The 133,988-nt window shown below is 45.6% G+C and overlaps 1 pseudogene across 1 annotated transcript; it reads right to left on the bottom strand.

Annotated features, from left to right (window-relative positions):
- Positions 1-13,663: 13,663 nt before the first annotated feature.
- Positions 13,664-133,505, bottom strand: LOC147707019 (meprin A subunit alpha-like; annotated as a pseudogene). Its single transcript, XR_015296605.1, has 13 exons — positions 133,401-133,505; positions 133,273-133,297; positions 133,111-133,164; positions 100,738-100,778; positions 85,247-85,322; positions 80,648-80,765; positions 79,024-79,199; positions 50,276-50,497; positions 49,253-49,399; positions 48,614-48,829; positions 37,195-37,668; positions 18,940-19,113; positions 13,664-13,931 (listed from the first exon to the last, which is right to left on the bottom strand). The product of XR_015296605.1 is annotated as a meprin A subunit alpha-like (transcript).
- Between the last annotated feature and the right edge of the window lie 483 nt (positions 133,506-133,988).

Below are 133,988 nucleotides of genomic sequence, written 5' to 3'. Positions count from 1 at the left end.
GCGTACCTCAAGTGCAACTACCAATTTCCCTTGACTTGACGGGGGCCCCAATAAAACTCGACGCCACTTAAAGGTCGTACGAGGACTCGTGTGAGGTATCTAGAAGGTAGCGTAGACCCCCCCCCAAACCCCACACAACTTACCACATCTGCCGTCGCAGACGTCCTGGCCCCGGGAAATTCCCCAGGAGGGGGCTGTAACCCCTCCTACCCAGGAAGGGGCCTTGACCGCCTTTCCTTTCCTTTCGGCGACCCATCCTTAGAAGGGACCGCCTCCCCGTTGAGGGGCCAATGGCCACCTCCACCGAGCGCTCCCATCCGTAATGGGTGACGCCCACTCATAGGGATCTTCCAATTAGTGCTCACCGATCATGACCTTACCGCCCGACCAAAATAAATACGACATGTTTTAACGTCTTTAGCCAAGCTATGAAGTCTCCTATGAGTAACTCATTCCCCACCCGAGACAAATGCACACCATCCCCCAAATACATACTGTCATTATTAATACAACCATGCGAAATAGAATGCAGTGTATTGGAACGGAACAACCTACTCACTTTGTTATTAATTTTTCTTACAGAATGATTCAAAGCAGAAACAGAAAAAGCCCCCCGCCACACTTTTCGTGGGATCATATGGGACCACGCAATTGTGCACCCTGGAACTCTCCTCGCTAACCAACTTACAGTGGAAAGCATCGCCTCAAGAAGAAGTCGTCTACCAGTGGTGACCAAATCATTGCCCCCAAGATGTACTATGACTACAGACGGCGGTGACCTCGTCCGCCCTAGCAAACCCTCGAAAAATGATTGAAACTGGTCAATACAGAGACCGCCTCTTCCGTAGAAGGACACACTGTACCCGTATTCCCCAGCCACGTGAATCATGTCACCTGCCTTGAATACGTCCGCGGCACGCCTCACGTATGAGTGGCCCACGACCTACACCTCCTTTTTCACAGCCGGTGATGTCTGACCGCTGGCCCGGTGTTGGGTCGACTGCATAGTCCGCCCCGCCTCGTAGGCTTGCGCAACTGAAAACCAAACAAAGACAAGAAGCGTGAGTACATCATTACAGCTTCACAACATGTGCAACCGCACATACCTTTTATAACAATTGGAGGACCAACGCCCCACACGTTTAACTTGTTCCACATTCAGACCCCTGGCTGTAGCCTCTGTAGCAGCCCCTATCCGAAAGGAATGGGTCCCAAACTCGCCCGGGTTCAAGCCCGCAGCGGTAATCGACATCGCAAGCACCCGCTGAAACTGAAACCTTGTCAGTGGGGTGGCATCAGCGTGTCTCAACAAGGTCCCCCCCCATGATGCCACCCTTCGTGCTAAATAATCCTCTAAACACTTCACCGGGCACATGGAGGACCCGGGAATCCTGCGTATGATTATGCAGTCACCCATCCCACTCTGATCGGTCTTGGACCTGACAAACGAGACAGTCATTGTCTCCCCTCTGATCTGAACGTGCTCCTGGCACAGTCCTCCCGTCACATCCTGCTTGTTCCTTGCCACTAGTTCGCTTACCCGCATAGCCCCCCAAATGCCAGCGTAAAAGCGGCTCGGAATAACACTGTCTCAAACTGAGATGAACATGTTGCAGGGAGTCTGGATAATAACAGGGCCAACCTATCCAAACCTATCGGGCGCCTCTCATCTACTCTGCGACCCTCAAGGCGTTGCCACCCACGTAGCGCTTTTTGTACAACGAAAGACGCTGTCGGGTCCTGGATCCCATGAGCCCTAGCAACAAAGAAAATGGCAGCCCGATGCCTCTGGGCCGTAGCCACCGATTTCCCTGCCAGATGTAAAGACATCAGAAATTTCACTACCCATTCCTCCTGGCCCCAAAACTCCCCTCTAACAGTCCCCAAAAAGGCCAAATAGGAACGGAACGCCCCTTCATATGCCTTCCTCGTCCTGGGTGCTAAACTCTCTCCCACGAGGTTACGAAGTTCGGGGCACCGAGAGACCAAAGAGCTTCGGGAAAGGGTGCCGGCTCCGGGTCCGCTGTGGGCAGAAAACCCCAGAAGGCCTGCATACGAAAACGAGAAAGGGCATCAGCCGCCTGGTTCATCACCCCCGGGACATGTCTTGCTTTAAATAGCACATTCAATTGCATACACAGTAATACGATTTCCTTGAGTAGTCTCAAAATCCATTTGCATCGTGCTGCCTGGCTATTGATACACTCAACCACGGTCATATTATCAGACCAGAACACCACAGAGTGATCTCTGAACCCCTCGGGCCATGTTCTCAGGGCCACCAGAATGGGGAAAAGTTCCAGGAAAGCAATGCTACTTGTCAGTCCACTGTCATGCCACCATGCCGGCCATTTTTGTGCAGACCATCGAGTGCCGAAAATGGCGCCAAAACCTACGCTCCCCGCCGAATCTGTCCACAGCCCCAGCTCCTCAGAGGACACGGCCGGCTTGTTCCAGACAACTCGACCATTGAAATCCGCCAGAAATGCCAACCAAATGCGCATGTCCTGGCGAACCTCCGCCGAGAGCCTTGTGCGATGATGACCCTCCTTCAGGCCGACCATGGCTTGAGCGATCGAGCGGGAAAAGGGGCGGGCCATTGGTATAACTCTTAGGGCAAAATTCAACTGTCCCACTAACTGCTGTAATTGATGCAGCTTAACCTTAGACTCACTTATACACTTTTGCAGGGATGCCCTGAACCTTAACACTTTGTCACCTGGTAAACGAAAACAACCTTCTCCGGAGTCTAACTCGATCCCCAGAAACTCGAGGCAAGTCGAGGGACCCACAGTCTTACCTGGTGCCAATGGCACGCCAAACTGATTCATTAAGACACAAAATGCAGCCACAGCCTGCCCACATTCCGGATCCCCGGCTGCCCCCAGGAACAAAAAGTCATCAAGATAATGCATCACATGTTGAAAACCCGTCTTATTTGTGAAGACCCATTGTAGGAAACTACTGAATTTTTCGAAATAGGCACAAGATATAGAGCACCCCATCGGCATACACCTATCCATGTAATAATGACCTTGAAACATGAAACCCAAGAGACGCTGATCGTCTGGATGTACCGGGAGCAACCGGAACCCTGACTCGATATCAGATTTTGCCATCAGCGCACCGGGCCCCAGGCGATTCAAAATGGCTACGGCCTCATCGAAGGATGCGTACCGCACCGAACACACTTCCGGGTCTATCGCTTCCTTTACGGAAAGACAACGTGGGGCTGATAAATTATGTATCAACCGAAACTCACCCGGGTCCTTCTTGGGGACCACCCCTAGAGGGGAACAAACAAAGTTAGCAACAGGCGGTACACTAAACGGACCGGCGACTCGACCTCGAGTGACCTCCTTCCGGATCTTTTCCTGTACTACGGTCGTATGCTGTAAGACCGACATCTGGTTTTTACATTTTGCTACACCCTGAAAGTCCCCCACTGGGATGCGGAAACCATATGAAAACCCGTTCCGCAACACCCCAGCGGAAGCACGATCCGGGTATTCGCTGAGCCAGGGAATCATTGCCAAGGTATCAATCGGAGTAGGTAAAGGCGCCCCTCGGACTATGTTAGACCTGTTTGGCGCCTCCTCTACCCCCGTTATCACTCGTTTTGGCTCTGCACGTGGACTCAGGATGGGATGATTGCCCACACCCACTACATTCGTGTTTAAATTTGCATGACCCCTGAGGCCTAGTACATTTTCCCCTGTTAAAGTTCCAACAAACCCCCCTTTTACCTGCGTTGCCGGTAGGCCTCGAGTGATTGTCGGTACTCGTACCTGAACGAAAGGGCGTCCCCGTATATTGGTGGGAGGATTCACCAACGTTACTCCCTATTAATGGCAATTTCAACATACCAGTATCCTCCATTTTGGACCAGGACACAGAATCATAACAATCCCAAGTTAAGCTTTTATCATGTTCTTTTGCTTTTCTGAAAATATTATCATAGCAGAACCAATGATTGCCCTCGTGTGATACAGAGTACCCCATAATCCGTGACTGATAAATCGGCAATTCGGGTAGCAATTCGGGCCTACGTTCCCCCAAGATGGATGTAAAAAACCCCCACGCTTTACCCCAATTGCCAATGTTTTCATTTACCTTAAAGGCGGCCATCTTTGCGCGCCAAACACTCGGATGCATGAGGTCCTTCTGGCACTTAACATGCTCCATCTCATAATGATCAGTAAGCAACGAGAAGATGTTTATATACTCCCCTGCCCATATCTTCTCTTTAATAGCTAAAGGGACATGCTGACCCAACTTTTCCCTTCGGCAGGGTGCCGACTCATCCCTCGCAATCGGCAATGGCCGCTTACCTGAACCGGACGCTATCTCTGAGGCTGAACCTGTCCCCCGTGGTTTCTCTACTGCCGTAGCCGGCGTGGATGCCTTCGCTGCTTCCCGTGTTTCACGCAGTTGCTTCATCAACACCTGCGCGTCGACAGCCGTGGCGCCCTCGCTACCTTTTCCTAACCACGCTGCTAATTGTGCTGCCAGCTCGGGCGGCATATCTTCCCCGGACACGGGGATGACCACAACGGGAATCGGATTCCCTTCCGCCGGCACAGGAGTGGGTGCTTCGAGCGGGGTACTAGGACCCGGGATGTCTCCCCCAGCTGCTCCCCTCCTGGGCCTCTTGCCTTTTCCTCCCGGAGCCGCTCCTGCCAAAGGACGTTTCGGCCCCCCTTCCTCCTCCTTGTCCGCCATTTGCCTCTATAGGTCGGTCACCTCCTTCATGAGAACTCGCAGCATCTGGTCAGTAGTCATTCGCTTTCCCGCCTTCTTCGGCATTCTCCAACAGAGTATCTGGAAAACAAACAAGAACGATTACAACGCTCAAAATTGGCTCTTCGTTCCGTCTCGAGCTCACGTGCAGCGAGGAGGTGCAGCTTCAGAGCACAGGAACAAGAGGATGCTTTCTTGGCTTGTTGCTCCTTTTATCCGTCTTCAGGGCGGGCGTAAACCCGCCCCTGCCTGCCCCCAGGGCGTGGCCGGCCGCGTCAGTGTCTAGGCCAACCCACTCTAGGGCGGGAAAAGGCGCGCCCCGGCTACGCCGCTTCGGGCATACCAGCCGAGACTCGCCTCCCGCCCAAGATGGCTTCCCGGGGGGATCGTGGTACTCCGCCATACGTTCGGGGGGACCGAATGGTCGCCCCTTTCCAAAAGTCTTTGTCTGCCTTGAACTGCTTTCACTGACTTCCACACGCTTTAAATTTGCCTTTGCGTGATAGTGAGAGTAGTTGGTGCAAGGACTTTGGATTTTTAAATCAGCTGTGAGCGCGGTAGCTGCTCACTGCCTGCAGGATCTTGATTTTATTATCGGCTGCCATCGCGCTTTGTTACTGAAGGCAGATGTAAAGCACGGTGGCAGCCAATATTAAAATCGTACACAGTTTTACCAACAATACTTCTAATAATCAGGGGGAACACTTACCAGTCCTGCGCAGCTTCCCAGGAGGATGAGATAGGCCAGATGGCAAATAAGAACTGCGCCACGGCGCAGGATTTTAGGAAGAACGTCACGTTCTTTGGCCCGCCCCGCCCCAGCTAAGCTCATTCAGCTAATCAGAGCAGCTGGTTTGTGAGAGGGCGGGCAAGGTCTTAAAGCTGCGAAAGACAATGAAAGGATAAAAATAGACTGTTTAAATGACCTCTCATAATTGGAAAGTAGCGCAAGCTACTCCCAGAGGGTCGGCGAGCTACCGGTAGCTCGCGATCGACCGGTTGGAGACCCGTGCTGTAGATTATGGGGGGGAAAAGCAAGCACACCTGCCCTGCTTCAACTGACATGAATTAATTTGGGGTTGATTTATTAATCTGTCACTGAATTTAAACTTCCAGTCTGGCACCTGCTTCCTTATCTGTAATTTGATTTCTGTTGCAGTGCAATTTTTTTTCCCAGGACCTTTGTGGCCTACTTGTAGCTATTCTATGAGCCTGCTGTGAGGGTCAGAGCAGGGTCATAGAATAGTTGCAAGTAGGCAAGTGAACCCTGGAGGGGCCCCTCAGGAAGCACTACAGGGAATGGTTACTAATGATGAGTTTGAACTTTTGCACCTGCTGAGTGCTTTCAATTTTGCAACACTCGATTTTCTGCAGAACAGCAAATGTAATGCCCCAAACAAACTTACTTGTGAAAGTTGATTTCTAATCCAAAAGTGATCCAAAGAAAGTCAAAAAGGCCTCAAATCCAAATATCCAGCAGCATCCACAAAAAGTAATCCTTCCAGGTCAAGAATCCAAATGAAAGTGACCAGCACATGAAGAAAGCACTGGGAGGAGCCTACTGGACAGGAACAGGAAGTTGGAGACTGTGGGGCACTTCCTTCCCCCCCCCCCCAAAATGGACTCCTTGCAAAAAAAAGTGCAGGCAAATGTCAACCTGAGGAGTTATTCTGATAAAAATCATCATTTTCAGAAGGTTTATGCTGCTTGCTGGTGGATTTCTTGTGCAGAATTGCAAAGTTTGTAATTTCGCGAGTGCGAGATTGTTGCTGCCCGCCGCATCTACGTGTTCGCAATTGCGAACTCCCGCGATACGTGATCACGGGCCGGCGTACTCGCGTTGACAAACTCTCGCTGTGCAAGGTGGCAAGCCACGATGACGTAATCGTGGTCGCCAAAACTCCCAGTTATATTTGGTTCAGATGTGAAAGCATATCTGCAACATCTTGCAAATGTGCCCTGCATTTTCCAAGAAAGAAGTTGAAGCCAAATGGAATGTCTATCGTGGAGACATATGTGCATCCCCAGTGGTGGAGTTAGAAATGCGCAGAACTGCAGACAGAGATGTGATTAATTCATGTATATGTTTGGCTGACCCCTGTATGCTGTACAAATGCATAAGTAACAATATTATCTGCTAATCTGTACTGTATGTGTGATGATTGTTGAATTCAATAAAAATAATTTAATAAAAAGAAAGAAGTTGAAGAGCAAATCCAAAGAAGAGTGCTCTGTATGTGAACCAAGTCCAACATCTCAGCTATGCCACAGGAAATACAATGCACTAGATAAGAAATCTGATTACAAACCAATGCCTCTGGGACAAAATTGGCATGGACTTGTCCCAGGAAGAAGAGACTGATGAATTTCACATTGACCTGTACAGTAGCCGCACGTTACTCACACAAAGTTGTGATATTCCAGCATAGGGAAGGAGTGTTGAGATAATAGTTTTATTGGTACACACTTCTTTTGAACGTTCGTATTTTGTATTCTATTAATTGTAATACTTGAAGACTTATTGATTGCTTGCATTTCCAGCTCCTCACTTTAAAGCAGTTCGTGAAATTGAATTATGCTACCTAAAAACAGATCAAAAGAATTTTTGATGTGACTTTGTACAGTCGTCTTGGCTAGATGTTCTCCCATTTGAAAATACCTAACATTTGGTTTTTATCTTATTTAACTGTAAGCTAATGATGACACTTATTCCTTGTATTTTCCCTTGTCCACTCTTTCTTCAGAATGTTATGACCTTTCCATGATTCACTACCAGCCCTGTGCTGGGAAAAAGAGTTTCAATCCACCTTTCATGCTTCCGAAGTGTATGTTTTCATGGTTATGTCTCCATAGACTCATTTTGAAATTTGGATCAGTCAAACCTGAGCATCATTTTCAAGGGGTGATTGAGTGTTACACCTACCCTTAGGTTGATTTCTTCTTTACATCCCAAACATTCGGTCCAAATGTTGGGTCATAGTGGGATTTTCAGTGATAAATGATAAGTGTGCCACTGATTCTAGATCACCTCTGCCGATGAGTGCAGTAAATATTGACCAATAACCAGGCAAGAATGATAATCTTATACGGGGTCTTAAACACCAGTCTCCATCCAGTCCTGTGGGACCAAGAGGTAATGGAGGAGGACTATGCCTGGGGGGCTTCCGCATTCCACCTGCATAAAGAATAAGTACAATCAACCTAAACGTGGCCAAACCACTTCTGATAATACCTCAAGACCAACTTTCCGTGGGGGGAAGCGTGCCAGAGGTATTGATTACATGATGGTTAATCGGGAGGCCTGAAACTGTGTAATTGATACATGGGTCATAGAGAGAATATAGAGGGACCATAACCAGCTCCATCTTGTGCTCAATCTTGCAGACTCTCAATTAAAGAATTGGCACCAGACAGAATGTGCATATGTGTGTACACAAAGACTGAATGGAAACAGGAAAAAACTTTCCAGAACCCCTATTAAATAGGAAACAGTAGATTTCTCAACCAACCAGCAGTGGAATGCTCTTCATACAGGGCTGAGCATGGAGGCTAAGGATTCCAATCTTGCGACGAATCTTCAAAGCTACTGCTCAAAGCCACCAATCAAGAACCACTAGAGCACAAAGAAAGCAGGGATATGACAGGGCAAGACTACTATCTTTTTTGGTATGATAATGAATGCACAGAAAAGAAGAAAGAACTCAGAGTCGCCCTCAGAAAAAGAAGCAACATCCTGGGGGGTGAAGAACAGCTGCTGGAAACACGAATGCCCTACAAACTTCTTATCCTGCATAAAAAAGAAAATACAGTGCACTAAGGTCTAGAAAGATCTGCACGATGCAATCAATCTTAAGGATAATAAAAGATTCTGAGAAATTATAGAATGGGGCTGTACAGGAGCAGGTAAGAACATGGAGGCCAACATACACCCCTTAGGATGGGTATAGTACTTTGTCACACTATACCAAGCGGCAATGGTGGATGACCTGGGAAGCACAAACATGGATCAGCAGGGAGCCATAGAGAATCAAGCCGCATCTATATCTCTCCTGCATAATTAACATCATGAAGACAATGCATTTGGTAAAGTGGAATTAGTCCAGGCCATATAATTGCCGCCCAATCTCGTTTCTGGATGGTGTAGGTAAAATCTTTGGTAAGCCTCTGCTTTCCCGCCTTGAAACTTGGATGGAGGACAACCACATATTATCTCTCCATCAAGCCGGCTTCCGCAAGGGCCAGAGCACAATTGATCAAGTCCGGCAAGTATGCATGATTTGTTTAAAGGACGTAACTCTTCAAAATTCATCTGTCTTTTTGGGTTTATAGACCAAAAGACAAATACCAGAGTCCCTTTTCCTTAATACGTAAGGAGAAAATCTCTACAGGTCTTGAATGAATAGTAAATTGAAGTACAGTAGGGTATGACGTGGAGTTTCACAGTAGATCAACAAATTTACAGCTATATGATATCTAAACCTAAAAACATTCTCAACATTATGCAGTAAATCGCAATAAGGGCAGGAGAGCAAGGAGAATAGATTTATATTTCTTATTTTATTTATCCCACTTTTCTTTGTATATTATTAAATCACATTTATAAAAACATCATCATATTTATTAAAAAAGCATAATACATAATAAAACAATTCATGTTCTAGGAAGAAAATGTTGTCGATGCGGCGTTTCAGTCAGTGAAATTGTCACCTTCTTCAGGACACTATTTTCATTTTAAAAACAATCTAAATCAAAGAAGAATATAAAACATGTATTATAGCCACAGCTAACTTGGCTCTTCACATCAATATTTTTATTAATTATTCTACTAAACCCAGCCTACTGCCCTTAATTCCTTTACATCTTGTTGAATTTTCATCATCTTTATGTTTATTACAACTATCCAGAGCATTTCTATTGACCATGTACTTTCTAGCAATTAACACAACTGTATTCCTGCTTGGGGTCCCTTTCGTCATCATACATAAGCTTTGGTCACATTCACATAGACTATATTATTCTATTGTTCTATCTATACATTCATTAACGCTCTAGAAAAAATATTTTTGTATACAGTAAATAATGCTAATTAACAAATATCTAAACCTGATTCATGCCTAACCTCTACTCGTTATACATTGTTTCATTGTTATCTACCCAACTATTTTAGTATTTGTTGATCCATGGATTCTCTCATTACGTTAGTCGGGTGGGGCCAACAACATGACATGTCGACAGGTGTATAGCAACCTACCTAAAATGGTTTATTGATTTGGCTGTATTCAATCAGATTGAAAAGTTGTTACAGAATGATCAACTTGGTTTCTTAAGAAGTTGTTCTAAAACATGAAGAGGATTTAAATTAGATTTAAATTTATAGACCAAAAGACCACTTTGGACTGGACTACCCTTTGGCGCATCCTGGAGGAACAGGCTGTTCCCAAATATCTAATTAACCTTCATACCGGTAATACAGCAGCTGTCAAATATGGTGATAAAGGCGAGTGCACAACCATGTTTGGCATATGTACCGGGGTCAGGCAGGAATGCATGCTAGCACCAGCTATATTCAACTTCTAGAATAACAGCATAAAGAAGTCAATTATCAGTCTTGCCTTGGATATACCTAAGCTAGGGAAGGATCAAAGCCTGATCCTATTTTTTGACGATGATGCAGTCATTCTAGCACACATAGAACTGTTAATGCACCAGTTAATGGAAGAATTTGAACTTTTCTGTAAATCTATGAAACTAGCAATCAACATATCGAAAACAAAGTTCATGATAATGAAATCAAAGGCCAAGTTAAAATCGACTTTCAGGCTCTATGGAAATCCAATTGAATTGGTTAAAACCTTCAATTCCTTGGGTATCCAGATTGATGATAAGCTTAATTGGTGCACCCAAGTAGCTTAATCCAAAGCAGTTCTCTGGTAACCGGCTAGAGCGATTCAGAGATTTACAAGCAAGTTTAAAATTCATTTGATAAATCCTGCACTGACTGCGTATAAAACCAAAGCAGTAGCCGCAAGCTCCGAAGGCACTCAAATCTGGAGATACATAAATGTGCAGGCCTTGCAAAAAGTGGAAAACTCCTTCCTGAGACGATTGTTATACCTATGCCCAGGGACACCAATGTTAATCCTCAAAGCAAAATTACATTGATTTCCGCCCAGAAGGCGATTGGATACAAGACTGGACCACCCCCGCTCTTTCAGAGTACCACAAGAGCCTGAGGGACATCCTAAGATGACTGAATTGTAAAGGTTTTCCTTGGTTCAGATACATAGACTATATGTTAAAATCAATGGAGTGTCCAGATCTATGGCTCTATCCAGAAAACATGACTAAAGCCGCTTTACCATTGGTGAAAAGGACATTTTGACTTTCATGTGGCAAAAGCACGAGGTTACAAAAGTGCCTCTATCTAAATATCTGGACATGAAAGATGAACCCCATTAGGAGTCTTTCCTTGACTTGAATTCATCACCTGAGAAAAGAGCTCCATACCTCAGAGTTAGGCGAGGAATACTAGGTCCAACCCTACACCAAATCTTGGTCCAAGGGTTACGGACAGAGAGCTGGTATGTGTGACTGCTCCCTGGGCGGCCAAGAAACTTTGAAGCATTTTATGCTACTCTGTGTTAACTCATAGTCCCCCTGAAGGCATTACCATCGCTGGCTGTTTTTAAAATACTGTACGAGGAGCTGTAAGGATGCCCTTTCACTTTGGTATAGAACTGACCATCAGAGATCTGTAAGGCTTTAGCATTATTTGTATAAAAATGCCCTTGATTCCTTTACATCTTGTTGAATTGTCATCATCTTTATGTTTATTATAACTATCCAGAGCATTTCTATTGACCATGTACTTTTTAGCAACTAACACAACAGTATTCCTGCTGGGGTCCCTTTCGTCATCATACATAAGCTTTGGTCACATTCCCATAGACTATAATATTCTATTGTTCTATCTATACATTCATTAACACTCTAGAAAAAATATTTTTGTATACAGTATAATAATGCTAATTAAAAAATATCTAAACATGATTCATGCCTAACCTCTACTCGTTATACATCGTTTCATTGTTATCTACCCAACTATTTTAGTATTTGTTGATCCGTGGATTTTCTCATTACGTTAGTCGGGTGGTGCCAACAACATGACATATCCACAGGTGTATATCAACCTACCTAAAATGGTTTATTGGAAGCTAACATGGCTGAATGCAACGCAGGGCTAGGAGAGTAGCAACCTTAGCAAGAAGAGCTTAGGCCATTTGAAACAACTGGATGTTATTGGTCTAAAATGCACTTGCACTTTATTTCAATGGGAGGGCTAGGGCGGTCATTTGAGCCTATAAAGGTGCTAAGTGATAAGTGAGCTGTAGAGAAGTACTTTTTACGGTCTTACAAGGCAGACCAGGGCTGTATAGGTCCATCTCTGGCACAATATATTTTTAAAAGACTTTGCCCTGCACAGAAGAACTTTAGCTGTTTTGCACAAGTGAGTTGCAGAACAGCACTTATAGTGGTCTTGAAAGGGGCCTAGGACTGAATAGGTCTATCTCTAAAGGAGGCTTCGCCCTGCACGGATGTACTTTAACTGTTTTGCACAGATGAAGCCTTTGAGGCGGTCTATTATTTTTAAAGCCACTAGTCATTCTAGATGGCAACTATACATAGCACTTTACCTGCCAATTGCGCTGATATATATTATCTTTCTTACCTCATTTTGCGCTCTGCACTGAAGCACAGTAGCTGTTTTTGTACAGATAAAGCTCTCAAAGCGCCTTAATACTCTCAAGCCATCAGCCACCACCAAAGGTAAAAATCACTTCTAGCACTCTTATTCGTTTGTTGCATAGCTACAATACCATTCCTCGTCTGCCTCTTTTCTTTCACACCTAGGAATCATTGAAGAATAGTTTTATCATCCCATGATCTAACATATCTAAGATGGTATTCGTTGTGCGCCTCTACGTAGTTAAACTACACCTTATTCGTGATATAGTGATGGATGACAGATACATCCATGTTATCAAGGGAACCCAGGCGGACTAACCGCAAGCCCATTGAGGTATTTATCCCGTTCAGGCTGCATCTTGCATCCATGAAATCACAGACACGAGGCATGCTAGCATAAGAGAACATGTTGATGGGAATGCTTATAATATCGTATTACTTGGTGTATGTATTGTTTTAATGAAGTTTATACATTTGGGTATCCCGCAATGTGCACATTTCTATGCTTTATTATTGTATGGCTTTATCGTAAAGCTGAATCAATAAACTTGACCAATTCACGGTTATTTGTTTGAGGAACCCTAAAAGTGGTGGAAGTGGAAAATCAGAGACTTATGGATGAATCTTGTATTTTGTGCCACATTCCTGTAAAATCTTAAGTTCGCCTGGAGTCTGTAAGGGAATAACCAGTGTATTCATGCCAGTGGAATAGATTGATGGTCCTCCTTGCCTCCTCACGGAAAAGGATATGTGGAAGCTCCTTACAGATAGACTTCATGATTTGGGATTTAGGCGTTTGCGTTGTGAATCGCAGAGGAAACATGAAATGGCTGTGGCATAAGACATACCAACGTCGACTGTCAAACCTCAGGTTAAGATTGTCATGTTTATCTCTTTATTGAAAAACTGATTTGTTTGAAATATTAAATTTTACGATAGATAGATAGATAGATAGATAGATAGATAGATAGATAGATAGATAGATAGATAGATAGATAGATAGATAGATAGATAGATAGATAGATAGATAGATAGATAGATAGATAGATAGATAGATAGATAGATAGATAGATAGATAGATAGATAGATAGATAGATAGATAGATAGATAGACATTTCAACTCCATACTGCATTCAAGGTATTTCCCTGGGTACCTTTCTAATGATACAGTGATCAATTTCTCATACTTGACCGGCAGTCTTTAGTGCTTGACAATAAATCAAATAGGAACATTTCAAATACCAGTGCAAATTGATTAATTTATTCTAAATCCGAGGGAGAAAGAATAGATTCTAAGAAAATATTTATCAGCAAATGTGGTATCCCTTTAAGGAGGTGCACTTCGGTAGTCTGAAGGGATTGTTTCCAGGTCCACAGTGAGTTAGTTAAATGTTGTTCCTTTATAGAATGTGTTCAGCCTTCGGTCTTTATCAGAGGAGTTAAATCTGCCATAGAACAAAGAAGAGGTTAATATCTACAAGTTAGGTTATTAACGCAGTTCTGTCTTCTTAAGGATATGAACAGTACAGTCATTTAGTTTGGGTATGATGTATTTGCAAGTCTTCATAAGACAGACCTCAAACTCTAAGCACCAGAATACTCGAGATTGGTCTGCATTCCTGAATTCATAAAAACATATTGTGGATTGTCTTTGATAGTGCTGAGAAAATTTAAATTTCATTAAAGACACGGCGAAAAGTTTCATTTTAATCACATAAAAAAATAAAACAGCAGATTAAGAGCCTCATTGACATGTTAACGGTATTCAAATAGGTCGGTTCTCCTAAAAAAACTTTTACAACATTGGAAAAATAAGGTAACAAAGCATTTCCTTAAAAGATTCTTCCTAACCTTGGAGTATTTAATTGGATAAATACACTTGTTTTTTGATGTCTTAATTCCTTTGACGAGGTCACAAAAAACTGATTTGTGTGTCTGCTATGGAAATTTGTCTCCAGCAAAAGCTTGGGGGCATTGACTTCGTCGTGCAATATCTTATAGATTGAATTATCACTCAAACAATTTATGAAACATTGTGTGGTGCTAGATTACTGTAGTGTGTTATTTTCCATCAACAAATCCAAGTGCCTACAACAGAAATCTGCGTGTGGCCACATTTCAGTGACATAACCCAAGAAGACAGGAGCCCCTGTAGGATGTGGTGAGGGTCATCTGAGTCATCCATAAGGCATAAATGTTCATAGGCCATTGGTTGAAGAGGAGCCCCATAAATGGTTGCCCCCCCCTTGCGCTTCATTGAATGTAGGAAGCCAGCGCTAGACCCTTGTGTAACAAAACTCATCATATGGAAAGGAAAAGTGTCTGATTTAAATTTTAGTCTTGCTTCCAATAAGAGTTTAGTCTCTCAGCAATCTGTTAAATATGGTTATGTTTTCTGGCAGCGAAGAATAAGGGTCAGACAAATTAACTACACCAGTTGGGCAATTTTACACTGATACTGGGCAATTTTGAACCATAGTTAGGTCTACATTGGCCCAGTAAACTGGCACCCAATTTTATTTTTTGCACTGATCAGTCAATTCAAAAGTTATGTTTCCACTTATCATCTGTGCAAAAGTGACTTAAACCTTTCCTGGCAACTGTGCAGGAATCTTCAGAACCATTGCTGGGACATCCTCTCATCAAAGGCCCTAAAGCAGAGATTCACGTGCCTGACATGGGTGACACTTGTTGATGCATATTGGTGTCAGCTGAATAGTAATGTTTGGAGGGGAACAGCCCACCCAGTGAACATCCAGAACCTCTGCAAACTGACAAAAGAATTAGGGATTGAGAAAGAAACCTTGTGGCACACTTAGAAGGAAGGGTCAAAGTGGAAAAGCCACCTCAAACCTGACCTGATGTGGTGTGAACAAGTTTTTAAAATGAGAGATGTGCCATCAAAGCAGTGCTCAATTTGAGTTGGTTGTTTCCGGTGCTCAGCACCAACACCGGCACATTTCATGAGCACCCGTTAAGGACTCATTTGTTTATGATAGGCAGGGGGAGATCAAGTGATTAGCCAAGAATCACAGGATGTTGAGCAGATGCCGCAACACAAACCTGGTTACCCAGCTCCGATGTCGGCAGCTCTGGCCATTAGGCCACATCCTATCCCCACGTTCATGGTTAATAGTTGGTTCTGTTTTAGGCGGCACTGGTGCAAGCTGCCTCCTGACGATAGCTCCGGCGCTTAACCTTTTACAAATTAGCCACTGCGCCCATCTAAATAAGGTGAGTGGAATGACAGGACAGCCTCCGACGGCCCTTACTCCTCAGGGCTGTCAGAGGGAATTTATCATGGCAGGGATGCATTAGTCTCGACCGTGATTAACCCTAAGGTCCACCCACATTAGAATTCAGCAGGTTGGCCACATTCATGATGGTAAGGATACTCTGTTGTGATGGAGTATCACTACCACCAAGAATTAAGTCAGCCCTTACATCTGCAGGATGGAGCCCTGTACCAACTAGGTTCCTTTTTTATTTTCAATGAGCCAGGACTGCCCCTTGGTCCTATGCTGATTATGTAACCCTAAGCATATATAAGGCCCCAGTTTTCTGTACTCCTTAGATTGCCTCATTCAGTTGCTAAGACTTCTGTGTGACATAGTCTCCCTCATCTGATGTGAATAAATGCATTCTTTCTATATTTCAGCTTCTGTGCCAATTTCTTCTTTGTTGGTTTAAAAAGACCAAGTATCAGTGAGACCCCTGAGAAGGTTTCTATTTTCTTCAATGATTTAAATTGGCCCCTACGTCTGAATGCAAAACATCTGGCCAGGTCAAACCTGGTTCTTGTATCCAACTTGTGCTCATTCATGGTGGGCCTTAACTCCCACCTAGGTACCGGTCAATCATGAGCAGATGACCGCAGTTGGCACTCAACACTTTTTGACGCTATTTAAAATCTCAAATATCCGGTTCCCATTATTGTATTTTTTTCATTTTGGTATACATTTATTTAATAAAATATATTCTATTTTTATAAATTGATTGGGATTTTTTTGTTTGTTGTGTTTTTGACATTATTATTATTTTGGAACTTCATAAATACTTTATATATTGTCTATAAGTTAAGCCTGTCTGCTTTGTGCCATCTGATCACAGAGGAAATTTAGGGGCATATTACCAAGCAATAGCGATAATTATCGCTATTGCTTGGTTAGCGGGAAAAAAATATCGCCGAGCACCGAGGATTTTTACCGCTGAGATACCTTGATATTATCAAGAATTATCTCAAAAGTGGTAAAAATCCTGCGAAATGCATGAATATCGCTGAAAAATCAGCGATATTCATGCATTATCGTGACAATGCTCTTAGCCATGTTATCCACCTTCCATTGGATAACATGGCTAAGAACTGCTTTTAGCAGGCGTTAGCTTTTGGAGATATTCGCGCTGAGCGCGAATATTTCCAAAAGTTGTTAATAGGAGTTAAAGATGTTAGCGACTGTTTTCAGTCGCTAACATCTTGGCACGCCCACTTTGCATGTCATTAGCGATAATTATCGCTGACAAGCAAAGTAGGCCCCTAAATGCCCGCTATCGCCTACAAGCTGTTGCTAACTGGTGTTAGCGACAGCTTGGTAATAGGGCGATAAAATTATCGCCGCATTAGCGGGAAAAACTCCCGCTAATGCGGCGATAATGCCCTTGGTAATATGTCCCTTAGTGACTTTAATGATTTACCCCAAACTGGATTGTTATTAATACTTGAGGTGGGCGTCTGCCCCACTCAACTAATACCCCAAATTCTTACACATATAACTCGTTTGCAGTGATATGCATTTAAATTGACCACCATACCTCATGATCTCCATATTCAACGTGCACAAGCATGTTTCAATGTAATGTAAGTCGGAATTTGTAAAGCGCAGGCTGTCACTCCTTGAGGAGTATCCTGGTGCTGGTGAATCGGAGGAGAGAAGGGGTCCTAGACGTGATAGATATTAGACATACTAAATCATTGCTAGCGAGAGTACATCTGAGGTGTTATATAACCATGTCTGCAAGGCCTTCCTGAATTGAGTTTCAGTTTTCTGAAATCTTAGATTGAATGGTAGTGTGTTCCAGGCTTTGGTCCGAAGCACGGCCACGGGTTTTCCTCCTTTTGTTCTGCATCTAAAAATGGGTGGTTTAAGGAGGTTGGCTGTTGAGGACCTGAGAGTCCTAGTCGTGGTGTAAGAGGAGAACCGTGCTGAGAGGCACTTAGGTCCCAGTTTAAGTTTGGCTCTGTATGTGATTAAAAGGATTTTAAAAAGGATTTTCTTGTGAACCGGCAGCCAATGGAGGACCTTTAGTGCCGCTGATGCAGAAGCTCTACAGGGGAGTTTCAGGACTAAACGCGCCGCAGCGTTTTGAACAACTTGGAGTTTTTAAAAAAAAGATTTGTTTGCTCCTGCATAAAGACTATTGCAGTGGTCCAGGCGCGAGTAGTCGAGGCGTGCATAGCTACAGCACCCAGGCTGTGGCTATGCACGCTGCAGAGAGGGGCCATTTACTCAGATGCCTCTGAGAAATTTGCTTTACTCCCATCTAATTTGATTTCCCACAGGCAAAAAAATCCCTGCCATCCTGTCAACCCAAATAAAAAAAAAATCTCAAACCCCTGCAAATAAAAGGATCTGTAGAGCTAAGATTTTAAGGATTTAAGGCATTTAATGTGCATACTGGTACCTTGGATTCTCACACTCTGACCACGTTTTTGGGAGGGTCTTGATGAAGATGAAGATTAGCCTTAACCTTATCCAAACTTGTTTGGAGAGCAACCACTGCATACTACATGGGGGAAGAATGAAGCTTTGCTGGTGCAGTGTTGTAATGCAAAATGATGGAGCCCCCTGTGCATCGTGTATCTCAGTAGTTTTCATTGGCCTTTGGCTGAATGGGCCCCCCTGAACCTTTGTGAGCCCATGAAGTGTTGCGTACCACCTGCGCCTCAGGGGCTTTATGCCTGCTTTATGCCCCTTTGTTGGTGCAGTGGGAGCCCTGTGAGGTTTATGCAACCTACGGGCCATATGTAGACTGAGAAAAGAACAAATTATTATTTCAGGAGTGCTTTTTTTTTTTTTTAACAAACAACCCAACATAATTCCGAAAGTGTGAGTTGCCTCACAGGAGCAATCAGTTGCCACTTCCTTTGAGGTGTTGTTAGTAACTTTTTTAGAGTTTGCGACCACAATTTCTAACCATTGATTCAAACCATTGTGAATTAAATTACACGGGGACTCCCCTTTCCCATCCTCTCCTAATTGGGACTTATTTGAATTTCAAAAGCGGTTTTTATATTATAAAGAAACCGTCTTTGGTCACAAACCCTATGATCGTGCGAATCAGTGGGTTTGCAACCACAAGAAGACTATTTTTTATTTTATTTTTTATCTTGTGTGTCATGTGAACAACAGAATACTTGACTGTATTGAATTGTAGCTGCATACAATAACATCATACCTTCAAAATCAGAGAAAAGGAAGAAATCATCATTTTTTAGAAAATTCTTTCTTTGGATTTCCTTGTGTGACATAAATGTGCCCCATCCTATTCCTGGGCCTCTGAAGCAGTTGCAGGATGGATTGAAGATTCCCGTTATTGATGGCTTGTCCCAAAATAATGTATTATTCTTTTCTGTTTATTGAAAAATAGGAACATAGATTTATTAGGAACTTTAATTTATTATCTAGACATAAACACAAAAACGTGACCAACATTTGCAACTGCATTGTGAAAATATAATGATGAAACAGGCCTGTAAATGTGTTTAAACACCAACCACGAACTGTGTGAAGACTGGAGACGCAGACCACCTGCCAGGTACATTCGGATCCCAATCTGCCACTTTTAAGAACAACGAAAAGCTGCCTCGGTTAAGAATATCAGAGGGAAAAATACATTTATTAGCGCGAGGTATCTATAAATGGCAGATTAAGACCAACACAAAGCTGCCTCAATCAAGAACGTGCATATTGTCTCATAAAACAAGAAACTAAGCTTCCCCCTGGGGTTGTGAGGTATTTATTATGCTTATCAGCCTAAAGAAAATGTCTTTTTTTCATGAATTAAAAATCTTTTTTCTTTTATTTTGCTCCACATGGAGTATATTTTTTCCATGGAGAAGATAATAAACCACCACAGAGGTGTCCTCTTCCCCTTTCCACCATTGAAAGAAATTAGCTCCTGCTCCTGACGTCCCATTCTGGGAAGGGATACAAGACAAGTTTGTGAAGATCCAGTGTCCACGTTTGTGGGTATTCACAAACATTTCGGCAGTAAAGGAGTTCATGTGAGTAAATCCTTTTACAAGTGGAAAGCAGCAAACGTCTGTGAATTGAAATAGATTTAGGCAGATAGAAAAGGCTCCTTGTACTGCACAGTGTTCAAATAGTTCAAAAGACAGGACAAAGGGAGCCCTGTGTGCCATTGAGAAAGAATTGAACAGGCAGAACATTATGTAAATCATGTAGGAGGCAGTAGCTGTGGTTAGGTATAATGATGGAGGGAGATGAGGGAATGAAAGCTGATGCATGAATGGTTTTGATTTGTTTGATAGTGATATGTAAGGGATGTAAAAGGAAGCTGTTCTTGATACATTGCTTTGCATAAGCACTCAACATCCTCAAAAATCCGAGCGAATTTACGTCATTTCTTTAACACACTCAGTACATTCCACCTTATCTCATAAACATCATGAGCACATTTTCAATTTTTCTTAGTAAATTGTATTCAATTACTTGAGGCATAACATCTATGAATTAGCATATGCAATGCACCTTGAGCGTAGTCTGCCTGTTTTTTAGATAAGCGCGAGTGTGTTCAGACTTGACTCGGCAAAACTGAAGTGTTGTTGGTAGAGCACTTTATCTGTGACACTCTCCTGCCCAGGTATCGGATCGGACCAAACATTATATTTGATCTCAATACGTTGCTTGTAAATAAAGTGACAAATCATGGTGGCCTTTTGGAAACTGCCAGGAAAATGGTCTCTTGGACAGGAGCTATAGTTAGAGCAGTGTATGTTCAGATTTACTGCATGCATCGATTTTCATTGGCTGCGACACGTGTGGCATGTGGTTATTCACACATTAGTAAATTCATGCTGGACAATGGCTTTGTGTGTACTGGGAGACAGCATCCTTGCACACTTTAAAGCCAAGCAGCTGTTGAAAATACCATCACAGGTACTAAGCCTCAATCGGTTTGGACAATATTTAGGGTTTCTAGAGGCATCATTACCAGTGGCTACCAGTAGAGAGAATAGCTGAGCACAGTATGGGGCATATGTAGGAAGGCATTTGCGATTCGCAAACGTCCATTTGGTATGTAGGTGCCACATAGCAAAATAAGGAATCGCAAAAATTGTGATTCCTTATTTTGCTCAAGCATTTAAGGAATCGCAATTTTGGATTCCTTAAATGCTATGTAGGGGTGACTTTTAAAATGCGATTTTGGCTTAAGGAATCGCAAAATACCACCTACTCCAAGTAGATGGTATTTTGCAATTTCCTGTCAAAATGCATGTTTATTAAAAATTCAAAGTGCCATGTGGCGCACAGACATGCCCTTAGGGCATGTCTGTGCGCCACATGTACTTACAGGCACATTCCAGGGGTGCAACAGGTGTCCTTTGGACACCCTGGCACTCTTGAAATTGCGATTCTCAAATTGCGATATTCTCATAGAAAATCGCAATTTGAGAATGTATCCCCATTCATTCTTATGGGCCTCTTGGCCCATAGGAATGAATGGGACACTCATTCCTTAATTGTGATTCGCAATTTGCTAATCGCAATTAAGGAATTTTAGCAATTCGTAAAAAAATTGCGATTTTTTACCTACATTCCATTTTGCAATTCTCAAATAGCGATTCCTTAAAAATCGCTATTTGAGAATCGCAAAATGGAAATTATCTACATATGCCCCTAAGTGTTTTTGCACAGCAACACAAGGATGAAAGCGGCAGGGCGAAGATATACTCAGATGAGAGAAGGCAGAACCTGAGAAAGGACTGTCTCCTGTAATGATTGCAGGAAAGCTGTTAGTGAGAACATTTTACAGAAACGTTGGTTATGGAGATATGAACTTGTAGCAGAGGATATGGTAAGAGGACGCTGAATGGTTGGACGAGTGAAAATGGCATACAGACAAAAAAGCAGAAAGCAATGACAGCAGACTATTAAATACATTATTATAGGTCGTTTTCCCCTCCTCAGATCACAATGACCATGTCCAGATACCTTATGATTAGTTTGGAATTCATAACCACGAACTAATTTAAGCTGCATTATCCTAGTTTCTCCTGAATGGAAGAAAATGGTTGAATATTAGAACATTATGGCCAATTTTCTTCTGCCCCTCATAGGCGCTTCCTTGTTTCAATTTTATGCCATCAAAAAATCAAGTCTTATACGATGGTGTATTATTGTTTACGTCAATTAACTTATGTTCATGTTTTTTGCTTATTGTGCAATTTCAATATGAAATGTACGTAAATTACCAACTCTATGCTACAAGTACATGGTCTGTTTAGTCTGGTTTTAATTGCTATCACATTTTTTCTCCACTGCACTGTTAAGAACGTTTTTTAATATCCATATGAGATTTGCTTTTATGTAGTGTGTTTGTGACTTATGCTTATGGGGATTTTGGGGGGCAGCCAACTACAGGGAGGGTTGCCCCCGGGTATCTTGGGGAAGTGGAGCAGACGACCACTATCCGAAATTTGGGCGGGTTTTGGGCTACTTAGTAGCCCAAGGGATATATCATAATGCTTTTAAGGTACCAGTCACCATTTTGTATGGTGACACTGTGACTGGTACCTGGTAGTTAGATTTGTTGCAGGTAAAGCTAGTGTACAGCAGTTTAACACCCCAAAACACCTTTTTTACAGTCTCCTTACTGGTGGGCATGTCAGCCAGCGTGTCCAGTGAGGGCGAGCTGCCCCAGGAGTTGAAGCTGTTTGTGGGCATCAATTCATTGTTGGAGGTGCCGACACAGCATGGCAGTCTCCCCATAAAGAGAGCGGCATTAGGAGTCGTGGAATGGACCTATTTTCTGCAGCGCCAACACCCAGGAACAGCAGCAACACAGGTAGAAGGGCAGGGCCGCTCCCGCATGTGTGGTGAGCAGCCCCCATGGGGGCAATAATGTGCCGTGGACTGCGGGGGCCTCCTTAATCGATCAGAGTTAACGCTTGCTGCACACACTCAATTGATACAGCTGACCCTAGCACGAGGCCTCTCACCAAAGCACCAAACAGTAGAGGCCTTGCAGCTGCAGGTTATGTGTGGGACCGTGGGGGCTTTATGAGGTGTGCTCGAGGCTCACCCGCATTAGTAGAGGGCATGCTATTGATAAAGTGCACGAGGCCACTGCAGAGGCACGCACAGCTCCGTGTAAATGGAGGGAAAGCCTATAGATCAGTCATTGTTCTTGCCCCCGGTGGCACAGGCTCCACCAAGACAATGATCAAGCCCACCATTGCTGGAAACTATGAAGGGGTAGCGCTAGTGGAGAACCTTTTTCTGGCCAGTACTGAGGTACCTGGACGTAGGGGGGGATTGAAGGGGGTATTGAGTTGGCCCATGTAGGGAACGCATTTGCTTGCAAGGGTGGGGGGTACCAGTCATATAGTGGTGTTGTGGGGTATGCATCCAGTGGTATAGCATTCAACAGGATAGTGATAGCTGCCTAGTAGTAGTGCCAGCGAGGTTCAGGGCCCAGAGGGAAGGCAGGGTTAAGAGGGGATGGGCATCTTGGACAGGGGTGATCATTTGCGAGTGTGGAAGCTAAAGCGAAGAGGGGCTAGGAATGGCCTGGCATGGGAAATGTGGGAAAGAATATGCCCACTCGAAAGGCAGGGTAGCATGCGGGCCTAGTGTAGGGTGGTCTCGTTGGAGGAGCTTGTTGGGCATAGTACCAGCACACTGGGCCTGTATGGCTTTCACAGGTCTTCAGCTCAACGGTAGTGGCAGGCTCGGGAGAGCATTGTGTGGCTCATTGACCCCAAGGGCAAGATAAAGCAAAGCCCTGTGCGGCTAGCTGGACGCTGGCTTGGGACCACAAGATCACTGCCTCAACATGCGTAAGGGTTAGTGGTCACCCTCCAGCAAAGGATTACACAGAATAGCTTATCCTGCGTTGGTGGAACAGTGGGAGGGCAAAGTACCGCCCCTGCGTAAATTGGTTTCTGTATAAATAGCTCAATCTGAAACACATATGCAACAGTGGGTGGCAAAAGATGCCTGGATGGTGATAGGAGTGAATGAGGGGCAGGCGAAATGAAATGAAAATGAAATGAAAAGAACATTTGTATAGCGCAATAGCTACCCTGAGGCATCCTAGCGCTGCGGACAAAGGCGTTAGAAGAGAGGTGGGGACCTAATCTGATTTGTTGAACAGCAGCGTTTTTAGCTTTTTTTGAAAGGGCAGAAGATTGGGCTCTGAACGCAGGTGGAGGGGAAGGGAGTTCCAGAGTTTGGCCGAGTTGTGGGAGAGAAAACGACCCCTACATCTGGCTCTCTTGATCCTGGGTACGGTGACAAGGAAGGAGGAGGCTGATCTGAGCTGTCTGTTGGGTTGGTAGGGGGTGATCAGAGAATGATTGATGTGGCGCCTGTTTTCCAGAAGGCTTGGTGGGCGATGCACAGGACCTTGAATACAATTCTTTCCCTGACCGTTAGCCAATGAAGTTTCTTAAGTTCGGTATTGACAGGGAGGCGAGGAGGGTTCATGGGGCATGGGGCGCATATGCACAGACGGAATTTATCTTTAAGTAATAATTAAAAACTTGGATTTTCACAGTTCCAGATAGTCTGGCCCTTTCTTTCATCTAAACCATGGCGACATTAGAGACCACACTCCTTTGACACCCGCTCTCAGCACCAAGATGCTCCATTGGAGTGATAGGTAATAGGGAACTGTGGTCCAATATGAAGGCCTTTGACTTTGGACATGTTAGTGACATCTTGAAGTTTTGTCCAAGGTTTGCAATGAAAACTGTGAGATGGTGCTGTTCTCTGCTCTTGTATTGGATGTTTTTGGCGTAACTAGGGTTTTAGGTCTCCTGGGTGGGCAGGAGAATAGGGAAGTTATTGGAAGATGGTTAGTGAGCAAGATGAAGGCCTGCAAATCTGGCTAAACAAGATTAAAACAGGTCAGAGGTGTGAGGGCAGTGGCATTCTCCTTTGGGTATATCCCATTGACAGTTTCCGCACAGTCCAATGGAGGCAGCTGTTCGGCCTTGGTCAATGCCCGGGAGAGATTGGGTCTTCCAGCATGCGGGAAGCCAACCTGTTAATTTATTTATTTATTTGCTTATATAGCGCCTGACTCACCTCCGAAGGGCTATTTCCGCGCTTGCGGACAAATAGGGAAAAGGCTAATACTAAGAGAGACATCTAGAATAAAAAAATTTTCAAGGACTTTCTAAAACGGAGATAGTCCGTGCACTGCCTCGGTGTTAGCAGGAGCGAATTCCAGTTCCGTGGGGCATGGTAGGAGAAAGCCTTGCCCCTGGTCCTAGCTTTGAAAATGCGCAGGACTTTAAGAGGTGATTTTGCGCTGGATCGCAGGTCTCTAAGGGGAGTGTAATGACTAAGCTTCTCCGTCAAATATGTTGGCCCATTGCCGTATACTGTCTTGTGGGTGATGCAGCAGATCTTAAATTCTATTCGCTTGCGAACCTGGAAGCAGTGCAGTTTCCACAGTAGCAAATTCGATGGAGATCTAAAGGGGGCGTTCAATACTAGACACACTGCTGTGTTCTGCACCACCTGCAAACGATCCAGCGCAGCCTCATTGGCCGATATCAGTAAAGCATTACACTAGTCAAGTCGACTTATGACTAGAGACTGGATAAGGGTCTTCTGTGTGTGATCTGGAAGGAATGGAAACACACGCCTCAGAAGGCTTAATACATGAAAGCATGAGCTTACCATTTGAGACACCTGCTCCTTCATGTTTAAGCTCTGTTTGATGTGCACCCCAATATTCTTTACTGATGCCTTCGAGGCGGGTGCGCCCAACTCCCTGGGCCCCCATTCTGGTGTCCACATCAAGGTGGCTTCTCAAAAAAACATAGGGGCATATTACCAACGAGTAGCGATATTTATCGCTAACTAGGCTTAGCAACGATTTTTTTTATCGCTAAGCATCGCCGGAAATTATCGCTGAGATAACGTGCTATTAGCAACGTTTATTTCCAAAGTGATAATTTTTCTGGCGATAGCGTGAATATCGCTGAGAATACAGCGATATTCACACATTAGCGACTAAATGCTCTTAGCCATGTTATCCACCTCCCATTGGATAACATGGCTAAGAACTGGTCTGAGCAGGCATTAGTTTTTGGCGATAGCAGGAATATTTCCATTGCTAACAGGTTGGGTACGCACACTTTGCATGTCATTAGCGATAAATATCGCTGACATGCAAAGCGGGCCCCAAACCGCTCGCTATTGCCTAAAAGCTATCGCTAACATCAGTTAGTGACAGCTTGCTAATATAGCGATAGAATTATCTCCGCTTAGCGGCCGAAAACGGCCGCTAAACCGGCGATAATTGCCTATCGCCTCCCTTGGTAATATGCCCCATAATCTCTGTTTTCCCGGCATTTAGTTGGAGATAGTTGGTACTCATCTACTGAGCTATTGCTAGCATGCCTGCAGAGAAGTTGGTCTGAGCTATAATGGAGTGTTTATCAAAGGAGAAAGTAAGCTGGGTATCATCCGCATAGGATATAGGAACACATCCAAATGTCCTCATAAGGTTGGCCAAGGGAGCAATGTAGATGTTCAATAAAGTAGGGTTCAAACAGGATCCCTGTGGTACTCCCTTGGATAACTTCTTAGACTTGGACATATAGGGACCCAAGCTAACTGTCTGAGAGTGGTCAGAGAGGAAGCTGGTCATTCACTGCGATGCCTTTCCTTTTAGCCCGGACTCCCCTAATCTTCTGAGCAGAATTTGATGGTTTACAGTGCTGAATGCCGCTGAGAGGTCTAAAGGCACCAGTAGAGTGGATTGTCCTTAATATTTTCAATTGCTGGCTGTCATGTGATAGGAGCTGGATATGACTGGTGTGGAGGCACCCGTATAGGTCATTCACTATTTTTTGACTAGGTGTGACTACAAGAGTGGGTAGGTGGAGGTATAGGGTGCTTACTAGAGCTGGGTAGGTGGTCGTCCACAGGTATCCAGAGGTATATTAAGGGGTGGGAGCGGTATGTGCAGGTCATCAACTTTTATGGATTGTGGTCAACCTCCTCATTCAGGGAGCTATGCGAAGCCCAGGATCAAGTCGCCATGGGGGCGAAATAATATTTAATGTTACACTTACTCTACCAGTAAGTATGGTAATGGATATTGGTGGAGAGAGCTTCTACACTATTTAAACGAGCTTTTCGTAAGGGTTCCACTACCCTGATATACTCCTGTGGCTCTTAGGGAACGAATTAGTGTGAGGTAAGGATTTGCTTGGGTAGAATACATGAAGGCAGATTTGAGGACCGCCATCACAGCTGCTATAGACAGAGATGGGAGGTAGTCAATGAGGACTGTGTTTCTGTTGTAGGGATCTCGGTTTAGGTAGTGTTGTGCAGTTGTATCTTGCTTCCGGGGGCGTTTGGGTGCATTCTGCATTCATGAGCATGCAACGTTACTGGTGCAGATAAAGCTGGTGTTGGCTAAGGGGCACTACATCAGTTAATCAAGAAACGTATATAACCCTTGCCCAATGGTGGGGGGAGGGTGCAGAAAAGGGTGTGGGCACTTAGCCCCCCCCCCCCTTTTTCAGGGTGGAAGTTGGTAGAGAAGTTGCCATGGTATACTGAAGTTTATTGTTGTGGTCAGCCGCAGTTCAGAGTGAAAGGGAATGGGCAGGCAAGTTCACGCCTGAACGAGCCAGGTGGTTCAAGGTTCTGTAGGAAGTTTAATGGGTTAAGAGGTTAATAGATGTAGGAAACAGTAAAGGGATTTTAGTGGTATCAGTTGCAGTTGACTAGCCCTGGGGCATATACAATATTGCTGTATAAGTTGTTATGAAGGGGGAGGGTTGTTTTAGGGGTGAGGGTAGCTTAACAAATGTGGCCAACTTTGTATAGTGAGGCTGTACTTTTGTAAGGCGAAGGCCAAGGTTGTTTATGTAATGTGCACCTGTTTCAATAAAACGGCCTTTTTTCACACAAACCTGGCTTCAGTGTCCTGCGCTGCTCCCTTCGTCCCTAAAATGGCCTTGTTCATGATGAATATGAAACGTTTTTCTGTATTTAGTTATTTTTAATATTGTTATGAATTAACTGTATGTGACCTTGTTTATATGTAATTTTAAAGTGATATTGTGAACGAAATTGTGGTATGAATAATAATTTTTTTTGTCTGTGTAGCCACATACCATTGTCATACATTTATTTTTTATCTTTTATGGCCTTGTTTGCTGAATAAAGTAGATTTGACTGACAGCTTAAAAAAATTGACTTACAACAATATTGACTCCAGAATATTGATTAACCCTGTATTGTCAAGGTCCATCTATAAAGGTAAGTATACATTTACTATTGTTGGCGCTATATCTCAATTCATTGGAAATATGTATATCATCATGGTGCACAGATGTGGAGTTGAGAATAGTGGTAGGTGATATTCTGGTGTTAGTATTCTTGTAGGTCAATGTCAGTATTCTGGAAGCACACCTAGAACGCAGGTTACTGATCATCTTCTAGTTTTTACTATTTTAATTTTCTTTACCCACCCCTCTTAAACTTTTCATTGCTTCTTTAGGTCAATTCTGAGGCTGGACTAGTCCTAATGTTTATTTTTGGGGGGGAAATAATTTCATCATGCTACAGGTTTCTACTCTTGAGTTTACCGTATCTTCACCATTTGAGGCTTTTACTCTCAAAAATACCACCAAATAGGAAAAGTCAGTATTTTAAATGAATTGCAAAGGGTCCTGATTTCACGTTTAATGATAATTAATCAGTGAGGAGGTGTGGCTCAATGGTTAGAGGCGGCAGACCCGGAAGCTGAGATCGGCCTGGGACCAGGGTTCGATTCCCAACACGGCAGGGTCTTGGGTCAAATTGTCCGCGGGCCTGATAATTCTCGCCTCGGCACCAACTCTAACCTTGGGCTCCACTCTGCAACTCTGGGCAATAGCTTGCTTAATCTTCACAACGGGCCCTTCAACGCAGGGGATGCCTGGTCTCATCTTGGAGGTGCCCAGAAGGGGCCATCTCACAGGGAAAGCCAGGATGGGTTCCCCAGCGGTATACAGTGCCGGGATGCCTGCGGTGCGGGCAGCTGTGCACTTTAAAAGTATACAACATTTACATATGGTTAATACTACATTTATTTCAAGGCTGTCTAACACCTCCGTTCTTTGGTGTTCCTAGGCAGAGCAATTCGTTCATGAATTTTGAGTTTAGACCTCACATCCGTCTCATGTGTCCTTGTAACGGGGCCCAATATGGCTTGAACCAAAGGTACTTTGTCAACATGTAGGTAAAGCATTCTTTGTTTGGCAGCTGACTCTGATGTAGTGGACTGCGTGGTGTATTGGAGAACAACAACACAACATCTACACATACATTACTTAGAGAGTCAAGTTTGTATAAATTATGTGGAATCATTATACAGTAAAATGTTAGCACCTGGTAGAAAGTAAAAAAATAATAGTTTGCTTCCAATCTGCGATGATAATCTGATCCCCAAGCTACTTTGCCAATTTTTCGAGGCTTAACTTACTGTACAAGGCAAATGCAATATCTGAAAAAACTGAAAATATTTTCAAAGTAGAACATTATTTGTACCTAATTCATATAATTGGTTTTGTATTTTTAACTGCCAGCTTCCAGGGAAAGGAGTATAGTACACAGTCAGGGCTGGCCCACATCTAGCCGGCCCACGTCTTAGAACTAGCTGCCAGTATTGATTCTCGAAGAATTGTTCCAGAGATTGTTGTCACTCCCATTTTGGGGTGTGAATACTGATGAATGAACTCGGACTCCTTTCTTCACTAAATACCTGGGGTCTTATTTATTAAGGACTTGCGCCACCGCTGCGTCACTTTTAACATGGGAAAAAGTGACGCACCGGTGGCGCAAGGCCTTCATAAATAAGGCCCCAGCAGAGGTGAGCTACCTTAGTTTAATTTATTAGAAAGCGCTAGAGGGTACGAAATTAATGTGCTAGATTTCATACTTTCATACCCAAATAATAGCTTGCACAAAGGTCATTGGCATTTAGCAAGAATCCCATTTTCAGAAAATGCTTTCAGATCTTGCAATTAATTTGTACCTGTGGATAGTAAGGGATGGTGTCCTGACTGGTATTCCATTGATGATTTTTGGGGCAATCAGTGTGCCGAGATAATATGGGTTGTGAATGCGTGCTTTTTTGTTACAGCATGAATGACACATTACATTACAAAACATAAAACGACTTCCCTTTATGGAAGAAAGAAGAACTATAGTGTTCATACAATGGAAGAACAGGGTGCAGTCTTGATCTGGCTTCAATCTTACTTCCTTCAAAAAAATCCTCACTAAGATACTGAAACCTTGTATTTAAACAGACGTGAGTCTTGGACACATAATTCTTGAATGCGCATAAAACAAAACACTGACAGAGGGAAAGCTCAAAGAGCTAAACATTTGCCACCTTAAAGCAGGTGCAGCTTCTCCGTTTGAGCGGAGGAGCATCGCCCTACTTAAAAAAATGCTCCCAAATCCCTGAGATGAATAATAAAATGGTACTTCATTACCATTTTATTTTCATCCTTCCGTCCTGAACCGAGCATCAGGACAGGAGTGGGGCCGCTGCTGATTGACAGGAGCAGGTAGGAGGATGGGCTGGTTCTGCTCTATTTAAAATGCAAATGTCCCTTTGTTTGGCCGTCTTGAGACAGCAAGCCAGACATGAGTACTTTGAAACCTCTAACCCAGCTGTCTTAGAGCAAGTGCTGGCCTCCACAGAGCTGTGCAGTGCTGAGTGAGGCCGCTACCACCAATCCTAGCGCTGCTCTCATAGAATGTGAGCATCGCCAGGATTGGTCTAGGGAGTTTCCTGGTAGCCGAGCTGGAGTCATGAGAGGTCGGGAGCAGGAGGTCCTTTCCTAAACTAACTTTATAGTTGCAGTTTATTTGCGCACAAGCTTATTTTTATATTTTTACATTTTTATTTGTGTGTGAGTACTTTTGTTTTTGTATTATGTGATTTTATTTGTTTGCAGGCACCCGCCCCCTTTTCACAATTGATGCTAGCCGCCACTGCCTTAAAGACCACTCAACCTTCCATCCTCCACAATGTCACTAAATTGAGTACCATGAATGGTTAATAGTAGCATCAGTTATTAACAGTTCTTAGGTGTCAAGCTCTGTTAAAACATCTTAGTGGCTCATTAGGATGACGGGCGGACTTTGTCCGCCCGCCATCCTGTCGGAATTCGGGACCGCCCGCCATTAGCGTGGGGGTCCCGTGGGGGGTATTAGGATGTGCCCGCCACAGTGGCGGCCACATCCTGCATTTATAGCATTGTGGCGGGCGGTGGTCTCTGCACCGCCCGCCATAATGCTTTAAATGCATAAATGCATTTGCATAAACAAAGTGGCAGGCACCGCGCGGTGCCTGCCGCTTTGTTTATGCAAATGAAGGGGGGTACCACAGGTACCCCCCGTGTGCAACCCCCACCCCTCCTTCACTCTGGGGGCCCGCAGGGGGCCCCCAGAGTGAAGACCGCATTGCCGCCACGGAAAGGCATTAGAAAAAAGGCATCCTAATATGGCAGGCGGTGTGTGACAAACACCGCCACCATAGAAACCCTTTTCCGCTCCGGTCGCCTTGCGGCGGACAGTCTTTCCATCCGCCGTGGTCCCCCCGCCATTCTAATATGGTGGGGGCAATCCGCACGACATCCTAATGGATCCCTTAGTATTGCATGTGATTCTCTCTTCAGCTGAAAGATCTATCCGTCCCTCTAATGCCCAGCTTTTTAGCTTTTTCAGATATAATATGTTTATAAAAGTAACAATCTATCCTTGCAAAAATGGATATAGGAGCAAGAAACAGGGAAGAAAACAGAAAAGGTTGGAGGACAAAAACAGGGGATTACAGCAAGAGCAGTGAAATAAATACATGTCTTTTAAACCATGTGGGTACGTATTTTTGCATACAATTCCATACACAGGGCTGCATCAATGTTTGCCACCTACAGAAAGGCAAAACATATTGTCTTTGCCAATCTCTACTCTTTTACATCCTTGCACCAGAGGTTATACCTATTGTAGTCAACATTTAGCAAAAACCATTCTTCCTACCTAATCTTTCTAATACTTATTACATTAATTCTACTGAAAGATAACAGATTCTGTGTATATCTATAAGTTATTAAAATGTAGTCAAATATATTCTCTACATATATTACAATCAGTAGTTTACCTATGCCAATTGTAGGCAGGAATGAGCAGGTATTCTTTTGAACTTTGAGGATACACCTCAGTAAAAAATAAATTTTGTGTGTGTGGTGAAAACATATTCTCGTTTCATTCAAAGGAAAGTGAGAGGCAGAGGCTTTGGACTGGGCCATTAACATGTGGGCCTATGCCAGGTGTATATCATTGTTCATAGCCTTCTGCCACTTCATTGTTTTCTAACACAGTTTTCAAAATACCAGGGTTCAAAATCAACCGTTGAACTATGGTGGGCGATCAAGGACCACTTCTTCAACACTGCTTTACTCAAAAGTACAGTACCAGGAAACTTCACCCAGCCTTCTGGATGTGCAAAGATACCCTTGAAAAAAAATTCTTCTGTTGAATCCAGTTTTTCCTAAGACTTAGCCTTTCTGTTCACCAGAAGGAATGAAGCAAAGCCAGTGAGATAACACCTTTATATCAGTCTATGGGCTTGATTTAGATTGGATGGGCTACTCCATCACACCAGTGATGGATATCCCATCCTCCAAAATATAAATCCCATAGGATAGAATGGGATTCATATTTTGGTGGTCATCGTTGTGACAGAGTAACCTGTCCGCCGAGATCTAAATCAGGCTATATGTCTGAAGTATAGTTAATATATAGAAAGTACTACATTGGTACCTACTAGCCACAATAGCTACACTGTTACCTATTGATTTCCTCCTAAAATAGCTTTGCTATTGACATATCATTACATATACAGTTTTATACCAATACTTACTTCTACATCGACTACATTAAATTGACTAACCCCTATATAGACGCTGCTACATCAGCATTGAAATGGTTATTTGGTTAGGTTATGGGCTATGATAACAGTTTGGGCTAAGGTTTGGGTAATGTTTTGGCCCAGTTGGGGTCTGGATTAGGGGTAGGTTTAGTGTTAGAACTAGGCACATGGTTAGGCATAGGGTTAAAGTCAGGGTTGTAGTTAAAACCCGTTATGAATGATGGGTGATAAATATTGCAGGTTTCTCTATGTTGTTTGGCTAATGTAGATATACTGAGAGATAAGGTAGTAGCGGGTGAGATTGTGGTGTTTGTGTAGTGGTGGGTGGATGACGTGGCTTCTGAGTTAGTAAGAGATAAAAATGTTAAGTTTTACCTCCATTCATTAGTCTGCCCGCAGAACATTTCCGGCTGTTCATCTTAAGAGGCATGCCTGAAAATGTGCTGCAAACCCCATTCATGTAATAATTGAGAGAGTTAAGGAGTTACCAATTCACAGTAACAGCTCCTGCCTGATTAAAAATGAAGGACAATATGTGGGTGCTGGAGGGAAGAACCTTATACCTGAAGAGACGTTTAAGTGTGAAGAGTAGAGCTGTGTGGGTGTGAAGGAAGCAGTATGGCCAGGAGGAGGAGTTTGGTGTGAATGTGAAAATAGGAGTATCAGCACAAAGAGGACACAGCTATGGGATAAGCAGAAACATCACAAAGAGTTAAGTGGTGTTTGTGAGAAATTGGCCTGATATGCAGTGTTCACTATTCTAGTGATCACTTTGTATCATACCAAACGACCCTTATCGATGATTGGTTGTAAGTCAACCTTAGACCAGCTATCCTAGTAGCATGGACAAGAGCAGTCTTTAGGCTAAACTCTAGAGGGCGTGTTAAGCCAGCTGTTATACCATCACATATACCCCTTGAACACCAAGTGAAAGGACACCACACAAGTTGTTATGAAAATAAAAGGATATTTATTTATAACACAACAGCCCTGGACTCTTTATGAGGACAGGGCGCTAAGCACAATACAAAACTCTTAAAGAAATACTGAAAGTCGCACAATTTACACAAATGCCCGAGGGGCACGAAAAACCATATACTATGGAAGTGGAATGCGAAATTACTAGCAGGTAAGTACTACTCTCATAGACTTTAGAATCGCTGGACCTACAATGCTGAACCCTTGGATTAGAAGCAGGAGGCCTAGGGACGTCGTGTGCAGAGTGGGAACTCTCACGCGTAATGCGGGACAAAGTCTATGGATGCTAGATTTCGTAAAGTTAGTGTTATCGGACGAATCCGACTAGGTAGAGCTGAAACGAAAATGGATCTGGACACTTAGATAGTTAAGCTATGCTGGAGCACCGAAATGCTCAGGTTACCTAGCCCAGGGGCTGCGGCTGCATAGGGCTGAAAAGACGTCGGGAATCCTCGTTGCAGTCTATGGAGCCTGAAAGAAGAAGTTGCTGGCAGGCAACCAGTGAGGAAGTTCAATGTGATCCAAGCCTGGATCAGTGATGAAGGATACCTGTAAGCAGAGGGGACCAAGTTCTGAATCACTAGCCAGTGATTAGATGGGCACCAGGATGGCACCGGACGAAGTCACCTCGACCAGGTGAGTGGGCGACGCTGGGCTCTGCAGTCTATCGGACCAGGAGGCGTTGTCGGCGACCAGGATGAAGGTGCGAGCTGTCCCACAAAGGTATCTGCTGTCGACGTCGCTGGACCCAGGATTGGGGCAACAACTCTTGGCAAATGCAAGCCCACACGGTGGACTCAAAATGGCGTCTGGAGTGGACCAGGAGGGTCCGGGATGCTCCTCTGTTGTAGGAGAGCAAGGGCCATTCTGGAGCAACCAGACCAGCGATGGAAGTGTCATCGTTCGTCGTCAAGAGGGCTACAAGCCAGCAGGCAAGTTGCCGGACAACGCGGTGAGCAGCAAAGAGCAGAAGGGCCCCACGCAGATCTGGCATATGCTGGGGGGCTGGACTTCGGTGCTGGAGCTGCTCAGGGTTAGGGCTTCTCAAACCCCAAAGCACTCTCTCGAGAATCCCTCGGCGGTCGTGCTGGATAAGCGTAGTACAGTTCTGAAGATAGCCGGTCCGTCGAGGTCTCGTCACACCCACGAATCTCAGCTGGGCTGATGATGTAGGTAGAGGTCGGAGGTGCCAGGGAAGCTGGGTCTCGTCGTGCTGGTCGGTCTGATTCCGGAGGAAGGACGTGCAGCAAACCGCAGTGTTCTTAGTTGGTGCCCGCAGATGCAGGGTGACTACTCCTTAGTCACAAGGGAGAAATCTTAGGAAGAAGTCTTGAGTTCCTTCGTAGAAAGTAGTTTCAGGATTCAAAGATGATCTAATTTGGAAGGGTCCCCGCTCCTACCTTTATTCTAAAGAAAGGGGCTGGTACGGGACTAGGTCCTGCCCATGGGTGGGACCAGGAAGGGGGGTGGTTACACCCCTCTCCCATGCCGGACTTTCCCCAGCTCAGGGGCTGGTGTGCCCCTGGAACTGGTTCAAGCCGGCCTATGCATTGTGAGCACCGGGGTGCCACTTGCAGTCACCTTCCTATTCAGCCCTGCCTACCCAGGATAGACAAAACCCTGTCTGGGATGGTGCTAGCACCGCCCCTGACAGGAAACCCTTTGTCCAAGCTCTACTCGCTGGAAGGACTCCCAGCAGCAGGAGGTCAGACTTGTGTCTGTGGTGGCAGCATCCATTTTGTGATGCTGAGGCTCGAGTTAACTTTAACCGGGGTTCACAGTTACCTGCATGTTGTGTCCCTCTAGAAGGGTGGAATGCTAACCCTGTCGCCAGAATTGGCGAGGGGTTAGTATTCCAATTCTTATGACACCTTACTCGACATGTTTTGATAAAGCGATACCAAAGTTGGCATATAACCGCGAGGATTATAATGCACTTAAGAGTATATGGTATGCGTTATCATGGAACAGCTATTAGGACTTGGTTCCGCAAGCTGCAAACGGGCTCAGCTCATGCCAGAGCACCATCTCACATGATTCCAAGCACTCTGCCTTCAGGATTTTCAAGGCCTGCCATAGGAGTGACTACATGTGTCAATTTTAGGGTTAGATATAGGTATACTATATCTAAAGCAAAGGGTGATTACACCACCTTGCCCCATCTGTCGTGCAGCCAGTTGTGTCAGATTTATATGGCCAGCCAGGGGTGGCATAATACATGCTGCAGACCCTGGTAGGCCCTGGGTACACCTATGCCCTGAGTTACAGGGTCTGATAAGGTGGCCCAGTACCAATTGGGAAATGCACCTAAGGTACTTGGAATCCATTTTACAGAGAGAGCAGTAGGACTGGAGTCCTGATTGGCAGGGTCCCAGGCCAACTATGTCAAAAACCAGCTGAAACACAAGGCAAAAAATTTGGGGGCAACCATAGTCAGGAGCTACCCTCCTACAGTGTTGTTGTGTGAAAAGTGGTATAAGTACAAAGAGGTAAGAAGTGTCAGTGTGTGGAAAGCAGTGTGAGTGGAAGAGGTGAACAGTGTTAGTGTCTGGAAAGTGGTGTGAGTACAAAGAGGCGAACAGTGTCAGTGTGGTAAGCAGTATGAGTGGAAGACGTGAACAGTGTCAGTGTGTGGAAAGCAGTGTGAGTATGAAGAGGTGAGCAGTGTCTGTGTGTGAGAAGCGATATGAGTGGAACAGGTGAGTGGTGTCTGTGTGCGGGAAGCAGTATGAGTGGAAGAGGTGAGCGGTGTCAGTGTGTGGGAAGCAGTATGAGTGGAAGAGGTGAGCAGTGTCAGTGTGAATGTGGTGTGAACACATGAAGGGGAATGGTGTCAGTGTATGGGAAGCGGTACAAGTATGAAGAGGTGAACAGCATGAGTATTATGAGTGAGAGCTGAAAGGTGAGTGCTGAAGAAAATTATGTATGGGTGTGAAAAGTAAATTATATCAGAGCTGTGGGAGGACCAAAGACATGTGTCCTTTATAGTTGTTTATAACATCCTCTAGGTGATTTTCTGGAAAATATTGTTCCTGAACGCAGATTATTTTCAGATCTTGAAAGTGCCTTTCAGAAAAGTATTCATGAGTAAACAAGATCAGAAATGCACCTCCTGCCTTCCACAGAAATAAAAACCTTATTCTATTTTAATGGCTTATTCATCCAACTCGGCTCTCTTTCAGTACTTAGATGCCCTACAGGCGATCGATAGATAGATAGATAGATAGATAGATAGATAGATAGATAGATAGATAGATAGATAGATAGATAGATAGATAGATAGATAGATAGATAGATAGATAGATAGATAGATAGATAGATAGATAGATAGACAGATGGACAGACATCTCATCGCCATACTGCATTCAAGGTATTTGCCTGGGTACCTTTCAAATGATACAGTGATCAATTTCTCATACTTGACCGGCAGTCTTTAGTGCTTGACATTAAATCAAATAGGAACATTTCAAATACCAGTGCACATTGATTCATTTATTCTAAATCCGAGGTTAAAATACATTTACTTACCATCCATTAGAAGATTTGGGTTAGTAGTGGTGCTTAAGCTCAAAGACATCCTGTCAACTGGATTGGGGTCTTGATCAAGAGCTGTGAGGACAACCTGTCTGTTAGCGGCCGGCCATTCCAGAATCCCATCATTTTCACTGCTGCAGAGATGGAAAGTGACTGACACATAATTATTATAGGGCGAAGTGGATATTCCATGAGGGTAAAGCTTGAGTCCATAAGCGTAACCTTCAGAGCTATGGTAGACTGGACTCAGAAGGAAATTGCCTTTGACGGTGGTTTGAATTAGATGGCTGAAGTTACTTATATGCCAGACATTAGTGGGGCAATTAGTTTCCATCAGGCTGATGTCATCAATGTAGATCCCTCCGGTGGAGTTGGCTACATCTCCTTTGATGCCTTGGAAAGCGTAGCGGAATTTTGTCTCTATGTCAAATGGGATGTGTGCTAAGTTCCATAGGTTCTTACCATCACCTACAAAAAAGAGATGACCATTAACCATTTAATTCAGTCATGCCAAAGACATTTTACTACTGGATAGGATACAGCAGTCACATTGTCGGATTCATGACCCGGTGGATACCAGATATCTTTTTCAGTTTCTTTATACAGTTGTTTACAGTTCATGTTACAATTCATGGTTTGACACCTCTTACTGCATGCATGATAATGCGTTTTTTGTTCATTTTTAAAAATGCTGGACCAGATTCATATAAATATGCTTACATCTATGCATTAAACTCTTACATCTACGATTTGTGAATGTCTAGTAATCTGCCATGGTCTGTGAGCTCGTTGTGGAACACTTGATGTTCAGTGTTCCATGAGTGACTCATGGAATGTTCTGCTCCAGGTTGGCAGTTGCCTCCTGGTACTGTTGTACGAAGCACAAATAAACATCTCTACTAAATATCTACTGTCTCTTTGGATATCTCACACTGCAATTTTGGCAACAAATGGATTTTGTACCCCTACAGTTGTGTATGGCCAGCCCGGTGGTGTTGGAGCTTCCGTTGGGTTGCAGAGTGTGTATGGTGCTGTACACACCCGAGGTGAGAGCCCTACGCTCTACAAAGTATTATCAATAGACAAGCAGAGATTTGTGTTTTGAGTGAATGAAAACGTTTTTTTTTTAGGTTTTCGCTGATATTTTAGTCTAGCGTGCTTTGCTTTGAGAGTACTTATAGAAAGACGACTTGGGCCCATTCTCCACGAGACAGCGTTCACGGAAGCTTCTGTACGGTTTAAATGGTGCTCGCACGTTGGACGCATTAGTGCGGCTCTATCCATACTGTGAATGTGTTTCTACATGTTGTGTGTCCACATCTCTTGCTCCTGTTTCCTTTCTCGTCAGCGTTTTCCGAAAGCTCTTCTCAGCATGTCACAGAAGATTCCTTGCATCTTCAGTGATACGCACACTGGGCCTTATCTGGAGCACACGCCTCTTTTCCTTAGTGTGCCATGGAAGTTTGTGCACTCTTGGGAACGGTTCCAGAGCAAGCGCCTGCTATTCCTATGTTCTGACATCCCGAAAGTCCCGCTCGCTCAGATGTCAGAGCGCATTTCTTGTTGGGCGAGAATCATCGTTGTGCACTTTACTGGGCTACGTTTGTTGTATGTTGTTAGCAGAGCACATCACAAGAAGTTGTGATCAGTGGCACATGTCTGTTTCTCAGCAATTGCAGTGATATGCACACTTGGATCTATGTTGTGTTTCAGATTTCAGCAAAATTGAAGTGACACACAGATACTTATTGGATTACAGACAACTATTGTGTGTGTTTTTCTACCACTACCTCTACCGGATAAGGTGACTTATAAAACTTCCTCTAACCAGGATCGATTACATTGTGTACAGTTTTGTGGGGGCTTTAGTTTTCGGCAAAATTGATTTAGCATCGGATTATCATCAAGTGGAACTAGAACACTCATGCAGGCACCTCACAACTTTTGCAAAAAACTTTACAAGAAGGACAAAGATATGCTGCCGCAACTATTATATTGCTTAGGAAGATGAAGCTATGCCTTGGTGCAAAAGATCATAGGAAACCTGACCTCTAAGTTCCCTTAAACAGTGAGAGAAACTCCCACAGTAAACATAAGCAACCAGAGTTTTTTCAGCACAGAAGAAAAAGTATACATTGAATGGACATTCCCAACAAATTTCTCTTGTTGTTCAAATTGCTTTATTTCAATTTCTTTTCTTCAAAGACACCACAGTAGTCAACGCGTTTCCTCCTGCTTGAGGACTTCTTCAGGGCTACAAAACATAGACAATAAAGTCTATTAATTACTTATAAAACCAATTATATACATAAGAACATCAATTATCATACAAATCAATAAAATAATATTTACAATAATTCACACTGTAGATGCCTTCATGTGTAAAGCTACTTCATTCATTTCTTATTTCCATCTATTGAAGAAGAAACTAAATGATCATCAAAACCATATTTACACCCAAACAAACACATTATATACGGTACAGGACATTATCGGAAACCTCAAAAAAAGAAGAGGTAATGTCGAGCCTCATATTCATCCATCATTTTTTACAGAATCTACACCTATATACATGTTATATTTACAGTTTATCAAATATAATTTCAAATTAAACGAACATTTCATTCCTTTGTGGTTTGCAAGATCACGGTCATCACTTCTCTATACATTCATTATGAGAGATCATTCCTCATTTTATACAGGACGTTGTACTATGCATTGGGAGCAAAAACATTCAAACATTTACATTATCCAGTATATTCGAGGCAACTTAGCTTTAAAGACAATACAGACAGCAGTTGTAATTGATTTGTGATGTTGTTATGCAACTGACTAGGTTATGTTCAAACACACTCTCATAGTAATAAGGGATCTTAGAATTCTCCCACCAACATATGGCAGCCCTAGGAAAAAGCAAGGCAAGCATAACTAGGAAACAACCAAGAATAATACATAATCCGATTAAATAGACAAGGATTTTTCGCACTTCTGGCTACACTTGGATCGAGCGATACAGAATTTTTGAACCTCATACTGTTTAATAGATACATGTAGGGTTCTTAAATGGTAGGGTAATTATGCTATGAAAGTATCCTATGAGAAGGGCCCATACTGTATATTCTGCTTAAGTAACAAAAGCCTGGCAGTGGTAACATCATAGTACAATCACATTGAACATATAATGGGACTACCCATTATGAGAATTATGTGCTTAAATAGAATAGGATTTTAAATTTGATATAAGTTAAGAAATCTAGCCGGTTGGACCACATATGTATTATAACTGGGCTTCTCGAACCCCTTATTTTATGTAGGGTTTGGAATTAATAAATGGAGGTACATTGAAAAACACTAGGAAGCGGTTTACTATGAAGACATGAACCTTGAGGTGCACATGCGGATTTTGAATTCTTTATTCTTGGTTGTTTCCTAGCTATGCTTGCCTTGCTTTTTCCTAGGGCTGCCATATGTTGGTGGGAGAATTCTAAGATCCCTTATTACTATGAGAGTGTGTTTGAACATAACCTATTCAGTTGCATAACAACAGCATGATGCCATTACAACTGCTGTCTGTATTGTCTGTAAAGTTAAGTTGCCTCGAATATACTGGATAATGTAAACTTTGAAATGTTTCTTGCTCGCAATACATAGTACAACGTCCTGTATAAAATGAGGAATGATCTCTCATAATGAATGTATAGAGAAGTGATGACCGTGATCTTGAGAACCACAAAGGAAAGAAATGTCCATTTAATTTGAGATTATATGTGATAAACTGTAAATCTAAAATGTATATTGGTGTAGATTCTGTAAATAATGATGGATGTATATGAGGCTCGACATTACCTCTTCTTTTTTTGAGGTTTCCCCATAATATCCTGTACCGTATATAATGTGTTTGTTTGGGTTGTAAATATGGTTTTGATGATCATTTAGTTTCTTCCTCAATAGATGGAAATAAGAAATTAATTAAGAAGCTTTACACATGAAGGCCTCTACAGTGTGAATTATTGTAAATATTGTTTTATTGATTTGTATGATAATTGATGTTCTTATGTATATAATTGGTTTTATAAGTAATTAATAGACTTTATTGCCTATGTTTTGTAGCCCTGAAGAAGTCCTCAAGCAGGACGAAACGCGTTGGCTACTGTGGTGTCTTTGAAGAAAAGAAATTAAAATAAAGCAATTTGAACAACAAGAGAAATTTGCTACAAGTTCAAATCCTCACAGCTGACCACCAATGTTAGATCTGGGTGTTTCTAGTCGGCACAGGTAGGTACTTGTGACAAATAGGGTTCCTGGACTCTAGTCAGGGTAAGGGGGATACACTCTTTAGATAACCCCTGCTCTCCCCCTTGGTAGCTTGGCACGTGCAGACAGGCTTATCAAAGGCATTGTGTAAAGTATTTGTACAAACACTCACAGTAACACAGTGAAAACACCACAAATGAACTCCACACCAGTTTAGAAAAATAAACGTATTTAATCTAAACTAAACAAGACCAAAACAACAAAAATCCAACATACACAGTTCAAGAATACGGTTTCAAAAGAGTTCTTAGGGTATCGTTACAAATAATCCACAGTTGTGTCACGTTTTAGCAGAAAGTACCTTTGGATGCGACAAAAGTTCCAAGTGAAAGCTGCAGCGATGAAAAACAAGCGATGCGTCACTCCTGAGACCCTGGGGAGGCAATGCGACAACCACGCTGGACGCAGCGGGCGTGTTGCAGTGACTCCGGTCTGTATGGGGAGGGATGCGATACCTTGTATGGATTCCGGTGCGCAGGTTTCGTAGGAAGCGTCTCGCAAAGGTACGATGCGATGATCTTCGGGACGGCGACAATCTCAGGTGCGGTGGCAATGCACAACGCAGCGTCGATCTCCTCTCGCGGCTCCTCAATGCGATGGCTCTGCGACGACACTCGCAGCGACATGATGCGGTCCGCAGGCAAGCGGTGCGACGAACTCACCCAGCGACGACAGGCTCTGCCACGATACTCACAGCGATGGTAATATTCCCGCACTGGAGGGATGCGTTCCGCAAGCGAAGGATGCGTCGGTTCTTTCAGTGGCAACATGCGCTGCGACGATCTCAAATTTCCTCTCACTGTCGAGGATGCGCTCCGCAAGCGAGCGATGTGTGAAACTTTGCAGATTGTTTAGTTTCTTCTTGTCGAGCTTCCCAACAACAGGTACAACTTCCAGAGGCACCACAACTAGCCCAAGCACTCTAGAAAGGAAATAACTCTCTCAGTAGAGTTCAGGGGGGAAGCTGGGGGTGAATTCCTTTTGTTCCTGGGACTTCTTTACAGGGAGCCAGCTCTACTCAGGCCCTTGGAGATCTCTTCAAGCAAGGGGACACAGCACAAAGCAAAATCCTTCCCCTCTCCTTGGCAGCAAAGCAACTGCAGGTCAGCCCACAAACACACAGCAGGACAGTCCTTCCTCTTCAGTCTTCCAGCTTTCTCCTTGGCAGAGGTTCCATCTTGAATCCATTATGATCTAATTTTCTGTAGTCTGGGGTCCTGTACTTATACCTCAAAAAAGTATTTGTTCCCTTTGTGCAGGAGGGCTGTGAGCCCGGTCTGAACCAGTTCTGGGTGTTCCTTGAGCACTTTGTTTTCCTGGCTTCTCCTTTCCTTTCAGAGAGAGGGGTAGGGTCGTCAGCCGCCCAGCAGGAGGTGGAGCCAGCATTGTGGAAGGCAGGCACAGCCCTTTTCAGGTCCAGGTGCTATCCCCTTCCGCCTTCTAGATGCAGATGGAGCTCTTCAGCCCAGGTTTGGCTCACTCAGCCTATGGGTGCCACCCAGCCCCTGCCACTCACGAACCAGACAGTCAATTCACAAACAGGCCAAGGCACACAGAAAGGTCAGACAGGAAAACAGCCACTTTCTAAAAGTGCTGTTTTCAAACACAGGATTTAAAAAACATCTTTCCTAAAAGATGTGTTATTAAATTCTAAGTCAAGGGATACCAGACTTTTATGTCCTATCTCGCTCCTATGGGAAGATATGCAGGTAACCACTGTACACAGCATTTCCCATGATAGCCTATGGGCAAGATAGCCTTACAATAGTGAAAAACGAAAATGGCTGTAATTCACTACCAGAGCATGCCACCTGCACTAGTACATGCTCTACCTTTCACATACACTGTGCCCTGCCCAGGGAAGTACCTTGGGCCTTCCATAGGGGTGTCCAAGGTGTACAGAAAGGGAAGGGTTAGGCCTGGTTAGTGGGGCCACTGGCCAGAATCAATCAGTGAACTTGTAAAGCGCACTACTTACCGGTGAGGGTCTCAAGGCGCTGAGGGGGGGGGGAGGTGGGGGGGGGGACCGGGGGGGAGGGGTGCTGCTACTGTTCGAAGAGCCAGGTTTTGAGGAGCCTTCTGAAATTGAGCAGGTCTTGGGTCTGCCGCAGATGGGTGGGGAGGGAGTTCCAGGTCTTGGCGGGGAGGAAGGAGAAGGATCTGCCACCAGAGGCTGCATGTTGGATGCGTGAGACAGCAGCAAGGGCGAGGTTGGTGGAGCGGAGCTGGCGGGCGGTGTGTAGAAGTTGAGTCTGGTGTTCAGGTAGGCTTGTCCGGTGTTGTGGAGTGCTTTGATCTGTTGACTGGGTGTGAGTGTTTGATTGGTTCAGATGCTCCGTCCATCACCACCCCCTTTTGTACCGCCGTGGAGTGCTTTGTGTGCGTGGGTGAGGAGCTTTAAGGTGATCCTCTTGTTGACGGGGAGCCAGTGCAGGTCTCTGAGGTAGGGGGTGATGTGGCTGCGGCGGGGGACGTTGAGGATCAGTCGGGCGGAGGCGTTTTGGATGCATTGTAGTCATTACAGGTGTTTGGCCAGGATTCCTGCGTAGAGTGCATTGCTGTTGTCCAGCCTGCCTCTGACGAGGGCTTGGGTCACCGTTCTTCTGGTTTCGGTCGGGATCCACTTGTAGATCCTGCGTAGCATGCCGAGTGTGCTGTAGCAGGAGGAGGAGATGGTGTTGACCTGCTTTGTCATGGAGAGTGAGGAGTCGAGGATGAATCCTAGGTTGCATGCGTGGTCCGTCGGTGTCGGTGCTGTTCCCAGTGTGGTCCACCACCAGGAGTCGTCCCATGCAGAGGGGTTGGGGTCGAGGATGAGGACCTCCATCTTGTCCGAGTTCAGCTTCAGGCGGCTGCTCCTCATCCAGTCGGCGACTGCCTTCATTCCCTTATGGAGGTTGGTCTTGGTGGTGTGATGGTCCTTGGTGAGGGAGAAGATGAGCTGGGTGTCGTCGGTGTAAGAGATGATGTTCAGGTCGTGCTGGCGGGCCACTTGTGCGAGGGGGGCCATGTAGACATTGAACAGGGTCGGGCTAAGGGATGAGCCCTGGTGTATGCCGCAGATGATGTCGGTGGCTTCGGATCGGAAGGGTGGGAGGCGAACTCGCTGGGTTCTGCCAGAGAGGAAGAACATGGTCCAGTCTAGGGCTTTCTTCTGTATTCCAGCTTCTTGGAGGCGTGTTCTTAGTGTGTGGTGGCAGACCATGGCGAAGGCAGCCGACATGTCCAGGAGGATGAGGGCTGACGTTTTGCCGTTGTCCAGTTGGCACCTGATGTCGTCTGTGGTGGCGATGAGGGCTGTCTCGGTGCTGTGGTTCCGTCTGAATCCGGACTGGGATAGATCTAGTATGTTGTTGTCCTCGAGGTGGCGGGTCAGCTGTGAGTTGGCGATTTTTTCGATGACCTTCACCGGGAAGGGGAGGAGGGAGATGGGACGAAAGTTTGTGAGGTCTTTAGGCTTCGCCTTGGCTTCTTGAGTAGGGTGTTGATCTCGGCGTGCTTCCAGAATTCCGGGAATGTTGCTGTTTAGAAAGAGATGTTGATGACCTTCCGTAGTTGGGGTGCGATGGTTGCGTCCTCTTTGTTGAAAATGTGGTGTGGGCAGAGGTCTGACGGTGATCCTGAGTGGATGGAGTTTATGACCTTGCGTGTCTCGTCGTCGTTTACATGGGACCAAGAGGTCAGCTGGCTGGTGCAGGTGGTGTTCGGGGTGGGGTCTGTAGTGATCTGGGTGGATGGGGTGTTAAAGCTGTCGTGAATGTCGGCGATCTTACGATGGAAGAAGGTGGCCAGTGAGTCGCATAGATCTTGCAAGGGCGGGACGTTGCTGGTGTTGGCGCTAGGGTTGGAGAGTTCTTTCACTATGATGAAAAGTTCTTTGCTGTTGTGTGCATTGTTGTCCAGGCGGGCTTTGAAGGAGGATCTCTTTGTCGTTCTGATGAGGTGGTGATGTCTGTGGATGGCGTCCTTGTGGGCTACGTGGCTGTCTGGTGTGCGGTTGTGGAGCCATTTCTTCTCCAACTTCCGGCATGTAGGTTTGGTGGTCTGGAGTTCTTCCGGGAACCAGGCGGCTTTCTTGCTAGAGTGGTTGGTGGATGGTTTGTTGAGCGGGGCAAGGGTGTTGGCGCAGTCGTTGATCCACTGTCCGAAGTTTCGGGCGGCGGCGGCTGTGTCGGTGGGGTCGGTGGGCAGGTTCTGGGCGAGGGTGGCGGTCAGCTGGTCTTCGGTGACTTTGCTCCAGCAGCAGCGGGGGAGCTGTTGGGTGATGTGGTGCATGGTTGGTTTCTTGAAGGTGAAGTGAATGCAGCGGTGGTCGGTTCAGTGGAGTTTGGTGGTGTAGTTGAAGGTGATGTCGGTGCTTGTGGAGAAGACGGGGTCGAGCGTGTGGCCGGCGGTGTGGGTGGGTTCGGTGATGAGCTGTTGGAGGCCGAGGTTGGCGAGGTTGTCGATCAGGGTGGCGGAGTTAGTGTCATTGTTGTTCTCGAGGTGGAAGTTTAGGTCTCCGAACCCAGAGAGCACCGCTCGCCAACATCGTCCGAGCGTACTACCCCAACATCGTCTCATACGGCGATGACACACAGCTGATCCTCTCCCTCACCAAAGTCCCGGACATCGCCAAATCCAACCTCCACGAGGGAATGAAGGCCGTCGCAGATTGGATGAAGACCAGCCGACTGAAACTGAACGCAGACACAACGGAGGTCCTCATCCTCTGTGCCACCCCCTCCGCATGAGACGACTCCTTGTGGCCGACCGCCCTGGGAGCACCCCGAACTCCCACAAACCATGCACCCATTCTGGGTTTCATCCTGGACTCAGCGCTCTCTATGACCCAGCAAGTCAACACTGTTTCCTCCTCCTGCTTCAACACCCTCCGAATGCTTCGCAAGATCTACAGATGAATCTCCACCGAAACCAGGAGAACTGTCACCCAAGCACTCGTCAGCAGCAGGCTGGACTACTGCAACGCCCTGTATGCAGGAACCACAACCACACTTAAGAAGAGGTTCCAACGAATACAAAACACTTCCGCACGCCTCATCCTCGGACTCCATCGCCACATCCACATCACCACCCACCTAGAGACCTGCACTGGCTCCAGATCAACAAGAGGATAACCTTCAAACTCCTCTCTCATGCACACAAAGCACTCCACAATGCCGGACCTGCATACCTCAACAAACAACTGTTCTTCTACACCCCAAACCACCAACTTCGCTCCGCCGACCTCGCCCTCGCCACCTTCCCACGCATCTGCTAGACTTCGTTTATTACTCCCAGACAGTCACACAATAGAGGGATTAGGTGTGCCTGCATGGGCCATCAACTGGCCGGATAGGGGGTGGGGGTGGGCACAGTACCACTTGCAACTGAATAGGATGTGCTCTGTCTTCATACAAAGGATGCTGTCTGCATTGTTCATGCAGACAGCCTGTAGCCAGGGCAAGGAAGTCATGAAACATTAAGCACGTCAAAGGGAATTCACTAGAAAACACTCTTACTTCAAAGAAGGCTCCATGTATAAAGAGAGGACCCTCAGACCCACTCTCCAGTACACTCCTGGACCTACGGATGATACAGAAGAAGGGCTGCTGTGCTACTTTGAAGCCGGAAGGACTGCCACTCTGCTGCCCTGATACTCTGCTGCTCTGTTGCCTGCTGCCTTGCATGCTAAGAAGGAAGATTGGACATGCACCCTTCCTCCCAGGCTGAAGTGACTGGAAGGGTCAGCTGACTAACCTACTGTTTTTTTTAGCTACAGTGACATAACAAATTCCAGAGGCTCCCTACAACTGCCAGCTGCCTGGACCTGCCTGAGCCCTGCTGGTTTCGGCTGAGGTGTGTTTCTGACCCCAAGAGGTTCCACCCAGGTCCTGGACCCTTGATGTGGCCTCAGTTGAGCTCCTCTCCCAAGAAAATGAGAAGTCTTGAAGGTTTCTTTGCAAATGGGCCCATAAACACCAATATCTTGCTGCTCATGCCACCAGTCACCGCAAGGTTTCGGTGAACATGACTCTTCCTGACACAGCAACCACCAATGACGCCTGGCAGCAAGTAATCTGCACTTCACGCTATAACATTGACAGCTTGCCGTGACTGTCAAAAAGAAGCTCAAATATTGACAGTCCGCAACGCCCAACAAGTTCTTTATGCTACAGCGACGACAATCCGTGATGCCCGGCATGCTCTTCATGGTTCATCGACGACCATCCTCAATGCTTTCCCTGCTCACCACGGCCCTTCCACCGCAAACGAAACTCATTGAAATGGATTTTGAAGGTAACGTTGAACTGGACTAACCTGCTCCCTCTATCCAGCCTGTGCTCTATCGACCTGAAGTTGTGACATTCACATATCTCTCATCACCACATAAACGTAAGTGGTGCTTTCTGCTTTTATGTGCTTTACTTACCTGGAATCTATTAAAAATGCATTTTACTGTATTCTTTTAAATTGGTGTGAGATGTTTTTTATGTTGTGTTTTCACTGTATTTTTTATTTGTGTACTGTATAAATACTTAACACATTGCTTCTAAGTTAAGCGTAACTACTTTTGTATCAAGCTACCAGAAGGATAAGCACAGGGTAATTTTGGACTTTTTGTCGTTTACCCTGGCAGGGATTGTGGCTGTTGCTTGAACAGGGGCCACCCTTCTTCAATCAAAAACCTAATTTCTCACACATCACTTATACAAAGACATGTATTTTCATAATTTCTATAGAGGTTGTTGGTAATCTGGTGTAGCTTTCTGTACTCTAGCAATCATTTTTAAAACGAAATGAAACAGCATTAAAAATTGATGCACATATTAATTCATACCAGCACTCCTCCACACAGGAATGCTTGTAGCTCTCACCAGAAGAATGAAAGACTGCAACACTCATTTATGAAGCCAAATACAGGGTTAAGAACTCACAGCTTTTCCCACTTTTAATAATGAGTAATAGGTGCAAAAATGCAGCCCCCATTTAGACTGTGTAATACTAAATGATTAAAAGTTGTGTTGAGTCACAGTGCCAACCACTGCCTGGAAAGGGTAGCAGTCAGGCAGCTTAAATAGGCCAAAGCATATGTCTTAAGAAAAACGATTTCTCTTACCATTTACGCTTTTCAATTTTAACATCTTTCTAACATTTCCAGTCCCATCATCTTTTCTGATCCATACAATGATCTGATCCTGTGGACTCCCGTTCATCTTGTAGAAAAATTGGAGGCACTTTTTAGACCTCTGCGGGTAAAGAATGCGAGACTCCAGCAAGGCTGATTGTCCCCGTTGACCACTCTTGGTATCCAAGTACATAAAGTATCCCCCATCTCCAAAGGAAACAGAGACACTTCAGTTAAAATTTGAAAGAAGTTTAGGTTTCAGCCATGAAGGTAAAGTGGAGAATATTACAGTTCATTCGACACAGAACAAGAATGCTAAATATGACAATTTGAAAAACAGATATGCTAATAACAGCATATCCCCAATAGGCCATTGTTGCTCTAAAGAATTGATATCACGTTTTGAACATACTATAGTCGAGTAAACACACAATCGGCCTTTTAAAACATTCGGTTTGTCAATCCACATGTGGCTGGCTCTTGCCACTAAGTGCCAATTAAGCAACTTTTCCTACACCAATATGCATACATGTTACTGTATTCCACCCATCTTCTATGTTATAATCAGTGTTTGTGTATTTCGTACATTACAGTTCCTCAAAAGAAGAGGCTTCTTGCTATGTAACCTACCTCTGCAGCCGCCATCTAAAGTATGGTCTTCCTCTCCAGGTTTGCTAATTACATGGGTCCATTCAGCACCATCCTGTACCATCCGCACCATCCCACAGATGTTACTTAACTCAAAGGAACACTGGTCCAACATGGAGAGTGTTGAAGCTGTGTTACAAAAAACAGATGTCATGAACAGGTAAAAACATGACAGGGTTTATCATGATTTTCATGGTGCATTATGTGGCATTTTTTTAAATGTCTTGCAAGAGTATCTAAAAGTGATTGTGTTGGAGCCAAGTGCGAACTTAGGAACATTGAAATGTACCATTATCAACACAGCTTCTATGTCATTGAGTATGCGTGCCAATCTGAATGACATTCTTAACAAAGGCAACCCAATAAAGGTCAATTGGAACAGTTGTAGTCCAAGTCACAGATTGTACTAACACGTTTTCACATCCTAACTGAATGGTAATAAAAAGAAACATACATTATATATGCCAGGAGGGAATGTTTAATACCAGGTGATCCACTGTCTATGTAATTTATTTTAATTCAGCGTCAATATATGGAAATGTATCTTATGGTGATATCCTGACATTCTGGTATTAAAAGGCCTTTCAGGGCCGGCTTTGAACACCCAAGCTGCAAACCTATAAACATTTTTGCATAAAATCTCTTAGTCAAATATTACATTCCCTAACTCAAATAGGCAGGTACATTCCAATGTGAGGTAGGCATATTCCCAAATCCAATGAACCTTATGAGTGTACCCTGATTCATGAATCATGTGAATCTTTGAGATGCATGCAGAGTCGTGAATCCTGAGAATCTTTGTGGTGTAGGCAGAGTCATGAATGTTTGCTTCATTTGCAGATTCATGACTCCCACAAATCTTTGTTTTTATAATATCAGTTGAACAATAGAACATCTCTGTCTTCCATAGTGACCTTAAAATTCTTTCTAAGATTGATTGTGACATTGTTTGTACTGAGCCAGAGTTGTACAGAATTTTTTTTGTGCATTGTAGAACAAACTTACTGCAGTTGTACATTCGGTTCAACTTCTCCAGATCATTCTTGCTCAAATCCACTCGCTGCCCAATGATGTCATTGAATGCAGGTATTTTCGTTGTAATTGTGGGAACATTGTAATTTTTGTTAAAAGCCAACGGCCTGTAATGCATAACGGACTCGTAGTCATATGGCGTGTTGAGGTCGGAAATATAGTCATCATCGTACTTGTCGAAGGCATATTCATAACCTGAAAACAGATAATTGTCAGCATTATCAATCTCACTGTATATGAGGGAACGACCTCCTGTGCCACTCAGATGCACAGCCTTGTAAACAAAATCTTTGTTTAAACAATAAACCAATATTCTTCCAGTTATTTTATATTTAATCCATGTCTTTTTAATTTATTCAACTTCAACCAAACTTTATCCAATCACTTGAAAGGCTGTGCTATTCCTCATGTTTACAAATGCCACTGGCATGCCCGTCCAGCCTTGTCAGTAGCATGTGGGAATTACAATTCATCGTTGTTAGCCTCATGTATTAACATCTAATGCATTTCGGGCATTTGCAGCCCTTCATCAGGGGTCACTCTAAAAAAAGCAGACATTGTGCTCAGTTGTCATGAAAATAGATACATCAAAATGGCCTTTTTTTGGGCCAGTGTACAAACAGCAGCCGTTCGCCAGCGCAAACACCCTTGCGTCATTTTGCATGGGTGCCTGCGTTGCCGGGACAATTGTTTTTGTGGAGGAATGCATCACACATAGAAAGACGAAAAAACCTGGGGAGGCATAGGATTCTGACGCATTCTCGGATTCGCAAAAAGTTGTAAATCTGGGAACGCATCAAGTTCCATGGATGTTGGGTGGGAGCACCCACACCAACACCCTTAGAACGCCCCTTTCACACAGAGTTATGTGTGAAAGGAAATCATATTTACAAGGCCATGAAAAGTCACACATTGTGACTTCACATGGCCTTGTAAATATGTTGGTGCGTCAATAAAAGTGATGCACTGTTGGCGCAATGGGCTTGTAAATAAGCCCCCCAGTGAGTTCTAAATGAGCGCCGGTTTTAAAAAGGACATATTCTTCTTTGCAACTGACTTTCGCCTCTAACTTTTGTAAGCTACACTGTATGTACCAGGGTTGAAAGTAATCGAAATAATATTATGTAACTTGAGTATGCATCTGCCATCAGGTTTACAGGTGGTTGGAGGAAGAGAAGAAATGTTTGGCCAAAATATTTAAAATTGAGAGAAAAAAGGCATTTCCAAAGTTACGTTAAAACATGCCACAATTCCTAATCTTGGCACTGGTGTACTCTACTTAATATGTGAACTAGACAAGCCTAGGGTGAGGAAAACAGTCTTAATTGTATTTTTAATGCATCCCTATGGCTGCTGTGCATTGTGCCAGCTTAGAAGGATAGTTTAGGAAACACCCCAAACAAGTGTAATTTAAAAACACACATAAGCATTACTTAGACGAGAGTCTGAGTTTGCCATATTTTTGTGAAATAATGCTCTAATTGACTGATTATATCCCAGGGCAAATGTATTTTGTGATTTTTCAGTGGGTACAAGCTACACATACGAGATCCAGAAGGAAATGGTGCCGAACGTTTGGAAAAGCGCAGCAACTACTTCCAATTTCAAAGAAGGTCTGAAGGAAGGGGAAGAATGTTAGGGAATCTCTCAGAATGAAATTAAAGGTAGTTAGGTTGAACATTTTTCTATCCTGCATCTCATACTACAATTGGAGAAAGAGGTGGCAGTCAGCTCAACAATAATACAATTACATTTGTATTTTCCTGCAGAGCGAGTTCGACTCTAGTTGTATGCAGTGCTTCACTTGTAAAAGATTGTGTTCCAGTGCCCAGTTTCTGCTCAGAAGCCCACAGCCAACGCTACAAGTCAGCGGGCCGAATACCAATTCTGCCAGTGTGGAATCAGGGCCGGACTGGGCATAGGGCACCAGGCAATCCCCAGGTGCGCCGCACCGGTGGGGGGCGGTTGTGGGCCCCTAGGGGTCGTTTTTGTTACAGGGCCGTTTTTGCAGCATAGCTGCAAAATCGGTCCTGTACCAAAATCGGCCGAAAACCGGCCCTGGCAAAGAGCTCGGTGGCCACTCCAGTGGGAAGCGGGGGCTGGCCAAGCACTTTGCCAGGGGTTGTGGTTTCCAGTCCGGCCCTGTGTGGAATCCACCTCAGGACTCGTCAATCGATTAGCAGAGACTCCCTGTCCCTTTACCTCCCTTTTGCAGGTTCCTGTTTTCTCCCTGTGGGATGGCTTTCCATGTTTCTCTTTCTCTTTCGTCCATTTGTTTGTTTTAACCTCTCTTGGGGAAAGTCAGATGAGGAAAAATGAGTGCTGGCCCCCTACAATGAGTCCCCACCGGCTCAAACTAAGCACTGCATACAAGAGTAAACTGTCATGAATAAGTGTAACAGGTGGAGCGTACACCCATGTGAGGGTCTAACCTGTGCCTGATGTTATTTGCACAATCGTCTGTGACTGAGGGCAAAAGAGAAGGCCAGAACAAAGTTGCCTACATTTATGCAAAAAAAACTTTTCGAGCAACCCCTTCCAAGATAGCTTCATCAACTGTATCTGCGGGTCTTGTTCTGACTAATGTTATGACACCAGAATATCAGTCCTAAACATGATCTGTCAAAAAAGCCACCCATATAAATCATTTCTAAAAATATCTTCCCATTGAAGTTAAACAAAGAAATATCTCCATACACCCCATTGAGAGACATTATTCTACAACACAGTATTTAAGCAGCCACATTATGAATGGCAGACAAAATTGCTGTTACTGATCTTCTGCAACGCAACCCTGGCTAACTCTGTCCAGTTTCAGCCATGCATTCTCTTTTGCATCTGGCGCAGTATCTTTCCTGCACAGTAAAATAATTTCGAACACTAATCCCTTTTTTATGTGTTGTGTTTGCAATTCTTCCTAACTTACTCCATATCCATTTTAAATGATGCTCCAAAATGTCTTCATTGTTATATTCACAACAATACCTCGATGATATAAAACCGCCCACCTATACACATATTGCACCTAATGGATTTTACGCTGCAGGCCATTGAGCTGTTGTACCAACCTTGCTGCTCACCAGCCAAGCTCCAGTCTCACCTGGTTTGTAATACTTCAAACATGATTTAGGTTTTTTGTATCTTTAGGAGCATATTTTTACAAGCCCCTTGCGCCACCAGTGAGTCACTTTTTTGACACACCGTCGACGCTGTGAGCTGCCCCATATTCACAAGGCCACGCAAAGCCACCCTGCATGGCTTTTTATGGCCTTGTAAATATGGTCTCTTTTCATGCATCACTTTGCATGAAAGGGGTGTGACACAGGTGTTGCTGTGGTTGTTCCTATGCAACACCCATGGATCTCACTGAATTTCGAGTTTTATAACATCTCATAAACCTGGGAATGCATCAGAATCCTGCCCCTTCCCAGAGAAGAACAAAAAAGGTTTTGGATCCTACATCTATCCAGCCCGGACCTCAACAACAAAGTAAACAGAACAGAATGGCTGGATAGGGAAAAATGAATATCGTGAGTATCAGTGATGCAGTCAATATGTACTACGTAACCAAGGTCTTCTGTACCAAAACAAATTTATTTAATTTTTATCTGTTTTTTCAGATTTTTCAAAACGCATGGGCAAACCAAAGACTCTCACATCAGTGAATACATGAATACAGTATTTACATTTATACACACATACCAATGTACATTATTTACAAGGTGAAAGAAACACAATTGAATAAAGACAGTTGAAAATGACACACCAAGAAAAAGCGATAACGTTATTCAATACTCAAACATAAATTGCATTTATATACAATGAGAAAAATTCATACAAAACACAAGGGTATAACCAGTCCATGGGGATGTAAAACCAAGGGACAAGCGGGGACAGATGGAGTGATACGCCTGCCTGCCTGACAACACTGTGGTTGGATATTTGTATTGGGTTGCACCACTAGGGTCCCAGACGGTATATATTTTCTCTTCCTAGGTGCACCCTTTTGAATGACCACAGGGTGGGAATGTCGACGCGTTTCGAACCGGATAATTGACGGTTCTCTTCAGGACGGGGACTGGGAACAATAAGTCTGTAACAATATACAGAGTGGGTGTCAGGGTTGAATAGCATAATTGTGTAAAAAACTTTTTTTCAATGACTCCACACCATGAAATAAACTTTTACCTGCACGTGGCAAAGAATGTGCCTTGGTGTTGGTAAATCGCCGGGGGGGGGGGAGAAATGATTCTGTGAAGACATACAAGATTAAAACTTAGCACCCTAGTACCTTCATGAAACTCTCAGGATCTATACTGATACCAATCGCCTAATGCCATCAAGAATACGAAATCGTACCTGTAGTTAGCCGAGTCGAATTCTTTAAGAATCGATTGTCCGCCGCGCGGTACACACACGTAAGTGGAACTGTTTACATATTGAATATGTTTCGTTTTGCCAGCTGAAATAAACACACAGAGATCGGTGCGCGAGATTTAGACCACTGCCTCAGTGTGACACAAAATATGTGAGTTATGAAACCGAGTGACAATCCTACCTGAGTAGGTAGCTTTTGAAACCTATAGCGTAGCCAGGAATCAATTCAGGGCTGGTAAATCAATGAGCCGCAACCTGCGTTACAAAAAAGGCGAAGGTGATTAAGCCAAGCTTTCCCGTGAAACTGGCGGTCATAGCAATGCGGTGCTTAACGCGTTTAGCAGGGGGCCTGCACTGCACTTACTTAGTCCGTAGGATTCAATCTCTCGGGGTGTCTCAAACTGGAACGCGCACAGTGTCAGTGTGTCTGAGCGTTGTGGTGATCATTTGAAAACTACCGGGCCGGTTGGTTTGTGGGAGTGGCTAGGGGGCGGGATGCGTGGAGGATCATGGTCCATGTAGTTCTGGGCAATTTTTTGTAAATATGTATGATCTTTTATTGGGCACTGTATCCACAGGACAGCGTGAATTTAGTATATGATAGTGCCAAAGCTTAGATATTTACAAACAGATTTGTATCAGGTCGTGCACTATATCAACAAGGAATCATGAGCTTGCAAGACTCAGAACATGCCAAATGGTAAACGGAATGCCGGGGCAGTGCAACAACATAAAGGTACAACAGGTGCAGAACAGTATAAAGAATGAATGAACAACCGAGTTAAAAACCACAGCAGCACAGCCGGGCTCAGCCGAGTAATTCGAAAATGCATCACAGACTGGAAATTTCAGACATTTCGTTCAGGCCACTATTGGACGTGTCAAACTTCAGAATGAGGTACGCTTCTTTCTGGGACAAACGTAGATCAGGGTCTCCACTGCCCCCCCTGATAACTGCCAGGACTGTCCATCTGATATCTTGACTGGAATGATTTTTTTGCAAAAAGTGTGAAACAAGTGGAGCTGTCAAGATTTTATTATTGATTCTTGAACGGTGCTGGATGATGCGCTGGCGGACCTCCTGAGTGGTTTTGCCGATGTACAGCATATTGCATGGGCATTGGATGGCGTACACAGCGTACTTGGTTTTGCAGTTCGTGTGTTCCTTATGGCGCCAGAATTTCTTCCCATCTGTGAATAGTGAACCTTCCATGGTGAGTTCGCAGACGGAGCAGGTCCCGCACTTGCGATGCCCCGTGACAGGATTTGCTCCAAAGATGGTATTCTGGTGATCCTTTTTGGGTTGCGGTCTCGTCGATGTTATCATCTGCCCGATGCTTCTGTTCTTTTTCAGAGCAAAAAGGGGGGCGCCTATGTCCGGGAGGATTTCCTTAACCAAGTGCCAACTGCGTCTGATGATTTTTTGCAGCTGGTTGGTGTGTGGCCCAAAAGTGGAGACGCACACCATCCGGTCCGTCGCGGGTTTAGATCTTTTTTCAAGAAGGTGTTCCCTGGGTGTCCATCTCGCTCTCTTCATGGAGTGTTTGAGAAGCTTCTGGGGGTAGCCACGTTCCTGTAATTTGGAAGTGAGGGCTTGTCCATGTAGTTCGAATTGCTCAATGGTGGTGCAATTGCGTCGCACGCGGAGATATTGGCCATAAGGGAGATTGTCCCTTAGGCTGCGCGGATGGTAGCTCTTGTAATGAAGAGCATTGTTCTTATCCGTCTTCTTCTGGTACAAAGAGCATGACAATGCATTTTCTTTCACTGAGACTTCGACATCCAGAAACGGGAGGGTTTTTTTATGATAGCTCAAGCTGAATTTAATGTCCGGGGTCCTGTTGTTCAGCCACACATGAAATTCTTCCAGTTGGGTAGATGTGCCATTCCACACACACCAGACATCATCTATGAATCGGAGCCATTGTCCGATGGAATCTCTGTAGGGGTTGTTGTTGAGGACAAACTTTTCCTCGAACTGGCCCATAAACAGTATGGCCATTTCGGGGGCGAAAGGACAGCCCATCGCCGAGCCTTTGATTTGTAAAAACATTTCGTCCTCAAAGGTGAAGAAGTTTTTCTTGAGAGCCACCGTGGCCAGAGAGATTATCAGTTCTGTCGGCACCCTGTGTGGGCGTGGACGGCCCTCCAGATAGAGTTCCATGACATCCAAGCCGTCTTGCTGGGGTATTTGGGTGTATAGCGAAGACACATCCATGGTAGCTAGTAACTGACAAGAAGGATCAAATGGTACACCCTCGACCTTGTTGATAAAGTCCATTGTATCCCTCAGGTAGGATGGCACTTGCACAACCAGCGGTTTCAAGAATACATCTACAAATTTAGAGATGGGTTCGAGGACAGAATCGCACCCAGAAACTATTGGGCGCCCCGGTGGTACTTTAGGGTCTTTATGCACCTTGGGAAGGAAGTACAGATGTGGAGTCCGTGGGTGTTGTTTGACCAAATATTGTGATTCCTTTGGTCCCAGAATTCCTGCGTCCTTGGCTGCATTTACGAGTCCTTTTATTTGGTCCTGAATTTGAGCGGTTGGGTCATGGCTGATCTTGCGGTACCACTCCTGATTATACACATGACCAAAGGAATCACAATATTTGGTCAAACAACACCCACGGACTCCACATCTGTACTTCCTTCCCAAGGTGCATAAAGACCCTAAAGTACCACCGGGGCGCCCAATAGTTTCTGGGTGCGATTCTGTCCTCGAACCCATCTCTAAATTTGTAGATGTATTCTTGAAACCGCTGGTTGTGCAAGTGCCATCCTACCTGAGGGATACAATGGACTTTATCAACAAGGTCGAGGGTGTACCAATTGATCCTTCTTGTCAGTTACTAGCTACCATGGATGTGTCTTCGCTATACACCCAAATACCCCAGCAAGACGGCTTGGATGTCATGGAACTCTATCTGGAGGGCCGTCCACGCCCACACAGGGTGCCGACAGAACTGATAATCTCTCTGGCCACGGTGGCTCTCAAGAAAAACTTCTTCACCTTTGAGGACGAAATGTTTTTACAAATCAAAGGCTCGGCGATGGGCTGTCCTTTCGCCCCCGAAATGGCCATACTGTTTATGGGCCAGTTCGAGGAAAAGTTTGTCCTCAACAACAACCCCTACAGAGATTCCATCGGACAATGGCTCCGATTCATAGATGATGTCTGGTGTGTGTGGAATGGCACATCTACCCAACTGGAAGAATTTCATGTGTGGCTGAACAACAGGACCCCGGACATTAAATTCAGCTTGAGCTATCATAAAAAAACCCTCCCGTTTCTGGATGTCGAAGTCTCAGTGAAAGAAAATGCATTGTCATGCTCTTTGTACCAGAAGAAGACGGATAAGAACAATGCTCTTCATTACAAGAGCTACCATCCGCGCAGCCTAAGGGACAATCTCCCTTATGGCCAATATCTCCGCGTGCGACGCAATTGCACCACCATTGAGCAATTCGAACTACATGGACAAGCCCTCACTTCCAAATTACAGGAACGTGGCTACCCCCAGAAGCTTCTCAAACACTCCATGAAGAGAGCGAGATGGACACCCAGGGAACACCTTCTTGAAAAAAGATCTAAACCCGCGACGGACCGGATGGTGTGCGTCTCCACTTTTGGGCCACACACCAACCAGCTGCAAAAAATCATCAGACGCAGTTGGCACTTGGTTAAGGAAATCCTCCCGGACATAGGCGCCCCCCTTTTTGCTCTGAAAAAGAACAGAAGCATCGGGCAGATGATAACATCGACGAGACCGCAACCCAAAAAGGATCACCAGAATACCATCTTTGGAGCAAATCCTGTCACGGGGCATCGCAAGTGCGGGACCTGCTCCGTCTGCGAACTCACCATGGAAGGTTCACTATTCACAGATGGGAAGAAATTCTGGCGCCATAAGGAACACACGAACTGCAAAACCAAGTACGCTGTGTACGCCATCCAATGCCCATGCAATATGCTGTACATCAGCAAAACCACTCAGGAGGTCCGCCAGCGCATCATCCAGCACCGTTCAAGAATCAATAATAAAATCTTGACAGCTTCACTTGTTTCACACTTTTTGCAAAAAAATCATTCCAGTCAAGATATCAGATGGACAGTCCTGGCAGTTATCAGGGGGGGCAGTGGAGACCCTGATCTACGTTTGTCCCAGAAAGAAGCGTACCTCATTCTGAAGTTTGACACGTCCAATAGTGGCCTGAACGAAATGTCTGAAATTTCCAGTCTGTGATGCATTTTCGAATTTCTCGGCTGAGCCCGGCTGTGCTGCTGTGGTTTTTAACTCGGTTGTTCATTCATTCTTTATACTGTTCTGCACCTGTTGTACCTTTATGTTGTTGCACTGCCCCGGCATTCCGTTTACCATTTGGCATGTTCTGAGTCTTGCAAGCTCATGATTCCTTGTTGATATAGTGCACGACCTGATGCAAATCTGTTTGTAAATATCTAAGCTTTGGCACTATCATATACTACATTCACGCTGTCCTGTGGATACAGTGCCCAATAAAAGATCATACATATTTACAAAAAATTGCCCAGAACTACATGGACCATGATCCTCCACGCATCCCGCCCCCTAGCCACTCCCGCAAACCAACCGGCCCGGTAGTTTTCAAATGATCACCACAACGCTCAGACACACTGACACTGTGCGTGTTCCAGTTTGAGACACCCCGAGAGATTGAATCCTACGGACTAAGTAAGTGCAGTGCAGGCCCCCTGCTAAACGCGTTAAGCACCGCATTGCTATGACCGCCAGTTTCACGGGAAAGCTTGGCTTAATCACCTTCGCCTTTTTTGTAACGCAGGTTGCGGCTCATTGATTTACCAGCCCTGAATTGATTCCTGGCTACGCTATAGGTTTCAAAAGCTACCTACTCAGGTAGGATTGTCACTCGGTTTCATAACTCACATATTTTGTGTCACACTGAGGCAGTGGTCTAAATCTCGCGCACCGATCTCTGTGTGTTTATTTCAGCTGGCAAAACGAAACATATTCAATATGTAAACAGTTCCACTTACGTGTGTGTACCGCGCGGCGGACAATCGATTCTTAAAGAATTCGACTCGGCTAACTACAGGTACGATTTCGTATTCTTGATGGCATTAGGCGATTGGTATCAGTATAGATCCTGAGAGTTTCATGAAGGTACTAGGGTGCTAAGTTTTAATCTTGTATGTCTTCACACAATCATTTCTCCCCCCCCCGGCGATTTACCAACACCAAGGCACATTCTTTGCCACGTGCAGGTAAAAGTTTATTTCATGGTGTGGAGTCATTGAAAAAAAGTTTTTTACACAATTATGCTATTCAACCCTGACACCCACTCTGTATATTGTTACAGACTTATTGTTCCCAGTCCCCGTCCTGAAGAGAACCGTCAATTATCCGGTTCGAAACGCTTCGACATTCCCACCCTGTGGTCATTCAAAAGGGTGCACCTAGGAAGAGAAAATATATACCGTCTGGGACCCTAGTGGTGCAACCCAATACAAATATCCAACCACAGTGTTGTCAGGCAGGCAGGCGTATCACTCCATCTGTCCCCGCTTGTCCCTTGGTTTTACATCCCCATGGACTGGTTATACCCTTGTGTTTTGTATGAATTTTTCTCATTGTATATAAATGCAATTTATGTTTGAGTATTGAATAACGTTATCGCTTTTTCTTGGTGTGTCATTTTCAACTGTCTTTATTCAATTGTGTTTCTTTCACCTTGTAAATAATGTACATTGGTATGTGTGTATAAATGTAAATACTGTATTCATGTATTCACTGATGTGAGAGTCTTTGGTTTGCCCATGCGTTTTGAAAAATCTGAAAAAACAGATAAAAATTAAATAAATTTGTTTTGGTACAGAAGACCTTGGTTACGTAGTACATATTGACTGCGTCACTGATACTCACGATATTCATTTTTCCCTATCCAGCCATTCTGTTCTGTTTACCTTCCCAGAGAAGGCATGAGGTGGCACAATGAGGAGAAATGCTTTTATTTCTCCTCGTTTCTTTCCACTTTCTGTGCATGCAGCATACATAGAAAGAGGAAAAAGCCACATGTGGGTTTTTTTTGCAGGAAGGTGTGCCTCCCTGCACCAAAACAAAAGACTGGCACCGCAGACACCTGCAGGAGATGCCGGCCTGCCAGTGTTATTGCAATCATTTTGGGAATTTTGTGTTACTCTTTTTATGTGAAATTATTGACATTAAGCCATTACATACATTTGCATAGTGTGCCATTCACTGTAAAAAGTTCCGCAAACGCACAGGAATAGATTGCAAGCACCTGTTTATTGCTGTGTTTTTCCTTTTTTAGCGCTATTTGTTTTACTGTGAAATGAGTCCTTATTTCTAATACTAAAATAATGACAGATTTGCATTTTGCATAATTATGCTATATTATATATTTTTGCAAACATTTGGCGTAATCATGTGAAAGTAAATAAGGCAAATTCCTCCTTTCGGTACCTACTCATGAGCCTGCCTTCCTTCTGATGGGGGTACAAAAGGGGGTGGTGATGGACGGAGCATCTGAATCAATCAAACACTCACACCCAGTCAAAAGATCTGGGTTTAATCCATCACCGTTCAAGATAGCCTGGCTGATGAGGATTATGAATCCGAAACCGGTACCAGGATGTTTGTTTCCGGTCCATGGAAGACATGGCTTGGCAGTTCGGGCTGGACTGTTCCCATGAGGCACAGGGTCAGACTGATTTGCATATGGCCATGTCTGAACTGGGGTGGCTGTGTGAGCTAAAGATGTGTGAAAGTTGAAGAAATTGATGTACATAGACAGCATTCATTCCCCTTCTTCTCCCACTCCACCCCCTGTGAGCACCATGAATACTGTAAACTGTTGACCGTATCACCCTGCCAGTAAGAGCCCGTACCAATATGCATATGTACACCCATTCCTAGGCACCATGGCCTTTTACCCATTGGGATCCCCGGCTTCCCACCTGCGCGTACCTTACACCCCCTCTCTCGTGCATAGACCATGAAACCCTCTCCCTCTGCGCGACCCTACTGTGAAAGGCAACTCTCCTGCTTGACCCGCACAAGACCCCCTCCATTCCCTCTTGAAGAGGCATCCTTCGCCTTAGCTGACGTAGCCCTCCCCAGCTGCACCTGACTGCCCCCGCTCTCTCATGTACGGGTCATCAGATCTCTCTCTCTCTGTGTGACTCTGTCCCTGTGTCCACCCTGGCTACCCCTCCCTTCTCCTCACATGGGCAAGTCATAAACCCTCTTCTTCTGCAAGGCCCTGTCCTTGAGAGTCACGGCTGCGCCTGACCAACACCTCCTTCCCTTCCATGAATGCCCCTCTGTTGACAAAGCCTTCCCTCCTCGCTCGATTGTCCACGCGGCATGAATACCACTCCTTTGATGACCCCTTCCCCCGAGTCCGGCTGACCACACATGTCCGAGGCCATCGCCTGAGCCAGGAGATACCATTTACTGCCCTTATTGTATGAAGTCACTCCTCCTCAAGAGACCCACTATTGATCCTAGCCACCCCACCCCTGGGCTATGATCAGGCGTACACATCCTACGAAACACTCAGCTGCGTGATTGCCCTCCCCTCTTATCAGCAGGTCAAGGGTTCCCATTGTGAATGTTTGTGGGGTAGGATTGACACAAGGATTATAGGGATGTCTCTCTTTTGCGTCATACTGTCCTGATTGTGTTTTCAAGTGTTCTGTAAGGTATAAAAGCAAGAGTCTCAGCTCACTTGTTAGAGCACCTCCCGAAAGACACTGTGTTTCGTGTCCGAAATGACTGGCTCTCCTCATGAGAAATAAACTCTGTTCTTGATTCCTGCTTCCAGCGCCCGTCTCTTTATTTGGTAATTATTCAACATGGGAACTAAGAGGCGGTTTGCGCCAGCGGCCTGGGCATCAATAGGATTACGGGCTCATTTTCTACAATTGGCGTCCCAACGCGGGGTCCATCAGTGACATAGGGTCCGATAAGAGAGATCTAGACGAAGAAGTGAACATCTAAATGATCGGGGCATGCCTGCCTTGAGAGGGCCCTCGCCCGGCTGCCGATCGACAGAACTTCACCAATTCTGAACGGACCTCTCTTGAGTGACCTATTGTCCTGACTGGAATCCCACAGGAATGCTACATGGAGTAAGAGAACGATCGGGCGCTGGAGGAGGAAGTCGAAGAACTGTCTGTATGGTCCGGTCCGGGTAAGATTAAGTAGGGTGTTCTTACGCCTGATTGGTAGGGTGGTTCTATCCACCTGATTGATTGATTGTTTGTATTGAAAATCGGTATTTGTATACCGAAATTGTTGGTATTGGTTCATTTAGCTTTGAAGGCTACTTGACATATTGGTTCTCTTCTGAGAACGAGACATTCTCTGTTTGCAAACAGCGGCGAATAGGAACGTCGTCCCTCTTTGCAGATAGAGAAGGGTAGGTAATGCAGACTTTTGTCCCCGGTATTAATCCGTCATGCCTACTTTTCTCCCCACTGAATTGTTTGAAGTCGATTAATAATCGATTGTTGTTCTTTGAGATCTTCCCTGTCTACAAACTGAGACGAGTAGAAATATTCTGTCTTCCTTTTTGGATAGCGAAGGGCAGGTAATGCAGACATTTGTCCCCGTTGTAATCCGTCATGCCTGTTTTTCTCCCCACTGATTGGTTGGTCGCCTGGACATTGTTGTTCCAGGAATTGTTTCGTTTGAGGTATTTTCTGCCTGCAAACAACGTGGAATAGAAATATTCTATCTAGTCTTTGCAAGTAGTAAAGGGTAGGTTATGCCCCTTTGTGAATTCGTCAGTCCTACCCACTCCCCACTGTTTGGGGGGTAGCTCGCATGGTCCGCCCAGGAGACTACCCTTATGGAGGACATATGCTCCTCGCTCATGGGCCATTTAGTGGAAGTAGACCATCTGGTCCGTCCAGGAGGCTACCCTAGTAAATGGAAGTACATCGCTCGGTCTGTCCAGGATGATACCCTAATGAAGGAATATATGTTCCCCTTTTGATCGATAATCTCGTTCCACCCCGGACCATTTATTGGAGGGAACTCGTCTGGTCCGTCCAGAAGTACCCCCTAGTGAAAAGGACACATAAAAAATATGAAGTGATCACCGTTCCCTACTAACAGAAAACTTTAGCTCGAAACACGCTAAGGAAGAGAAAGAAAAATAAAAAGAAATCAGGCTAAGTCAGTAACCCCCTGATGAGCTTTTGACTTCACTAAAAATAAGAAACATTAGAAATAGTTCGTAACAAGAAATATAAAATGGTGAAAAGTTTGAAGAAAAAAAAAAATAGCCACGAGGTGGCTAGGCTTCACTGCCTGTTCCTGCTCCCAAATCTGGCCTCACTGCCCGCCACGCCCAAATAACGGTCACATGAAATAGAAACAATCCAATAGGTACCTACCCCCATTCCGGAAGCTCCCGAAGTGCAACAGGTCCGCGGTTACGCCCATCCGGAAGGCGAGGCCTCGAGGCACGAGGGGCTCGCCTGGCCACGGTCAGGAGGAGATGATGTTGGGCAGGCGGTCCAAAGAATGGCAGAGACCTCACCTTCTCTCCTCTTCTGCTGCTCTGCAGGCCGCGGGGGAGGGGGGCTGTCTTGCCTCTGCCACCGACCACCCCCCCCCCTCTGTCTCTCGCCTGGTTCGACCCACGAAGAAGGCCGAGCCAGAAGCGAGAATGGCGGCGCTTGCAAGTAGTCCCGCCACATGTCAAATTCCTGGACAATTCCAGGTAGTCCCGCCACATGTCAAGAGAAAAGGGGGGGCTGTCTTGCCTCAGCCGCCGACCACCCCCCCCATCTTCAATAGCCAGCACGGCCAATATCGAAGCGACGGAGCCGAGGAACGGCGCGGGGTCGCTGGAAGGGGGAGGTGACGCGAACGGGCCTCCCCCACCTCCCTCCAGGTGGAGGCTTCCAGCGACACCCCAATGCTCTTACTTAAAGAGGGTCAACATCATAAAGCGGTCTTCTGCCCAGGACGGGCACACGCTCCATGCCTTCTCCCCTAAACCTTGAAGATTCTATAAGACCCGGGGGGCACCCCGATCCCTCCGCATGGGTGCCCCCGCCCCCTTCACTGGGAACCACGACACCGGTGCAACTCCTGCCGGCACCAGCCTCGGATTGAAAATGGCTAAAATGCAGCCGCGGCACAGACTTGTTCAGTTCCGGAGGAACACCAGGATGACCCGGTAGGAAAATTGTTGCCGCCCTCCCCACTCTTTGACTCATGGTCCATATTTGATAAACTGTTAACCACATAGCACAAAACTTTTTGAACTGCCAACGGAAAGTTCTGGGCCAACCACGCGAGACTAGAGACTTTCTGACTATGCTGGAACTCGCCTGACCCCTCCCAAAAATGGCGCCGCCGCAAAATGAAACGTATTTGAATAACCTTTGTTGCACCCTGATTGCGCAGCTTGTTGCCCCGAGATCTATATGCAGTTTTTGGATAATGAAAGTAGATATGAAGGACGTTGAGTATGTGCTTGAATAATGAACTGACTTAGGGTGGGTACTGATTATGATTTGGAAAATGAATTGGTGTAATTTAGATAAAGAATGAGTATTGGATAATGAATTTATGAATTAATTAAAACTGAATTCTCGACATGCATCATGCTTGCTCTGTAAGAAAATTTTAATGCGATTTTATTGCACTGCTGCACTTTATGCAATGAACTGCCACCAATTTCGTTTATTAAAAGTATTTTGAAAAAGAAAGCATGGTTGTAGCAGTTGCCTTAATGAGTTTTGGATGTCTTACTACTGTGAGCAAAGAATAAGTATGATGAAGGATGTAGATCAAAAAGGGATCAGGTATTTAGCAGCTACTTTATGTATCGCAAGCAGCCAGGAAAAGTGTTTTAGACACCCTTAAAATGACACCACAGAAATGCCACCTGACCGTCACCCTTGCACCCGATAAAGAGGGTTACGACCAAGTAACGCATGTAGATACGCAGATCGTCGACAATTATCTATCTGACCGCTGGTCCCTCTGGGCTTAAACGCCGAGATGACAAGGGAATGCAGTACGAGGAGATAGGTCGAGTATGTGGTAGGTAAAAGCATTTTCGGACTACTGCATGCTGATGTACTCTGAATGCTGCCCCCCACCCCCTTCTTTTTCCTCCCTTCTGCAGGTCACGTCAGAACGTCGGCTGAAGTGTGGAAGAGCGACGGTCGGACCCCCGACGAAAAAGGGAAAGAGGGAATATGTGTGTAGTCGTTATAATGATAAGTTTTCAAAAGACGTAGACTTAACATGACTGTTCCTTCTTAGGACATAGAGACTGAGAGGATGGACTGACATAGAAATTGGACAGGTACTGAATGACGAAAAATTGACTAAAAATGACGTGTTAAATAATGTAACTGGACGTTTGACTAGGTAGGGAAAGGACAAAGAAAAATTATACGGGTGAGGGTTGCCACGGCACCACCCGTCTAGGAAGTTAGAAATGTTGCTGATGTTCGAAATGCACTACCCCCTTTCTCACACTCTTATAGATATAGCCAAGCTGTCCGACTGTTCTCCCGATCAATACTTGCCGTTGCCTCAGCCTGGAGAACTTCCCACCAAAGGAGGGAACAGAAAAATGGCTTAAGATCCAACCATGGGTAACTAGCACGACCAGGTTAATTACTGATCGACCGACCAAGGTGTGAGTATTGGTAATTGGGAACGCTCGCAGGCGTAACAAGCGAGAAGGGAAAGGGGGGAAGGGTAGAAAGAGCTAAGCACGTAGATAAAATAGGATAGTAAAGATACGTAGGATATATATATATATATATAACCAGATCTTGTAGGCTAACAATTGTTTTCTGTCTTGTCGTGAATGTCTTGTATATGTGTAATGCATGTGCCGTCTTCCCTGTCTGAGTTTGTGTGTGTGTAATGTACGGATTTATGTCTTCCCTCTGTTTGTATCTGCATGTTACCTGACCTTTTGCTGTTCCGTGTTGTGAGCGCACTAAATGACCTATTTTCGTACACGTCTCTCTCTCTCTCTACCCCCTTATCTCTCTCTTTCTCTCTCTCTCTCTCTCTCTCTCTCTCTCTACATGTCATACGTGTACCGAATGGCTCGTTTGGATTGCGGACGACTCTCACCCTCTATGAGAGTCTCCCCATTTTCTCTCCCTCTTTTGGTAAAACTGTGCCCCACCGGCACCAGTCTGATTTGATCCATATTGAACGCGAAGGTGTTCAGCGAAATTGACCGACACTAAAATGATTGTATCTCGCCATATTACTGCCTCTCCTTTCTGTAAAATGAATGAACTTGAATTGGCTGAGAAGGAAAGGACAGGTAAGACAACTAAAGTCCCCCAAATCTGGCCATTTCTAGGGGAACTGTATGTCAATGGCACCTTATGTCTGATTCATCAGAGACGAACGCCAACGTCTAGATTGACCCCCAATGCCCAGATTGCCCCACCCCCTTTTGCACCCAAGCGCGAGCGCCCGAAGCATCCCCGTCCCATTTTGATAGAACCCAGTTGCTGTCCCGGATATGAACATAATGACCATGAGTAACTGTTGACCCTCGAGAAAAATCTTGTTTTGCCTGACTGTCGATGATGGCACCCCCGCCCTGTCTGAAAATGTTAGCCAGTCCTGAAGGGAAATGCTCCGTAATGTTGAATATGATGTAATGCACAGTTGATGGGAATATCATTTATCCTCACCTGAGTTATAAGCCGGACAATGAATAAACCTGCCATAAACTCAGTAGGAATGCTGACACGTGCACTGCTTGGTAATAGGACCTCTGACTGTGACCAATGAGCGTATCTCCCAAATGCGTAGAATTGAGGGAGGAATTCACATGCGTAGATATTCTCTTCTGCCATTTCTCTAAAACCTTGTCTTGTACCTATTCAAAGATTCACGATCACCGAAGGAGATGGGTCAGATGCGACGTACAGCCTGACTGCGGATCTTGGGACTCGTGTGACCTCGACCAAAGGTGGAGCCGCAGAGCAACAGGATACGGGACGAGACCGCAATTTCAACGTGGAAAATGAAAAATGACGGGCCGCCTTGAAACTTTCCGTCTGCTAACCCACGTGTGCCTGGAGTCTCCGTCCCCCTTCTTTGGGCCCGATGGATGGGCCTGCCTGCTTGTTATCCTTTGCTCCCTTGGTCCCTTTTGTGTGTCCCAGGAACTCTGACCCAACTCCGCCCTCTCACCTATCGACTATTTGAACTACACTCACCCTCTTTTCCACATGACTTTTTGCCAAGGGAAAGAACCGCATCCCACTGGGAATAGGGTGCTGCCATAGAACTATGGGTGCCGAGCATAAGGCGCCACCAACCGGATTGTTTAGGGAACAGGACTGTGGTCTAACAGCAGAGGACTGACCGCACCCTGCAACGCGTAAGGATAGAACCGAGCTGGACCTTTAGCTCCACCGCCGGTGCTCAACAGCGCCAACGAAAGTACTCGGACTAGAGCCTACCAGTGATGGCTCACTGACAAAAAGACACTGGGACGAAGAAATATTGTGTATCGAACTGAATTCCGCTCTCAACCACCTGGTCAGAACTGTTCATTGGTCGCATTTTTTAAGTCAGAAAGATTTTTGCTATGTAGTGCGTTTAATTGTTAGGAACTCAACGAAAAGCAATTTTCTATGTACTGCATTCTGCCCATCACCTTAACTGTCTATGATTGTACGCCAAACGTCAGTATCGACAAAATGCTAATTCATCAATGATGCTTGTCTACCTGTAAACTCCTCAATTGCAAAAATGACTGCTGTTATGTAAAAAGGGGCGACTGTGAAAGTTGAAGAAATTGATGTACATAGACAGCATTCATTCCCCTTCTTCTCCCACTCCACCCCCTGTGAGCACCATGAATACTGTAAACTGTTGACCGTATCACCCTGCCAGTAAGAGCCCGTACCAATATGCATATGTACACCCATTCCTAGGCACCATGGCCTTTTACCCATTGGGATCCCCGGCTTCCCACCTGCGCGTACCTTACACCCCCTCTCTCGTGCATAGACCATGAAACCCTCTCCCTCTGCGCGACCCTACTGTGAAAGGCAACTCTCCTGCTTGACCCGCACAAGACCCCCTCCATTCCCTCTTGAAGAGGCATCCTTCGCCTTAGCTAACGTAGCCCTCCCCAGCTGCACCTGACTGCCCCCGCTCTCTCATGTACGGGTCATCAGATCTCTCTCTCTCTGTGTGACTCTGTCCCTGTGTCCACCCTGGCTACCCCTCCCTTCTCCTCACATGGGCAAGTCATAAACCCTCTTCTTCTGCAAGGCCCTGTCCTTGAGAGTCACGGCTGCGCCTGACCAACACCTCCTTCCCTTCCATGAATGCCCCTCTGTTGACAAAGCCTTCCCTCCTCGCTCGATTGTCCACGCGGCATGAATACCACTCCTTTGATGACCCCTTCCCCCGAGTCCGGCTGACCACACATGTCCGAGGCCATCGCCTGAGCCAGGAGATACCATTTACTGCCCTTATTGTATGAAGTCACTCCTCCTCAAGAGACCCACTATTGATCCTAGCCACCCCACCCCTGGGCTATGATCAGGCGTACACATCCTACGAAACACTCAGCTGCGTGATTGCCCTCCCCTCTTATCAGCAGGTCAAGGGTTCCCATTGTGAATGTTTGTGGGGTAGGATTGACACAAGGATTATAGGGATGTCTCTCTTTTGCGTCATACTGTCCTGATTGTGTTTTCAAGTGTTCTGTAAGGTATAAAAGCAAGAGTCTCAGCTCACTTGTTAGAGCACCTCCCGAAAGACACTGTGTTTCGTGTCCGAAATGACTGGCTCTCCTCATGAGAAATAAACTCTGTTCTTGATTCCTGCTTCCAGCGCCCGTCTCTTTATTTGGTAATTATTCAACATTGGAACTAAGAGGCGGTTTGCGCCAGCGGCCTGGGCATCGATAGGATTACGGGCTCATTTTCTACAGATGGTGATGGATTAAACCCAGATCAGTTGACTGGGGGTGAGTGTTTGATTTGCTCAAACGCTCCGTCCATCATCCCCTTTTGTATCGCTTCCTTCTGATGGGGACAAGAGTGCCCTACCCTACAGGAGCTGTCTGTTCAAAAAGAAGAAACTCAGTCACTAAGTTTTGGATAAGAGTGACCGAGAGGAACCAGTTAGCTAACAGCGTGTGTCTGGAGCCGGCCTGTTGGAATCCAAAGGGCTCCTAACCTCCCTGTTAAACCCAATACATGCTTGTCAACAAAGATTCACCTGAGCGCCCTCTTCTGCGATCGAGGAAGACGAACCTGTGCAAACTCTGCCTTTGGCATATCTGAGTTCTGCATCACAGCACCCAGCCGGTAGGAAGCAGATTCCCCATCGCAAGTGCTGGAGCTGTTTGTCCTTGGCAGACCCACTGCTCCCATCATAAGTCAATGTGGAGAAATTGAGACAGGGCTGCTGTGATAAGCCTCAGGGAGTGCAAGCTTGGATGCTTTCCCAGTGCATACAACTGCACACCCTCTATCCAAGTGCACATCAACAAATATGTTACACAAACAGTTGAGAAACATTGATTGTGAATTGGCTAGGCAGAACTGCTTGGTGGACCTTTAATTAATATCTGAAACACTCATACCAGAAATGCCTAGTCAAGTGTATAGACAGACAACAGTAAAGCTACTCCACATAAGTCATAGACAGCTTGCAATTGTGCTTACTCAAGATCTATCTGTAGTGAATCCCATAGACCTAGTAGTGTTCATCCCAGTAGTGATTTTTCTTCTTTAAGTACCACATTTGAGGGGATTGAAACACTTCTTTCTAAAAAAAAGAAGTGCAATGGGCTGGGCACACATTGTCTCTATTGTGTTGTTGAGTTCTCTATCAACCACACTACCACCCATAGATGTCTTGGACTGCTCTCCCTCTCTACCATGAGCATCAAGTACAGTCTACTTTGGCCAATTTGCACCACCACGGTTGGGGCCCAGTAACACTTGTGTGCCCTACAGCCCCCACAGCGGGTTCTGAGAATTGGCTGCAAGCGCTATAGGACCTGTAGATTCCAGTCCAATTTTCAGTAAGAAAACAATATGTTTACCTTTAACACATCATTAACCAAACATAAAAATGATAGAAACCAAGATGGAGACCTTGAAACTCAGTCCTTACATTAGTGCAGGGTCTGCATTTGAAAAGGGGGTGGGGGCTGCCATAACAAAGGATACGATAGTCCTTGTGAGCTACATTAGAGACCAATGGGAGAACCTAGGTGGTGGAGCAGACACTATGCTGGGCTCTGAGTAGGATACTGTAATATCGAAGCACAGCACTCCTTCCTTAATATTGAGTCACAGGAAACACGAGGATAAGAAAAGGGGACATTTATTTTCCATAACACAGGAGAAGAACCCCAGCCCCAGCTGTTGTCCTCAGCAGAATCTGCCACACTCTGCGCAGGGAGGTCAATAAGAACGTTCATCTCTGTGACATTCTACAGCATTTCACCGAGGCGCAAACCAATACAAAAGCAAGGGAGGGGGTGTGTGGCATGAACAAGATTACCCTGCAGCAGAGGATACCACACATCCCCTACTTTACACATTAAGAGAAACATACTGCAAAAAGAAGAGGCAAAAGGAAAGATAACAAAATCTATCTGTCAACGGAGTGCTCTAAATACTTCGGGCGGCAACCTTTCCTAAAACTTACTCTGGAGAAGGGGTTGCTCTGTCTTTAACATCCCGGCTCTGGCGTCCAGCCTCTACTCGGGGTTCCGTTCCCATTCTCAACAGTGTTGTTGGTGTCTACAGTGGGAGCAGTGTACTTCACCATCCTCCCCAGGTTCCAAATCTTCCCTTCTTGGATCTTCACAGCATTCTTGAATAACTTAAAAATGTTGGTGGGCTCAGTAAACTCGGACCAATTTGCTCTGCCAATAGGTGCTTAGACTTTGACCACATCCCCCACCCGGAATCCCATGCCTTTGACAGCATGTAGTTTATCAAATCTAGTTTTCCTATCAGTCATAGCTTTGCACTCTCTTTCCTGCCACTGTGACTCTTTAAAGTGACCACTTCTTCCACTCTGGTAATCTTGAGTTGAGTTTCATGGCTTTGAGTAATTCGAATGGTGTCATGCCAGTGGTTTGATGAGGGGTAAGTCTGTAGGCTTCCAGACGTTTCAACACCTCATCCTCCCAACACAACCCACTAGCCCTCGCTAGTTGGATTCCCTCCTTTATGGTCTTTTGAAATGTTCGACCATCCCGTTAGTCTCCGGGTAATATAGTGCACACCGCTTGTGTTTTATCCCTTTGCACTCTAAGAATTCTCTTATTTCTCTTGAGCAAAGTTGCACCCCATTGTCTGTCAATAAGCTACTTGGCAAACCTTCCCCGATGAACACTTCTAGCAGGAAATCAGTGACAGCCCTCCTAGTGATTTCAGACACATATTTTACTTCAGGCCACCTAGAGTAAAGATCTATGAGTACTATGATGTAAGGTGTGCGATGTTCTGATGTCAAAGGACCCATGATGTCCAATGCCACATCTACCCATGGACCCACGGGAAGAGGCCTACAGTGCATAGAAGGTGTGTGCTGTTTTAGAACCTTGTCGCTAGTGGAGCATGGTACGCAGTCTTTTATTTTCCTCTCAATTTCAAGATCTATCCGGGGCCACCAGTAGTCCTGCCGCAACCTCTGTTTGGATTTGGTCACTCCCAAATGCCCTTAATGGGTCAAGTTGACCAAACTCCCTCAAAGTCTTTGGAGGGATCAACCTCGTGCCCCTGAACAGACAATCATCAGTGATAGACAGTTTGTCTCTGTCCGTCCAGAACGGTCTAAGAACTTCATCCCGCTTTTGTTGGTCCATCCAGGTACCCTTTGTTTTCTCCCTCACTCTCTGCAGAAGCACGTCAGCTCTCAAGGCTTCCTTCCAGGGTTCTTCTTCAATGGCTTCTTGGGTGATGATGCATATGTCCTCCACCTGCATCTCGTCGGCCTGATCATCCTCCTCCATGTCGACTGCTTCATCACAATCCTCACTTACTAGGCGAGAGATAAAGTCAGCTGCAAAATTCCTCACCCCAGGTACGTGTTCGACTTCAAATGTATACTCTGGAAGATTCACGACCCACCGTCTGATTCTGCTTGAGGTGGAGTCTAGCCCTTTTTGTTGAATACTTCGACCAGGGGCTTGTGGTCGGTCCTAAGGTTGAACTTCATACCCAACACAAAATCTCTGAATTTGATTATGGTCCAATGTGCCGCTAACGCTTCTTTTTCGATCACCGAGTAGTTGAACTCGGCCTTGCTAATCGAGCGTGATGCAAAAGCAATTGTTTCTTCTCCATCTATTCCTACTTGCATCAGGACTGCTCCTAATCCTTTGCAACTGGCGTCGGTGGTCAGCACGGTCTTCCTTCCAGGTACAAACGATTTGAGATTGGGTGCGTCCGCTAATGCTTTCTTAGTGTCTTCGAATTCTTTCTGGCACTCCACGCTCCAGTCGAATGTCACTCCTTTCCTTAGTAGGTTATGGATAGCATATGTGCATCTGGCAAAATTCTGCACAAATTTGCTGTAAAATTCCACCATTCCCATAAAGGATTTGATTTCATCTTTGCTTCTGGGTGGTGTAAGGTTGATGATTGTGTTTTGCACATCAGCCTTAGGGCGAATGCCCTCCGTTGTCACTCTATGCCCCAGGAACTCTATCTCAGCTAGGCATGGGCGAATTTTGCGGATCTCGCGTTCGTGAATTTTGCGGATTTGCGGATTCGCAATCCGCAAAATCCGCGAATTCCCGCGAATTTGCGGATTTTTTTTTTTTTGTGTTCGCCCGTGTTTCTGCCAGTTCGCGAGGGTTTTTACAATTTCGCAATTTGCGAACTTACCTGTCGGGTCGCAAGTTTTGCGAACTTGTTGTTTCTACGTGTCCAGCCTGTTTGGGACACTCTTCTTCATCACTGCCACTCTCTGTCACCACTGCCACTCTCTGACTACTCATGCCACCCTCTGGCCCACCCATGCCACCCTCTGTTTCATCACCACACCCTCTGGTTGTCCAGTGTACATTATTTTCGGCAAAGCAAAGCACACCTTCCCTGCCTCAAGTGACCTGAATTAATTTGGGGCTGATTAATGTGTCACAGAATATTTTTTTAGCTGGCACCTGCTTCCTTAGTGCGCCCTGATTAGTGATCTTTTGCACTTGCTAAGTGCTTTCATTGTTGCAAAATTAGTTACAACACCTGCCCTGCCCCAACTGACAATAATGAATTAGGGGCTGATTAATGGATTTTAACTTCCAGCCTGGCTCCTGCTTGTCTCCCTTAGCTGTAATTCAGGACCTTTGTGGCATATGTGTAACTATTCTGAGGTTCAGAGCAGGGTCACATAATAGTTTCAACTGGCAACTGAACTCTGGAGGGGCCCCTCAGGAAGCACTACAGGAAATGGCTACTAATGATGAGCCTGAACTTTTGAACCTGGTAAGTAGTTACTTTCAGTTTTGCTAAGATCGTATTTCTGCAATTTTGCACTTATTCGCGGGGCGCGAACTCACGCGAACAGTGCGAGCAGTGCGAGCAAAATCCGCTGCTCGCGGATTTGCGGATTTTGCGGGAAATTCGCAAATCTCGCGGATTGCGGATTTCCCGAAAATCCGCAAAATCCGCGAGCGGAACGGATTTTCCGCCCATGCCTAATCTCAGCACATCCAATCTTGCACTTTTCTGTCTTCACCGTGAGTCCTTGTTCTTGGAACCTCCTCAGGACCTTTCTGAGCCTGTTTTCGTGTTCTATAACATACTCTCCCAAAATCAGAACATGATCCTGACAGCACACAACCCCAGAAATGCCCTTGAGGAGGTTGCTCATGATCCTTTGAAAGACCGCGGCGACAGACACTAGTCCAAACGGCATAAGCTTGAATTTGTATGCCCCCATGGGCGTAATGAAAGCTGTGAGTTCTTGTGAATCCGGGTGGAGCCTGACTTGGTAGTAGGCAGAGGTTAGATCAAGTATGGAAAAAACTTTTGCCCCTGCTAATCTGCTCATCATTTGTGAAATGTTCGGCAGAGGGTACTTATCAATTATGACTTCCCTGTTCAGTGCTCTATTCTGTGGGCATGGTGTTTGAGGCATCCTAACTTCTCTGTGAAAACCTCCTTGAATTCTTCTTCTATCTCCACCAGAGTTTTTCCCACTTCTTATACCAATATTTGGGGGTTCTTATTTGGATTGAGGTAAATGCCTTTGTGCTTGCCAACCCAAAATGTTGTCCCCCCTTCTTGGACACGTAAATCTTTGCAACCACCAGCCTGTCCTTGTAGCCTACACTGCCCCGAAAGTAACCCTTCATCTGTATGGGTTGCCCCCCTTAACCTCCCGGTCTTACATCCATTCTCTGTAAGGTCATTTTTTCCTTAGAAACTTTCTCAAAATCTTCTGGAGATATTATTGTAAGTTTAGAGCGTGAATCAAACATTGCTTCATTTTTAGTCTCCTCTACCACTATGAAATCCTTAGAATTGCTTACTGGCTCACTCTGAACATGTAACACAATTTTGTCACAGACACAGGTGGTGTCATCCCTGTTATGTTTCCTGTATTTAGCATTACTTCTACAACATTGTCTGAAGTGTAGCTTTTAGTGTGGGACACTCCCTGTCATTCGCTAAATGTCCTTGCTTGCCACATCTGTAACAACTTCCTTTGAAATTCCAACTGCCCTTGTTCTCCTTTTGTTCCTTCTTTTGTCCTTTGACTGCAAGCACGTTTTCACTCTGAACCAAGACTTCACTCACTTTGGCTTTACCCTCGCAATCCTGTTTTCTTTCACTCACACATTTCATTGCGTGCTCTACTTGTTTTGCTACGATGAGTACCTCTCCAAGGGGAGGGTCATCTTTTCACCACAACTCCTCACGTATTCATTCTATCTTACATGTCAAAAGAAACTGATCAGGTATCCTCTCCTCACAAGCACCCCCGAACTTGCAGCTAGCTGCCAACTTGCCTAACTCGGATACAAATTTCTCTACTGTTTCACCGTCTTTCTGTCCTCTTTTCCCAAAATGGTATAGTTCCATAATTGTGCTAATTTTCGGTAAGAAATGGATGTCCAATTTTCTCAGAGTAATTTTATACTCATTAGAACACCTTGATTCATTAGCATTAAAATCTGGAAGATGTTCTAATATCTCTTGCCCTTCAGCCCCCAGATAGTGCAACAGTAATGCCACTTTCCTTTCAAGCCCCAAGTTCGGACCACATAATACAGCATAGTTTTGGAAAACCTTTTTCCACTTTTACCATTTTAAAACTGGCTCCCATGGAGTGGTTAGAAAGAATGGCGGTGGTGTGACATTCTGCATGATGGGTAAGAGTTACTGGAATTGATTCCTATCACAACAAGTGATGAAATGTTATTTCACCCTAGTAAAACAGTCTAACCTGTAAAGTACCTTGTACCACAAAACTTCAACAATACTCTTTTGTTTGATCAAAAGTGTCGAGATTGCAGAGAAAGAGAGACTATAACATAAGGATCTATCTTATCTCTGGTAGCAAATAAGTGAGGAGCTACTAATACAAAAAATATAATAGCTGACTAGCACTGGGTGGCGCTGTGCACCTAATGAACAAATCCTGAAAAACTCAGAACTCCTCCCTCAATCTCCTCATAGAGTTGGGCAGTCGCCTTTTCTTTAAAAAAGAGGAAAAACAAATTAATAGTACTAGCAAAAACCCTATAGGTCTGCCGCTGTGGAGCAGCAGAGCCCCCCTCCAAGGGTTGTCTTCACACAAAAATCGTTGCAAGTGGGCAAAGACAACAGCAATTTCTCCCTTCCTCACTGAGCTGATGGAACATGTGAGGTAACTTGGCGAAGACAGCTGGTGCAAAAGGACTGTGCCAGTCAGTGTGACAGGCGACTGTTCAAACTCGATTCAGGCAGCACAATCACTTTGCTTCTGGTGTTAAAAAAATAGTTTTTAGTGGTTTTTTTTGGGGGGGGGGGGCTGTGCCAGTCAACGCCACCGGCTTGATATAGTGCGTCTGGGACAGATTTCGAGGAAGGCTGTTGTTTCGGTCAGGGAGTGCGCCACACACCTGACAGGAAAAAAAAAGTCTGTCACTATGCGTCCAAACTGAATTTCGCAACTCTAACGACGAAGGCTGTGCCAGTCAGCGTGACTGGCTTGGATTGTGTTCCTTGCTGCCAACTGCCAGAGAGTAGAGTTCAACAAAAGGTGATAGCAATGGATTGCACCACGCAGATTCAGTTATACACTGCGTCTGCCTGTGCCCTGTTCCGAACTGCTTTGTTCCGAGTGCAGCTCGCGACACCACTTTACTACAAAACACGATGAGCAATGAGAAGTTAACCTTGCCGCTTCTTTCTATTTCCACACCTGATGTTCCTCATACAGCATACCGAGGCAGTGCAAAGCAACAAGAAGAGCGAAATTGTAGTGCACTTTCTTTTATGAACTTTTGCCTTGAGCAATTTCTTTTTGTAAAGGTTTTTATTAACTTATTCAATAAAATTACATACTCATTCAGCAGACTCTGTCACAGTCCGCGCAGGGAGCTCAGCATAGAACGTTCATCTCTGTGACATTCTACAGCATGTCACCTAGGGGCAAACCAATACAACAGCAGGGGAGGGGGTGAGTGGCATTAACAAGATTACCCTACAGCAGAGGATTCCACAGATACCTTTTTAGAAACCCAGAGGGAGAGAACTGTAGAGTCAGGCTCGCTCACCACCCTAGCACAGGTTCTACTCATACAGTGCGTACGCCCCAAATGTGTTTTCTGTGGTTTCTCTGAGATGGATTTCCAATGTCACTGACTGTAGGAACTACTCCTTAGTAGAGACACTGAATTTGCAGTAAACCCTTCAGAAAGCTAAGGCAGAAGATGAAATGGAAGCTACAGTTTGCTCACTGAAAACAAGAGCAAAGGGGTTGGGAGGGACAGGAGGAATGGGCCTGACAGGAAAAGAAAAGAGGTAAGAAAGGGAAAGGTAAAGGGAAAAAGAAATACAAAGACAGGCAAAAGGGAAGAGAACTGGAGACAGGAAGAGAAGGGATAGTCTTATAGAAGGAATGGTTTTGGAATGATTTGTGATCTTTGAGTTTGCTTGCAGAGCACAGGCTTTGAATGATGCGTCTAAAGCAGCTACTTAAGTTGCTTAACGTTGGAAGTTACTCGGTCCCTGGCCTGTGGCTGATCAAAGACAAATTGATTTTACAAGACTTCTAACTGTTTCATATTCTCTGATAAGATCCATGGTCGTGAACCACCATCGGCTCTGAAAACCTTCACAGATGCCAGAGCACATCAATTTTCTTAAACGGTTTTGGACAAGCTACGTTTTTTTTTTTGCTTACATATTTGTGCTGTTTTCAAGTAAACAACATTGTGCAGTAATGCCTCAATGTAACATAAATATACGTCGATAACTGAATTCATAAGCCAGCAGGGACTGGCTCCCAGGCGTTTTTTGCCGGGTGGTAGGGTGGGGTACAGTTTCATAGCTGAGGGGCTGATTTTGTTACTGGGAAGCTGCCAGTGCTTCTAAATGAACAAAGCAAAACAAATAGCTTTAAATCATACATTTTGAAACATTTGTTTGGCATTGCTTATTAAGGAAAGCCTGGTAGCCAGTCCGGCCCAGTAAGCCAGCCAATTTGTCCAACTATGTTTTTGAGTTTTTGGTGTATAGTTTTATCAGCTATTATTCATAATTCCACAGTGTATTGAAATTCTTACTGAAACTCTTTCACCTATTCAGTAACACAGCAATAGGATAATGCTACAATAAAAGTCACTCACCACGGCTCATTAACTCATTCTTTCCTCCACCATGGCAGGTAGGCCTGGGCCAAAAGTGTTTTTCAAAAATGGCAAAGCAGTGAAATCGCCCTTTATTCTAAATTAAGGAGCAAATTTGGGCACAAAAATCCCCAAATTCGCTAAGTTTGCCAAATAAAGAAATGGACGTATTCCAACCATTCTGGGTAATAATTCACGTAGTTCTCCTTTGCTAGCAAATTGTGGTCCAGTTACATCTGTGTACCACACAAACGTCGCAAACTGCCCACAGGGGTTTGATGGCTGCTTGCCTTCAACATTTTTCCATCTCTGGTAGGGGAAGCCAATCATTAAAATGACATGGATTATTACATTGACCTGACCAATATGGAAGGGAAACAACATTTCTGAGCCTCACCAGAGGCAGGTTTCCATGACTAAACATTTCTGATGACTTGATCAAAAGCATGGGTATGCAAGGGTAATGCACTACTTACCACCAATGATTTCATCCTACCAAATCTTGATATAGTCATCACGGTCGGTCCTTGAGTGTTCATGGCGGAATCCAAGCGCATGCAGGAGTTCATGTTCAACAGTGGCCTTATAGTCACATCCTTCACCGATAGATAGGCTTTGTCCTCTTTGTAAGTCACCAATGTAAGACCAACATCTGTGGATATAAAGAATGAACATTCACATGTGTTTGTTCAATAAATTATGTGAATGTGAAGTGCAAGCACCTGATTTAGGCATTAAAAGGTGACATCTTCAGGGGCTGATGGACAAAGCCAAATTCTGTGCACAGGTGTCAACTACACATAAAAAAAGTTGAATTTATGCTTGGAATGTATACATTCTAATTTACTGAAGCAGTAGTGTTAACCATAAAGTTCACTTTTAACAGGGAGAACTCCACCAGTGGATTTTCCACTATTTCAAGTTTAGAACAAGATCCCTAAAATGTTTTCAAGCGGAGCCAATTGGATACTTTGGAAAGGTTGGATGGACCAACTAAGCATGCATTTTTGGGAATTTTGCATTAAAAGTGGTGAAATAGCCACATGTCCTTTTTGGCAACTGTTTTCACAGGATGAAGTGGAAGGGACACGTTGGTGAAAATAACGGGGATAAAAATATGGGCAACAGCATATTTCCCTTATCCTACACTAGAGAATTGTCTGACTGGTGACAAAGCGCAATGTTTAGGTCTAGTAGAAAACATATATCTCTCAAATGATATGTTATTGATTTATTTGCAAAACTAGATGATCCTTTAATATTCTGGATTTTCTTTAGACACCTAGGGCCTCATTTATGAGGTTTTGGCACAGGGCAGCGCAGCAAGAAATCTTGCATCAAAGGGCAGGAATGCGCTGCATCTATGAGATATGGCGCATTCCTGTCCTTTTCCCCTCTGATGGCGCACAATGGGCTGCCATGTTCCCAATGCAGGCACCCGAGCGCCATGGTACAAGGTTGCCTTTACTGAGGGGCTGATTGATTTTGTGTAGGAAGGGACACCTTTCTGCACAAAATCAATCAATTGAGGCAATTCCCTCTTTCTATATGTGCTGAAAAATTCAGCACTCATAAAAAGAGGAAATAACAAGGAGAAATGAAAACAATTGTCCTCGTTGAACTTCCCTAACGACATGCCAATGCCTGACGCATTCCCAGGTTTACGTTTCTTCGTAAATCTGGGAATGCTTCAGATTCCATGGGTGTTGCGTGGGAACACCCACAGCAACACCCAGGACACGCCCCTTTCATGCAGTGTTCTGCCTAAAAGGTGCACATATTTACAAGGCCACGTAAAGTGGCTTTGCGTGGCCTTGTAAATATGCTGCAGCAAATTGCGCCCACGGAGCATCAAAAAAGTGACACTGCGGAGGTGCAAAAGTACGCCAGGTGCCTCTTAATTAAGGAAGCCTAGTTAGTAAATCCTCTTATTCTTTGTACAGCTGCGGATTTTCATGAATTAAAAGAGTTGTAAATGTATTAAAAAGTAGGTACAGACCGACCAATGGAAGATGCACCCTTTTTGTTTCTGGGAACTGGGCTGTCAGTCACTAATATGCAGTCGCTATATGCCCTATTACCTAAATCACCAGGACTTACCCATCGAGCTTCTCAAACTTGATGTATGTCTTCTCCCCTTCATATGGTTTAAAGTCCACGCAAGACTTTAGACGAAACATTTCAAGTGCCTGAAGGATGACACCTTTAGCGTTCAGGTCTGAAAAATACACACATATATCTATTTAGGTAAAAGTGTTGCTGTGCCTTACAATGCGTGATCTAAGCATCTCAGTGAAAAAGGTTGACACATATTGGTTCAAACACCAATCATTAAGTAGCCGTTGTCAATTCAATCTATGTCACGCCCTGACACAATGAGTGATCTTCAACACATCTCTATGTTTTTTCCTACTCAATTCCCATTTGAACCATTGTTCAAAACAGATTCTGGACCTTACTGTTACTGCTGCTTATCATAAATATACAGAAGGACTTCGGGGTTTTTCCTCAGATTGGCACTATCTTTATTAATTACATAATTGCTGGCATAACATATCAAATCAACGCTTTCAGGCACTTCACATCATCACATGAACAATACAGAAGCATTTAGCATACATACTTTAAAGATGACTTAAGTCGAATTCCACTCATGTTTTAAAAGCCATTTAGGGCCTGATTACAACTTTGAAAGAGTACCCTTTCCACCAAACTGAAGTACGCCCGCTTTATTTAGAGTCGGGCGGAATTTAAATATGTCAGTGAGAGATACTACTCCGTCTGACGTACTCCTTCGATCATGGATTGACATCATAAGGGCTTTCGAAGGTTTGGCTAATCATCCACCCGCACTATTTAGAGTGTGTGGAAAAATGGGCAGTATTTAATTTCACACCATCATCTAAATTGTGATAAGTGAAAGTAGAAATGTTTTAATGGCACTCAAGCCATGGTGGAAAACTCCTATGGTAAGGGGGTCATTGTTATTTTTTTTTATTTAGAAAAAAAACCTCCACTATGGGATTTTCTTTTTAAAAATAAAAAAATATATTGAATGTGTGCTGTCTGACATTGCGATGTTGACAGAGCCTCATGGCACATTTTCAATAAATTGACAGGAACTGCCAGTTTGTGGAGCTCCAGCAAAAAGCTCCACGTGCTGGAGCTTTGTAGGGGTACCGACAGGGGGCACAACCAGGGGGGCACATGTTGTGCCCCACTGAATGTATCCCCAAGGTGAAAGGGCTATGTCGGCCCCTCTTTGTTCATCACCAGCCTTTTCATGGCGAGCTCCACCATATAAAGGCTGGCGGTCCAGAAACTCATAGTTTGCTGAGCGGAACTGCGCCAGTCCCCACTCAGCAAATTGCATTGTGGCCCTGCAGCACCACGGCCAGGGAACGGTGGTCCCCTGGCACAGCTCACGGTCCACAGCCGACATGACTTTGTTAGTCGTGATACTCCGGATGGTGGACCACCACAGCTGCGCCACCACGAGTCAAGTGGTCAACAAACTCATAATCAGACCCTCAGTTTCCCAAGTGTCCTCCCGCCAAGATTGGGGTCAGTCCAAGGGGGTTGGCATCCTCCACTAACTGGAGAAGCCTGGGTCGCATTTCAAAGTTGGCATTGCCTTTGAAGCTTCCCACCTTGAAATGCCATCCCAGCCCAGAGGAAGTGTGAAGCACCTCAGCCCAGAGCAGGTAATGTTCCCGGCTTCTGAGAGAGCAGGCTCCCCCCCCATGAGGTCAACAACATCACTTGTGGTGGCAGGCTGGCTGAGACTAATCAGAGACCACACTAGTAGTTGGAAGATTTTCATGGTGCACCTCTAAGGTGTGCTCTGTGTGCATTTATCAATACAACCAGCACTGCCATTAGTGTTGGCTTATTCAGACAAGATGTTTGGTACCAAACAACCATGGGTACAGTAGAGCCATAATGCTGCTGGGGAACTCGGGTGTCCAGTCCACCTGCTCTCCATTGCTTCCCTGCACACTTATATTATTCAAGAATGGACTTAGATATTGCAGGATCATATCTGCGCAGCCAGATATGAGCACACATGGAATATAGTGCACCCTGCCTTAGGGCTGGAAGGCCTGTCTTAGGGGTGACTTACCTATATCTCATGCAGTAAGTGAGGGCATGGCACACTGGGATGTGTGTGTGAATCAAAAAGAACTAGCTACAACATAGATGCTCCTAGTGTATGTACTGGGATGTGTGCCATGTCAACTTTTTACTTTTGTCTGCACCAAGACACCCAGCCTGCAATGGCAGTTTACGTGGTCTTAGTGAGGGGTCCTTAGGATGGTACAATTTGTGCTGCAGCCCTAAAGGATCAATCCTAATGCCATAGATACCAGCTGTTCCACTTTCCAGGAAACTACAGAGGTGCTGAAGTTGTGCTAATCATGGTACAGTTTTTGGAAGGAGCTCTGGCACTGGACACCTATTAGCAGGATCCCAGGGCACTTTCAGCCAAAATCACATCATGTTCCAGGCAAAAAGTGGGGGCTAGCCATGTCAAAAGAGGCACTTTCCTACACTTTGTGCATACTATATTGTGAATATGAGAGTGGGCTGATGCCCGTCGGGTGTGGTGGTATATAGGTATTATTATCATTTTAAGTGAAAAGTACATCCTTTCATAACAATGTGAAGCAGTTTTTCTGGGCTTGGAGCAGTCAGTAATATGATAGTACCTGCAGTGGAGTTGTTGCTTTCCACCGTCCACCAGTGCCTACTTAGTTATAAAATAAGCACCAGTGCCCAAAATATTTCTTAGGAGGCTCCCATCAACTTGTACTCCCCTTGTTAACCGCTAGTACCACCCACATCCACCATTGTAACCACCTAAATGGACACAGCTTTAGTGCTCTCACTACCTCTCCAACTGGATCTTTTTTTGGGGTGGAGGCTCAAAGGGGTGTATGAAGAGTTACTTTGATTTTAGGCTTAGAGTCTTGAATATTGTGCTGCTAATTCCTCCTTCAGATTAAGTATTTACGTTGCTGACGTACATGAACCAAAGGGTTGGAAACACGAGTAAAGTCAGCAAAATCTAGCAGGGTAGATCAGTGTCAAATTGTGATCTTTGAAACTGTTGGAGTGGAATGCCTGGCCTGTACTGCAGTGAGTGTTCAAAGCGACCAAGACAGCCTTCCTCACAGATAGAGGGGATCAGAGATTTCTCTCTCCAAAATAATTTAAAAAATGAGTCAAAGCATGTATTTTTAGAGTTGTCACATCAATTTGTTACAGAAAACCTATTCACTCTGAAGGGTACTCAGATTTTCTTCCCCCTTCCGTTAAAAATAATGGTCCATTAGTGAAGTTAATTATTGCCTGTAATGATCTCTAAAGAGGGTGACTGGATCTTTATCTTTTGTTAAATGAACGCAAGTTTTGAGCGCTACACCTTAAATTACTGTCTATCTGCACATTCCTTACTGTTTTCATTGTGTTTGGACTCAGGTGAACACATAAGACCTTTCTTCGATGTCGGGTGGACACGTTGCAGATACGAGTCCGACCAACCTCTGGTCGGTGGTCCGACTGCTTAATTTTGATGCGACCACACAAGGGGGCTGATTACGATGGAAGATTTTCCGCATCCTCCGGGCCGGCGGAAGCCACCGCCGGCCCGGAGGATGCAGAAACTCCTCTGCGGACCCACCAAAGACCCACCGCCACATTAGGATGGCTGGTGGGTCCTGGTTTCTGTCCTTCGCTGTTCCGCCGCGGTTGTCTTCCAACCACGGCGGGAAAGGCCTAATATGGTAGCGGTGTCACTCAGACACTGCCAGACATATTAGGATGGCTGAGAAAACATGCTTTTCCGCGGCGGTTTCTCCGCCGAGGAAAAGCATGCAGATCTTCACCTCAGGGCCCGCAGCGGGCCCCCTGGGTGAAGGGGGGTGGGGGGTGCACATGGGGGGTACCTATGGTACCCCCCCTGCATTTGCGTGCACAAAGCAGCAGGCACCGCGCGGTGCCTGCCGCATTGTGCATGCAAATGCAATGCATGCATTTTTAACCTTGCGGCGGGTGCAGCTTGTAGCTGCACCGGCCGCAATTCTTAAAGATAGAGGATGTGACCGCCAGGGTGGCGGTCACATCCTAATTGCACAGGAGGGAACTCCGCAGCCCATGCGGATGTTCCCTCCTCCTCAGTGGTCGCGGACGGACTTGCGTCCGTCCGCGATCCTAATGGGCCCCAAGGTGCGGTCTGAATCTCCCATACAGAAAAGGGAGTTTGTTATCATCCCTGCACCGCGTGGCAGGCACCCGAAGGTGTCTGCCACGTGGTGCAGGGATGAACAGGGGAGCACCATAGGTGCCCCCTCGGCCCCCAATTCGAGGCTTCTGGCGGAAGGGCGTCCTACTAAGGGCCCCCAAAGTCGCTTTCTGACAGGGTTTCCATGTCGGAAAGCTCAGCATGGAAACCCTGCAGGAAAGCGACATTGTAATTCATAAGCATAAAACGCCGTCCATAGGGATACTTGCAGGTTCCTGCTGGCAGACGGGTTCCTTGAGACTATTGGAAGCCAGCCGGAATGTCAGGCCAGTTTCAAAATCATCATGAGGCTGAGAAGGAGGCTTTCTGAGCCTCATCGTAATGATGCCCATAATAGTAGTGAGAAGAGGGTGAATATGACATTTGTGATAGAACTATTAATATCCAATATTTACCCAAATTATCAGCCAGGATATAGGGAATAGGAAACTTCCAACGCTTTGTATGATCTATCACAGCATTTTTCTCTATCTGCCCAGAAAGAAAACAAATACAAAGAGTGATTAATGAATTATTGGATTATACAGTTGTTCAAAGGATTGTGTTTCACCCCAAAATGTTGAAATGGAATATACTAAAACAAATGGAATTTTTGTAATTGCTATTTCTATGTTGAGGCATATTTAAAAGTCATACACAAAAAGGTTTATGGTACAACACACCAGATAGAACATAACACAAAATGATTATCAGGGACAATGTTTTGTTATGTTAATTTTGTCATGTTAATTTTGTCTTTTATAGCGCACGGCTACTCCAGAGAGTGTCCCGGCGGTTTATTGAAAACCTGTAGCAGAATAACATAACCTGTAGCAGACAAACACAACACAGTAAAATAAGACGAATCAGCAGAAACAAAAAAGCGGAAAAGCAACCTAAAGGGCGAAAAGCCACGTTTTAAGGCCCTTCCTAAAAGTTAACAGATTGGCGGTGCTACGCAATGCCAAAGGCAGAGTATTCCAAAGCTGTGGCGCTAACAGCCTAAAAGAGCTGTTAGCGCCACAGCTTTGGAATACTCTGCCTTTGGCATTGCGTAGCACCGCCAATCTGTTAACTTTTGATCTATGTTATATTTTCATAAGGTAGCTGACCATTTGGTATGGACTTAGAAATGTTGAAAGTTAAGTATCTTTTCTCATGGAGTTTTGAATCGAGTACACATCTCCACCGTTGGTGACAAACACTGTGTGAAGGGGTTTTACATTGTGAAAACTCTAGTAAATACAATAGGGGTTTCACACTGTGAGGAAGGATGGGTTGTGCATTGTGAACTATGTGACAAATACAATAGGAAAGATGTGACAGACACCATAGGACGGGACCTTCATTAACTAACACTGAGATACCTTCATACACAGATTTTTATAAGTTTTCAGGGTAAGCATTTGTAAAGCTATGTTCAGTATATAGTAGCATGTGTACTAAAGTACTTAAAAAAAAAGCAAAAGTAAAAGCATTGGCTGGACATTGATTTATAATGCATTTAAGTGTTGCTGTGTGCGGGGGCGTGGCCTGGTGCTCGGCAAGATGCCTGCAAGGTAGTGTTGCTCTGCCGGCCGCCGAAAATAATCCTACATTTATCCTGTCTTCACTGTGCCATCGTCCCTCACCACTAGTTGAATATTGCTGTGGGCACTGTGACCGCCAGCTGGGTGAGCTTTGAGACGCGGTTGTAGTGTCCTGGCCTAGGGCCTAAAAAGCAGGGCTACAGGACACACGTGTTACACTTGGTGGCTAGTAACTAACTGACCACGCCCAGGACCCTGGGCTCTTTATTAACAGGGGAACGTGTCCACGCTTACGTATGGGCTCTACCAAAGCCCCTTCACGCCTGAGGGGCGAAACATGCAGGAACAGTGGGAGGGGGCGTGTGCTGCAGTGGTACACCCCACTGGCAGCAACACTACATTCCTCCTTTACCTAGGGATAAAAATGAAACTGAAGACAAACACACAGATACTCAATAGTCTATCAGGTCAGCAAACATGCTGTGAGAGTTGGTTGCGGAAAGCAAACAAAGTTCACCAACTGTGTCTGGTTCAGTCTCTGCTCAACTGGTGAATCTTATAACATTTCGAATATCAAAAACAGAACAGTCTTACTTTAATCTCGGCGGGGTCAGCCATCACGATCAGCTCAACGCCAGCACTGTGCCACAAAGTCACGATACCTCTGGGAAGGCTTTGGACACGGACGCAGGCTGTATCTTGCTTGGCTTCGGCCTTCCCCCGTAGCTGTGGGTGGCTCTTCTGTGTCCCTGGTATCGTTGACGTTGGACTCTTCCTCTGGTCTCTCCGTGGTGTGGACGCTCGGGTGGTGTCTTCGGCTCGGTCCGTTGCAGCGTCTGTTCCCTCCGGTCCTGATGGTCGGCGCTGGGGGGTCGGGTGCCACTCGTCCTGGTCAGGGTCTGTACTTCCCTCTGGTACTTGCTTGAAGAACGAGGTGTTTCTTGTGACAGATTCCCCATTCCTGACAGCTGTGACCATGGTTCCGTTGATCTCTGTCACAGTCCATGGGTCTAATTCGAAGAGCAGACGGAACTTTCCTCCGGGGTGGCGGTCTTTCACCAGAACAGTGTCCCCGACTTGTATGGGGCTGTCCGCTGCTCTTCTCCGTCGGGATGCTTCCTGGTTGGTTCTGGCGTGTTGCTCCATGGACCGGTTTCTTGGGTTTGGGGCGAGCTCCCACGCTGGGTGGTGCGGGATGGTGTCCGCCATGACTCGATTGAATGAGAGTCGGCTTGGGGAGACTCCTGTAGTGCAATGCGGGGTCAGGCGGTATTCTCGGAGGAATTGGTAAATGGCCAGCTCCAGGCACTGGCCGTCAGCAACTGCAATTTGTATCGTTTTGTTCAATGTTCTCATTAGTCTCTCGACCTCTCCATTGGCCTGAGGCCACCTTGGCGTGATCCGTCTGTGTTTAACGCTCTGGCTCTGGAGATATTCCGTGAAGTCGTTGCCGTTGAATGGGGGTCCGTTGTCAGTGCGGACTTCCTTCATGAGCCCGTGGGTGGCAATTATCTTTTCGAATTTTGGTATTACTTCCGAGGCTGCCGTTGACGATACAATTTCTACTTCCGGGTAGCGAGAGAAATCGTCCACCACGACGAGCATGTACTTGCCCCCGGGGAGGCTGCCGAAGTCTGCACCCACTCGCACCCACGGGGATGTGGGGCCTTCTTCGGTTACCACGGGCGCCAGAGGGTTTGGAAGGCTTGTCGCAAGACACACTGGACACCTATGGATCACCTTCAACTGCTCTGTCGAGCCCGGGGAACCACACCTTGCTCCGGAGTCTGTTTTGGGATTTGACGATTGGTGTGATCCGTGTGCCAGCAAGGCGGCTTGTTGGGTCAGGCTGCTGGGTAGCACCAGGCGGGGGCCTCTCAGGAGGCATCCTTCAGCGGAGACTGACAGTTTGTGTCGGATCTGGTACAGGGCCTTCAGGATGGCTTGCGAAAGGATGCAGGGCTCTGGAGCGCCTTCCAGTCCCCGCATTCTACGGCATGGATCGCGATCTGGAGACAGTCATCGTCCTTAGTGGCTCTTGAAACCTCTTCTAGGGACATGGGACGTGGCCTTGACCTTTCGACGATTAGCCGGACGTACTCTTCTGTGGCCGCTGCTTCGGCGGCTTCCGCGTCGGTAACAGGTCGGGCGTGCCTCGACAGGTAGTCTGCAGGATTACGTGTGCCGGGCCGATATTCCACAGTGAACTGGAACTCTTGCAGCTGCAGCACCCACTTTTCAATCCTCAGGCGTGGGCGGGAGGAAGAGCCTTGGAAGAGTGGTATGAGGGGCTTGTGGTCGGTAACTACTGAAAAAGGGTGGCCATAGAGGTAAATGTGGAAATGGCGGCACCCCCACAGAATAGCAATGGCCTTCCACTCAATTTGGGAGTAGCGTTGTTCGGTAGGCGTGAGGGTGCGGCTGGCGTACGCTACGGGGGCCCATTCTCCGCATGATTGCCGTTGTGACAGGACGGCTCCCAGACCGGTGGGACTGGCATCAACTAGCAGTTGTGACTCGTTTTGTGGGTTGAAATATGCCAGTGTTGTGTCAGCTGACAGGGCTGCTTTCGTGTTCACGAAGGATTCTTGTTGCTCCGGGCCCCACTTCCAGGTGGCATTCGACTTCGTGAGGTCGCGGAGTGGTCCAGTTAGGTCGGACAGGTCCTTTATGAAACGTCCACAGTATGTCACCATGCCCAAGAAACTGCGGACTGCTGTTATGGAGGTGGGTGCTGGCGCGTTGTGGATGTCTCTTACTTTTTCTGGGTCGGGGCCCACCGCTTGATCGGAGAACTTGTATCCGAAGACACTTATGTCTTTGCACAAAAATTCACATTTGTCTTTGTGGAGCGTCAGTCCTCTCTCTTTTAGACGGTTGAACACAGCTTGGAGGCGTCTGATGTGTTCTTCCAGAGTCGGGGCATGCACCAGGATATCGTCGCTCACGTTTAGTACTCCGTCGAGGCCTTGGAGGACGTTGTGGATGATATTTTGAAACACCTCGGCGGCGCTTGAGATGCCGAAATTGAGCCTCGTGTACCTCCACAGGCCGGCGTGTGTGGAGAAAGTCGTGATTGGGCGCGAGTCTGGGTGAAGCTGGATCTGATGGTATCCCGATCTCAGGTCCATCTTGGAGAACCACTTGGATCCTGCGAGTTCCCCGATGATGTCATCGATGGTTGGCGTCAGATGACGTTCTCTTTTGATGGCTAGGTTAGGGAGGCGCATATCCACACATATTCTTACAGCATCAGGTTGCTTCGGCTTTTTGGCCACGACAATGGGGGACACCCACGGGGTGGGTCCAGTCACCCGTTCGATGATTCCGGCTTGCTCTAACATCTTCAGTTCGGCTTCCACTTTGGGCCGGAGGTGGAACGCAATCCGCCTGTGCCGGAGGGCTACTGGGGCCACTGACCGGTCAATGTGGAGTCGGACGGGAGGGCCTCGTAGACACCCAATACCTTCGAACAATGAGGAATGTTCTGCGACCAGATGATCTAGACCTTGAGCTTGCACGGTTAGGGCAAAGTGAATGAGTCCAAGTTCACGTGCGGTCTTGCAGCCAAGGAGGAACCCTGATCCTTCTTGGGATACATAGATCTTTGTCTGCAGCTGCATGGAATTGTGAGACACGGTTGTTCGGAACACTCCGCACAGGCGCAATGGGCGCCGGGTCCCGTAGGCGAACACTTGCACTCTGGTGGGGTGAAGCGTGGGGGCTTCCTCCAGGCACTGTTACACACTGGCGGCCATGAGGTTTATCGTCGCGCCGGTGTCGATGAGGGCTCTGACTGCTTGGCCATGGACATGGACGGTGCACATTGGTTCGTTTGATAACGTGGCCGCCAGGGTGTTGAGCATGCGCACCACGTGGACCGACGCGGCGTCTTCCTCGTCGTCGTCCATGTCGCTGCTGTTCGACGTGTTCGGTAGTGGCGCTACCTGTCGCGCCCTCCTGGGCGGGCCGCTTTGCTTCTTCCGCTGCGACGATAAACAGACGCTTGCAAAGTGGTTGGCTTTCCCACACGCGCTGCAGATTTTACCTGGGGCTGGGCAGGCGCCTTTGTGTGGGGTGGCACCCCCGCACCAAATGCAGGTCCGATCGCGGGTGGACTGGGGCTGACGTGGCTGGTCTTTCCTCTGAGGCCTCATCCGGTTGTCTGGACGTTGTGACTTGACCGCGCACACCGGCTCTGTCTTGACTTTGACTGCTGGATCCGGCTCCATGTGGGCTGCCCAAGCCTTGGAGAGTTCTTTAGAGCGTCCTAATGCGAGGATGTCACGCATGGGCATGGCGTCTGTTTCTAGCACCCTCTCTCGCAGCTTCAGAGAGGTACACCCCTGTATGAATTGGGCGCGAATCTCGTCTTCCGCGTCCGGGAGCGTGCACTTGCTGGCCAGTTTCTTGAGACGCGCATAGAACACATCAACCGACTCCTCAGGGAGCTGGCGAGCTTGTCGGAGCAAGAAACGTTCGTAATCCGCGCTAGTGAAGGGCTCGAAGTATCTTGTAATGGCGTCTCGCAGGGTGGCATAGGTGTGTGGTGGGTCGCCTTCCGTGATGTCCTTGGAGATGTCGTGAATAGCCTCCCCCCCTAGGTGCTACAGCATGGCGCGACGCCGCGCCACCGCGATGTCCGCTGCGATAAAGTAGTTCTCCAACCGTTCAGCCCACTTGCGCCACCGTGTTGCTTGCGAGGGGGGCGTTCCCGTGATGGAGAAGGGCTCCAGGGGCGGTACATTGGCCATGGCGGCTGAAGCAGGACTCTGCGAGACGTCTGGGCGCTCCTAGCAGGCAGAGGAAGACTGTGTGGCCTCCACAAACACTGTGGGAAGAAGTATGCACTTGAGAGACGCACCCTGGCGCCGTTCTGCTAGAAGCGTGAGGGTTACAGGGTCCGCGGGGCCGAGGACACGCGAGATGCGTGAGAACACACGGTGCACGTCGGGGACGTGTTGCCGGGCGCTTCCTGCGCATGCGCGGGACCATCAGGGATGTCGCGCTGGGCCGGCGTCTTCGGGGGAGGCGAAAGCTGGGGCCCAGGGGTAGCTGGAGCCAACGGGGCAGGCCGCTGCAGGTACCTGGAAGTGACACGCCGGTCACGTCGTAGAGGATGGCCGCTGGACGGCTCAGGAGGCATGCGGGAGCCGAGCGGGAATGCCGGAGGGCAGCGCGGGCCGCCGCAGGCAAGCAGGCGGGTCTCTTCCGCTACTGGGCAGACCGGGTGAGTCCTTGAAGGCGCGGCCGGGGCAGGCGATCCCAGATACCGGGGCAGAGCGCCGTGAGCAGGGCCGCCCGTCCAGGAGTAACCGGGCAGCGGGGCAGCCGTTGGAGGGCCGATCGTTGTTGGGCTGCTGGGCAGTGGGGGCGCCGATGACAGGGCGCGCTGATGTAGGGCACGCGGTGGGGGCAGAGGACCACCGCCTCGTCGCCAATGTAGTGTCCTGGCCTAGGGCCTAGAAAGCAGGGCTACAGGACACACGTGTTACACTTGGTGGCTAGTAACTAACTGACCACGCCCAGGACCCTGGGCTCTTTATTAACAGGGGAACGTGTCCACGCTTACGTATGGGCTCTACCAAAGCCCCTTCACGCCTGAGGGGCGAAACATGCAGGAACAGTGGGAGGGGGCGTGTGCTGCAGTGGTACACCCCACTGGAAGCAACACTACAGCGGTGGGCGCACTGAGATGGGATCGCCGAGTTGAGTAATTACTGCGGAGCAAGCGCCTCCTGGACTTTTATTGGACTCGGACATATGACGTAAATGGTGGGGCGAGTCTAACATGTAGACATGAGTGTGGAATATTGATCTTAAGGAAGTACCTGATTGTTATTTTTATTTCTCCTCTAAATGTAAGCTATTACTGGACACAGCTCTGATGTTTCTTTTCTGTTCCTGTTTTTTCCCATTTCCTTGTGTTTGGCACTATGCCATGATATTGTATTGTTAGATGCTGTATATGCAATGTGCCATTGTAACACTGCATCATTAAAATAATATTTTTAAAAAAAGTGTTACTGTGTGCATTCCGAAGTTCTAAATTTCTAGCATACCCTACCTTCTTCAGTTGGCCTTGGACTGCTCTGCCTGACTACTCTGAGGTCAAACTTGTAAAGGAGTGTACCTGGTGCTCATTTTAGGTCTGGTAGTAAGGTGCCCATGTAATTGTAGCTCCAGACATTTCTTGGTCTTCTTTTCACAGGCATTTGATAGGGTAGCAGCAGTATTAACCCGCCAAATGAAGCAGTTCTATTGCTTTTAGCTGAAAGAGACGTAAGTGTCTGTACTCCAGAAAGGACACAGAAAGTGGTTGGATTTTTTCTTTGACATCAAAAAAATCCAGCTGTGTCTAGCTCCCTGCTAGGGCACAGAACCAAACTGTCTTGTGACAAACCACTTAAGCTCAGTGTATCACACATGTTGACAGTGCTTGAAGGGCAATGTGCTGCCGCAGTATGCTATGTATGTGCCTGAGCTGGGGAGCTGATGTGGCTTCAGGGTTTGAGCACTGGGACAGGCGGGAGCCATGAAGAGCCGCTGCAGTGGAGCTGTTCATATGAGGCTGGAGATAAAGTCCCAAAGCAGGGGGTGAGTGACACAAGGCACTAGGGAGTCCCAGGGAGTGGGCTGAGACTCTGTTAACTGGTGGAGCTGGTATTTAGAGAGGTCCCAAACATAATGGTTTGTGCCTGTGATGAGTGGATCAGTGACACATGCAGGACTTGGTTGGTGGGAAAAGGTTCTTGAAATCAAAGCAAAGGACAGCGTGGGTGAGAAACCATAAGACTATTTGAAGCAGTTGGTGATGATTTGTAACTTTTTTTCACTTTTGCAAAATAATTTTACTAATGCACATTATATTTGAAATCTGATTCACTTGTTAAGTTTGATCGTAGTTGATGATTCACATGTTGTGTGTGCTCAATTTAAGTTAGCTATAATCGATTTAGGCCTCAGAAAATAAACTTTTAAATGTGCCCTTAGATATAACACGTTATTTGTCTAATTTCAGAAGCTGAATTGCAGAAACAGAGTTAACTTAGTTTTAATCTATGTGCTAGTCTCTCTATAAAATGTTTGTACTTTTGAGTATTCCCGAAAGTGATATAATGATTCGTTTACGCTTTGGTTGGCAGTAGTCTGACCCTAAGGAACGAGCCGGGACTAAATATCTCTGAATGTCATGCAGCTGTGGGCCTGTGAGAGGGTCCGAAGACACCTTATTGATGATGTGCTGAAGTCTGATTGGTGCCCATCTCCTGGAAACTGGGGGATGTGTAACAGTTTGGTGAATCTTGTGTTTTAATTGTGCATTGCTAAGTTACCCACATTGAGATTACTCTTGTCCGCTACTGCCTACAGAAGTTCCTGTATACTCTTTCGAGAGCAGATACTGCTTTCCCTTTTTTGAGACCCTAGAGACCTCAGAGGTCTTCAAACTTTTTGATGCAGAGACCCCCCTGTCAAAAACGTTTAGATGTAACGTCCCCCTCCTGACAAACATATCTAGAACTTGGGCCTCCTTATCATTGCCAACCATCAACAACTATAAATTCCCACAACAAATCATTTATACATTGGGGAAATAAATTATACAGTGTTTAGCAAACCAAATGTCAGTGGTTGGGGGTGTGGTCAAAGGTGTGGATAAAAAGAAAGGGCCTCATTTATGAAGCATTGGCCTAGGTCAGCGTCACAAGTCTTCTTGCAGAGATGCCCCATGCCAATGTGGAAGGGCAGGAATGCACCTAATTTATGAAATATGAGCATTGTTGTTCCTTTCCCCCGAGGTTGGCACAGAAATTGCTGCCTAGCACCGACATAGGCAATATGGTTTTTGTGGAAGAAGGGGAACCTTCCTGCACAAAAACAATCCTGAGAGGGGTTTTCCTCTTTCTATGTGTGCTGCAAAATGCAGCACGTATGGGAAGAGGATAAAACTAGGAGAAATAAAAACATTTCTCCTCGTTACGCCTGCTCTGAGGGTTCGTAAGGTTTTGGTACTGCCCCATGTTTCCATGGTTTTGGACATCTGGGGCAGCGTAAAAATCCATTGGCATTGTGTGGGAACACCCACTGCAACGGCTATAGAACGCCTACTTGACAAAGAGTAAGGCAACGCAGCGACTTGCGCTGTTTTGTCTTACTCCATATCCATGAGGCCAAGCAAAGCCACACAGGGTGACTTTGCCTCACCTCATAGATATGTTTGAGATGCTTGTGCTGCCGAACCTTCAAAAAATTGACGCTCCAGCAGTGCAAGCCTCTCATAAATCAGCCCCAAGATATTTTGTTCATTTTTTAGGTCTTTCACCATGAGGTAATAACATATCAAATAATGTGTAGCTTAAATTAAAAATACATTTAAAAAGTTGTTACTCAGTGGTAAATGCACTATATAGTACATTTCAAACCTATATTATTTTATGCACTGCATAGGTCTGTGTGTAACCAGAGAGCCACAGAATAAAAGTTTGTTGGTGCAGTGTAAAATAGTGACTTGTGTATTTTTGGTGTTATAATGTCATAGCCTATGACATAAAGCACTGTGAATGCGTAAGTCATTAATATATATGTGCATTACACACATTATAAGACAGACTGCTACAAAATGTGTAAAGAGTTTTAGGATAAAATGGAGCTTCCAAAATTCAGATTTGTACAATATCAGACCATAAGTAAGGCATTTTTTTTTGTTGCATAGTTGTCCTTTCAATACCTCCGAAGGGGTACTTAGCACTGTGTAAATACAGTTATCATTATACGCACACACTTCACAGCCCAGTTTCTAACAACCACACAAAAACACATCTTTGTCATCACAATGCTTGAAGTGATTGGAGCAATGAAACACAGATCCACTCCCAAACATCATTTACATTTGCAGATTAACTCCTAGAGTACATTAGCATTTCATTCAGGCAAGCAGGTACCCTGGCATGAAGGCTTGTTTAAAGAATTGTTTTACCTGTATGCTGGGCCTCTTCGTTTTACAGCTCATGACACTCCATTAATTTCAGCTGAAGCATTTCACTGATGCAGTTGACTTTGTCCAAAAGGAAGAGCACATTTTGTATTCCAGGCAGAAGTTAGGCCTAGAAATGCGGACGCCCTTCCCAGGACTCCGGGGCCCCCTGTGGGTCGCACCCCACAGATTGAAGACCTCTGCTCTATCCTAACTTTTCCCTCCTCATAGAATGTAACTCTCAAGCATGATTGAGCCTTCCTTTGGTCTGCCTTTAGAGGCTCTACTTGCTGAAACTTCTGCTTAAATGTCCCCCACCTCATCTGAATTTTCAGCTTAGTGCTAGGGAATTTCCCTTTAGGGGAATCGAATATCATCTCTTTTGCATATAACTATCTTTAAATAACTTGCCTTTGTATTTGCTATCCTCACTTGCTTTGGATTATATTGAACCATGCTATAACAAGGTAATTATTGACTTATGACAAATCAAAATAACTTGAATTTGTAACTTTGATAATCTGCTAATAAACCTTTATGGTTTGTAAATCTATTACACTGTTATTCTTGTGAGGAAAAATGTGCTTTACTGCCATTAAAATGTTGTTGGACTGTTGATGTTAAGCCTCAATTTGCGACAAATGTCCATCCACTTAGGGGCAGCTTGTTCTTGAATTTGCACCCAAGCTTTGTATGGTGCAAACCTCATCCCCAGTGCCAAAGAGGAAACATCCTAGGTACCAACTAGACTCGCACCCCTCTAACAGACGAGCAGTCAAACTCTACCAGAAGCACTCTCACACACCTAATAGAGTACCCATCACACACTTCTAAAAGAATTCTTATACCTATCAAATACTAGAAGTTTGGAAAATGAGCAACACTCTCACACGGGAAACATCGTTTACAACGCGGTGTTTACACTGCAGTACCTTTACAACGTTGTAACGACTTGCGTTGTAATGGCAGCGTTGTAAAGTACTGCGATCTAAAAGATCGCGTTGTACCGACGTACATCCCTCCCACACGCATGAGAATGTCAGTTAGACGTAACCAGAATCATTCCCACACACTCACAGACTAGCAGTTATATATTCTCAACAGCACTCTTACACCCCTTACAAATTAGTAGCTACAGTTTCGGTCAGAACATTCTACCGAGACGGCTCTGCTTTTTACAGCAGAGACCCTCCAAGCGGCCATGGATCAAGGAAAGCAGGCTGTCCTTATCCTACTTGACCTGTCGGCAGCCTTCGATACGGTCTCACATAACATCTTAGTGAACTGGTTGGCTGCAGCAGGGTAGGAGGGCAGGTCTTGGCCTGGCTTAGGAATTTCCTTAGCAATAGATGCCAAGTCACAGTGTTGGGTCAATATCAGTCTGAGGCTAAAGCCGTCAGCTCAGGGGTCCCTCAGGGCTCGAGCCTAAGTCCTGTACTTTTCAATCTGTACATGGTACCCCTAGTGAAACTGATCGCGTCATTCCAGATCAGTTCAATTTCATACGCTGACGACACCCAACTCATTCTGGTATTGGATAGGGAACGGCCAGGTGCCGAGGAAGATCTTAAGGAATGTCTAGCAGCAACTTTTAAATGGATGACTAACAATCGTTTAAAATGTAACGCTGGCAAAACAGAAATCCTGCCATTTGGGAGTCATAATCTGTTTTCCCCAAAAATGTGTTGGCCGGTGGATGCAGAAGCCCCTCCCAACACAATTACATCTGCCCGCAATTTGGGCATCAAATTTGATGACCAACTGTCTTTTAAACATCAGGCGATGGCAGTAGCTGGGACGTGCTTCCAGATTATAAAAGCTCTGAGGAAGTTCTTTGACTTACTTCCGTTTTCGGCTAGGAAAACAGTTGCAGTGGCCTTAATAAATTCCAGGCTGGACTATTGTAACGGCTTATATGCTGGAGCTAACTAAACCGTCCTCCACAGGTTACAAATGGTCAAAATTCAGCGGCCCGCATTATATTACATTGGCCCCGTAGGTCTACAGCTTCAGCAGCACTTAACACACTCCACTGGCTGCCAATAGGTAAAAGAATTTTGTTTAAAATTCTTATAATTACCTTTAGGGCATTCCATCAGCAAGGTCCAAAATACCTATGCAATGGCTTCAAAAGATACCACCCGACACGTTGTCCGAGGTCTGCCAGTCAGAATCTACTTACACCTCCTCTATTCAAGCTGGCAACAAAAGGTGGTAAATCCCTTTTTGTACTAGGTACCAAGGCCTGGAATAAGCTTCCGCCCCTTCTACGATCACTGTCCCAAGAAACTTCTTTCAGGAAGGCACTAAAAACCTGGATTTTCTCTTTGTCTGATGCGGCATGTAGGGCGTTGGTGTAATTTGTGGTGTAGAGTGTAAGTCATCCTTTTTCCCTCCAACTCTTCCATCTGGGTTGGGTGAGCGCCAAGATACTCCTTGGAGTGAAAGTAGCGATATAGAAGTATCTCTTACATTACATTACATGTGATAGTGTTGATAGGGCAAGTGGGTGAATGCAATAATGAGTCCATGGATTGCTGAATAGAGACATGAGTACAATAATGATTAAGTGAGTGGATGGTGAGTGACTGCAAGGACAGAAGCGTCCAGACTCATCCAGTTATAAGTCAAAACTATTGCCACTATATGTTAGCTATGACATTAAATGCATTATCTCCCAAAGACTTAACTGTAGCTTTGGCACCATATTGCAACAAAAAATCTATAGCAAATAGGTTTTGTTTCAGACTCATGGAGGCCACTCTTCTGTCGGATTTATAAAATGATGGAGCTGCAAACTGCTTTGTGGTGATCTGTTCATTCAGTCACAATGAGGGAAAAACAAGGAGGAAGCAGTGAAAACTAGAGAAAAGCAAGTCACTCAAAAAACAGAGGAAAAGGCTAGGAGTAAGCAGTGAATATGAGGGGAAAACCAAGGCTAAGGCTCTGAAAAAACAGGGGAAGAAGCAACAGAAGTCAGTGAGAAATTAGGGAAAAGCAAGGACAAACCACTCAAAAAATGGGGGGAAAGCAAGGCGAAAGCAGTGAAAATGAGGGAAGAGCAAGGAGAAGGCACTCAAAAAAAGGAGGGGAAAGCAAGGAGAAGACAGTTAAAAATGAGGGTAAAGCAAGGTAAAGGCTTTCAAAAAAGGGGTATAAAGCAGGGGATAGCAGTGAAATGAGGGAAAAGCAAGGAGAAGGCACTCAAAAAAACGGGAACAGGCAAGGAGAAAGCAGTGAAAAATGAGGGGAAAGTAAGGACAAGTTTCTCAAAAAGCAGTGGGAAAAGCAGGAGATAGCAGTGAAAAATGAGGGACAAGCAAGAAGAAGGCACTCGAAAAACAGGGGAATAGGCAAGGAGAAAGCAGTGAAAAATAAGTAAGGACAAGGGGGCATATTAGCAAGAACCGCGCTAAAATTATCGCCGTTTTAGCGGCAGTTTCCTGCCACTAATACGGCGATAATGGGCTTGCTAATATGCATTATAGAATTCCAATAGAAGCCCAGGTTAGATGTCCTGAACATCTACCCTGGGCTTCCATTGGAATTCTATAACGCATATTAGCAAGCCCATTATCGTCGTTTTAGCTGCAGTTTGCTGCTGCTAAAACGGCGATAATTTTAACAAGGTTCTTGCTAAAATATATGCCAAGGTTCTCAAAAACGGGGAAAACCAGTTGAAGGTAGTAAAAAACTAGGGAAAAGCAAGGAGAAGGCATCCAAAAAATGTGGGAAAAAGCAAAGAGAAAGCATTGAAAACTAGGGAAAAGGAAGAGAAAGCACTCAAAAAACAGGGGAGAAAGCAAGGAGAAAGCAGTGAATGTGAGGGTAAAGCAAGGAGAAGGCTCTCACAAATCGGGGATAAAGCAGGAGAAAGCAGTGAAAAATGAGGGAAAAGCAAGACGAAGGCACTCAAAAAATGGAAGAAAGCAAGGAGAAAGTAGCGAAAACTAAGGAAAAGGAGGAGAAGGCACTAAAAAAACAGGGAGAAAAGCAAGGAGAAAGCAGTGAATACGAGGGAAAAGCAAGGAGAAAGCTCTCAAAAACAGAGGACAAAGCAGTGAAAAACAAGGAAACAGCAAGAACAAGCCACTCAAAAAATAGGGTTAAACATAACAGGTGTATTTGTAAAGCACATGATTACCCGTAGGTGTCTTGGCACTGAATAACAGATGTTTATTGTTACGCAACTCAATGGTACTCATTTTATCAACCTCAGATGGATGAAAGGCTGAGTGGACCCGCAGGAATTTGAGCCTGTGACCATGAGATCGAACACAGGCCCTGCAATTGACGCATTAGTCACCTGAGCCACCACACCCTGCCTACAAGCAGGGAGAAAGCAGTGAAAATGAGGGGAAAGCAAGGAGAAGGCCCTCAAATAAACAAGGAGAAGTGATGCAGCAGCACTGGGAGAGCCGGGCCTGGGGTCTGCACAATGGGGTCACACTTCGCCTCCATTATGTAGGTCCTAGGAGGAGGATGGGGCATTGGGATGCGGTGGGCAGGGCTAGGTGGGAAAAAGCAAGCAGGAGGGACAGTGGGGGAAACACAAGGAGAAAGCAGTGAAACCTAGGGAAAAGCAAAGAGCAGGCACTCAAAAAACAAGGACAAAAACATAGAGAAAGCAGTAAAATGAAGGAAAGGCAAAGAGAAGGCTCTCAAAAAACAGGGGAAAAAGCAGGGCGGAAGCAGTAAAGATGTGGGAAAAGCAAGGAGACGGCACTCAAAAGTCATGGGGAGAAGGAAGGGGATAGCAGTGAAAAAGAGTGGAAAGCAAGGAGAAAGGCACTTAAAAAACAGGGGGAAAAGAAAGGAGAAAGAAGTGAAAAACTAGGGAAAAGCAAGGAGAAGGCACTCAAAAAAACGGTGGTGAAGCAAAGAGAAAGCAGGGAAAATGTGGTAAAAGGAAGAGAAGACACTTAAAAACAGGGAAAGTAATGGTAATTAAAGCAGTGAATACGAGCGAAACAAGGAGTAGGCTCTCCAAAAATAGGGTACAAAGCGGGATAAAGCAGTGAAAACCAAAGGAAAAGCAAGGAAAATGTACTGAGAAAACAGGGAAAAAAGCTGTGAAAACGAAGGAAAAGCAAGGAGAAGCACTCCAAAAAATGGGGGGAAAAGCAAGGAGAGGTCAGGAGTAATGACGATGCAGCAGCACAGCGAAAGCTGGGCCATGGGCATGTAAACCCTGCTTCTCATACAAGACCTCATCATCTCTTGAAGATCATGGTTGCAGCACAACTTTCTACACTCCTTGGCAACAGCTGGGGAAATACCCTATGTACAACATTTCTGTAATTCTTTCAGTCTGTACCAGGAATGGTTCCATTATAGTTATGAGGTGAACAACATTTTGGAATGCACTAGTATATCAAAAACTCCATTCATAGGTAGAGCTTACCGGCAAAACGATGTCACCTTCAAATAGCTTCTTTCCGAATTCTGGAATGAGATTAATGTCAATTTACAATGTGATAGGAATCGATCTCTGAATAATGTATGCTCTTAAGTGTAGCAAAGAAGCAATCTATACTTGTTTTAACAATGGACCCTAGAGAACCTAGGGTCTCATGTGTAAAGACCTTTTGCTGTCACAAAACCTACGCTTCCCAAAATCACAGGGTCTGACAGCCCAAAAGGGCTTTTATCATGTATTAAAGCCCTTGGCAAATCTGACGTCTTTCCAACTCATAAAAGGGTTTTTGCGATACTTTCCAAATCATAAATAGGGAGAGGCAGGAAATGGGCGTCACTCTCTGATTTGTGATCTGAATGTTATGCATCAATGTATGACCGCAATTGAGGTTGCAAACATTGATCTGCTACCGACCCCAAAGATGGGACAGTAACTGATTCACAAAGGAGAGTCCAGGGGACAGAGATTTATGTTGAGCAGCTTCAGCAAGCTCAGGCAGTGGTTCACGAGTTGTGTTGATTTGTTTGCATAAGAATACATTTTTTTAAAGCGGCACCTTGCCCTTTAATGGACATGTCCAGGTTTAAAAAAAAGTTTCTTGTTTGTGAAAGAAAATGCAAGGACGGTGATCGTCTGTACGTTGCAGGCCACCAATTCTGTATTTATGGCCAATCATAGGACCCAATTAATATTCAATAGGATGGTTATTTTGTAACCCTACGCAAATGGACAATTTACAATGTAACGTATTAGTACCATGGTCGCATCCCAAATTTCATTCGCATTTTCATCCACATTTGCAAACCAGTCGGTGTGCAATTTGCACATCCCTGATTTACAAATAGGAATGATATATGTGACTATGCAGAAAGTACAGACTATCAATTCCTGTGCTGTTGATCTGTACGAATGCTGGGACATCATTGTTAGAGCCACTATGTACAATATTCCAAACAAATGGTTGTTAGTCATTGGGCAGTCATTATAGAAAATGTTTCATTCTACACATCATAGACTTAGCTCATCGATTTGTATACTACCACTAGATTATGCAGGGTAAAACGTAATTGTTTTAAACAAATGAGACTGTCTTTTTATGTGAGTACGAGTAGTTTTAGCTGGTCGGAATTTGTGCCTATTAACATGCTGCAGCTTTGGCTTTTTTTAATGAAGACTGTTTAAAAAAAAGTACAAGGGACTTTGATCACAAGTTTATGATGTCACATCCATGATTTCATCAAGGAGTTTAACTATTTGTGATGCCCAATTTGCTATCCATAGAAAGCTTCACCCTTTCGTGGCACCAAACTTCATGTGATTAATGTAATAAAATAAACAAAAAACACAAAAGAACCCCAGGGTCTACAGAAGAGAAAAAGTGCTAGAGGAGTGTCCTGTGTAAAGGACGGTTTCCCTCTCATCCACCCGAAGATGGCGTGCTTCTGCATCGGGTAACCCCCTCGCATTTTGAACCTATTCATAATGGGGGCTCAGGGATGCTTTTAGAGAGGAGGCAAAGGGCCTCATTACGATGACAGTTGGTAAGCCTCCGACCGATCGTCAGAGGCTTACCGACCGACATGGTAGGTTTACATTCCGACCACCGAATTATAAAGTTGGCAGTCGGATTGTAAACCAGCCAGGAAAACCGACTGGGTTCCGATGAGCTCAAGAAGCCCATCGGCCAGTCGAAAGCCACTCATAATCCCTTAAGGATGGTGTGAGAAGTTGGCCTGATATATAATGTTCACTATTCTAGTGAGCACTTTGTATCAGTCCAAACAACCCTTATTGATGATTGGTTTTAAGTCAACCTTATAGACCAGCTATCCTAGTAGCATGGATACGAGCAGTCTTGGGGCTAAACTCTGGAGGGCGTGTTAAGCCCGCTGTTATACCATCACATATACCCCTTAAACACCAAGTGAAAGGACACCACACAAGTGTTATGAAAATAAACAGTGTATTTATTTGGATCACAACAGCCCTGTACTCTTTATGAGGACAGGGTACTGAGCACACAACAAAACTCTTACGAAAATACTTTAAGTTGCACACTTTACACAAATGCCCGAGGGGCACGAAAAACCATATACTCTAAAAGTGGAATGCGAAATTACTAGCAGGTAAGTACTATACTAATAGGCTTTGGGATCGCTAGGACTTGACTACTGAACCTTCAGATTACTAGCAGGAGGCCTAGGGAGATCGGGTGCAGAGTGTGCACTCTCACGCGGGATGCGGGACAAAGTCTATGGATGCTAGGAATTACAAAGTTAGTGATATCGGACGAATCCGACTAGGTAGAGCTGAAACGAAAAAGGATCTGGACCCTTGGATAGTGAGGCTATGCTGGGGCACCGAAATGCCGAAGTTACCTAGCCCAGGGGCTGCGGCTGCATAGGTCTGGAAAGACGTCGGGAATCCTCGTTGCAGTCTATGGAGCCTGAAAGAAGAAGTTGCTGGCAGGCGACCAGTGAAGAGATTCGGATGGATCCAAGCCTGGATCGAAGATGGAAGACACCTGTAAGCAGAGGGGACCAAGTTCTGAATCACTAGCCAGTGATTAGGTGGGCACCAAAATGGCACCGGATGGAGTCACCTCGACCAGGTGAGTGGGCAAAGCTGGGCTCTGCAGTCTCACGGACCAGGAGGCGTTGTCGGCGACCAGGATGGAGGTGCGAGCTGTCCCATGATGGTTGCTGCTGTCGACGTCGCTGGACCCAGGATTGGGGCAACAAGTCTTGGCAAATGCAAGCCCACGCGGTGGACTCAAAATGGCGTCTGGAGTGGACCAGGAGGGTCCGGGGTGCTCCTCTTTTGGAGGGGAGCAAGGGCCAGTCTGGAGCAACCAGACTAGCAGTGGTGATGTCATCGTTCGTCGTCGGGAAGGCCACAAGCCAGCGGGCTAGTAGCCAGACAACGCGGTGAGCAGCAAAAAGCAGAAGGGCCCCACGCAGATCTGGTGGATGCTGGAGGGCTGAACTTCGGTGCTGGAGCTGCTCAGGGTTGGGGCTTCTCGGACCCCAAAGCACTCACTCAAGGATCCCTCGGCGGTCGTACTGGGCAAGAGTCGTGCAGTCTTGAAGATGGCCGGTCCCTCGAGGTCTCGTCGCACCCACGGATCTCAGCTGAGCTGACGATGTGGGTAGAGGGCAGAGGTGCCAGGGAAGCCGGGTCTCGTTGTGTTGGTCAGTCGGATTCCGGAGGAAGGACGTGCAGCAAATCGCAGTGTTCTTGGATGGTGCCTGCAGGTGCAGGGTGACTACTCCTTAGTCACAAGGGAGAAATCTTGAGAAGAAGTCGAGAGTTCCTTTCGTAGAAAGTAGTTTCAGGATTCAAAGATGATCTAATTTGGAAGGGGGCCCGCTCCTGACTTTATACTAGGAAAAGGGGCTAGCACGCGACTAGGTCCTGCCCATGGGTGGGACCAGGAAGAAGGGTGGTTACACCCTTCTCCCATGCCGGACTTTCCCCAGCTCAGGGGCTGGTGTGCCCCTGGAACTGGTTCTAGCCGGCAGATGCATAGTGAGCACCGGGGTGCCACTTGCAGTCACCTTCCTCTAAAGCCCTGCCTACCCAGGATACACAAAACCCTGTCTGGGATGGTGCTAGCACCGCCCCTGACAGGAAACCCTTTGTCCAAGCTCCCCTCGCTGGAAGGACTCCCAGCTGCAGGGGGTCAGACTTGTGTCTGTGGTGGCAGCATCCATTTTGTGATGCTGAGGCTTGAGTTAACTTTAACCGGGGTTCACAGTTACATACATGGCGTGTCCCTCTAGAAGGGTGGAATGCTAACCCCGTCGCCAGAATTGGCGAGGGGTTAGTATTCCAATTCGTATGACACCTTACTCGACATGTTTTGATAAAGCGATACCAAAGATAGCATATAACCGCGAGGATTATAATGCACTTAAGAGTATATGGTATGCGTTATCATGGAACAGCTATTAGGACTTGGTTCCGCAAGCTGCAAACAGGCTCAGCTCATGCCAGAGCACCATCTCACACGATTCCAAGCACTCTGCCTTCAGGATTGTCAAGGCCTGCCATAGGAGTGACTGATAGGAATCTGTGTGTCCATTTTTAGGGTTAGATATAGGTATACTATATCTAAAGCAAAGGGCGAGTACGCCACCTTGCCCCAGCTGTCGTGCAGCCAGTTGTGTTAGATTTAGATGGCCAGCCAGGGGTGGCATAATACATGCTGCAGCCCCTGGTAGGCCCTGGGTACACCTATGCCCTGAGTTACAGGGTCTGATAAGGTGGCCCAGTACTAATTGGTAAATGCACCTAAGGTACACGTGTCAATTTAGTGAGAGAACAGCAAGGCTGTGGGTCTAATTAGCAGGCCCACAGCCAGAGAAGTCGTAAACCAGTGAAGCAAAAAGCAAAAATCTGGGGTGATCATAGGATGGCAGATCCTACTCTCCTACATGACCCCCCCCCCCCAAACTTTGGGACAATAAACTAACCTTGACCAGGTGAGTCTTCTTGCTCTAAGTGGAAATACCTGGAGAGCCCATCTGCATTGCCATGATCAGTGCCAGGTCTATGCTCCACTGTAAAATCCATCGCCTGTAGGGAAATGGATCACCTAAGCAGTTTGGGGTTTTCACCCTTCATCTGATTTAGCCACAAGAGGGGCTTATGGTCGGTCTGAATCTTGAAATGAGTGCCAAACAAGTATGGCCTCAGTTTCTTCAGGGCCCAAACCACAGCAAAGGCCTCCCTCTCAATAGCTGACTAATTTTTCTCTCTGGGGGTCAGCCTTCTGCTTATAAAAGCAATGGGCTGGTCATGACCATCAAAATTCAGTTGAGATAGAACAGCTCCCACACCCAACTCAGAAGCATCTGTTTGGACAATGAATGGTTTGGAGTAGTCTGGACTCTTTAGGATAGGTGCTGTGCACATGGCCTGCTTTAGGTCATCGAATGTTTTTTGACAGCTTGCTGTCCACTGAACTTTCTTTGGCATCTTTTTACTTGTCAGTTCATTAAGTGGAGTCACAATTGATCCATAATTTCTGACAAATTTCCTGTAATAACCAGTCAGGCCCAAGAAAGCTCGAACCTGAGTCTGGGTGGTTGGAGGAGCCCAGTCCCTGATGGACTGTATCTTGCTCTCCAGTGGCTGAACCTGGCCTCCACCTACAAGGTGGCCCAGGTATACAACCTGTGTCTGCCCTATCTGGCACTTTGTGGCCTTGATAGTGAGACCTGCTGCTTGCAGTGCCTCTAACACTTTCCTCAGGTGGACCAGGTGATCCTCCCAGGTGGAACCAAAGACAGCTATATCATCAAGATATGCTGCACAGAAGTCATCCAGCCCAGTGAGAACTTGATTCACCAGCCTTTGGAAGGTGGCAGGTGCATTTTTCAGACCAAAGGGCATTACCACAAATTGATAATGTCCACCAGGGGTTGAAAATGCTGTCTTGGGCTTGGCATCCTCAGCTAACCTGATTTGCCAATACCCAGCTGTCAGGTCAAAGGTACTTAAGTAGTTGGCAGAAGCCAATCTATCTATAAGTTCCTCTGCCCTTGGTATTGGGTGGGCATCAGTCTTAGTGACTGCATTGAGGCCTCTGTAGTCTACGCAAAACCTCATCTCTTTCTTACCACCCTGGGTGTGAGGCTTTGGCACTAGAACTACTGGACTAGCCCAAGGGCTATCTGAGGGCTCAATGACTCCCAGCTCCAACATTTTCTGCACTTCTGTCTTGATGCAGTCTCTAACATGATCAGGCTGCCTGTAGATTTTACTCTTGACTGGCAGGCTGTCACCAGTGTCAGCCTCATGGGTACACCAATTGGTTTGGCTGGGTGTCAGAGAGAACATATGTCCGAAGGATTGAAGAACTTGTTTGCAATCCTTCTGTTGATGTTCAGAGAGGCTGCCACAAACGACAACACCATCTACTGATCCATCATCAGGATTCTGAGTGAGCAGGTCTGGGAGAGGGTCACTCTCCTCCTCCTGTCCCTCCTCTGTGGCCATGAGCAAGCTCATGTCCTTCCTGTCAACATATGCTTTGAGCCTGTTCACATGGAGCACCCTGTGGGGGCTCCTGGGAGTTCCAAGGTCCACCAGGTAGATGACCTCTCCCTTTTGCTCAAGGATTGTGTGGGGCCCAGACCATTTGTCTTTGAGTGCTGCTGGGGCTACTGGCTCCAACACCTACACCTTCTGTCCAGGCTTGTACACAGTCAGGACAGCCTTTTGGTCATGCCAAGCTTTTTGGAGTTCTTGGCTTGCCTCAAGGTTTTTAGAAGCCTTTTCCATATACTCAGCCATCCTGGAGCGGAGACCAAGTACATAGTCCACTATGTTGGTTGCAGGCTTTTTGAGAGGTCTCTCCCATCCTTCCTTCACCAAACACAGGGGTCCTCTCACAGGATGCCCGTACAGAAGTTCAAAAGGGCTGAAGCCAACCCCCTTCTGTGGGACCTCTCTGTAAGCAAACAAAAGGCAGGGTATCAGGACATCCCATCTACGCCTGAGCTTTTCAGGTAGTCCATGAATCATCCCTTTTAGGGTCCTGTTGAACCTTTCAACAAGCCCATTGCATTGTGGGTGATAGGGTGTGGTGAACTTGTAGTTGACACCACATTCCTTCCACATAGCAGTCAAATAGCTCGACATGAAGTTTGCACCTCTGTCAGAGACAACCTCCTTAGGGAAGCCCACTCTGGAGAACACTCCAACTAGGGCTCTTGCCACAACAGGTGCTGTAGTGGTGCTAAGGGGAATAGCTTCAGGATACCTGGTGGCATGGTCCACCACCACCAGTATAAACTTGTGCCCTGATGCTGTCTGGGGTTCCATTGGACCAACAATGTCAATCCCCACTCTTTCAAAGGGCACCCCCACCACAGGCATTGGTATAAGGGGGGCCTTTGTTGTGCCACCTGACTTACCACTGGCTTGGCAAGTGACACAGGAGCGACAAAACTCCTTGGTATCTTCATTCATGTGAGGCCAGTGAAAGTGTGAGACAATTCTGTCCCAAGTCTTGTTCTGGCCTAAGTGACCTGCAAGGGCAATCTCATGGGCCAAGGTGAGAAGGAAACCTCTCAGAGACAAGGGGATGACCAGCCTCCTGGTTGCACCAGGTTTGGGGTCTCTTGACTCAGAGTACAGGAGTCCATCTTCCCAGTATACCTTGTGGGCACCTGTGGCGTTCCCTGCAGCCTCAGCAGCAGCCTGCTGTCTGAGGGGTTCAAGAGAAGGGCAGTCTAACTGTGCCTTCCCCAGGTCTTCTCTGGAGGGTCCCCCTGAACTCAGAAACTCAACCTGATCAGGTTCAAGTTCTTTGGGCTCAGTTTCCCTCAGCTCTTTGAGGTCAGCCTCCTCTGAGACTTGATCCACAACCTGGGGCAAGGGGGAAGGCAATGCCTTAATCCTACTGCTCTTCTTCGTGGAAGGTGTCTGGTCCATTGTTCCAGGATCCAGCACCTGTTCAGTGGGGCATCTTCTGGCCTGTGACCTAGTCACAGCAAGCACATGTGCTGGCAAGCCTAACATTTCCATGTGAGTCCTCTGCTCCACTTCTGACCATAGGGATGACTCCAAATCATTGCCCAACAAACATTCAACTGGGAGGTCTGAACTAACAACAACCTTCTTTTGGCCACTTACCCCTCCCCAGGAGAAATCAACAATTGCCATACTATGGTGGGTAGTGACATTGCTGGCATTGGTCACTAGGTACTCTGGACCTAGCATGATCTGTCCAGGGTCCACAAAGTTAGGTGTCACCATTGTGACACTGGCACAAGTGTCCCTGTAGGCCTGAGCCATCTTGCCATTGATAAAAGGTGTCTGTCTGTATTTGCCCAAAGTATTGGGACTGGCATCAGGGGATATATCCACATCTTAATGTATCAACGGGAGAGGTAGGGCTCGAGTCAACACTCCTGTGCCCCCTAAGGTTATATAAAAAAAAACTAAGGAGTGCTTAGGTGTCGCCAAAACCCCATATACCCACAAACAAACGAAATGGTGAAAAAAGTGACAGTTTATTCCTGGACCCCAACCTTGGTCAGGTAGTTCTGTGTATTAAGCATGACTATACCCACTAGTCAGGAGGTATCCACCTTGTGGCCAAGGATGTTAATGTCCAACAAGGCAGGCAAACAGCCTTTTTGTTTAGAAGGACCCTCACTCACCACTAGTTGGTGACATGCTTCATCATCGGGTCCCCGCTGGGGTGACCGAATGTCGCCCCAGCGTGCTACGACGCCTGAGTTACAGCGGAGCGGGTTTTTGGTGATGAGTGTACTAGTGATTAAACTCAAATGTGTGTGCAGAATAAGTGAGTGCAAAATTAAAAAATACAGGGTTAAAGCCCAAAAAATATTTAATGCAGGCTAACCCGTATTAAGGTTAAAAACATAAAAATCGGACAATCAGTGGTACTATATTAGGTGACCTGTGTCCTTAATTACAACAAATGGTCAACATGTTTCTGCTGTCAAAAAAGCGATTCGCGCAGCATTCGTCAGGACCACACTAAATGGCACTCCGGGGGTATGTACGCTCTAAGGTACACCCTCCCGTGAGGCACTTATGTGAAAAATACAAAATATATAAATGAAAAGGAATAAATTATTACTCACGGTTATTAACCGTGGCGGCGCACTGTGGAGTACAGTCACCTCGAGGTACCTGTAGAAGGAAAAGGAACAAACTGACACTTAGGACATAAACATCAAGAAGACATGTAATCCTGCTTAGTAACACGTCTTTGTACCCACGTCAAGGCTCACTTGTGCCCCCTTGTCATAAACCCCATAGTACGGTGGAGGGGTCGGGATTCTCCTTTCACTAAGGAAATACTCCCCATGCCAAACTAGATTGTCATGCATGGCCAGGGAAGAAAATGTGTGTTCCCTGAGGTGTAGATGCAGCAATAGGGTCTGCTTCATCACCTTAACACCAAATCGGCACTCTGACCACCCTGCTACTAATCCAACCAAACACTCATGATGAATAATGCTAGGTGATCATGAAGAGAAAAACAATAGACTCACGAAAAACAAGATAAAGGACCTCAGTGAGGAGGATCTGATAAGCGTGACTGAATTTCAAAATACGGCAAGGGGGGCCAATTGTATTAATTGCGTGTGAAAAAAACGATATAACCCACGTGACCGAAGAAATACGTGTGGCAAGTAGAATCAAGCAAGTATGCCCATTCATGCCGAGTGTGGGGAATGAAAACTTAATCCAAACCTAGAGGAAGAACTTACGAATTTAAAGAAACTCATAGGCTCCCTGGGTCAGGACAGCGTATGGCAATGTTCACGCAGCGTCCTGTGGAATGAAAAACAACGGTAAACACTTAGCAGCGTTCTAGCAAAACCGCTGACTAAGGGACCGGTAGCGGGACTCCTCACGAATCCAGCCTGACACTTACTTTCACGCCTGCGGCTCCCCGCCCTGTACCTACATCAAGGGATCACCGTCCGCCCGGAAGATCAAACAGCAATGGAGCCAGGCTGTTTACATCCTCATTACTGACTGTCACATGACCGGTGTACGCGAATGACGGCGGTGTGACGCGTTACTGTCTGTCACGTGACCCGCGTACATAGACGCCAATGACGTGAGGCCCACTGCTAAGGAAGACAAGAAATTTAAAGGGGCAGTGTTTAGAAACAGCCTGTAGGGTTCGATACCCCGTCTCCCCACTGGACACTAGCGTGACGGCATGAGAATTTATCAAAAAAGAAAAATAATGTGTGCTTTGTGAAGTACATTAATGTTTAGCCACTAAACACATGGTGAATCACTAATTAAGATGGAATTACCTTCATTTGATCAAATCAGACATGGTATCAGAAAGGAGCACTCAGATGGAGTAAAACTCTGTTTATCAACAGGGTATGAGTGCCCTTATTGTGTAGGGAATTATTGTCTCATATACCAGTGCTTTTATTAGAAAACAAGAGAGAGAATAAAAGTCAGTCAATCCTTTTGCTAATGGGTGTGCATGAATACAGAAACCTAATGAGTAGGTGTACAGGAATAAAGAAACCTGATCCGTAATCATTATTTCCCCAAATTTCATATATCTGGAGGGTCCTAACACTATCACCATGGTATCATGTAAAGCAAAGAACTGTGTTTGAGAATGTACACAACACGACTCTCGAGGGTAGTGGGAGAAAATAAACATCCCCAATCATGGAGAATCTGTATGCCAGCAATGAATAACAGTTGGCCCTTCAGTTTCTTTTCAATACTGACCCCCACGGAATATCATCATTCAAACCAGACTTGTTGGTTGATAAGCGGTAAATCCATCGTTGTTCTTTTTCAAACAATTGTGCTTCTGATCCTGTTGGCACTTGTTCCAAAACTGTCCAGCGCATATCGTTGGGAGTGTGTTGCTTTTCCAAAAAATGGGTAGTCATCTTAGTAGTTGTTTTGCGGCAGCGAATATTGCTGCGATGCTCACCTATTCTTATTTTGATGCGTCTGGACGTCATGCCTACGTATTGTAAACCACAGGAGCACGTGATTAAATAAATCACACTGGCTGTATTACAATTCGTGTGACCACGTTGTTCCCAGATTTGGCCATTTGAAAGGTTCAGTGTTCTGGTATGGGTAGTAAGGTGACATATACTACAATTCCCGCAAGGGAAATGACCTGTAACTGCTGGTAATCCCCAGGCATTAAGTACTGTTGACCCCGAATTTAAGGGAGTGAAGTCCCTGGGGCGAGTGTGGACCAATGAGTCTTTCAAACTGGTAGCTCTTTTGTACGAGAATGAAGGTTTTTCCCACTTGTGTCTTTTGCTGGTTAGTATCTTCCAATGTTTGGAGATGCTCCTGTTGACGGCATTGGATAGTGAATTATATGTTGTCACGCAAGTGAGTGGGACTTCTGTGTTTTGGGTCCTTGAACTGGTATCAAGTAGTGTCTCTCTCTGCTGGTTTCTTGCTCTCCTCTGACTGTTGTTAATTATCCTTTGAGGATATCCCCTGTTTTGCAATTTTGTTGTTAGTTCCTTTGATTGTTGTTTATAGTCTGTTAAATTACTGCAATTCCGGCGTAGCCTTAAAAACTGGCCGTAGGGAAGATTTTCCCGCAGGGCCCTGGGATGGTAACTCGTGAAGTATAGCAGGTTGTTTTTAGCTGTGGGTTTCACAAAAGTTTTAGTCTCCAGGTTGTTCTCTCGCCTCCTGATGGTAACATCCAGGAATGTAATGGTATCAGAGGAATAATCCTGCGTGAATTTCAAATGTTGATCACAGGTATTCAGCCATGTAAAGAAATTTCTCAATGTGTCTTCACCACCTTTCCATATCATCAACACATCATCAATATAGCGCTGCCAAAAGATGATGTTGGCAGCGAAAGGATTCGTGGGGCCAAGGATGTATTTGCCCTCAAAGTTGTAAACATACAACCCTGCCACCGAAGGGGCAAAAGTGCTGCCCATTGAAGTGCTTGTGGCCTGAAGGTAGATATTCCCCTCATATTCGAAGTAATTTTTCTTCAGGGCCAGAGTGGCGCATTCTACCACAAAGGAGCGTGATGTTGTAAAATCCCAAGACGTGTTATCCAATGCCTCTTGTACAATTTTGATGGTGTCATCCTGTGGAATACAGGTATAAAGGCTCTCAATGTCCATTGTGACAAGCAGACATGGCTCATTGGGCAGGGTGATGGTATTGAGCATTGCAAGAAGGCTCTTCGTATCTTTCAGATACGTACTGGTAGACTCAATGATTGGTCTCAGGAAAAAATCACAATATTTGGAAAGTGGTTCCAAAATGGAACCAATTCCTGAGACGATTGGACGTCCTGGAGGAGGTAATATATTTTTGTGAGTCTTGGGCAGTATGTAAAAATACGGTTCTTTCTTGGCTGTTGCAGTTAAGAAGTCAGCCTCCTTTTTTGAAATGTATCCATCTCTCTCTGCCGTGGAAACAAGGTCACAAATTTCATCATGTAGACTCGAAGTGGGATCGTCTGCAAGTGGAATATAGTTGGTGGTATTGCTTAATAAGCGGGTGCACTCTCTGTCATAGTCCACTTTATTCTGAATGACTACCCCTCCCCCTTTGTCTGCACTCTTAATGATGATGTCCTTGTTTTTCTTTAAGGACTGAATTGCTTGAAATTCCGCTGTTGTCAAGTTTTTAAAGGGTGTAGGTTCCTGTAACTGTTCAACCTCCAGAGAAACTGCCTGTTCGAAAGCCAGGATTTCAGGGGGAACCATGTTAGGAGGAGGAGTGAAAGTTGATTTTAATCTGAAATTAGTGTCGCTTTTGATGACCTCACTGGGATCATTTTCTTTGCTCTCAAAAAAACTCTTCAGTCTTAACTTTCTGAAGAATTCGTTCAGTTCACAATTTAATTTGAACCGATCCAGTTTGGGAGTTGGAATGAAGCCCAATCCTTTTTCCAAGACATCCTCCTCAGCCTTATTAAGATTGTAGGACGAGAGGTTGGTAATTAGGGTGTCGCGCTGCTTGGGCCCGGTCTCTGCTCCCCTGACCTGTTCCGGCTGTTGTCCCCCGATGTTTCCGGTTGTTCCCAATGCACCTGCACATTGCCCTTCTGTCTGCCCCTGCCCCTTCTGCCTCTGTCTAAAAAAGGATGGGGGTAGGGTGGTTGGTTAAATTGGGGTTGTAGGACAAAAGGAGCGTTCCAGCCCATCATTGGATGGAAAGGAGGTTGGAAAGCATTCTGTTGGTAAGGTATCATTCCAGGTTGTGGATACAGTGGTTGCCAGCCATGGAATGGATATTGTGGTTGGGGTTGTTGTCCCCGTCCTCTGCCACGGCCGATTTGGTGTTAAGGTGATGAAGCAGACCCTATTGCTGCATCTACACCTCAGGGAACACACGTTTTTTTCCCTGGCCATGCATGACAATCTAGTTTGGCATGGGGAGTATTTCCTTAGTGAAAGGAGAATCCCGACCCCTCCACCGTACTATGGGGTTTATGACAAGGGGGCACAAGTGAGCCTTGACGTGGGTACAAAGACGTGTTACTAAGCAGGATTACATGTCTTCTTGATGTTTATGTCCTAAGTGTCAGTTTGTTCCTTTTCCTTCTACAGGTACCTCGAGGTGACTGTACTCCACAGTGCGCCGCCACGGTTAATAACCGTGAGTAATAATTTATTCGTTTTCATTTATATTTTTTGTATTTTTCACATAAGTGCCTCACGGGAGGGTGTACCTTAGAGCGTACATACCCCCGGAGTGCCATTTAGTGTGGTCCTGACGAATGCTGCGCGATCCCGCTTTTTTGACAGCAGAAACATGTTGACCATTTGTTGTAATTAAGGACATAGGTCACCTAATATAGTACCACTGATTGTCCGATTTTTATGTTTTTAACCTTAATACGGGTTAGCCTGCATTAAATATTTTTGGGGCTTTAACCCTGTATTTTTTAATTTTGCACTCACTTATTCTGCACACACATTTGAGTTTAATCACTAGTACACTCATCACCAAAAACCTGCTCCGCTGTAACTCAGGCGTCGTAGCACGCTGGGGCGACATTCGGTCACCCCAGCGGGGACCCGATGATGAAGCATGTCACCAACTAGTGGTGAGTGAGGGTCCTTATAAACAAAAAGGCTGTTTGCCTGCCTTGTTGGACATTAACATCCTTGGCCACAAGGTGGATACCTCCTGACTAGTGGGTATAGTCATGCTTAATACACAGAACTACCTGACCAAGGTTGGGGTCCGGGAATAAACTGTCACTTTTTTCACCACTTCGTTTGTTTGTGGGTATATGGGGTTTTGGCGACACCTAAGCACTCCGTAGTTGTTTTTGATATATCCACATCCCCTGTACAGACAAGGAGAGCCTGAGTGAGTGTGCCAACTAAGTTGTCATACCCCTCAGAACCCAAGGTTAACCCAACTAATCCCTTGGGAGGTGCACTACCACTGCTGACTGTACTAGGGGGTGCATGTGCCTTAGGGGCTGCAGTGGCAGGAGTTTGCCCTCCTTTCTTGGTGCACTCACTAAACCAGTGAGTTTTACTTTTACAGTATTGGCACCACCTTTTAGACTGGCCTTCTTGAGTCTTCTTCTTCTGGGAAGCCTGACCCCCACCCTCTTTGGTTTGTTGGGGATCTGTCGAAGACTTCTGGTCATTTTGTTCACCTTTGGTATTATTACCCTTCTGGTCTGCTTTCTTCTGACCACCCTGGTTCTGGCCCTGGTTCTGCTTAACCCTTGTTCTGACCCATCTGTCTGCCTTCTTTCCCAATTCTTGGGGAGAGGTCAGATCTGAGTCAACAAGGTGCTGATGCAACAACTGGTTCTGACAATTGTTTAAAATCTGTTCCCTCATGATCAGATTGTACAATCCTGTATAATCAGTAACCTTACTGCCCAGCAACCAGCCCTCCAAAGCCTTAGTGGCACAATCTACAAAATCAGACCAATCCTGAGACTGAGTTTTCTGGGTATCCGTGAACAGCAACCTGTACTGCTCAGTGGTTAGGCCAAACCCATCTATCAGTGTACTTTTCAGGACTTGGTAATTGTTAGCATCCTCAGCTCTAGTAGTGAGGAGCTTATCTCTACCTTTACTTTCAAAGGAGAGCCACAAGACAGCTGCCCACTGACTCTGGGGGACGCACTGGACAGTGCAGGCCCTCTCCAAAGCAGTTATCCATTTGTGGATATCATCCCCTTGTTTAAAGGGGGGCACTATCTTACTCAGGTGTCTAGTGTCTAAACTCCTGTCTTTTTCTCTTGGGAGAATGCTGCCACCAGTGAGATATAACCCACTTAACCTTTGCTCTCTAGCAAAGGCACGCCTCTCTTTGGCCAGGGCAAGTTCTTCCCTTTCAATCCTCAGATTGGCTTCCCTCATCTTAGCTTCATGCTCCCTTCTCTTAGGGGATGACATCCCTCTATGAGAAGAGGTCTGAGAGCCATTGGTTCGAATAGATCTGTTAGAGCCTCTGGATAGAGACCTAACTCCTCCATTCCCAATGTTAAGTCTGCCTGAGAGTGGCCCTGGGGGTCCCTCAAATCCATTCTCATGCCTACTTAAGTTGGTCCTAGTGAGTCTACTGACTTCTACCTGACCTTTGTCTGCCTCATCCTCTGATAACTCCTCTTCCTCCTCCTCCTCAGCATCATCTGTTGCCTGGAGGGGGTGGTCAGGGTCACCAGTGGTTCCCTCTAAGGGGGGCATATTCCCATCTGGATTAGAAGAATCTGGGTTAGCAGTTCTCCTGGCATCATAAGTCTCTAAGAGACCAATCAGAAAGGGAATGGTCGGGTTAGAATCCTGTTTTAGCTTCCTGGAGGTACACAATTGTCTCATCTCCTGGAAGCTAAGAGCTGCATATCTGGACATGACCTGTGGAGGGTCAACTGACACAAGGGGAGACTCAGAGTTTCCTCCTTTGTCTGACATGCTTTTCTAGTGTGGTGTAAGTGATGCACCTACCTACACTATTTGTTTGCCTACTGATCCCTTGCTAAGAGTTGTAGTCAAGGTGTGCTAGGCCCTGTTGAACTACAACAGCTGGTTCAGTAGAACTCAGAGTATTCTAAGCTAAGTTATGTGTACCTTAAATACTTATGTGATCTTTCACAATGATATTCTTAGGATACGTGTGGTAAAACAACAGCAAGCTCAAATCCCAACCGCTGCTCACCAATGTGAGAAGTTAGCTGATATATAATGTTCACTATTCTAGTGAGCACTTTGTATTAGTCCAAACAACCCTTATTGATGATTGGTTGTAAGTCAACCTTATAGACCAGCTATCCTAGTAGCATGGATACGAGCAGTCTTCGGGCTAAACTCTAGAGGGCGTGTTAAGCCAGCTGTTATACCATCACATATACCCCTTAAACACCAAGTGAAAGGACACCACACAAGTGTTATGAAAATAAACAGTGTATTTATTTAGATCACAACAGCCCTGTACTCTTTATAAGGACAGGGTACTAAGCACACAACAAAACTCTTACGAAAATACTTTAAGTTGCACAATTTACACAAATGCCCGAGGGGTACGAAAAACCATATACTCTAAAAGTGGAATGCGAAATTACTAGCAGGTAAGTACTATACTAATAGGCTTTGGGATCGCTAGGACTTGACTACTGAACCTTCAGATTACTAGCAGGAGGCCTAGGGAGATCGGGTGCAGAGTGTGCACTCTCACGCGGGATGCGGGACAAAGTCTATGGATGCTAGGAATTACAAAGTTAGTGATATCGGACGAATCCGACTAGGTAGAGCTGAAACGAAAAAGGATCTGGACCCTTGGATAGTGAGGCTATGCTGGGGCACCGAAATGCCGAAGTTACCTAGCCCAGGGGCTGCGGCTGCATAGGTCTGGAAAGACGTCGGGAATCCTCGTTGCAGTCTATGGAGCCTGAAAGAAGAAGTTGCTGGCAGGCGACCAGTGAAGAGCCTGGATCGAAGATGGAAGACACCTGTAAGCAGAGGGGACCACGTTCTGAATCACTAGCCAGTGATTAGGTGGGCACCAGGATGGCACCGGATGGAGTCACCTCGACCAGGTGAGTGGGCGACGCTGGGCTCTGCAGTCTCACGGATCAGGAAGCGTTGTCGGCGACCAGGATGGAGGTGCGAGCTGTCCCACGATGGTTGCTGCTGTCGACGTCGCTGGACCCAGGATTGGGGCAACAAGTCTTGGCAAATGCAAGCCCACGCGGTGGACTCAAAATGGCGTCTAGAGTGGACCAGGAGGGTCTGGGGTGCTCCTCTTTTGGAGGGGAGCAAGGGCCAGTCTGGAGCAACCAGACTAGCAGTGGTGATGTCGTCGTTCGTCGTCGGGAAGGCCACAAGCCAGCGGGCTAGTAGCCAGACAACGCGGTGAGCAGCAAAAAGCAGAAGGGCCCCACGCAGATCTGGTGGATGCTGGAGGGCTGAACTTCGGTGCTGGAGCTGCTCAGGGTTGGGGCTTCTCGGACCCCAAAGCACTCACTCGAGGATCCCTATGCGGTCGTGCTGGGCAAGAGTCGTGCAGTCTTGAAGATGGCCGGTCCCTCGAGGTCTCGTCGCACCCACGGATCTCAGCTGAGCTGACGATGTGGGTAGAGGTCAGATGTGCCAGGGAAGCTGGGTCTCGTCATGCTGGTCAGTCGGATTCCGGAGGAAGGACGTGCAGCAAACCGCAGTGTTCTTGGATGGTGCCTGCGGGTGCAGGGTGACTACTCCTTAGTCACAAGGGAGAAATCTTGAGAAGAAGTCGAGAGTTCCTTTCATAGAAAGTAGTTTCAGGATTCAAAGATGATCTAATTTGGAAGGGGGCCCGCTCCTGACTTTATACTAGGAAAAGGGGCTGGCACACGACTAGGTCCTGCCCATGGGTGGGACCAGGAAGGGGAGTGGTTACACCCCTCTCCCATGCCGGACTTTCCCCAGCTCAGGGGCTGGTGTGCCCCTGGAACTGGTTCTAGCCGGCAGATGCATAGTGAGCGCCACTTGCAGTCACCTTCCTATAAAGCCCTGCCTACCCAGGATACACAAAACCCTGTCTGGGATGGTGTTAGCACCGCCCCTGACAGGAAACCCTTTGTCCAAGCTCCCCTTGCTGGAAGGACTCCCAGCTGCAGGGGGTCAGACTTGTGTCTGTGGTGGCAGCATCCATTTTGTGATGCTGAGGCTTGAGTTAACTTTAACCGGGGTTCACAGTTACATACATGTTGTGTCCCTCTAGAAGGGTGGAATGCTAACCCCGTCGCCAGAATTGGCGAGGGGTTAGTATTCCAATTCGTATGACACCTTACTCGACATGTTTCAATAAAGCGATACCAAAGATAGCATATAACCACAAGGATTATAATGCACTTAAGAGTATATGGTATGCGTTATCATGGAACAGCTATTAGGACTTGGTTCCGCAAGCTGCAAACGGGCTCAGCTCATGCCAGAGCACCATCTCACACGATTCCAAGCACTCTGCCTTCAGGATTGTCAAGGCCTGCCATAGGAGTGACTGATAGGAATCTGTGTGTCCATTTTAGGGTTAGATATAGGTATACTATATCTAAAGCAAAGGGTGATTACACCACCTTGCCCCAGCTGTCATGCAGCCAGTTGTGTCAGATTTAGATGGCCAGCCAGGGGTGGCATAATACATGCTGCAGACCCTGGTAGGCCCTGGGTACACCTATGCCCTGAGTTACAGGGTCTGATAAGGGGGTCCAGTACCAATTGGTAAATGCACCTAAGGTACACGTGTCAATTTAGTGAGAGAACAGCAAGGCTGTGGGTCTGATTAGCAGGCCCACAGCCAGAGAAGTCGTAAACCAGTGAAGCAAAAAGCAAAAATCTGGGGTGATCATAGGATTGCAGACCCTACTCTCCTACAGATGGCATTTCCGTCGCCGGGTTTATGATGTCAGTTTCCAACAGCCTTCCAATGTCGGCCTTTCTGACATGGAAATACTGTTTGAGAGTGACTTTGGGGGCTCCTAGCACGGCCTCCTTCTTCCCCGTCCCTACGTTAAAGGTACCTGCCACACGATGCAGGGATGTGCAAAAACTTCCTTTTTACAATGAGAGCCTGTGCTGCAGGCGGGTACGGACCATCGCACAAGCTCCCATTACAAAATAGAAGTTTGCGACTGCACCATGTAGACGGAATTGCCAACCTATGGCTCCTTCCTGCCTAGCCCCACCTCCGGCTTCCTTCCCCGGTCCACCACAGGTGTTAGTCCCGATTGCTTGGAGGGAAGATAGCTAGTTTCGGTTGGTTGGCGGTCTAGTGCACAGGCTTGCCTCACCATAAATTGAGACACAATGCGGAGCGTGCAGCGGATGTGTTTAGGTAGTGGTGCTGCTGCTCATTTTGACATACTACCAAAACGCTAGTTGCATGTCGCTTTAACTGCTGTCTATGCCTTTTTAACCATTTCTGTTGGTTCTTTATTTTATTACTTTGCCTGTAATTTTAAAAATTATTCCGATTCACTTACTTCTCTGCTGCTCCTTCCTGCGTAGCCCCACCTCCCGCTTCCTTCCCCGGTCCACCACGGGTGTTAGTCCCGATTGCGTGGAGGGAAGATAGCTGGTTCTGGTTGGTTGGCGGTCTAGTGCACAGGCTCGCCTCACCATAAATGGAGACACAATGCGGAACGCGCAGCGGACGAGCACAGGGGGCGCGCCAAAGGCAAGCCCATCTGCGCCCGTCCGCGCCACGACGACACCAGATGCCAGAAATCCTGGTCAATCCACCATTGATCATAAACCTCCTGTACAAATTAGCTATACTAAACAGATTCTTCTGAGTTTACAGCCGACAGCAGCCCCGGGCTGTGTACCAAACTCATGGCCGTCCATGGAAGGTTCATGCCGATATTGCCGGTTTCAAGCTTCTCTATCTCATCCAGATTACACTATCTTGCCACTCGCTGACACCATGCAGAGAGGGTAGAAAAATCTGCTGTGTAATGTCCGTTCCTTGCCCAAACATTCAACAGAAGTATTGGATCTTATCTCCTCAGCTCAGCCAGAACTAGGTTTCCTAACTGAAACCTGACTCAAACCCCATTCACTTTCAGCTACCACATTAGGCATTCCGGGAAGGATTTAAAATAATTAGACTGGACAGACCTCTTAAAACTGGAGGTGGTGTTGCCATTATTTATAAAGATGGCATCAACATCTCGGTTCTAGACCAATGTAGTACGGCAACCATGGAATTTTTGGTCTTCAGGATAGATACACCCACACATGTATGCTGGAAAGGGGCACTGGTATACCGCCCTCCTGGACCGGTGGCCAACTTCTCTCTGCAATTAGTTGAACTGCTTGTCCCGCATATAAATTCAGGCAATAACTTCCTACTATTAAGTGATTTCAATGTCCATAGTGACCGTACGGAAAACTTGGATGCCCAGGAACTCATGACCGACCTCTCCCTATTGGGACTAGTTCAACATAATGTAGGCCCCACACATGTGGCTGGTCACACACTGGACATGGTTTTCTCCAATTCTACCACAATTAAATGTGAACCCCCCAGACAAATGAACTGGGCAGACCACTCCATCATTGAATTCCACATGCATGACCTGATTGTACACAAAAAACGGATCCCCGCTACATCTTATCATGGAGACAGTGGCATAAGGTCTCAGCAGTGGAGAAGTGTGGCTCAATGATTAGAGTGGCAGACCCTGATGCAGAGGTCTAGCCCGGGACCAGGGTTCAATTTCCCGCCTCGGCGGGTCTTGGGCTCAAAATTCCACGGACCTGATAATTCTCGCCTTGGTGCCTATTCCAATCATGGGCCCCACTCTGCAACTCTGGGCAATAGCTTGCTTAATCTCCACATCGGCCCTCACAATGCTAAGGATGCTTGGCCTCCACCTTGGGGGTGCCCAGGAGTGGACGCCTCACAGGGAAAGCCAGGATGTGTTCCACAGCGGTATTCGTACAAGCGCCTTGAGACCCTTGCGGGTGAGTAGTGCGCAATACAAGTATCAATTTACATTTTACAGCAGATAACTTTAAAAGTGTGTTCACTGAACCTCAGTTTGAAGCTGCTGACAATATTGAGACAGCCCTTTCTAAATATAATGGGGCTATTGCCAAAGCCATTGACCAGATAGCCCCTCTAAAAGTCTGCAAGAACCATCCTAATCAGCGCCAAACAGCGTGGTTTACAGATCAGCTGCGCCTACAAAAGCAAGCCTGTAGGAAGTTAGAAAGTGTCTGGAGGACCACACATAGTGCAGCGGACAGAAACTAATACCACCTCTCTTTGACCAACTATCATAAAAACATTAAGACTGCATGGAAGGTGCTTATATCATCACTATTAACGCGAGCTGGAAACTCATCTAAAATGCTGTATCAAATTTTACAAACCTTCATCAAACCTAAGGTTTGTGAAAGCATCGAACTATCCTCTCCAAAAATGTGTGGCGATACCTCTTCTTATTTCTCCCATAAGATGGAGGTGATATATGATAATATCTTGATGACGGGAAATACGGTGAGCAACTCTGAGTCCTCACTTGCTCTCAAATCGGTCAACCATGTGCTGCTCAGTGATTTCCCTGCCATCACTATAACTGATGTTGAAGCATTGATGTGCAAGATCAAATCCGGCTCATCATCTGACTATATCCCTGCTAAAATCATCCCATCCCTGGTTAAAGAACTAGGCCATTTAGTCCAGTCCCTTGTCAACCTTTCCCTCACACAATGTCTGGTGCCACAGGAATGGAAGACGGCCCAGGTGAGACCCATTCAGAAAAACTCCAATATCCCATGGTTAGAGCTGTTGAACCTCCGCCCCATCTCACTTCTTCCGTATCTGAGCAAACTCACGGAGAAGCACGTTAACACCCATCTATCTAACTTCATCGAACAAACTGGATGTTTAAATCATTCCCAGTCCCGGTTCCGGCCCAAACACAGCACCGAATCTGCACTTCTTTCAGTGACCGATAACATCAGAATGTCCCTTGACAAAGGACATTCTATGATTCTGGTGCTGTTGGACCTATCCGCGGCGTTCGACACGGTGTCCCATGCCGTCATGCTGAGAAGATTGGAAGAGGTGGGGCTAAGGGGGCCGGCTCTGTCATGGATGAGGAGTTTTCTGTCGGGGCGCTCACAGAGTGTCAACCTCAGCCGGTATTGCCCGACCCCCGCGGAACTGACTAAGGGGGTGCCACAGGGCTCCTGTTTGAGCCCTACACTTTTTAACATATATGTCGCCCCCTTGGCTAGTCTTCTAAGGACACACGGGTTCATCCCCGTCTCATATGCGGACGACACGCAGCTCCTCTTTCCATTCAGTAAACTCACAACCGCGGTCCAACGGGCCTTCTCTGATGTCCCCAAGTTTGTTGTTAAAAACCTGGGTGTCTGCCTGGATCAGGCCCTTAGATTAAAAGAGCAGGTGACTCAAACAGCTGATTCATGCTTCCATATAAACGGAATGCTCCGAAGAGTTTTTCCTCTACTCCCTGACTCCACCCGAAAATCTCTGGTCCAGGCTCTGGTGATCAGTCGCCTGGACTACTTTAATGGGCTGCTGATTTCTGCTAATGACTCTTTACTAAGCAGACTTCAAGTAGTCCAAAATACAGCGGCCAGACTGGTTCAGAATGTGCCACCTAATTTAGGAAACTGTTAAAGACTTTTCTGTTTCACACTGACTGAGTATGCTAGTGTCCTCATCCCTCCTCAAAGCCCGCTTAAGCGCAGAGATACTCCTTAGGGATTCGATTCAAGCGCTATACAAACATATAAATGAATAAATAAATAAATATATTCGGGAGGTTCCCTCACCAAACAGTGTTCGGCACGACATCGAAATGAGGACTTAAATACCTTGGACGGACAAAGTGTGGTGACAGGAGAAGAGCAAAGTGAATGTGAAAAGTAAAACTAGCTTGAGAGTACACAATAGACTTTATTGGGGAGTCTGGGATTAACATCCAAGCTAGAACAGGAGGGAATGCAGTCTTCCATAGAGTGAAAGGTAGGTCGACAAGTTTCAGCCTGATACCCTCAACAGAGGTGTGGCGGCCTTCTACAGGGCCTCATATGGAAACATCTGCAAGGTTATGCACAAGCAAAATTATATCTGAATACAGTGATACAAATAGTTACATACAAAACCAGTGGTTGGGGTGGGCGTCCATGTTATCAAGGATCCACTGGTAGTTTACCCGTAGACGTCCAGTATCATGCATCAACTTTTGCCCTGGCGCAAAGCTCTACGGGGTCATCAAGTTCTTATAGGAATTGAGCACAAGGCTGCTTGTTGCGCTACGGAAAGGCACTGATTAATGTAGTTAAATACCCTGGGATTTAGAGCAGAAGATGATAAAAAAAGTACTTCTGTATTGACACTAGATAATGGCCTCTAGCACTTTATTATTATGTTTGGTGGTGGATCTTTTTACCATTAATTATGGCTTAGGATCCCAAGATCCAACTAGTAATAACTTATTGGTACAAAGCATGATGACCGAAGAAATTATTACATTTCAAAGGATTGTGTATTCTCCCTGACATCCCCAATCAGATGCAAAAAGAACAACTGATGGACAGAATGCAAAACAATGTCTTACATTCACCCCAGTACAGAGATCTGGGCCTAAATCCATCATTTATTTGGTCACCATGCCATTCCAGTTTGGACCCAGCCATAGGCAAATCAGTCTTGACCCTGTGCCCAATGGGAACAGTCCAGCCCGAACTGCCAAGTCAGGTCCTCCCTGGACTGGAAACAAGCATCCTAGGACAGCATTACAGTATGAATAAGAGCGGAACTGACTAAGACCAAATTGGGGCCAAATTGTAAATATGTGTGCAACCGGTGAAATTGCTAGATTTTGCACGGTTGTTCCATGACTGATTAACAAGAGCAGTCGGTTTTAAATCTGCCATCAACCCGTTGATCAATGCATAGTTGTTACTTGTTGCCTTAAACCCCATAGCTCTAAAACCTTCCTATGCACTTTATGTTATATATATTAGGACATTAAAAGTGTGTCTACGATTGCTTCTCTGATGCTTGCCGTTGCCAAACCTTCATGTTATGGGTTTTGAGGGTCCTTAAAAGTGGATCTACATCTGTGTGATTCTGTAAGATGGTACAGAACGCTTATTGCATGCAATGTAATGTTTTATTGCAAAGACTTAGAAGAATTTAGGAAGAAGTATTTAGCATTATATGTAGTTGGATTCGAAATAGTGAATAAGTGAGAACGAGTTCAGTGTTCTCTATTTGGAATCTGTAATTGCCTTTTCAACTAATTTTAGTGATCTATGTAGAAAATTGGGGGTGGTCTTTGCAACCATGAAGGAGTATATTAAACCTTGATACACCTATTTTTTACTACTACAATGTTATCAGGACTGGCATATTATTGCGGAGAAAGGGCAGTGAGGGACATTGCTTAGGTATCAATTTCTACCACTGATGAAGCTGCTCCCAGCGTGTATGGACGGTCTTGTAAACCTTATGATTCAAACACTCCGACTGTTGTTTTTTTTTTTTTAAAGTAAGCACCCGATCAGCTTTTATTAGTGTTAGAGGCTGTTTGTTTGTACCACTAGTCAATCGATATTAATAAACATAAATGGCCCATCATTGAGGTCAAAGGTCCTGTAATTTCGCTTCAATTGATTTCACCAGGATTCCAATGCGATGCAATGTTTCTTCCATTCCCACAGTCATTTTAGTTAAATTATTCCACTGGCAGGCCTTACCACAAGGAAGCAGCCCCGGTGTGGTAAGCCTGTAACCACACTTCTCCTTTTAGCTCTAGACAATTAAAAATAACTAAAGGTAATGAAGAACAGTCACTTAATTTATTCTAAACTGTGATAAAAAGAATTAATGGTCCTCCTTATGAGGTCCTTTTTAATTACATTTGGGCCAGTAACGGGCTGGCCCATCAAAATTATAGGATCTGCGGGAATACCAAGAAACTATTTTGTTTCAGCTGCTTTGTGCAGGCACAATCTCCTGGTGAAACTTTGGGACACAATGAGGAAATACTGGTGGAAACAAAGAGTGCCAGCTCCTTATTAGGGGCTTCGGGCACAGCACCCATGCCTCTCTTGAAGTCCCACGTTCTGCACCTTGCATCTCTGAGTTCCGACCCTGAGCATCATTTAATCCAGCAATATTCATGAAAATAAGACCTTTGTGCTTTGGTGCACACTGCCAGTCACAGGTAGGCCCAGTTAGCCTTGTCTCCAGTCTCCTGTTGACAGGAGGAGGAGGGGGTGAGAGGGTCGAGGCATGATCCAGCTACTGAGTGCTGTTAAAACACAACGTTCTGCAGGCGAATCTCTAGATTGTGCACATCTGAGGGGAGTAGTTCAACTTTAGTACCCTCACACAGGCACAGTCCATTTTATTTAGCAGACATACTGCATCTGCCTCAGGGTGGCTGTCAGGGCACATCTCAGTGCATCCTTGAGGCCAGTGAGAAGTCACACAGGTTCCCCAGCTCCGTCCCAGCTTCTTATAGGCTGAGCTTCCAGTCCAATCAAGAAACTGGAGAGGATTGAGGTGGGTCTTTGCATTTCAAACCTTCCCTTGCTGATCTGTCGAGCTCCTCTTTAGGAATAATTGCTTTCTGATTCGAAAGTCCAGCGCCAGATTCCGGCGAAGATACTGCCATGGAGCCTCGAAGTTGCCAGCATAGGAAGCGAGCTAAGTAAAAAAAAAATGCAGCTTCTCTTTTCTTGTATGTATGTGTCAGTGAGTGCTTCAAAGTGAATGGAATTGAGTGTGAAAATGTGTTTGCAATTGTCAAAAGTGAGTGAGAATCTGAGTTTGAGCATGTGTCTGAATAAGTGAAAGTGAGTATGAGGGAGTGAGTAAAGGAGTGTGAGCTTGTTAGACTGAGTAAATGACTAGAGATTGAGGACGTGAGTCAGGGGTTTAGCTACCAGTGGTGCAGTAGGTGCAGTTGCATCAGGTTCCAGAGTCAGTGAGTGTGGAAGGTTGATTTTGTGTAGGTGTGTTTGTAAGTGATAATGAGAACCAGTGAGAATGATTATGTCTGTGTGTGAGTAACAGTGAATGGGATTGAGTATGAGTGAAAATGAATAAGTGAGAGAATGTGAGATAAAGAGTGAGTTAGGGGGAAGAGAGTAAATGTTATAGGGAATGAGTATATGTGGGGTGGATTCCTGGCAGGTATTACACCGGGCCCATCATATTGAATGATTGACAGCTGCCACTGGAAAAAACCTCAATTACTGATCTTAAATTAGTTCATAATTTCTAAGGGGACCCTCAACAACTTTGCCCCACTCCAGGTTGTAACAGTACCCCAAGTATTAGAAATTTCAGGGGTGGAGTTACTGTAAGGTTTACTTGTGCCCTCATGATGAGGCCCTATGAGTCTATTTTAATTCATGTTATGTTATGCCCATGTCATTAATAAATACATTCATTATCTCTCAGTAAATACTCGCAGTGCTCAGCAGGTATTGCTGAAAAATGAATGGAGGTTCCTGCGCTCCAGCAGGCACTCCACACCAGAACACCCTGCAATGCCGTCTGGATAGGTTGGCTTCTGGGTACGCTGTGTCTAGTTGTGTTTCCAAACTCTACACATAACACCAACATCAATAAATTAACATTTATTTTTTAGACAAAGAAACCTTACTATTGGCGTATGCAGAAATACATCCCCTTTAGTACCACTTTCAGCGATAAGATAGGGCAATATTCAAACACAAGTTTCATGTGCAAATAAATGGATATTGTGATAGGACACATTACAACGCAAACATGTACAACCCATGCCTATACAATGCGGTTTTTACTTCGCAACAACGCATGATTTAACAACGCATGCCATCACAACGCATTTTTTTAAACAACATTTACAACGCATTCCATTACAACGCATACCATTACAACACATAATACTTTTAGGGTAACAGTAGGGTAAGTGTTGGATAGTGTAGGGGTAAAAATTACTATTCCCACTCCACTGAGTTCAACAGTAGGGTAAGTGTTGGATAGTGTAGGGTTAAAAATTACTATTCCCCATTACTTACCTTATAATACGTTGTAATGGCATGTGTTGTAGTGAAATGCATTGTAATGGCATGCGTTGTAGTGACATGCGGTGTAATGGCTGCGTTGTAATGGCATTCAATGTAAAGGAAGATGCGTTGTAGTGACTGTGTTGTAAATGTAGTGCATTGTAATGACTGCGTTGTAATGGCTGTTTCCCGGCTATTGCATGTGCAATATATTGACCCCCTAAACTTCCCTGATCCTGAGTCCCTGAATCAATATTAGGAGACATTTGCATATGCAATAAATACGGACAATTCACCTGTGCGGTGGATTGTTGTAACATTCCTAATTGTAGAGGAAGGAGCCGGAAAGATGGCAATCTAAAGGGAGTGGACATCGAAATGCGCGCATTTGTATGTGTCTTGGTAGTCACAAACATTTAGAAGATAATTATTGTACAGCCTGTAGGCCCCCAGATCTTTTCATGTAGCGCCCTAATAAATAGGAGCCGGGCCGGCTTCAGCGCTGGTGACGCCCGGTGCAACAATCTATTTTGGCGCAGCTCCCACCTATACCTCGGATTACCGTACTATCACCAGGCAAGAGTGCTCCTCATTTTCTCCAAGCCCCTCTCTCACATTCATTTAATTTGTTTTAAGAAACAGGTAAAGGCTGGCTTTACTAATCCACTCAGCTAGCCACATAAAATACTGATTTTTTCTTAGCAGCAGGCATATTAACCCTCTGCGCTACTTTATGGAGAGTCAAAACTGACACTAGACAAAACTCTGATCTCTCTCTCTTGCAGGAACATTAATCAAAATGCTTAATTTTGTAAAACAATAAGTGCCGGGGTCCTGACCAGGAGGCTACAGCAGCTTGCACCAACCATGGCCCCTGTCATCGCTGCCAAAACAGCTAGTAACCATCTCTCTCACCTGCCAGTGCGACATTTTAGATTAATCCAGGTCCCCAAAGTTCAAGGAATGGCTGGGGTGGAAGATATTAGCATTTGTTTATGTATATTGTATTCCTAAGCAACCATTGTTCTGCTCATCTCCAAATTAGATGAGCAGCGCCACCACGTGGTAGACTGTCCTAAATGTGGTGCTGAGAATTAAGTGCTGGTGCTAAGCACCTGAAACCAATAAAGGGCTTGCGCTGAGCACCGGAAAACCACTGGCTCAAATTAAGCACTGATTAATCACAAGAGTTATTTCGACATTTTAATTGCTGACTGAAAAAGCTGAGCTTTTAAATCATAAGCAATTGCTTAACACAGCAGCCCCCCACCACCCCCTTCCAGGTCAGCGCAGCAGCACCTATTGCACCACCCTAAAGCCGGCCACGATAGAAGCTTTTTGCCGTTGGTTACTGGGATGACTGTTCACAGTAGAGTGTGAAAGGAAAAGGTCCAGGCTTCACAGTTTCCAAGGGCCATGGCAGGATGAACAAGAGCTGCAGAGAGGAGCCTGAGTGGGACCAGGGTTTATTTATTTGGCAGCTGAGACCAAGGAGCTGCAGCACTGAGGTTGTCCCGCCCAATGTAGCTTCAAGAACCCATCTACCTCTAAAGCATCCAATATGGAGGAAGGTGAACATCTATGTTGAAGGCTCCTTGGAAAAAAGGAAAGTGGGCCTAAACCAGCAGCCTTCTCAGCATCTAAAGCCTTTACATGGCCTAAATGTAGTTAATGGCCGGCCCAGGGGGCTGTTAATAAAGTCTAAATTCCCCTTGGTAAGCAGATTCATGAATTTAATCATGATTACAGTCTGCAGAAAGGGAAATAGTGGCTTCAGGACTAAATAATGTGTGGGGATACTGATATTTACTTTATTGTGATCATAATGTATAGGCATAGACACAACATGTGACTAAATAGTGATAATAAAAGCTATTTACAGAACAGAGCATCATTGAGCACTTCTGCTGCATCTAAGCTCTCTAAATGCCAGGTGTTACTAATACTCGGTTTATGGTACTCAATGTACATATCATGGAGGCATGGAAGGCTGAGTCTGCCTGGGTTCAAACTTGTGACCAAGAATAGGAGTTTCTGGTGTCCTGTAATTGGAATCTCATTGTGTATTTGTGTGTATTGTGTCTGGGTGTGTTTTTATCATATGAATGAATGTGCCATTGCGTTATGTGTGTGTGTTTGGATTGCGAAATATGTTTTTAGTACAGGAAGAAGGTTTGTGGTGCTGTGAGCATGTGTGTGTGTATGTGTGCGTGCACATATGTGTATATAAGTCTGTTTGTGTGCATGTTGGTGATGCTGTGAGCATGTGTGCGTGCACATATGTGTATATAAGTCTGTTTGTGTGCATGTTGGTGAGAGAGACTGATTGCTATCCTGGTATCCTCAAGTCACCACCCTGAGGGTAATGACTGAAGAGCATAGAACTGAGCAATTTCCTTCAACCCCCATTCTTTTTTTACTTCACACATCGAGAGTTGAAGTAAACAAAAGAAAACGCATGGCACTCTATGAAAACTGTACAGGAAATATGTAGAATTATTGATGAATAACTGTGAATATGGAGATGCTTTTCATGAGGGGTCTGAGTGACCTCAAAAAGACACAAGAGTGAAGCTCGAATTTGCTAGGTTTTCACTTCGATTTATGAGGTGCAAAATATCCCCTGTATCAGGTCTGTGAAGATCCATGACAGATGGATAAAGACTCCATTCTTAGGTCTCTGGAAACCCAGGGGAGAAGGGTGAAGGCAGGAAAGGAAGTGCTTACGTAAATGATGAAGCAACAGTGTAAAGCAAGTTGCTACATCATAGCAACCAATAACCCAATTCAGAATCAGGTATTCACAAGAGACTACTTAACGAATAGCGGGTTAGGGTTAGGGTACACTGTGAGGGTGAGTGGAATGTATTAGGAGTTGGAGAGCAGCAGTAGGACCCTTGTTGGGTGAAGTAGAGAAGACAAGAAGAGTCTTCACTGTTGTGTCAGCTCGACTATATCATGGCGTTATCATCACATAAGCTCCACATTAGACAACACTTAAACCCTTCCTCCCTCTCTCCCCTTGCACATACACACAGCGGCGGCTCATCCGTTATGGCGGGGGAGCGTCGCCCCCTTCCTGAGAGACAGCTGAGGGAAACGTAAACAATAAGATGATAATAAAACTATTTTGTTATCATTTTATTTTTCTTACAGTTCTAGAGTGTAGTGCGCAATGTCAGTGTGCATGTCGGTTTGGCCAAGCGGACATGCGCACTTAAATCTCTCCACCCGAGCTGTGCAGCAGAGCACGGGTGTAGAAGAGACACAAGCTTCCAGGCACTGAGCGAGCAATAAGCCAGTCCACTCAGGCCTATCCCAGCACTGCTCGCATGCTAGTAAATAATAGTACCAGCATGAGAGCAGCGTCTTAATTGATGTTTAGGAGCCTGCACAGTGTGCCCCTTCCTGCGCAAAAACATTCTTGCCTACAATACAGGCATCCTTGCTCCATGGCGCAAGGTTGCCTATGTTGGCGGTAGGCTGCCAAAGCAGTGCCAGCACAATGGAAGAGGACAGGAATGTGCTGAATTGAATGAATACGGGGCATTCCTTCCATTTCCCTGTGACAGGCAGTGCAGCAAGGCGACTTGCTGCGCTGCCCTGCACCAAAAAATTCATAAATATGCCCCCAAGTATTTTTTCAAGACACTACACTTGTGTTAGATCACATGGTTCTGAGGGGCTGTCAAGTTTGTTTGTCACATGCGATTTAATCAGAATCACTATAATCTGGACGCAGGGTATAGGGCCTTGGAATATCTGAACAAATTAATAAAACAAGTGTGAACATGCAAATTATATAGACAAAGTAGAAGATATCCCTCCACATGCATGCTGTCTATTAAAGATGATGAGTCTAAATATAAACTCAATTATTTAACATGCATTTGTTTCAAAAACATAAGTAATATGCAAAAATATTGGCAAGAACATAAAAAATATAAAAATAAACAAGTGGTCCAGAAGTCTAGGCACGCCAGTCCTGGCACTGAAGTGCACTCCTTTACAGGTGTCTGTGCACATGTGGTCACTCAAATTGCATTATACACACAACATGATAACCCCTGGCAGTGGCGGCTGCTACTTAATGGTGGTGGTGAAGGTGGGACTCGGGAGGGGAAGGTGGGGGAGAAGGAATTAAAAAAAATCACTTACCTTTCTGTCAGCCACTGCAGCTCTGTCCTCTTCGCCAGCTTGTAGGACTCCAAGGGCAGGAAGCAGGAACAGGAAGCACCCAGGCTGCTGCTGCATTGTGATTGTCTAAGCATCATAATTCAGTGCTCAAATAGGGACTAGGAGCCTGCGCATGTTCTCCACCAAAGCTGTGCCACACAGCCCGGTGGAGAACATGCTAAGTGTGCGTGACTGGTTGGCCCACCAAAGACAGCCGGCCAAACTGTCATGCGCACTTACAGAGTGCTACCACTCCTCCCCCTGCTCCTCTAACGCAGCCCGGTCCCGCCCCACCCCTTACCGACTGAGCAACACAACAGAAAAATAAAATTATAATAACAGTGTGTTATTAACATTTTATTTTAGGTTTTCACCTGCTTACAGAGCAGTAGGGCGTCGCTCCTCCGCCTTAGCAGAGGAGCCGCCCCTTGGCCCTTGACTGAAGTAGGCTGATCCTTTTCCCATTGTTGAATGCTGTGGTGAGTGTACGCAAAATGTGACTTACACTTAAACAGACCAATAGATGAAGGGGCCTGACCGAAAGCCATTGTTTCACTATAAATATTATATATTGTCAGTATGATAATTTGGATATTATTACATTGACAAGAGAGCTAAAGCTGTTTCTAGGCCTGGCCTTAAAACATAGAACTTTTTGGTGATGTTACTCAACACCCAATCCTGGCTTGGTGAACAAGGTTGTGAACGACAGCAAAATTATGAGCTAGTGGGGCGAAATTGCTGATGGATTTAATCGGCTACATCATTAGGAATAAAGCTGAAAAGTCAGTCAATGTTATTAATCAATGACTTTTCAAATTACGAGTTTTGAGTTGCACATGGACTTGCATTCTAGTCATCACACAGATCTTGGACTGAAGCGGTACTGCAGCGTCTCACCTGCAGACCTCAAGATGAAGTAAAGGCCTTCAAAGAAATAGCGACAGATTTAAAAGAGTCGTATTTCTAAGGGTTGAGTAAGTCTGATGGTTGCGCACTCCGTTGTATACACCCCAATACAATGTATGTATCCCCAATGTTTTCTTCTTGGTCTACCCCTTGTATTGAGGTATTATTTTTTTTAAAAGTATGTGGTAAGGACATTCATTAGTTCATTGATTGATGCTATTTGGTCTTAAGTTTATCTGAGACCAAAAGTCTAACTTTACAACTCGTAAATGCCCTTTATGAATACCAAACGTCGTGAACTTAGACTTTCATCTCAGTTTACCTTTGTGAATCGAGCCCTGTGTTTTTTAAAAAGGCCTGTTACAGCTAAAGTATATCGTGGGCAGAAGTTGTTCTACTCCAGCCTCCAGATATTGCAAGGCCGTCCTGTATGCACTCATACACACCGAAAGCTATCGTAAATGTCCAGCTCCTAGAAGCCTGGCACTTTAAGAAGTAGTAGGCTGAGCGTCATTAAGAGATGTCTTTTTTTCCCATTAACCTATCAGATAACATGGGTTGCCATCCCCAAGAGACATGTATACCCAATCGTTGGATAATCACTATTTTTAGTTTTGTCAGAGAAAGAAAATACAGACAAGTTATTTGTACCAAAGGTCAACTTCAAATATGAAAATAAACAGTTGGGAACTGTAGACGTTCAGCTCTTCCCAGATTAAACCATCCAAGTACATACCAGCGTTTATCTCCAGGATGTCCCGCGTGGGCTGGCCGCCGCCGACATCATAAACTATTTTAAAAAGATAATTGTCATGGTAAATATATTTTGCATTGGAGTAGAACAAGTATTAGTAAGTAGTAAAGTTTGCCTGGATCAGGCTTGTGATAGACGAATTACCAGAGTCCAGCGAGGATCTGTGAACCTAGCAAAAGAAAGACCACATTGGTGTTACATTAGAGATGAGGCAGTGGTAGCATTACTCAATATAAGGACTTAAAATATGAAATGAGAAGTGATAGAAATACCGTAAAGCCTGTGGTGAGAGTTAGATCCAGAGCGAAGACACAGAAGAGACGCAGAAAGTCCATTGTATCCGAGGAGCCAGTATGGCCTCGCTGCCTACAGGTATGATTTATAAGAGTGAAAAGTTAACATTGAACTTTGAAGTATCTTGATGGTAATCAAGGAGGAAGTAAATATACCCTCTTGACGGTAATCTGGTTTCTTTGCACATGTGAAGAGGCCTTTTGTTAATAAGTGATGATGTCTGTTGTGCGGCTTATCTCCTGCTCTAAGGGGCTGTGTATTGATAAGGTTTGAAGCAAATTATCTTCATTCTGACTCTACTTCCTGGTTGGAAGAACTGGGAATTGCATTTATCGTCTCTACTTCTTCCCAAACTTCCACTCAAAGCACTAGACCACATTACAAAAATTGTCCCACTGCACAAATTCTGGTGCAGTGTTCAGCTGCTGTTGTACTGCACTTCTGTAACACTGTCATGGCTAAAGGGACAATGGGGCGAGGAGGCTGGCATGGTCAGGGCATCTAACCTCTTCCAGGGGACACCACATCCAAATGAGGGGGGAGCCAATGAAATAACAGAGTAGCTA

This window comes from Lissotriton vulgaris, chromosome 6, assembly GCF_964263255.1.
Source record: "Lissotriton vulgaris chromosome 6, aLisVul1.2, whole genome shotgun sequence".
Lineage (NCBI taxonomy): Eukaryota > Metazoa > Chordata > Amphibia > Caudata > Salamandridae > Lissotriton > Lissotriton vulgaris.
This window is presented reverse-complemented; position numbering and strand designations above follow the sequence as displayed.